At 40.8% G+C, this 101,964-nt stretch overlaps 4 protein-coding genes across 8 annotated transcripts; 3 read left to right on the top strand and 1 right to left on the bottom strand.

Moving 5' to 3' along the window:
* Positions 1-1,036: 1,036 nt before the first annotated feature.
* LOC146493542 (sodium-dependent neutral amino acid transporter B(0)AT1-like) lies at positions 1,037-8,849 on the bottom strand. Its single transcript, XM_085149106.1, has 12 exons — positions 8,284-8,849; positions 7,595-7,735; positions 6,964-7,101; positions 6,695-6,876; positions 6,496-6,606; positions 5,767-5,879; positions 5,549-5,677; positions 5,281-5,437; positions 4,954-5,158; positions 4,708-4,867; positions 3,964-4,126; positions 1,037-3,832 (listed from the first exon to the last, which is right to left on the bottom strand). Exons 1-12 carry the CDS (start codon positions 8,480-8,482, stop codon positions 3,623-3,625), a joined length of 1,908 nt encoding a protein of 635 aa, XP_085005232.1. The 5' UTR covers positions 8,483-8,849; the 3' UTR covers positions 1,037-3,622.
* A 15,457-nt stretch (positions 8,850-24,306) lies between these two features.
* fhod3a (formin homology 2 domain containing 3a) lies at positions 24,307-90,101 on the top strand. Of its 5 annotated transcripts, XM_085147716.1 has the most exons (30): positions 24,307-24,794; positions 31,403-31,512; positions 37,012-37,079; positions 60,433-60,500; positions 61,253-61,358; positions 63,533-63,627; positions 64,750-64,861; positions 64,976-65,070; positions 65,386-65,529; positions 66,720-66,955; positions 67,118-67,144; positions 68,319-68,435; positions 68,624-69,055; positions 70,003-70,062; positions 70,473-70,607; positions 71,973-72,023; positions 75,521-75,744; positions 77,466-77,795; positions 77,957-78,651; positions 80,266-80,406; positions 82,292-82,450; positions 82,557-82,739; positions 83,567-83,686; positions 83,778-83,939; positions 85,161-85,351; positions 85,530-85,734; positions 85,902-85,925; positions 86,121-86,328; positions 86,413-86,577; positions 88,362-90,101. In XM_085147716.1, exons 1-30 carry the CDS (start codon positions 24,630-24,632, stop codon positions 88,442-88,444), a joined length of 4,911 nt encoding a protein of 1,636 aa, XP_085003842.1. In that variant the 5' UTR covers positions 24,307-24,629; the 3' UTR covers positions 88,445-90,101. The 5 variants fall into 5 exon arrangements, with proteins under 5 accessions (XP_085003842.1, XP_085003843.1, XP_085003844.1 ...); XM_085147717.1 differs by lacking the exon at positions 67,118-67,144; XM_085147718.1 differs by lacking the exons at positions 67,118-67,144; positions 68,319-68,435 and having other exon boundaries at positions 24,308-24,794.
* A 94-nt stretch (positions 90,102-90,195) lies between these two features.
* On the top strand, positions 90,196-93,168 carry LOC146493540 (glutathione S-transferase A-like). The gene is made up of 6 exons (XM_085147725.1): positions 90,196-90,491; positions 90,912-90,977; positions 91,097-91,202; positions 91,294-91,412; positions 91,500-91,585; positions 91,666-93,168. Exons 1-6 carry the CDS (start codon positions 90,324-90,326, stop codon positions 91,796-91,798), a joined length of 678 nt encoding a protein of 225 aa, XP_085003851.1. The 5' UTR covers positions 90,196-90,323; the 3' UTR covers positions 91,799-93,168.
* Positions 93,169-93,483: 315 nt separating this feature from the next.
* On the top strand, positions 93,484-97,812 carry LOC146493539 (glutathione S-transferase A-like). Its single transcript, XM_085147722.1, has 6 exons — positions 93,484-93,746; positions 94,719-94,784; positions 94,880-94,985; positions 96,333-96,451; positions 96,537-96,625; positions 96,730-97,812. Exons 1-6 carry the CDS (start codon positions 93,579-93,581, stop codon positions 96,872-96,874), a joined length of 693 nt encoding a protein of 230 aa, XP_085003848.1. The 5' UTR covers positions 93,484-93,578; the 3' UTR covers positions 96,875-97,812.
* Positions 97,813-101,964: the final 4,152 nt, after the last annotated feature.

The raw sequence follows: 101,964 nt of genomic DNA, 5'->3' as shown, positions 1-101,964 counted from the left end.
AAGAACTTAACTCAAACTCAGTGGCATCAGTTTTTATGGGCTACCAACCAAATCTGACATTTTTGCAGAACGTTTACAACCATCTGCAAAAATGTCCAATGCCATGATAGATGGCACTGTTGTTTTTCTGTCTCTTTGTCTCTTGCCTTCCAGGTGTATGGCCCCCACCTACTGGCCCATCTAACCCCATCTGAGTTATACCTGGTACCAAGTCCTATCACCTAATGGAAAACCCTGAAAACCAAGTCAAGCTGTGCTGAGCTGATCTGAGTAGGTACTAGTGGAAAGTGACTGTATCAGTCATTGGCCCGCCAAGAGGCCGCCTCGGGTCTCTCTTATAAAACCAGTGTGGGGTCATTGTGACAGAGAACAGAACAGGAGGCAGGCAACATCCAAAGAACTACTCTAAATGTCCCTTTTTTGTCACATTTACTGTCTTTTACGTATTTTGCACCTATTTCCCATATTTATAGTGAAACATAAAGAAAGGAGGGGTGGCATGACATGACATTTTTAGTTGAAAGGACTAGTTGTAACAAGTATTGCCGATAACACAAGTTTCCCAACTAGTGTACCATCACAGCAGTTTTTACATCTAAAAATCAAGATGTGATTGACCTGAAGACTTTCAGCTTTAAATTTGAGGCAGGGGTGGGGGAACTCCAGAGCCGTAGTAATGAAAAACAAAATTAACCTGTCAGCAAGATAGCAAAAGATTATGGAGTAGCCAAATATCTAAAAGTTGATTCTGTTCATCTGGACGTAGTATTTTCAGTGGGAGAAATGTTTCGTCACTCATCCAAGTGACTTTTTCAGTCTCAGCTGACTTCAGGTTTCTCCAATCTTATAAACAGTACATTTGCAGTCCAGATCAGTATTTAAGGCTTGACTCTCATCATCCACTGGAGCATAAACTGAGTGTCATCAGGATGCTACAACAGAGAGCGAAGACCATCCCCACAAAAGAACATCACATCAAGAAGGCCCTGAGTAAATGTGGTTATCCCAGCTGGATATTTATGAAAGCTGAGAAGGCGCCAAAAGAAAGCTCCAGGGGATCCAGGAGAGAAGGACAACCGCTGACTAAGCAAAAACCTGTAGTGATCCCGTATATGTCAGGAGTATCGGAACAATTGTGATGAATTTTTTCTAAACACAGTGTCTCTGTGGCTTTTAGACCCCAAAACACGCTGCGACAAAAATTGTTCCACCCCAAGGATCGGGTCCCCGACACAAACAGAGTAACACAGTGTACGCTGTTAAGTGCCAGGAGGATTGCCAGGATTTATACATCGGGGAAACCAAACAACCTCTGGCGAAGCGGATGGCACAACACAGAAGAGCTACCTCGTCAGGCCAGGACTCAGCAGTCTATTTACACCTACAGGCCAGTGGACACTCTTTCAAGGATGAGGATGTACACATCCTGGACAGGGAGGAATGTTGGTTTGAGTGTGGAGTCAAGGAGGCCATTTACGTGAAAAGGGAAAGACCATCTCTGAATCGAGAAGGGGGCCTAAGGGTACATCTTTCACCATCTTACAATGCTGTGATAGCAGCCATGATCCCCAACTCTCTGTGAATGGTACTCATGGCCACTGGTCTTTAATCAGTGGTCATTAGAATTTGCACAATTATAAATGGCCTGCATTTGTATTTGATCTGATTTGATATGATCAAGGAACTGACCTCACAGCCCATTGTTCCTTCAGTGGTACTAGTTTCAGGCATTATGCAAATGTACTGTTTATAAGATTGGGGAAACCTGCAGTCAGCTGAGACTGAAGAAGTCACTTGGATGAGTGACGAAACGTTTCTCCCACAAAACGCTACGTCCAGATGAACAGAATCAACTTTTGGAGATTTACTTACCTGGATGATTGAGCATGCATCAAGATGAGTAGCTAAATTCTTATGTGTATCTGAAGTCCAGGGTCTGTAAAGATTTTGGTAACTTAATAAAATCTTGTTTTTGTCTGCTGGACAAGAAAACTGCACTAGATATTGTATTAGGCAGCACATCACCAAGGAAACAAAATGAAGCAAACAAAAACAAAAAAAACAAAAAGGAGATTGTGCCAACAGTTCAAGACTCTGACAAGTGTCAACAAATGAGTCAAGCAGACAATGTCATGTTTGATTTAAAAAAAAAAACGTTGCTAAACACTAACAGTAAAAACTCCATCTCCGCATGGCGGAGGTTTCATCATGGTTTGGGGTTGCTTTGTCCCAGTTGCCTTGCAGCCATCGATACTGGTTTCATGACCAATTGTTATTGCTGGGTGCTATAATACTTCAATGAGCCAAAGAACACAGTGAAAAAGACGAGCTCTGATGAAGAGTGTTGTACAAAACATTCCAGAAATACTGAGAAACTGAAACACTTTTACAAAAGTCCTGCTGCTCATCATATAACTTTCATGAGCAGCTACTGAAAACATCTCATAGAAGTGGACGCTGCTAAGGAAAGTATAAGAGTTAATCAATTCAATATTTAGTAAGTCAAACATATGACATGATCGGTGTGCTCAGTGTGTTCAAATAACGACATGAAAAGCTCCGTTGTTTGTGCTAGTTTAGTCAGTTTATCAATAGTTGTGCCTCAGGTTAGGATCAGTGCAGAAATCCTGGTCATTCCAAAGGTTTCACAAACCTTTTCTTGGAACTGTACATCACAAGGTAGAAGTTTACAACAGTCCGCCTTAAAAACACAATAACCAAACAACACAAAAGGGGGCTAAAAGGTAGTGAGGCCCGTATTCTTCGTTTTTTTCCAGCTTAAAAAAATCTAAGACATTATTACAGTGTGTAAAAATCTTACTTAATCCAAGGATTATTTACAAAATATTAAAATAAACCTCATGTATATAGAGGCACTTGGCACACCACAGGAAAATGCAACATAAAGTGTCTGAGTAATATGCTTGGTTGCCACGTGACACCAAAGCGTCTTCAGTTCATCTTTGCATTGATTGAATGAATGAATACCATTCTTCTGAAAGATTTAGTGACTGCAAAGCCATCACTTTAGGGAACGATGGTCAGGATTTGTCCCATAATTAGTCAACTGTCTGTATTAGACATACATGCGTGGTACATTTTCGTGGTACTTTCTCTGTATCTATGAAGCGGCTTGAGGCGACTTTTGTTGTGATTTGGCGCTATATAAATAAAATTGAATTGAATTGAAAATACATTTAAAATATCAAAAGAATAGTTATATATTCAACCACTGACTGGTTAACTTAACATTACTACTTTCTGTGGGTACAGGAGAAAAATATCAGACCGGCTCACCCATGTTTTTTTTCTTTGTGCACTCCATACAGATGAAATCTGAGAACATGTTAATTATTGAGCTTTAGATGCTTGTAAGCATATTTTATGAACAGAGCAGGTCAACCTGTTTCCTTCTGCCAAGATAAGCTAAGCAGCCGTTGGGTGTCCTGTAGCCCTATAATAAATCTCCCAAAGTGCACAATCGTGCAGAAACTAACTAACAACTTAAAAATGCACATCTGTTTTTCAAAGATAATAGTCAGCAGTCGCAATCTTGTGCATAGAACACATCAATAAAAGCAAGTACACATCAGTCACATTAAACAATCAAGGCGACATCAACCTAGAACTTTGCTTTGCCGTTCATTTCTATTTTGGCTGAGATAGTGTCCACTGGGTGATCTTTGTAGCTTTTGTCCTTGCAGCACTTCCTCTGGAAAAATTTGTAGAGGGCAAAAATGGGGATGGCCAGACTGGGAATTCCAGCAAGGATAAAGATGATGACGTAGATCCAAGAGGGATAGGGACGTGCTTCCAGTACGGGAAAGCTCGCCTGTGATCGGGATCAACAAAAAAGTTACATTTTGCAGCACAAAACATCAAACTACATCTTTATTCCTGCAGTTACTGTATGTAAAAACTTGTTTCTTGAAACCTGTAAACTACTGTGAACAACAAACTTACCGCCTCCTCGTCCCACACTAGATAGGTTAAATCTTTGGTGATTTGGGTAACAAAGTAGAAAATTAGGATGAAGATCATAAGGAGTGGGCTAATCACTCTCCATGTTGCCTGCCAGAAAATATTGGGCTTGTGGCCAACCATAAATTCAATGTCCTTGTTGAACCTGTTTGAAAGCAATAAGAGGGAGACATACGTACGTGTAAAAATCATCCATAAAAGGCGACCTTGTAGATTTTATTAGTCACAGTAAATAAAGCATCACGTGTCACTGTTTGCTCAACTGGCTGATACCAAAGCAGACTATAGTCTGTTATTTTTCTCTAAGCTAACTTTGAGTCCAAATTGAAAACATTAAAAGATGTATATTACACTACCTCTTTGCACCTTTTCTTCTAACTATTAGATAATTGTTATAAATAAGTCAACTTAACTGCTTTCATGTGCATGGTCAGAAACTCTAAGGCAAAAGTACATTTTACACATTCCTCCCCTTCCTGTTGCAACATTAAAACACACTTCTGCTGTGATGAGTTACATTATCTCTACTCCAAGGTCAGAAGGCAACGCTTTGTTTGAACTCTAACAAGAACTGTTGGTTGCCTCACTGAACACTGACCTTTTCTGCCTCTTATGAAAATACCAGGAAAGCAAACTTTCCCATAATGACAAGTGTTTGATAAAGTACCTAGAAGGTCATTACTTTGGATGCTGACTCAATGATCACCTAAGGACGGGCACACTTACCTATCAATCCCATAGATGTAGATAACTGCCAACATTTCACAGAAACCGATGATTAGGAGGGGGATTGAGCCTGCAAAGTTGTCAAAAAGAGCTAGCCAGTAGTTCCCAGAGCGTAGGGTGAATATGAGCCCAAGAGCAAAGGATGTTAAGCAAGTAAGACCTGAAAAAACAACACAAGCAGGCGGTTACAATCAGACCCAGTTTTCCATGGTGGTTATGAAGAAGTTCTCAATGTGAGAAAGTTACCAGTAAAAACTTCTTTAGGCCAAGTTTGAGGAAGAACTCTAAGGTCTTGAAGGGGAACCACCACTCCCTCAATGTTCCCAAACATAGTTGAAAGGCCGAGACAGAAGAGCATGATGAAAAAGAGGACTGCCCAGAGAGGTGAAACAGGCATCTTGATGATGGCCTCTGTGAAAACGATGAAGGCCAGGCCCGTTCCCTCCACACCCTGAAGCGGTACAGGGCAAATCTTTCAAGTTCTGAATTGATTTTGAATCATTTTTGTGACACTCAAACTGGGCAAATAATCAGGGAATTAACAGGATACAAAAAAATAAAGGCTCCACTGACCTGACTGAGTAAATTCTGCATGTCGCAGGTTTTTAAGGGCAAACCTTGGATGATATCTGGATTTGTCTGATTTAGGCTGGTCAGAACCTGATCGTAGTTGTCTATTGTGATGGAGGTTTCAGGGTAGTCAAAGGCATTGATGAGATGCAGGATGTTACTGAAAAAAAGTAAGAAAAAACTCATATGAGTCTCTCTAGATACAAGTAAATCTCACTCTTTCATTTTTTCCCCTATTGTAATGTCATCTTTTGTGCAAACTGAAACTCACTCTCCCTGGCATTCATCAAATTTCTGCGTTGCCCTGAAACCGATGATGGAGTAGATCACCGTTGCAGAGTACACCGAGGTGCAGCCATTGATGATGGAGATGAGAACGGCGTCTTGCTCACAGTTGTTGCTGCAAGTAGATTTTAAAGGGACATAGCGTGAGGACACTTGCTGGACAGTGGGTTCCTTTATGACTGTGTAATCGAGACCTTTACTCACTGAACAGAGTTGTAACTGGAGAAAGAGATGAGGCCCCCGAAAGCCAAGGAGAAGGAGTAGAAAACCTGAGCTCCTGCATCCAACCAAGTCTGTGGATTCAATAACTCATCCACCTAAAGAGATTCCAAAGATAAGCATTCTTATAGAGCTGTGAGCAGATTTCTGACCTATACAGAATTTTAAAACGCTTTCCCATCTCACTGGCTGTTGTTAGTTAATAATCTAAGAGGGTACAGACAATGCAACAAGGCTGTTTGAAAAATAATTGATATGTGAGATTGTCACCAGGTAATTTGGATTTAAAGTGCCTATCTAGATTACTTATGTATTGGAATTTACAGTACTAACTGTGCTGTGTTTCAGCCTTCAGTATCAGCTTTTATATCAGCTTTTATCAGTCCTGTGATAAAGGTTTACTGCTCTCAGGTTTCAGGCCTGGGTGTCTTAAAACAGCAAATAATAGCTTAAAGAAATAGGCTTGTATCTCTGTAAATGCACTTTCTAACAGTTATATAACCATATATTACTGTAATGTCTGTGCAATAAATATGAGCCTTCAGCCATCTAGCTTAGCTAAGCATGAAGAGTGGAAACAATGAGGTCCACGTTTCACCGACGTTATTGAGTAATTCTCCACATACGTTGTAAAACTGTACAAAAACCATAATGACAAATAAGTTCATCTTGTCCCTTCTGATTCTTGTGACACGTGATACATTGAACCCTTACATCTGGTGTGAAGAGGTACTTTATTCCCTCTGTAGAGCCTTTGAGAGTCAATCCTCTGATGAGGAAGATTGTGAGGACAAAATATGGGAGTGTGGAGGTGATGTAGACAGCCTGAAAAAAGAAAGATGGCATGTGTATATCTGAGCAAACCGACATGTAAAAATCACTTCCTTTTCTTAGACATTGGGATTTTTCAGACCTTGCCAGAAGTCTCAATGCCACGAATGCAGCACACATACAGCAGAGTCCAGGCAGCGAACAGGGCCAGCACCATCCACCACTGCAAACTTCCAGCGTCATCAATGGCTGCTGAAGTGTTCAGAGTCTCTCTGTACCAGAAGTAGTCAACAGTGGTGCTCCGTGCGCACTCAGCCACTAAACCTGCAAACGGCACGTAAAGAGCAACTTGATGGCAGGCTAACCATCGCATAACGTTCTATTGTAACCTCTTGTTAGATGAAGGCACACCTGTGCTGTTAGCATTGAGAGGGCATTGGCTCCAAGGCAGAGGATCTTGAAAGGAGTTGAACAGGTACCACATGATCCAGGCCATGATGGTGTTGTAATACATACCGACCAAAAATGAGACAAGTAACGATGCAATGCCTGCAAAAGAATGAAGAAAGCAGTGGAAAAACTCTCAGTGATTATCTGCTTAAGATGTGGGCCATGTTTGCTAGCTTATTTGAGCATGACAGCATAGTAAGTGCTATGTTTATATATGTTACATATGATATATGCTTGGCAGGAATTTGGCCTCATTATGGTGCTCAGTGTACACTTAAGTGATCCCAATATTGAGTGTTTTTTTGTTGCTTGGATAGGAATGATTACTCGGTCTGTATTTTGTATTAAAACCTAGCTTGAGTAACCGTTGCTGCAAAAGCAAACCTAATGGAAGAACAGCAGAATCAATTTCATCAGAATCAATTTCATCCTCTAAAAAATCTAAATTACTTAATACATGAGATAGTTAGCCATTACGGGAATTATAACTTATTGCTGTCTGTGGAGCCATTTTGCCAACATAGACACAATAAAACACAAAGATACGAAGGCGCACACTCCCACACACATGCATGGGTTTTTTTGTACACACCAACTCCAGTCAGGTAAGGGTTGATTGCTCTCCACACTCCCACGCTGCCCTTTCTCAGGCGCTGACCGATGGCAAACTCTAAGTGCAGCAGCGGGATTCCCTCCAGAACCAACAGGATAAGGAACGGGATCATAAAGGCTCCTAAAAGCACAACATTCACATTCATAATGAATTAGCAAAATGGTGAGATTTTCACTTTATTAGACACTTTAACAAAGGAAACTAAGCACAAAGATACTTGTAAACTGTGAAAAGCAGCTTTTTATTAGCTAAACTAGGAACTGTACAAACCAAGAATAAGACTTACACATTACCTTTCCCATCGCATTTATCTCAAGAAAGACTTTCTTTTTTTGAGTTTCATTAAATAGAAATAAAATTCAATAAAAATATAAGATAAGTCAGTATCTATATCTGATTATTTATGGTGAATAAAACAGGCGTTTCCGTAATTCATACTGTGGGGTTCTTTGTGTTGATACAACATGTCTGCATGCTTTGTCTTATCACTTGGTTGTAACCTTTTAACAAAAGCATTTCTCAAATGGTATAATTTCTTTCTAATCACTAAAACCCATAGTGTCCTTTTGTTAGCAAAAACAAAGTAAATCCACTGATATTTTCTTTTGTGGCATCTAGTCTATATTCAAATATCTTTCACATCTACTGCCCCACACGTCCCTGCATACCTCCTCCGTGGCTTTGACACAGGTACGGGAACCTCCAGACGTTACCGAGTCCCACGCAGAAGCCCACGCAGGTGAGGAGGTACTGGGCTTTGTTGTCCCATTTGGGCCTGTCCCCAGCCTCCTCGGTTTCCATCCTTTCCAAATCTTCATGAGATGGGATTCGGTCATCCAGTCCTGGGTTTGGTAATTTCAGCTTCATGGTGGCTTGCTGTAAACCTCCTCCGTGCAAAAAAGAAATTGGAAATAAGAGCTTCTGTGTCTCTCTTCAATAAGAAGTTCTGTTACTTTTGTAAATTTTTAAGCAACTGAGAGGATTCAGAAGTAAACTTCCTCTGTGCAGTCGGCTCCTGAGTCTCCGAGGACTATCTCTCTCTCTCTCCTCCCTCTCTCTGAGTCCTTTATCCCTACTGTGTGTCCAGGTGAGGGACACTGAGGCATTTACTGTGACCTGTTGCACCTAACTTGTGGTTATCAGTCACTTGTCTTAACCTGTGTTATATTATATGATGTCAGCAACTTTAAGCGGAAAAAGGTGCAACCTTGTTCTTAGTGGTTAATGCATTACACGAGATGCTGCCAATAACCCTTCTAATAACGGAAATGATACAATATAAACCTCTATCTTTACCATCGGGTCACGTTTTTGTAATCCCTGATAAACTAGATGGCTTATTTCTTGCTACAATAAGAACATTATTTGGTTTGTGAAAGCTCATTTGTGCGTTATTCTAAATGATAACCATTAAAGTATTTTTAAAATTATCACAAAGTTGTGGAAGTGATTTTTTTCTCTAAGTTTATACCATGTTTACCTCACAGTATGATTGTCAAGTAGTTCACAGCACTTGTAAACCTTATCAGTGTTGCTCTCTAACACAATAACTAATGAAAGGCTGGCGTCAACATTTACAGAGTGGTGCATTTCCACTATCAATGTAAATGGCAGTCACACTCAGGGAGTAAAGTGGGACTTTGCTAAATAATGGGGCGGTAGAAGGTAAATATTAAGGTGGAGTTTGGAAAGTGTTACTAAAGAAAATCATCAGATTAACCCTTGTGTTGTTCTCGGGTCATTTTTGACCCCAAAAGAACTCTTTTGCCATCAAAAAATTGTTTTTTTATCCATCAAATGGTCTGAAAATAACAGGAGTTATTCAGTAATATGCTATGCATGACTGGAATAGGTTTTAAATAATTTGATTTATTTATGGGGTTTTTATTGGATTTACTAACACCTGTTGTCCTCAGGGGTCAAAAACGACCCCAAAGTACAAAGTGTTGCAAAGGGCCACGTTGTCACACCATACTGGTTTTAAACATCTTTGATCTTGGATCATTGATGTGTGGGGTCAAGCAATGGTCATAACAACCACAACAACAACATAACAGGCAGCACAATGAGGAGGCAGGTGCTCTATATTCAGTTCAATTCAATTTTATTTATACAGCGCCAAATCGCAACAACAGTCGCCTCGAGGTGCTTTACATTGTAAGGTAGACCCTACAATAATACATACACAGAAAGTATGAAAAAAGTAATTTTTCTTTTTATCATGTTGTGGAAAGGAATGACCAGTAGAACAATGCACATATTGTCCTCTAATATAATGAGGAGGAAGAATCAATGATCAGGAGGATCCAGGATTAGAAGATAAAGAAAATATTGCCAATATTTAGACCACATGCTACCCTTTCTCTGAAGAAGCCCCCACATCACCCACCCGCAGAAGTGGAAGAAGGGTATGAAGTGAAGGAAAGTGATGAAGATGATGATGAGGAAGAATCTGAACTATGTTCAAGCAGGTTCTCAGGCATCCAGGACATGGTAGTCTGAGGAGCTTGGAAAGAAAGTGACTGGGCTTCTTGAAGTTTCTTGAATTTTCAGAATGTGAAACTGAAATAGAAGATGTGTCAGAGGCCTACACATTTTCCATTTTAATTATGATGAAGACAAAGAATCAAGCAAGAAAGAGGAGTCAGCTGAGACAGAGGAATATTTGCAGTAATGTAAGGAAACATTGATCTGGTCTTCTATCCTTCCCAGTGACAGACGATGCATGACTCTCTCATGCGTCACAGAGAAAGCCAATCTACCACGGTCCAAGCACATACGCCAGGTCCCATACCCCTTCGATTGCTTTTCTACTCGAGTACTGAAAGCATTATACACAGTGTATTCTGCTTGTATTCTGCTTTTTAACGTTCACATGCCAATAGATGCATCAGAGACCAAGTTGGGGTTCAGTAACTTGCCCAAGGACTCCTTGGTAACAACTCCTGACTAGATCACACAGAGATTGAACCAACAACCATCCAATTAGTAGATGACCTGCTCTACAGCCAACTCAATGACAAACAAGGAGGGACAACAACAGATGAAGAATAATGGATCGAATGCAGCTGTAGGCATATGTGGGTATGTTGATTCTTACTGCTGTGCATCTATCCAGTAAGTTGTCCCTAACATTACAGAAGGTTTCCAAAAGAAAACAATCACCAGTAACACCTTGTTTACTTCATATGCCCTTGGCCTGCAACTGCAGAAAAGAAAGCTGTCCATGATGGGACCAGTACAGAGGAATAAACCTGAGCTTCCTCCTGCACTTGTGTCAAATATGGACACACCTTTGTTCTCATGAAAGTTTGCCTTCACTAAGACCCATGCCCTGGTGTTCCTACCATGCCAAAACATAGAAAAAATATCATGTAATGAGTCAGAATAAAGTTAAATAAAACCTTGAAACACAGAGATGGATGATATTTTATACCTTTCCTTTATAAATAGTCAAACCAGACGGGGTCATTTTTTAGCCCAAAGGACAACAGATATGATTATTTGCTGCCAGTAAAAAACTTGAAGTAGTTTAAAAACAGCTTTCTAAATTAACTTTGGCATATACATGTCTGTGATAATCTGTTAAAGCAACAACTGTGGTTGTGAAATGACAATCACAATAACTGATCATTTAATTTATTTTTTACCCAAAAACAAAGGAAAAGCTCATTTAAATGAGGTTTTGTCAGACTTAAAAAAGAAATAGTGTCAAAATGTTTGAATTAAGTTTTAATTAAAAGTGGGTGAAAAATCCACTTCATATTAATTAAGTATCAAACAAACCAGATGGGGTCATTTCTGACCCCTGAGGACAACAGATGTGATTATGTGCTGCTTTAAAAATTTGAAATGCTTCAAGAAAAACATTCTCACTAAAGTTCAACATACAGCACTCTGTGGTTAGTCAAATAGTCAAAATAATCTAAACATTTAAATATTTTATTGTCTGATTTTATTTTTCGCTGAAAAATAGACTATACTTTATGTAAACAAGGTCTGGTGGCCCCAAATTGCAAAATTAAAGGTAAATTTTGTGGTAATGTGTTGGTCTTAAGCTAAACTAAGGTGTAACACTGAATTGATTGACAATTTGTACTTTAAAAAACACTCAAATGAACTGGTGTCATTTTTGACCCCTGAGGACAACAGGTGTATGGAAATCGGGAGGGTTAAATTTAAATTGCTTCACCTACTGTGAAGCATTACCTTTTATTTCAGTGGTCAACAGGACAAAAAAACTACATGAACAGAATATCCCATCAAATCTCATTTTAAAAAAAGACAAAACAGCATTTTCCCCTGGAAGTTACTTCGACCATTGCCTTTGCTGTTGCAAAATTCTGCCAAAATTCTGTCCAATTCAGAATTCTTTCAATTCTTTTCCAAGCCCTTCTCTATGCATACCACCATCCATCACTGTAAACTGAACCACAACACAGCAGTCCCAGTTTAGCCTACGCTTACTACCCATGTACTTCTTAATAACATGAAATTATTATAATGTAATTTGTTTTTAAAGACATTTCACAATATGAAATAACCAGATATCTCAAGCAGCACTTTGTGTACACATCCACTGTCTGACTACTTCAATCTAACACGGAGTTTCCCATTGTTGCTGCTTTGTAAAATGTCTGCTGCTGAGTAGTTCTTACCTCTGAAGAATAATCTCTTGTCTTCCTCTCTTGACCTCTTTGTCTTACATCTTTCTCTGAGAGTGAATTTATTACACGCTGCTTTTTTTAATGTGGAAACTGCAGCTACAGCAACTGCGGCTTCCCTTTTTTTTAAAGCCTGTGCAGAACAATTTGTGACATTGGTGATATTTGCTGACCTGTGAGAAATTACCTGCAACTTTAAAAAATAAGTTACTCCTCTTATGCTCACTCCCCACTGCCTGCTGCAGACCGAATCATCAAATAGTTAATAGCTCATTTGTGCATGTGGAGTCAGCAGGTTACCATCAGTAATGTTAAATGCTTCACTGTGGGGGGGAAATAGCATCTAAATGACTGATTCTTCCACTCTATTCATTTTTTCTGTCTTAGTATCACAGTGACTCTTTTTCTTAATATTACATTTGACTTTAATCACAACTCTTTCTTTCTTAATAGATCCCTGCCTCCAGGATTCAGTGTTTTTTTTTCAGGGCAATTTAGAATCACCAATTATCCTAACCCCACTAACTGCATGTCTTTGGACTGTGGGAGAGAACCCACGTCGACTCCACACAGAAAGACCCTGATGGTGGGATAGAACTCAGGACCTTCTTGCTATGAGGCAACAGTGCTATTTTACAGCACTCTAAATTCAGGATTTTCTTTTCTTTCTTTGTTTTAAGGTTTGTCATCATGGGACCATGTTAAAAGACAATACTGGATGTCTTTTTGAAAGATACATGAAGCTTAAAAGCACTTAAATTATGAAGATTTATGTTACATTCAGGCTGTCTGTGAAGAAATGTGTAAAATAATGGTTTTTAAAAGTCAGATTTGAGTATCAGTCATTTTTAAATGGAAATCATTAATATAATAAAAATAATCTCAAGATATTGCTTTATTAAAAATATTTCATTTACTACTGTAAAAACTATGCTTTCTTTAATTCAGTGTAGATATGCTGAGAGAAAGTCATCCAAATGTATCTATGCATGTATTTCTAACAGATTTGGATCAGCATGTGGGAGTAAAAAGGGCAGCGCAGCATGGGTAGTTTGTTCATCTTGTCACAAAAGATACAAAAATCCGCTTTCAACCTGCTGTTTTCAACAAATTAAATTGTACAAAATATCTAAAATGATTTGTACAGAATCACAATATGTTAACACAACCTCACACACCCCTACATCCGTTTACCCAACCAGACGGAGGTCTGAGCTTCTCTCCTGACTGATCCAAGCTCAGATAAGCAGCAGATTATGAATTGATGTCATTGATTTTTGCATGGATAGATATCAGTGTCATTCATTGAGGCATCAAAAGAATTTGGCAAACATTCTTTGGATTTGAGGGAAAAAAAAGACATTTTTGAAGGAGGAACAGAATGCTCTGTGGTGTTCTTGTGCTTGATGATTCTGGCAGAAACAGTGTTGAGCTGTAGCAGCATATTTGGAAAAATAGAAAAAAAAAATCTAACAACTAACCATTTAGGACACTTAGGTAATCATCCTACGGAAAGTGGTGACGCCTGCAAATCTATCTGATAATCCTAACCACTAATTAACAGATCACAGACCAAAGATAAGCAAGATCAATACAGATGACAAGGATTCATTTTCTAAAATCCTAAACAAACACACTTTTCCAATAAAGAAACAATGTACAAACTAGCACACTGACACAGGTATTCGTAAACTTTTGAGGTGTTGCAGAGGAACCAGCAGTCCATCTGTACTTCCAAGCATCGTGTAGAGGCCGGGACAAAACTTTATGGCCTCTATGATTGCAATAGAGGAGAAACTGTTCCCTTCAGACTCTATAAATCAACCTGCAGTGCTTCACTGACTTATTTACAGGACAAGCAATAAAAAAATAACAAAAAAAACCCCAACGATTAAAAATGGCGTCTTTCCCACTGTTTAAGGAAGGTGCTTTTTTAAACATTCGTGACAGAATTAAAATGAATGTTTAACTGTCTTTTACTTTAGTCTGGCAATTCATCCACTGTCTGAGACAAGTCATCTCGCCGCTTAAGCCAGTTTTGTTTTGATTGGCTGCTCCTCACAAACAGAAGGTTTAACCAGGAGGTGGGTGGGGCTTTTGTGCTGACAGCTAAATCTGTTTGTTAGTGTGATCATTAATATTTTACATTAGTGACATCAGATTGAGCTTTGTGCTCATGGAGATTACCTGTACGTATGCCGACCTCCTATTGGTGCAGCGGGCCCCAACCCCCGGACCATGAGTCGTTTGGTACCGGGCCGCGAGAGCTGAGGCTCGGGTGTGAAGTTTATGGTTTTCAGGGTTTTTATCGTTAGCTTGGTTTCCCTGGGTCTGTTCCCGTGTTGTAGTTGTGTATCTTATTTTGAAAGAAATATTTGCGCGTTACCATACCGACCAGAGAGCATTGAGGGGCAGAGAGGAGGATTTTACTCTCAATGTTGTTGGCGCATTTCAGGAGGTCGCTGCTAATAAAGTTACACAATTACACAGTGAATTCGCGTATATTATTCTATTTACAGAATACCACAGTTTTTGTCTTGGTCGTATCATTTTATTTTGTTGTATTTATCCGCCACACCACTGTATTAGTGGACTGATTGGGAAAAATCAGCAGCAGAGTGTGGGACAGAGTACGACCATGCAGCGTTTTAAAGCTTGGAAGTACTGACATTACTTTGAGTTTGATTCCATTAAAAGTGACAAAAACATTAGCGTCCGCTGTACAATATGCGTGGGAAGAAAACAAAAAAATTAAACTTTCAATCTGAGCAGGCAGCTGCCACGGGAATGTGAAATTCACAGAGAAACCTCTGGATCCCCCCACTGACATGACTGGTGCAGCACCGGGCAAACCTCCACCGGCCCCACTCCTGCTAAACAGGTGAAAATAGATTTAAGAGCGACAGGACTCAGTGCCAGTGAATCTTTGATTTTATTTATTTTTTGCTGCATTTTACTTGCATCTATTTGAAAGACTGAGTGTAAACACAAAACATTATTTTATTTTATAAGCTGGAATACGCAGAAAATAGGTTTAAATGTTAAACAAATTTCTTCAAGTCAAAGACTGTTGAATATAATTTAATGTTTGGTTGATGCATAAAGTTAAAAGACCTAAACTAATAAAACAAGTTTTAAAAAGAGACTTTTTCATTTGATTCAGTTTTATATGAAGGATTATGCAGAAAAAATAGAATTGGGCTGAAAGGTCTATTGCTAACCTGTATTCAGGTTGTGTGTCACGTTTTTTTAAAAGTAACTAAGTAATAAAGTAACTAATTACTTATGAAAATAAGTAATTAGTTACCTCTGTTAGTACGCCCCAGGGTGGCTGCAGCTACAATGTAGCTTACCATCACCAGTGTGTGAATGTGTGTGTGAATAGGTGGATGACTGGATGTGTAAAGCGCTTTGGGGTCCTTAGGGACTAGAAAAGCGCTATACAAATACAGGCCATTTACCATTTAATCAATAAAGTAATGGGATTACTTTCTCAGAGAAGTAATCAGTAATTAGTAACTAATTACTATTTTCAAGTAGCTTGACCAATACTGATTATTACGATTGCCTCTAGAAATCTCTGGAGATCAGCTGAGTGTTTGTTAAATGAAATACTTACAATTAAATATCTGGTTGAAGCTGGAACCTTTTCCATGGTTGATATTTGGAAATGAAACAGCAGCATTAAACATTTCTAACAAACAACACAACAAAAAGGCAAGAGGGAGAAATGGTTTTCACTTCACTGTGTGCACCCGTACATTTGTATAGACTGAAAAACACACCGTGGCTCTGAGAATCCACACTGCCATGAGAGACCTCAAGCCTCGTCAGTATTCTCAGAAGCAGCATAATAACATGGAGGGGGTCAAAGAAGCCATCCGATAGCGGAATGATAGGAAATACCGTGCACGATAAGGAAAGGCACCATAAAAGCACACTCGGGCATTCGTTATGAGATAAACTTAAATAGCTTGAAAGATACGAGAGTTGTGTACAATGAGTTAGACGCACACCTTGTTTACTGTAACCACTGGAACATTAGATGTTTTCAAACCCAACACAAACGGAAACGATTGATCATTTCTGCCGTATAAAGTGTCACGACCTTCATTATTCTTTTCACAGTTCCCCTCTCCTCAACTAATTTAACGGCCTCGCAATTCAATCTCTTCAAGACTGTCAGTTACATATTTCAGAACTTGACACGTAAGTCTTTCAGAAACTGTTAAACATGCGAAGTAAGAAAATGCACCAATCAGAGCTTTTAGTGTCTTCATTATCACGCGTGACAATGCAGGTGAAGTGGGGTCAGGGTTGAAAGTTCGCTTCTTGGTCGAACATCTTTTTCAGATAAAAGAGATTTCAATCAGCTGATATGCAGAAGCTGTATGACACATCAGGTTTTGAGCCTTCATTTTCGACATGATTGGGCCTCTATAGGGAAAGGTGGCTGTCCCATTGAACTTCTGGCTCTTACTTTTTGTCCGAGAGTAACACAAACTAAACGTTAATCACTGTATACAAGCACCGATCAGCTAAACAAAATTACAGCCCAATATTACACCGGTCTCAAAGCTGCTAAACTTGCTCATATGGGAAGTTTGGACTTCATGAGCATTTAAAAAAAAAAAAAAAATATATATATATATATATATATATATATTATATGTCATATATATATATATATATATATATTATATTATATATAGTTTTTTTTACAATAGTAAATAAAAATGTATATACCTTTTAGATTTACAAATAAGTCATTCACATTTAGCCCTTAATTAGCTGATGCTAATATACCAAAGTGATAGCTTGACCAGTTTATGTTGGCTCCATGCTCCTCTGAATGACATGTCTGCTAACTGATGTTTGCATGTGCTGATAGCATCGTGTCACCAAACAGTGTGAAGTACAACCACTGTCCCTGCAGCAAAACAAAATCAACTCTATAGACACAAATTTTTATGTACAGTGCATTAACGCTTCGGTGGGTCTTTGCTCTCAAATGGATGTTTTAGCTTTTTGAAGCGATTTCCATTCACCTGTAAGTTAATGTTTAACACAAATTACTTTGAGCCAGGATATTAAACCCATAATGACGCATCAGGCTTTTTATTGTGTCTCTAGCATTTTAGATTATGCATGCTCAGTTTTTTTTATATCTCCGGGATTTATATTCTCCCACCAGATTTCTTATTCACAGAAACAGAAATACACCTGTTCACCTGAGATAAAATCATCAAAAGTGATTCTAGCATAGTTACTTGCACTTTTTCAATAAGATACACAAGTGAAATAAAATCAGTTCTTCACTGATGTAAACCCTCCTACTGTTTTTTTTTATTATTTTATTTCATGCTGATGTGTTTTGGTCGGTGTAATTTGAGGCAGGGAGGAATTAATACCATTTTTAATGTTCGATGTCAATCTGAAATCACCTTCTCCCTCTCTTACATAACTAGGCTGTTACTAATACTCGAGGTTCAGACATGTGACCATGAAATTGAATCATGAAACCATTTAATCTGCATTACTTGCAACACACCTCTATTTATGGCACACTGGTCAAGGTTCATGCAGTTTCCATGTGATAATTTACGGTGATAGATTATACTGGATAATGATTCCTTTGAAAAATCCAATTCAGTGTATTTGGAGTTTATGGTGCAAATACTGTCTATCAGACCATCAGTCAACAATCATAATCACCTTTATTTCCTTACAGTATGTCTATTTTTGTTTAAACTCTTGGTGTAGAATTACCAGTGACCCTAACACGCATGTCTTTGGACTGCACGAGGAAGCTGGTGTGAAGCCATGAAAGCACATAGAGAAGATCTCCACTCTGCCACTGGCCCCATGTTCCACTTCTTTGTAGGTGTCTGTGCAATTCCAGGTCCTGCTGGATTGGCCATCAGTGTGTTTGCATAGTTTGCACACACTCATGTCGTCTTCAAGGAACAGGATGAGAGGTTACCATTTCAGATAAAACACCTCCGTTCTTCAGAGCTTAGCACTATTGGTAAATAACTGAGAACTGCATATGTGTGACTACAGGCAGCAGATTGGAAGTAAATCAATTTTAACCCATAGTCCTTTATATGGAAAACTACAACATCCCTGCATACTGGCTTTGTCACTCAGTCTACTTCACCTGTAGGAATCAAAGTGATTGTGTCATAAAAGTAGTTGCATACCCAGACTGTCAAATGGAGCGTGCGTTTATGTAACAATGCTGACACAGGGGGACACTTCACAGAACCAAATACATCCATACAGAGTCAGGCATTACCAGAAAGCAGTGATCGTTTTCAGGGAAAGTATCAGCCCGGCTAGATTCAGTGGACCTTTAAAAATTCTGCAATGCCTGCTCAAGCGATGCATTCAAAGGTCACTCGAGAATCTGTCAGCCAGCACGAATCTGCAAACCCTGAGCAGTTTTGTTATGCCAGGTGAAAAAAACAGCGAGGGGTCAGTTAGTGAGCTGTCTTAAATTTGGCGTGGGTCATTTCACTTGTTGCGTTTTCTGATCTGAAAAAAAAAAAGACACACAAAAGAAACAATAAATACACATACATTGTATTCGGTACATGACATCCCTTTCTGTTTGTTCATCCTCTTAATGTATTTTGATTCAATACAGTGGCATCCATATGTATAACAGTTTGAAATGCACATACAGTATTTGTATAGAGATGTGAGGTGGGGGGAATAGTTCTTTCATCCCCTGTTATATCTGTAAGTTTGCCCCATTGCAAAACAATGAAGAGTTCCTCATTTCTATGGTGGTTTCATTTTAATTGAGATTGACAGAATAACTAAAAACACAGAAAAAACACATTACATAGAGGTTACACATTGATTTGAATGTCACAGAATTCTAGCTCACCACAGCAGAATTCTGTGACATTCTACAATCAATCGATTAATTACAGATAGATCTCAACTCATTATATGTATGAAGCACATAGGATCTGTTTCTTCCATTTCAACCTCTCCATCATAACAGACAAGACTGAGGGGCCAAGGTATGGGGCCGTGTACTGTAAAATCTTGGTTGAGAAACGCCTTCCTACAACCAGCTCAAAGAAGGGTCCTCTGGGATGACAATGACTGAAAAAATATCTCAAAAACAACAAAGCAGTGTCTGCAGAAGAAGCACATTAAGGTCATGTACTGGCCTTACCAGTCTTCAGGCCTCCGTCCTACAGGAAATGTGTGGAAGGAGCCAAAACTTCGAGTTGCCCAGCAGCAGCCAAGAGGAATGGACCAAATTATTTAATCACTTTCATGTAATGTGTTGGTTGATATTCTGTCTCTCTCTTTTAAAATAAAACTATCATAAAAATTAGAGACTGTTCATTTCTTTGTAAGCAAACAAACTTACAAATTCAGCCCCTTGTATAGACACTTGTGTGCAGGTCCATAGGCAGCTATTTATATACTGCACATGAATGGCTCCAACCTTCAGCCAAATTTTAATCTAAATGAATTGAAATTGGGCCATTAATTTTAAACCTTTATTATTTCTAAGGCTATTAATAAAGTGCATGTTTTTGTTATTATCAAAGTATTGTATTTTGACTTTATTTTGACTGTATTTTGACTGATTTCACTAAATGCAGGTCAGATTAAAAGTAGAGCTTTGTTTTATCACTACTCTGTTTCAAAGTAGGCAAATTAGCTTTGCTAAACTATTATATCTATCTATCTATCTATCTATCTATCTATCTATCTATCTATCTATCTATCTATCTATCTATCTATCTATCTATCTATCTATCTATCTATCTATCTATCATACAGTACCCTCTCTCTCTATATATATATATTATTTTAGTTGTACAATTTTGATAATCCATCAAAAAGATTGTATTATAACCAGCAGCTAATGCCATCCACCCAATGACTAAGGTGCTGCAAATGATCTTATTCATGATGACTTTCATGCACGGTGTAAAGGCGTGGTTGGGAGGTGATCAAGCTCACATTTAGACAAGGTAATGTTTCCTAATCCTGATGTACCAAGAATACAGATAAGATAACAGGCGTAAAATTGTGATTTTCGATGCGTGTGGGAAACTCTTTTTGCCCTTTACGCTTTATTTACAACCAGTAATCAACATAAGATGTATGCTGCGTGGAGTCTTATCTCTGCTGAGGAAGTTGCCTTTGAGTATCATGTGTTTATTTGTTGAAGAGGTGGAGCACAGTCTGGCCTTCGAGCACCATGGTGCCATCGGTGCGTGGCAACTAGATGAGTGTTTCTGCATGTAAACTTTAAATCAGATTGTCATATTTGGATTTTTCTTGGTTGGATTTGACTTTTCAAATTGTAATTTATTCTTTTGTTTTGTAGAAATGTGTCTGTCAAACCAGTTCAGCGACAAACAGGAGGTCACCGCTCGGTATATGGCCCCGTACATAGACTCAGTGCTTTGCTGTGATTGGTGGTTGTCTGTTGCATCACACAGTAGAGCAGTTAGAATCTATCAATCTATCACCAACCTTGAACATGGACTTGGGACCCTGTTTTGAGGAAGCACAAGCAGCACAGCTTCATTAGACCACTTGGGGTCGCTGCTATAACGCAAACGTGTGTTTTGCATAATTGTTCTTGATGTTTATTTTCCTTTATCTCTCCTTTGTGGTACTTTAGACTCTGGAAAGTACTGTATATCCCAGCATGGAAGTGGTTCCTGAATGTCCTTCTACTTTTTCACTGTTTCATTCGCAGTTAAAACAAAAAAAATAAATAAAGAGACTGGCCTTCTGCCCTCTGGTGGTAATAAAGAGGTATTTTGCCCACTGCACAACAGTGCTTGCGGTGTACACAGGTGACAGGTGTGTTACAGTTTTTCTCAGTTGCTTTGGTGCATTTCTCACAACAGAATTAAACTTTGCACAATAGTTAGTTCAACCTCCACAACATGTAGTCGTTTTGGCACAACCTTGTGGCGGTTTCATGTTCATTTCGTCCAATGGCAAATGCCTTTGGACATGAAGCAGTTGAGTAAGTACAAATATCTAACGAATGGTCACTTTTGACTTGCTATTCATCACTATCTCCTTGCTTTTATCATGAATGTCACAATTATTTATACTTGTACCGGCTGAATAGTCATTGTCCTTACAACTAATAGTCTTCATTTCATTGCTTGTGTCAGTGCACTCACAATTGTTGAACATCTTGTCAAACAATTTGTACACCCATTTTGAAAACCCTATTTTTAAGGAGGTTCCATGAAAATCTCCATAAATTACTTTTCTCAGGTGAACCTTGGTGAACCAATCGGACAATGTATGTAGTGGTTTGGGATAATGTTAGCTTCCATCACTCTGCTGTAGTCAGGCAGTGGTTTGCAGCACACGACAGGATGCTTATGGAGTTTCTTCCTCCTTACACTCCATTCCTAAATCCAATTGAGGAGTTTTTCTCTTCCTGGAGGTGGAAGGTATATGACAGGCATCCACATACCCAAATGACCCTGCTAGCAGCTATGGATGCAGCTTGTGATGACATCACAGCAGAGTCCTGCAGAGGGTGGATTCGACACTCCAGAAGATACTTTCCCCGATGCATCGATAGCGCTGACATTCGCTGTGATGTTGATGCAAATATGTGGGCAGACAGACGGGAGCGTCTAGATAACAATGATTGATATGCAGCAGTGTCTGTTTTTCAGTTTGTTTGTTTTTTGTTTCATAACTACTGCAGTAAGGTTTACTGTCTAAGTGAGTTTATGTTTGCTGTAAAATGTTTGATTTACTGTATTTCCCCAGTTGCACAATGCTGTGAACAGTTTCAATTGAATATTATCAAGAGTGCATATGAAGTGTCTTGATTTTCCTTTACAATTTATGGTTTTCAACATGCCATGCATGCTGTCCAGACTTGACATGTCATTGGGAAGCACCTACAAACAAATCCGTCACAATGAGAACATGTTCAAACCATTTGATTTTGTGACCAAAGGTGCTGGTGTTATGACTTGTAATTGTGACAGCCCTGACACTTTGTTTGATATAAGTACTTGCTTTTGATGAATATATTATCTGTTTTGATTAAGGGACTTGCTTTTGAAGCATTGACTACTTATTTTGAACAACTGACTTTTCTTTTTGATGAAGTGACTCACTTTTGCAAGTTATCCACCATGTTTTGCAGTTTGCACTAATTGTTTTGAGAAGAGCCTTAGTAGTGGTGCAAAGTTTAATTCTGTTGTGAGAAATGCACCAAAGCAACTGAGAAAAACTGTAAACAGACTAAGACACTGGTGATATGTCACCTACTCACTGTGGTAGCAAACTTATGCTCAAATCTGTTATATACAACTCTATCTGTTAAGTTCATCTGTGACTGCATGAGTTAATTGTTTATATTTCCATTTATAAAGGGCCTTTTTGCGACAGAGCAGTGTGCGCCCTCAGCTTTTGGCTCTCATGGCTCACTTCTCAGTGTTTGGAACTTATTGTTTAATATGAGCGATGGCAGATAAATGGTAGAGAATAAGGAAAACATTAAGAGGTCCACTTTAAGGTTCCAGTCAGATCAGAGGAAAAACAGGTTGACGTTGAGGAAAACCTCTGGTCGGTGACTGACTGCACTGAATTTTTTTGCTGTCTAAGAACAATTGCTCAAAAGGCCACCCAGAAGCTGAGCTTACAGCACCCTCAACCTCAGGGCAACTAGTTTTCATTGTGAGGTGCACATAGTGGCAATAATTTTGGTTGCACTATGTGGTCTCAAACCACCGTTTTGCTTAGTGTGACTGTAGCCTGACGCACTTACCTGATCATCTATGCAAGAGGCCTCCACTGTCCTGCCTATAGTTAGAGATGTGAATAAAAACAGCCGGGGATAAAAACGGGAAACCCTGTAAATCAAGGGGAACTCCAGGCCTCAAGGGCTGGTGTCCTGCAGGCTTTAGATGTAACCTTGATCCAACACAGCTGATTCAAATGGCTAAATTACCTCCTCGATATGCCTTGAAGTTCTCCAGAGGCCTGGTAATGAAATCATCATTTGAGCCAGGTGTGTTGACCCAGGGTGATATCTAAAATCTGCAGGACCCCGACCCTTGTGGCCTGGTGTAAATAGCAGATGGCCTTCTCTGCCATTAGCCTATCATAAAAAAACCCACAAAACATATCTGTAAATGTGCATGGGTGTTTCAGGTTTGAGGCCTTGTCCACACGCATACAAAACGATGTGGAGCTGTGATTTATAATTTGTCTCTTATTTCATGACCCCACTTAAAATTACCAGCAGCCGATAACCACTGACCCCTCCACGCACCTCATCTAAACTGAAGTATTTCTCAAGAGGCTGATTACCATTTAAATGAATTGAATAACCTTGTAGTTGTAAGTCCACATAGGGGTTAATAATGCAGCTCCAATGTCAAATTGTTAATATATTAAATAAACAAATTAAAATGAGACTAGTCTGGATTATATTCATCCATTTAAAATCATTTCTCCAGTTTACGGCCATGAGGTGCTGTAATCGGTAGGCAACGGTCGCCAACCTGAGGAGAAGAAAGTAGAGCTGCGGTAGTTGTTTGTCTATTGCAGGTGTCAAGTCGTCTTCACTTGCAATTCTGCGTTTGGCCAAAAGAGGTCACAATTGACCTGAATTGTTTTCTAACCTCAAACTCCATCAAACACACTTTTCACTGTAGACTCCTGTGTAGTTTCATTTGATACATTATTCAATAAAGGTGTCACAGTATTGAAATAAAGTAAAGTAAACTCTCATTAAGGAGGAAATTACATTCCTTCTTGTATGTATTTATATATGTACTTCTCTGTATTCAGCCGGTGGTTTGCTTCTTCTGTAATGTTTCTAAGGTCTTCTGGGTCATGCATTAATATTTCTATATCTGCACTGGTCTACATAAACGTACCACAGGATTAGTGTCGTTCCTCTTCAGATAGAAAGCCACAGCTAAGTCGGAGACAGTGATCTGAGGAGGGGGAGGAGGGGGAGATGAGGCTGAGGGGAAAATAGACACCGGAGGGGTGGGGGTGGATTTACTGGGACTCAGACAGACAGCAGACCGGCTGTCCCAAGCTGCGCTGATCCTTCACTCTCCGGCACCGAGCTGAAGTCCGCCTGCAGACACCTGCCTCTCCGAGAATAACACAGCGGCAGCAGGAGGAGGCTCAGGGAGCAGAACCAAAGCGAGGACCGCTCTGTGCCATCCACTCCGTCCTGCGGGAGGACAGGCTGCTGCGCTGCTTGGAGACCGCGGTTTGTTGTCGTTACCAGGAGAGAAAGCTGCTCCGCTTCTCATTAAGCCGGGCTGCCCTCACAGAGGAGCCACTTGCATGGATGCACCATGGCCACGTTTGTCTGCAGGGTTCAGTTTTTAGATGATACCGATCCTTTCAACAGCACCAACTTTCCAGAGCCGACCAGACCCCCCCTGTACTCCTTCAGAGAGGATATCCCCCTCATCAACCAGCTTGCAGGAGTCCACCGGCTCCTCAAAGCTCCGCACAAGGTAGGATTAACAGGGTAGTAAACAAGTCATGCTGCACACAAAGCTAGGGGATGACTTTGGACTTAGGGACAACTGACGATGTCACTGAGGAGCTATTTATTTATTTATTTATTTATTTATTTATTTATCTATCTATCTATTTATTTATTTATTTTAATGTTTTGACTCAAACACACTTATAGGTGACCATGTGTACTCCATTCAGTTTACGCATGCTGGTTTTATGCTCAAGCCTCCTGTAAGTAAACTTCCAGAGCCACCATCCACCAGAGGCTATTTAAAGAACACATGGAAGCACAACTCGCTGGGTTTGAAATAAAGTGTTCGCCTTGAAGCGCGGAGCTTCCTGAAGCAGGGGACTTCACTTGGTTCACATTGATTAACAGGGGCGTTTCCGGAATTTTAAAAATTGGGGTGGCATAGGGTACCAAAAACAAGAGGAGGGGAAAACATTGTGTTTGATTACAAATGAATACAGTGTTTTTTTAAAAAGGAGAAAATTTGGCACAATTTAGTCATTTGGAATCACAATTATGCTTAATAGTTAAATTACATCCAAAGTTAACTTATGCAGAATAGCCCTTTTCAGAATCATATATATCACATTATGACATCATAATGATTCACTGATTACATGTAAGTGTCTGTCCCATTATTTACTGATCAATAATATACTGCTGAGTAGATACAAGTACATTAAAACTGTCGTGGTCCTTTTTGTTTAGAAACTATCAGTTATTTTCTGTTATACTTTGAAAGTTTGTTTTCTGCGTTTGTTTGTTTTTTAAATTTCTGGTCTTTGTTTCTTTCCCTCATTTCCATCATGTCTGCCCTCACCACCTGTGTCTCACGTCCCAGTCAACCTCTCTGGGTACATTTAGTCTTTACGCTTCTCTTTTTCCTGTGTATACTGAGCAGCACCTTTAGCTCATTTGCAATTTTCAGTGAATATGCTTTTTTAAGTTCTGTTTTTTCAGACTGCGGGCTCACTTGTGATTCCTAGAAAATAAAAGTAGAATGGGAGGGAGAGCCTTCAGCTTTCAGGCCCCCTCTTCAGTGTAACCAGCTCCCAGTTTGGATTCAGGAGACAGACGTTGTCTCTACTTTTAAGATTAGGCTTAAAACTTCCTTTTTGATAAAGCATATAGATAGGGCTGGATCAGATGACCCTGAATCCTCCCTTAGTTACGCTGCCATAGATATAAGCTGCTCAGATCTTCCCATGATGCACTCTGTTTCTTAGTCACACCCCTTTTTTCATTCACTTTGTGTTTATACACCATTTGCATAAAATCATTAGTTGTTATCACTCTGACTCGCTTCCACAGCGTGTTTTGTCCTGTTTTCCTTCCATCACCTCCAACCGGTCACACCCCTCCCTGAGCCTGGCTCTGCCATTGGTTTCTTCCTGTTAAAAGGGAGTTTTTCCTTTCCACTGTTGCTCAAAGCCTTGCTAATAGGGGGTAATTTAATTGTCGTGGTTTTCACTTTATCATTGTAGGGTCTTTACTTTACAACATCAAACACTTCAAGGCTGAATTGAAGTAGTTACACCTGCTTCTCACTGGTGGGGTCTTCAGTTTCAACTGCAAAACCTGAGAAAAAGTGTGCTTCAGCAAAGTACCTTAGTAAATTACATTCCATCACAGGTCCTATTATGGCATCCCGCCTCACACCAACTTCTCTAAACGCCCCTGATGACTCGTAAATGTGGGCACTCTGACACTAAAGTGCCACAGAGGAAGGCTTTGGATCTCCACCAGCTTGAGGAAATCTCTAAAACGGAACTTCTCTGCTGAGAAGTCTACGCACAAACGGACACCCCACCTCCCTGAAGTCCCAAATACACTGAATAAAGCTTCCCACTGTATTTTTTGCTCTCTGCTTTGCATGCGGCAGTGACAGGTGGCTGCACAGAGGCATTAGTTCAGCCAGATTTATCCCGAGGTACCTCATTCACCTACATGCGATGGGACACGGTGGGTGTGACGGAGAAGAACAGATACCATTTTCAGTCAATTTCAGTGTTTAAGCAACCCCCCCCAACCAAAAAACAAAGGAAAAAGCAACGCATTCCTTACAGACAAGGTTGACTCAGACGCACAAACACACCCACAGTGGCTGTACAAGTGCAGCAGATGTGACCTTGTTTTTTATGATTTATGTGGCTGCTACACAGTTAAAGCTGAAAGTGTAGATTAAACAGAGTTGAAAACAAAAAAAACAAAAACTGGCACAGTCTGGAAAAAATGGGGAGTTTTAACTGCTGGCACACAGACCTGAGAGCAAAGCAGCAGAAGCGGTTTTCCGAACCAGACGATCTTTAGCTGCCCCCATCTTTAAAAACCGCAAAACAAATGAAAAATGGCCCACGGCACAGCAAAGCTTATGATTACAACCTATAGTCGGACAGATGGCACAGCCTGCATTTGTGTTTGCAATTTCGCTCGCATCACCAGGAAGGCTGTGCGCAATGGCAAATGGATATTGCACTTAGATTATAGGGATGAATTTGAGTGGTTGCAAATTTGCCCGTCAGACCGTCCAGATCTAAAACTTGGTGCTTATAATGCTCGAGTGTTATTATATAATTGGAAAATGTCAAAAGCGCTCAGTTGTTTTTGACAGTTCTCTTTGCTTTCTCAGTTAGTCTTTGTTTAAACAGCCTTTCCCTGATTTTTGTTTTAACCTCCTGTGCTCTCCTCTAAGGGGAAGAAAAAAAAGCCTGCTGTGTTATTATGCCGTGATGATGGTAGAGCTCTGTGCACGGCTGGCTGGGCTGCATGTAAAGTATAGGTCACTTGTCCCAGAATTCCTGCGGCCGGGGCCTGGATCCCTGCGACACTTTGTTCTCCTCACTTTGGGTGCCGCGGTTTTCCTGACCTCTTCCTCCATCTCTTCCTCTACCTCTATGGCCGTGCAGCAGTTCGTACTCTCAAACACACAAACACAGACACATAAGGTTAGAACCACTTGCCAAAGCTAAATTAGTGTATTGCTGGTTTGCTGTGCACGGGGATGTGTCACTTTGTCCCAGCTGTTAAACAGAAGTTTGGATTCTGGCAGCAGAGATCATCACTGACTTCTTCCTGCTTTAAAGGAAGTCAACTTAAAGTGGATAATAAAGGCAGCCCAAAGGCTAGATTGTAGACATTCACTTAATTTAGGGAATGAGACAAAAAAATTTAAAAATAACGTATCAGATATTCAGGTCGCTATCAGTCAAACAGCTACAGCTTCTGCCACAAACAAAGCTCAGACTTCCCAGCTCGAATTTTATTCCACTACCAAAAGGTTCTCAGTAAAGTAGCATTGGAGGTTTAATGGCCAACGCTGAACACTCCCTCCCCCTCGCTCTTCACAGAGCCTCTGAGGCTCTGATTTTGATGCAAGAAAAAAGTTTTTTTTAAAAGAAAGTTGTCTTGTAAGTTATGTAAGAGTGTCATTAAATGCGATCACCACCACCAGACCCGGTGTTGTTTTAACATGGAAGTAATTACACCTCCTCCCCCCCAATCCCTCTACTCTCCCGTATTTTCTCCTGCTTTGCTCTTGAGGGAGAATTTGATTAAAACGAGCGCGAAGTATATACAAGCCAATAAGTGTTGCTCTAGCAAGTCCCCAGAGACTTGACTTGTGAAGGGCCTGCGGTTCCTGTTTGGAGCCACCGCTGCTCTCGGCCTCATGCAGCGTGATGTGTTGTGTTATTACTACATGTTTTAGAAAAGAGAGACATCATTTGGACAACCATTGGACACTCCTCGCTGCTGAAGCAGTGTTAGTGTGCTTGTGTGGAGGTAAAGGAGGGCAGCGTGGGTCAGACAGCGTGCCTGGGATGTTGCTGAAAAGGAAATAAATGCTGAATAATGGCAGCAGATTAGACACAAGAAATGTTTTGTTGTTTTGATTTAGTCCCTCCATGAAAAACCAGGCCACTGGGACAAAGGGTGATTAACCCCACCCTCACCTGCCCACTGTCTCCACCCCCTCTGTTTCGGTTTGAGATTTACCAAATCTCACGTGCATGAAAAGTGTGAAGGACAGTAGCATCGCGCTTGACTTTAACAGCTGGGGAAACTATTTATGGAGCGCAGAGAATACCTTTAAAGTATTTGCATTTCCTTTTCAGCTGGTTAACATTTTGAGCCACGGTGGCAGCCTCACAGGTTTTGAGGGATCGCAGTGTGGTCTGGTGTGTTTGCTTCAAAGACAATGAATCCCTGTGAGGTTTCTGATCACCTGACTTTTTCCACTGTGAGGACGACATCTGTGCTTTTCAGTGAAATGTCTTAACAGCCTCAGGATGGCTGGAAATAACATAGGGCATGCAAACATGACACCCATTTTTGGATGATATTCTGATTTTTCACCATCTTTCCTGTGCAATACTGCAAATGTTGGTATCAATCCAAAACCAAGTGAATAAATAAATACCAACATTGATACTTTTAACCTATACAGGGAGTATATTTAGGGGAGCACACTAAATCACTATGATTTTTTACTGTTCATAATAATTATTCACTAGAAAAAAACATACCTTTCAGCTAGTTGTGTATTTTGAATTTTTTTCATACCTGGAATCTAAATGTACCTGTCTAAAAGTTTATTTATATTTTTTTTCATTTCCAAAAAAATTACCTTTACATTTTTTGAACACAGTTCAGTGGGCTAGAATAGAAGGATAGAAGCAAAGTATCGACCCAATACCAACACCAGCATTGGTATTTAAAATTTCCACACAGTGGTTAAACTCTGTCAAAGTAATGCATTGTTTGCTAAGTAGCACGTTACCATGCCAACCTATTGTTAGCATGGTGCCTGTGCTAGAGTTAACTTTTTTTTAAACTTTGAAAAAACACTATGTGCTTCCGTCATGGACAGTATAAAACAGGGACATAGCCACCATGATATCAGTCCCTGGTTTTGGATTGCATTAGCACTGTTTTCCACCACCGGATGAAAGGGTGGATGAGAGGGTAGAGTGGGCAAACTGTTTCTTTGTAAATTGCACAATAAGTCTTAATATAAGTTACGTATTCTGTTTGAAAATCCTCCAAGAGGGACCAACAGCCTGCACGCAGTGAAGAACTCCAACCCAGTGCCTTGGAGTGCTGGATGAGGCCAGGCAGGCTCTGGCACACTTGGCACACTCAATGTGGCCACGCCCCTAACTCAAATATCCAGATAGATGAGGAAAAAAAACAAAAAATATGCAGAATTGTCATGAAGGGGGAAACTATCCGTAGAATACTATTATAAATATTTTATCACATGAGTGTACTTGCTTTGGGAAGCAGCCTTGAATGGCCATTAGAGGAACTGCAGCGTTTGGCACTTCCACACTGGTGTCATCCTTCAGCCTTAGAAGGTTTGACACAGATGATTCATTGTGTCCTTATCAACTGTTATGTTTCTGGGATTACCTAAATAATGCTAACCTGCTGCTTCTTAGGTTCCCCTTTCCAATACTTCAGCTCAGGCAGTGCTGCCTGCCCCCATAGACACACCCACTCTTGAGCTCCAGTGTGCATGCTGCCTCAGAGGAGAGTAAATATAGCAAGGTTATATTTATGCTGTGAGTCCATGCGACAGTCCGTCTCTCTGTTTAGGACTGAAAGGGAGGAATGGACAGAAAGCAGCAGCAGGTCTTGTGATCTGTGGTCAGAAAGTGTCGTCACACAGCCTGAATGGATTGTCCGGGTGGGTGGGTGTGGATTTGGCAGCACACCAGAGGCCAATCTAAGTTAAACCCACTGATGCCACAGAGCTGCTACATACCAATGCGCGACTCTGATCTCATTCACTTATTCGTACTTCAGCAGCTTCAGGAAGCAGTTGCAAAAACTCAGAGCCGATTGTTGCGAGCTAATGACGTAAGTTGCTTTTTAAGAGTTGTCTCTGGGACGGATGCTCCCACCTGCTATCGACCCGTGACCGTACTCATAAACATTGGTGCCAGTGGCGGGTTGATATATTACTGTGCACCTGGTCGCAAACTCTGGGTTTCTTCTTACACAGCACAGGGGGTCAGTTCTGACAAAGGCCGCTCTGCAGTGTTACCTTAGATCATGCAAATGCATGAAGGCGAGGTGGATGAGAAGTGACAAAACTCAGAAAGTCATCAATTGCCAGCGCGAATACTAGGACATGTGCAAGGCTGTGCTCGCTCAACAAACATATAGAGCCGAGCTGAGAGTTATATTTTTCACAGCTAGTATTTAATGCAATAAAATGTGCCGTTCCGTCGCTGTGTTCCACTCTGGTTTTGGTTTCATGTTCTGCGGCCTTTATTACGAGTTAACTCCCTTAACAGCTTTTTAATGCAGAAAGCAGAGGCACCCTGCAAATGCTTCTCACCCCTTCACAGACCACTGTGTGCACTTGTGTTCAAACCCCTACCCCATAAACTGGCTTTATTTTACAGGCTCAAAGTGTTGTTCTTTCTTGTTTTATTTTTTTAAAGGGGGTGTGAATCATGGATATACATAGTAAAGGGACGCTAGACAAAGGGAGCCCAATGGGTCATCCCTGTGTGCAGAGTGACACGTTTGTTGTATTTCCTTTATTACTTTAACTTTGTATATTTTGTTTCTGCCATCCCGTAGCTTGATGACTGTGCACTTCAGCTGTCCCACAATGGAACCTATCTGGATCTGGAGTCCTCGCTGGCTGAGCAAAGGGACGAGCTGGAGGGCTTTCAGCAGGACGACACAGGGTGAGAGTGACTCATGTACCCTTTATACCAAACAGTCTCTCTCTCTTCACCACTCGAAAATATCTAAAGCAGCGAGACCCCCGCGCCCTCTCCCCCCTCATACACGTACACATATTTTCTGAGTTTCTTCATTCTTATAAAATGGGGAGAATCACAAGCTGTTGGATATGGATTTCTTGGAAGCGTAAGTTCATGGAAAGTATGAAGCACTCTGGAAAGCAGGACACGTGTGCCCTCCCTTCCACAGCAACAGCTATTCTCCCATTGTATGATAAATATTCTCGTCTTCTTTGTGACAGTATTTCACAGTTTACAGCTTGAATTTAGAGACGACGGTGTGATGACTTTGTAAAAGGGCTTTGAAACCTCTATCAAACCTCCTGGCTGGACATCTCAGTAAATCAGGATTAGGATTACACCCAGAAAATTGAATATTTAATATGTTAATCACCTTAGATTATGTGCTTTGGCTATTGTTCAAAACTCATAAACTCTTATGTGGCTCATGAGTGTTGACAAGCATATGATTTCCATTATAATGAATGTTACTTCAGTCCCTGGTTTTCTTTTTATTCCTTAAACTGTGTTAGCGTGTCACTTAGGCTACAGCAAACCTACCCTGGATCTGTTGTAAATCCCATAACATGTAATTTTCCTGGCACTCTAGCATCTCTCCGCCTATTCCTCTGAATGGTATTGTTTTAGGTCATGTAAGTGTGCTAATTTTTATATTGCAAATGGAAACAGTTTTCTTCTCTGATAGGTGGCCAGTGTCTGCAATTAAAAACTGTGAGAAAACCTCAGGGCCTGAGGCTAGCATATTAGCACCAGCAACTAAGGTTCAACATCGGATATATTTGTATAGGATTCAAGTTACAACCAAAACCTGAATTTGAGTCCAACATTATTATGCAATCCTGTCTTTGTGGCTTCCAGCTACACTCACTGGCCACTATGTTAGGTACAGCTGTTCAACTTCTTATTCGCCCATTTAGAGAAGTAGAGATGGTCAACGTGACCCGCTGAAATGAAAACTGAGCTTTAGAATGGGGATGAAGAAGATTTAAGTGACTTTGTCTTTGCCAGAAACTGCTGACTTTCCCACAGAGCCGTCACTCGGGTTCACAGAGAATGGTCTGAAAAAGAGAAAATATCCCGTGAGCGGCAGTTCTCTGTGTGAAGATGTTTTTTTGATGCGAGAGGTCAGAGTAGAACGGCCAAACTGCTTTGAGTTGATATGAAGGCAAAAGTAACTCAAAAAAATGTAAACAGTGACTATATTTTGTTAATATCAATTAATAGAGCTAGTTAAATTGGAAAATCCTGAAATTAGGTAATAGAACAAATTAAAGTTAGGAATGCTGTCAATGCTATACCATTATTGTAGCATGATTACTCCACATTCGCTGGCTCACTGGTAACCGTTGGGGGCTTTCAAGTGTCTGTTGTGGTCAGATCTCCCTACTCTCTCACTAACAGAAGTGATTATGTGGGAGTTATTACGTCAATCTGTTGCCAGATAAGCTCTAAATTGGTTTAAGAAAGGGCTAGCAAAGAAAACAAAGTATTTCAAGAACTGATACATTTGTCCTAGCTCTTCCTCCTGGTTATTTTGTTAGGACAAAGTCATTTGTGGCACCCAAGATGGTGCAGAACCAGACCAAACAGGACCACCACGAATAAATTTCCTGTTATGCCAGAGTTGGGGATTGATCAGGACACTTTAGCATTTGCGCTACACAGGATATGTGGTCAAAGGCTCCCCAGACCACCTCGGGAAGTGGTTTGAACAATCGCAATGTGTCTTGGTGGTCTCGTCTTTATACTTGCCTTTAGCGCTGTTCATTTGTGATCTGATTGCCCGAGACTCATCTAAAAAAACGAGTATAAACAGTTGCTTAGCTGATCAGTCTTTGTAACTTTAGCTAATTAGCTGTAACACAAACGGGCAAACATTGGCTCAAAGCCGTTTATACACAAAGAGCTCTGACCGCCACACGGAGAAGGCAGCTGTTAAGCAGCAGCACATGTGTGTGACAATGTACGTTTGTGTAGGTATGTCAGTCTGTTTAGGACTGGGGGCGGCTGGCTGATAAGTGATGGCAGACCCCAGAGCCTTGTTAGTCTCTGTGTTTATTATAAGTGGTTGTTTCCATGTGCATATCTATCTATTTGTTTTCAAATGTGTGTATATTTCTTGTGCGCTCGGCAAGCCATATGACAGATGACAGATAGGCGAAGAAAGGCTCGTTTGTGTTGGAACTGGTTGGATTGGACAGTTCTGTCAGTCATTCTATCAAACTGTGGCTTTAACCGAGGTCATAATGAGCTGACAGTAAGAAATGAATCATGCGTTTTTGGTTTGGGTTTGACCTCGTCTTGGCGAAATGTCACAAAGGGTGAGGATGAATTCTTTCTAAATTCATTCTGCACAATGAAAGCTGTCTATACAGTGTTATAAAAGACTAAATTAATCCCAACCAATGTCAGAGCGTACCTTTAACATGTGCTTTAATAGGCTCTGTAATGCGTTAACGTATTTTTCTGTCATACTAAGTATGACATAGTATACTGTTACAGTATACTGTTATACTGTTACATTGCTGAATGCACAGAGTTTCAAATAATGAGGTCAGTACATGCAAATGATATCTGTGAGCAAAAAGCTCAAGCTTCAGACAGCTGTATGATGTCAATGAGGGTTGATACCCCTAATATGGTCATCTTAGGCGAGAAGCCCTGCCCACTTCTTGTTCAAACCTTCTGTTTGTGAGGGTCAGCCAATCAGAAGAAACTTGGCTAAGTTGCATTTGATCCGACGTTGAACCTTACTTGCATTAAGGCCCAGCATAGGATAAAAAAGTGCAAATATGAATCACAGAAAACTCCTGCAGTAGAATTCAAGAGCTGTAAGCATAATGATAACACAATGGTTCCCTTTAACAGCATCTGGGAAATAAAAACTTTAAGCAGTGGATATCAGGATTGACTAGATGGATCCATTTAACATAGTTATCAGCCACAACCTCTATAATCCCACAATAACAGTTTTAATTTATAAATAACCATAAAGTCTGCTGGTCACACATATACAATATCTTTTATAGAATAATGAGAAAAGGTTTTTTTTCCTGTAGTTTTTGCTAAATAACTGATCCAGAAAACTGAAACTTCTCTATCACTAAAAATATCTGCAGGTTTCTAAAGAGCACATTGGTGTTAGCTGAATTTATGCTTCCACGCATCAAAGATGGTGTTGTGATTGCAGCTGTGGCAGGACAGTGCTTACCACAGCTTACAGTAAACAAAGCCCTCGGGTGACAATAATTGCTCTGCTTCCACTGGAAGTCACTGTAGATGGCTGTAGCTTGTGATGCAAAGGAATCTCCCTTTGAACCCTTTACGCCTGACTTCAACATATCATACTTATGTCAATCACAGGCATCCACTGTGTATAAAAGAAGGATGTACAGTTAGGTCCATAACTTTTGCTTCTGTTCTAACTGTAGCTTCCATGAGTCTGTGAAGGCAATATAGAAGTGCCTTAAATCTACATTTTTCTAACATCCAACAGGGGGCGAGTTCCCTGGTTGCAAAGAAAGGCGGTATAAAAAGTGGACATGGTTGCCATGACATCAAATGTTGGTCTGTGAAGTCTCAAGATGAATGTTTTAGATCTTGTCATCTTGCTGTTTTGAATCATTAGCTCATTGGCTAACGTCTCATTAATCACAAATCATTAGCCAATGACTGCAACCTGGATGATATTTCTGAAACGTATTATGGCCGAGATTTACATAAAAGACTTCTCTTTTTTGTCAGTATGACTTGAAATGAGTGACTGAGCCCATGAACTCATTGGGAAATAAGAAAGTCCTACCATGAGTATTGCCCACTGGTGGCCATGAAGAAGAAGGCAGGTTCAACACACTTTGCGTTGCTTTGCGTTTTCCAGATCCTGAAGCTGTTTATGTCTAATTTGTGTATTGTGTGTGGTTGCAAAAAGACCTCAGACGTTACAAGTGTAGCTTATTCACTTATTTACCTGTGCGTACAAGACGCAGCTGGTTGTGGTGTCTGAAGGTGACTGTGGTCAAGAAGCTTGAAGTTTCTGCTTTTGCTGCCTGTGTGTAAAATAAAATTGGCAGCAGCCCCAAAGCGGCCCACGGTACTGTGATGTCCCAAATACTTATCCAAAGGTGTTTTATTTCAATTGAAATCTGTAAAAAAAAATGTAAAAAACTAAAATTGGAACTGTATCTATTGTTTCAACTGCATAAAATGAAACGAATATGTTAACTAGGTATAAAGCTAACTAGGTATAAAATTAAGGACTGATTGTTTATGAAGCATTAGTTTCTCTTTGGTGATTTGGTCTTTGTTTGGTAAAATCTAGTTATAAAAGTGTTGCCAGCTAGATTTTTCAATGTAAAAAGGGTGGATGTAGTAAGCTAAAGCTTCAGGCTACACCTTTTCAGTCAATATTTTGCAGTCACTCCATTTCTTTCAACTCCATGGTGATTTTTTATTGCCACATTTTTTCCCCAGAAGACCATTAATGACCCAAAAAAGGAGCCTTATTTATTCTGGACTATCTCAATGCCCCAATGAAACTGGAAGTCCAGAAAGTGGAAGCTTCTGACAGAGAACCTCAGGAAACTGCCTTCACCATCTCGACCGTTGATTTAAGTCTCGTCTATGGCAACTTGATGTTAAAGCTCAATCAACAAAATTAATGATGGAAATACTTTAGAGTGGGCCTAACTTGTGACTGACAAGTCAGTATATAGTTAAACTGTGTGCCCACAAACACCCCACACCACTATGTGTTTCATGCTAGCCTAACTTTCCTCCCACAGTTCAGTTGCTTTGACTGCCATTCTCACACAACAGACTACCAGAAAAGAAAGAAAAATGAATTTGTGTTTGTTCGCATCTCAAAGATTGTGTTAACATTTTGCTCTATTTCCTAGCAAATCTGATAACATTGTAATAGAAGGATTAGAGGCCAGGTGCTCTCTTGTTTGACTGTTTTTTCCTAAGAGCATGTTATGCATAATTCCAGCGGTAAATGCTATCAGAGCTTTCCCTGCGTGGGCTGGATGGTATCAGTTTGTTAGTGATTGAAGTCGCTGATTAGTTCCTAGCGATTAGGAGGTAAGGGTATAACAGATAAAGTACAATATTATGTTACGCTATCTTGACATTTGTGTGCCTTCCCACTGAAAATGGGGTTCCCATGAGTGTTTGCTCATGGGAACGATGCCACGCGGAGGTGCGCACTTGTGAAAATGCCTGTTATGTCTGCTGCACTTCTGCTGTCTGAAAAGAATCAGATGTGTATCAATATGGGGGTATAAATGTAATGCACGCCCACGTTTGTGTGCATCAGTCTCATCATGTCAGCTGTTTTTGGCTATCAAGGAAGAGACAAAACTTAGACAACTTAGTTTTGACTCAAATTTAATTCTCTTGTTTCCTCCCTCCAATGTCTCTCAGGTCCAGAGGGAAGAAGCACAGCGTTATTTTACGGACCCAGCTGACAGTCCGCGTCCACGCCTGCATTGGTGAGTACTGTGCCACATGTTTGTAACACATTTCTCCCTGGAAACACACATGCACATGCCGTCAGATGCACCAGCGAGCCTAAGAGCACATTGCAACCCCCCTTTAAATGCCCGTCCCAGGGTTTTCCAAGTGGTACGCTTCAAACCCGAAACCGCCCACTTGGAAGCTGGATTGACTGGTGTGTGTGAAACTTCTCTAAATTTAACGTGGCAATTTCATATTTTTGCCACATCTTTGGACACGCTGAGAAAAAAAACATTCCCGTGTGTGAGCCTTTTTGCAGAGAAGCTTCTGATTTCTGGTGAAGTCGTCACAGTGTGATGCTCCTGACTCATCTCTGCTATACGGGGAGAAAAACAACAGGGAGAGAGGTGTGACTTTCACTTTATGTGAGAGGGCGGAAAAAAGATTACAGCAGTAAAGTTCAAATATTAAGTCTGAAGAGAAAGTTATGAGATTAAACGCAAAGGAGGGGCACGAGAGGAGAGTAAGCACAGGGACAACTCTGTGGCAGAGGCAGCTAAGATGAGCCTACAAACCTTATCTGGTCCACTGAGCTTGTTTGTGCTTTGCCAATGTAATCAGACTGGATCTTCTGTGTTGCTGACAAGGAACGTGCACATCATTTATGTTAGATCTTGAGAGCTAACTTATTTAATGCTACCAGGTCATTATTTGAATCTCTTGAGAACTATTGAATGGATTTCAGCTTAATTTTTTATGAACATGAATTCTGCTGACGATCACTTGTGATTAGGGTCTCAAACAGAAGAAAACAGCTTTTTTGACAGTGTTAAATTTCTGCTTAGTCATCCATCTGTAGACATTGATAGATCTGGGTGTAGCTACACACCTGCTAACTGAGGTATTGTGGAGTTACACCTAACAGGCTGTTTCTGGCCTATTTTTCAGTTTTCCTGCTCATCAGATCAACACTTCTTGAGTTCAGGCTTTTAAACAATCACCTTATAAATGTTACAAATCTTGGTACTGTAGCTCAAGTACCAAACAGCTCGCGGACCGGTACCCGCCTGTGGCCCGGGGGTTGGGGACCGCTGTTATAAGAAACTTATAAGGCAGCAAGAGAGTATAGAGATGAATAATGTGCAACTTCCTTGTCAGTAGTTTGTACCCTATCAGTGTCTTTTCTGTCCACAGCAGTGGAGAACTCTTGGGATTGTGTTTTTTCCTTTCATTTGGCTGAAGCACTACACTGAAACACTTCAGCGCTGTGGTTACGTTTTGTTAGGGAAAACCCTCCATTAAAATCATCCCACTCTATCATGCTTTCTCTCCCCGGGGTGTGTCCTTCTTCACCCATTTCCTCCGTGACTTTTTCCTACTTGGTCAACACTCTTCATGCCAATGATAGCAGAGCTAATTCTGGATCCTAGAATCAAGACCGGCCGAGATGTTAATGAGGTGAAAGGTCAGTCTAAGCAGTGCTTAGGAAGGGTACAAAAAATATAGTTCTTGTATATATGGGGCATTTTTTTACTGTCTTAAAAATAGTTTAAAAAAAGTATTCTGAAATGGACCTGTTAGAGATTTGGCTGCATTTGATCACCTTTTATAGTGATTAGATTGTAATTAGATGAAGTTTTCTTTTTGCAAACTGCAGTTTTCATCCTCCTATTTTCCCTTAAACCACTTCCTTTCAGTAGATTATGATGGATGTATAGTTGCTGTCCTCTAAAGAAAGTTTTAGGCTCGAGGGCTGTTGGAAACAGACGGGCTCATTCTGAAAGGGATGAGGACTGACCCGGATCTGCAGCCATCTGCTGCGAACATATAAACTGCTGTTTGCTTACAGATGTAAAGCTGCTACAGTGTTTTTCTTCATCCTCTGATGGGCCTGAGTGAATGCACTGAGGATTGATGTAAGCTAAATCTTTCTCTCACACCCATGACCATGTAATACACACACCCACACATCCAGCCGTTATGAGGGATCTTCCCATGGTTTGGAGAAAAAACAGCGCCGGGCTATATTTATTTGTCCCTTTACGCATAAAATGAAAAACAGCTTCTTATTAGAAAAAGTTGCATCGCCATCATCAACGCAGAGACATTTTCTTTTGAAGGGCATCGCTTATTTTCATCCAGTGCCAACGTGCGATGATAGAGTTTGTTTACTATGCTGATCGCAATCCAGATTTCCGTTAGCACGGCACAGATGCAGGGCAACGACTAAATCTGCACGGGACTTGATATTTGGAAGTGGCAGTGTGTAATTCTGCCGCATTAAACAGACATACAAGCAGATAGCTTAAGCGTGTCACAGCAGTCTATTCACTTTAAAGATCTGCTGTCCACCCCCCATCACTCAGTGTCGCTTCAGCTGTCCACTCATCCACCCGTTTAACGTTCTCTAATCCTTCTAGGCCTTAACCTTCAAATCCTCCGAGTGGTGGACAGCAAACTGTCCGCTAAATGAAAAATCACGTTGCATTCAAGGATGCACATTACGTGCAAAATGAAATGTTTGTGACTGAAAAGCTGTGCGTGTATTATGATTGCAATGCATGAAATGCTCCATTCCTTACAGATTTTCCTAATCTTACCGGTCTCGTGACCTTCTAGGTTCAATTAGCAAAGATCTAAACGTCATTGTATTGAGGCTAAATGTTGGATACATCTCCTTCAGTCATCCAGTGATCTTCTTTCAAGATTACAGGGATGAGAAAAGTGTGAATGACTAAGAGAAACGCAGCATTCTTGGGCATTTCTTGGTTTTTCTGCAGATAGATTGAATTACATGCAGGCGTGCCGGTTGGGATCAAAGCAGCTCTACGGTGGGAGTTTGTGTGAGTCAAAGTGTGATTATGTTTGTGAGTTAATGAATTTTTCCCTGGTACATGAACAGAAACACACACTGACATGGTCAGCAAGGCCGTGACTTTGACTGCTGGTGTAAGCACTGTGTCTGCGCTCGAGAGGCCCTTGTGGCATTTTAATGATCCAGGTCTTCTGAACGTCTCCAGCCTGAACCCCGCTGGGAAATCAGGCTGTTTTGTTCATTTTTTATGCATTGTGGGTGTCCTCACTGTCCTCAGCCTCAGGTTAAGAAGTTTTGGCCCGAACCTCATTATTTATACTTTCAACTGCTGCACTGTCTCTTTCAGTTGTTCTTTTAACTTTTAATATCTGCTTGTGCAGACTTCCACCTACACTCACATCCCTTCTGTCAGTCCATCACGCGGCCTGCCCAGAACCCTTTGTTTAAGGGTTAATTTTAGCTGCCTCTGTCACAGTCGAAGAGTTGTTGTGGATCTTGGCTGATGAGTGGGGTGGGGGTGAAGTTGAGGTGTTATCTTTAGAAAGTGTTGACAGCACAGAAACACGTGAGGGAGGCAGCACAGTGGAGCCTCTTTGCACTAAATGTGAGAGTTAAAGGAAGCAAAGGGGTTGATTGATGGAGATCAGGGAGTTCTGGGGGTATTAAAAGTTTTGAGGTAGGAAGGGAAAGGATGATAGGAAGTTTACCTCTTGTTGTACTTCTGATGAATTTTTCTGACTGCAGGAATTTTACATATGGACTAAAGCCAGTCAATCTGTAAATTCACTCTTTGTAAAAAATTGTACCAGGCTGCAAACCTGTTTATTTCTCCTGTTAAAGTTGGAAATTTTAATATTAGAATTATTGGTGATTGACTCGCTCTTTGAACTAGCCCCTAGTGGCAATTCAAGGAACTGCAGTTTTTGGCGGTTTCCCGTTTACCGCGCAGAAACATAGACAGTAAGATGGACGTAGTTGCCGTCATGTAACTCATCAGTTTCTTGGGATGAGTGTTTTCACCGTGGTCATCTTGATGTTTTTAAACCAGATGTTACTAATAAAGGATGGATATGATTGTGAAATCAATATTCCGAGTGGCTAAGAACTGGTCAGTCACAAGCCAGTGAGCATACCGTAGATAATACTCCTTTCAGACTCTTAGAATGATCAAAATTCACAATATGGATTTAATGTTGTTCTCTGAATAACACGAATGAGGCGACGAGTCCATGAAGTCATCAGGAAAGTGTCCACTAAGTGCAGACTCAAGGAAGTTTTGCATTGGTGGCTTCACCAAACCTGGAAGCCACTAGAGGCGGGAATCACCCCACGATACGATATTATCACAATACTTGTACAATACAGTATACTTCAGTTTTTAACATTTTGTGATATGCTAAGTATTGCAAATAACATATATTGTATTTTATTGCCTTTCTTTCTCTATGTTCTCAAACTCTGATTTATCCAGTAAGATAACGTTCTCGCACCTTAGTTTTGTTTTTTGGGTTTTTTTTGCTAAATGAGATTGTCAAACCTGCCAACACTGTCACTAAACTCCTGCCATAAATGCTGCCATAAGACAGTCTGCTATTAAATACACTCACAATGCAAACGGCTTGCAGCCAGTTGAGTCGAGTTCCCTCATGTTGTGCTCATTGACAAAGAGTAATCAAGACCGATGGCAACATGTTGCCGATCTGTCTAATTTATAAATTAGACAGCAATTATTTGCAGACTTTTCTGATCATCTCTCTGAGAGTGATTGCAGTCAGTCCAAGTCAGACTGCAACTGTTTGCAGAAAGGTTGCCTCCTTTTAGATGCCCTGTGTAATTGCCTTACAGTCAAAAGTGATCGTGCATGTGCAATAATAAGCTAAGTGCGACGTTGGTTTTTCAGCTGAGCTGATTTAATGTAAGTTTGCTTGGCTAACGTTAACTTAGGATGTTGGTGCAGAAGATTAGCCATTTTGTAGTATTCCCAGAATATATTTGCAGCTGATCAAACACAAACCCACACATGTGCAATGAGACTAAGTGCAATTGTCTTTTTCTGACAAAGTTGTATTTTTACTCAGTTGTATATAGCATTTGAATTCTATTTTATCCTATTGTATATATTATTGTATTGTATATAGTATTTTATTTTATTCTATTCTATTCTGTACAGTTGTGTACAGTATCTTATTCTATTCCTGTGTTCTCTAATTTTTGCTATATAGCTTTGCACTGTCCACTTTTTGCTGTAACAAAACAAATTTCCCACGTGTGGGACTAATAAAGGTTATCTTATCTTATCTTATTTGATGTATTTAATAAAAAAAAAAAAAAAAGGATGTTTAGTGCCCCAATATCGATACAATATTGCCAAGAAAAATATTACAATACCATCCTTTATCGATGCCCCACCTCTGAAAGCTACATCCTTCTTTTTACGCTGTCTATGAGCAGAACCTTCCAACTCCCAGGGCTCTGGACCTGAGCTTGAGGAAGTAAATGGTTTTAGATTCCCAAAGCTTTTGTTTCCCATGCAGCCTCATTTCCCAGCCTCTCCTCAAGTCAAAGGATATGCAGTAATTCAAGTGATCAAAAACAGCGAGGGTATGTTCTCTGACAGGTAAAGCTCCCTGTAATGAGTGGTACAGCAGGTGAAACAAAAGAGTCGGAGTGCAGAACAAAAGGCCTTGCATGTGTTTTGGACCCTTTTCAATCCCTTAGCACTGAACTCTGGAATTTAGCCCTTTAAAAAAATTGGCTTGGATTTCTGCGCGCCAATTATCTGTCTCTAATCACCCCCCATCGTATTGTCAAGAAGAGGTGGAGGCCAAAGGTTAGGGTGGAGGGAAGTTTAACTCGCTTTGATTTTCGCGGGTTCTACTGTTACATAACAAACTAGCAACTCGTTGAAAACTTGAAGATTGTGTTTGTATCTGTCTTATCTTCGGCTCACTGCAGGATTCACACATCAGAATCTTCATTTCAGTTTCAGTTTTATAATTTGATCCTGCCTTTACTGAATAAAACAGGGCCCTATGCAAAAACCAACAAGAAAAAAAAACAAACAAACGAGGGTTTACTACAGATATTTTAAGGATTTCATGGCATCAGTGAGAGTTAGAGAAATTACAATCTTTTTAAGCTTGCCAACAGGGTGGTCTTGAGTGATAAATGAGTAGTCGCTACTTAGGCTAGATTTACTGACAGGACCTCTGTTCACTCTGGCTATAAGATGCTATATAAAAAGAAATGACTACAGCTGTTTCTGACAGCGATTTACTTCATTGGTGTCCCCCTGCTGTGGGAGATAAGGCCGGGTAATGGCATGGTGTAGCATGGAGATAATGCTTGCTAATGGGTAAGCTGGGAGGGGGTATTGCTGCAGGACATCTGTGACTGAGCAGTCAAGTTGTTGGCATGGTGCCCTCTAATAACTGTGCTACCCTACTTTTTAATCCACCGTCCATTTGTCCCCTGTTGATGTTTCCCACCATATCTTGAATTATATTATTCAAAAAGACTCAGCTGCAGTTGTTTAACCTCAACATTTCTTCCTTTTCCTGGGTTGCATTGTTTTTCCTCTGAATCTATATTTACTCAGCTCAGCTCCATATAATCTTCATGCTTCATCGTTCTGATTGACACCTGTGGCTTTGGCTCAAGAAGTTGTGCACCATCCTCCCGCTAACTTCTGAGTCAACAAAGATATTTCGCAATGCTTATGAACTGTGTGCAAAGCGTTAGACAAGTTTAGTCCTGCCGCTCAGTCTGCTTCATCTATGCACAACCAGAGCGTCTTCTGTGAAAATGTATGTTTATGTGTCCATATTTGTATTTTTTCTGCAGCATTTATCTTTTCTGTAGTCGTTCTCTTCTCCTGCTGCACTAATGCTGTTTGACTTTATTTACACTTCAGTAGTAGATTATGTTGCATCTATTGCTAAAATTGGAACCTCTGGAAAAAGCACATGTGCAGGCAATGAAGGAGAATCCAGTTTGAGGGGATTAAATGTTTATAGTTGCATTGGCGCCAGATTTTCTAGCTTGCGGTGCACTTATGGAAATGTTCAAATTGATGATAATGAAAAAGAGCTTGCTAGCTAGCCTTTTAGAGAGAGGGAAGGTGCGAGTTTAATGACAAAGAGATTCGCATTTATGATTTTTGGTGGTTAATGTTGGTTTCTGGAAAGAATTGCAAGGCTTTATCTTGTCGATGTTTCCAACTTGTGGCTTACACTCTAAAAAGTAATTCAGAGGCTTAGTAAATATCACTATAAATATAAGTTAGATGAGCCTGATAAAATCTATAAATATCCTTTTAGTAATTATTTGAGTTTGATAAGTTGAAATAAATGTCTAAAATGTTAACGTATGTGTTTGTGTTAAATTAAGGTATTTATTTACATTTATCTCAGACAAAAAAATCAGTATGTGGTGCACAGAATACCTTCTTTGCATGTTCTTAATATTTTTGTTTATAATTGAATCAAAATATTTGAGAAATAGGTATCTATACTTATCAGTATCTTGTACTAAAATCATTAATTATTCAAATCAATATTATTTATTGTCAGCAACTACAACTGAAAAGTGTAAGTAAAACACGTTAACGTAGAGTAATTGAGTACCATGAGCCTTTTTCATTGTTTTGCTCATTTTGTTTTTTAAGTACTCTGAGCTTTTGTGTTTGCTGTCCTGGTTTGCCAGCTAAAAGGGGAAAGGCTCTTGTCTTTTTAGTGCTTGTTTATTTCGAGTTATTGCCATGTTTATGAAAATTACGTTTTCATTTGGAAAAATGTTTAACATGTGGTCATTTTTCATACATGTATTATGAAAAACACAACTACATATTAGTTTGGGTTTTTAGACGTAGACTACCAGTGAAATACAATAACATTCATGTTTGAATGTTAGGGGGTGATCGTGGCTCAAGAGTTGGCAGTTTGTCGTGTAATCGGAAGGTTGCCGGTCGAGCCCCAGCACCGACACTCTCGGTCGCCTACTGCCTACTGGTGGTCACAGGGCCCGGTGGTGCCCCAGGGCAGCTGTGGCTGCTATATAGCATGCCATCACCAGTGTGTGAATGACTGAATGATTCACACACACATTCAGGATGACTGAATGTAGTGCAAAGCGCTTTGGGGTCCATAGGGACTAAGTAAAGCGCTATACAAGTACAAGCCATTTACCATAGTTAATATTAAATACAATTTTGATTACGTTCAGTTTACAATAATAAGTAAATGGAACAAAATTTTGGATTAACTAACCATCTATATTTCAGTTACATTGACCAAGCATGTCAGTGTTATTTACTCAATTCTTTCATGTTTGTGTAACAACTACAATTATTCATTACAACTTAATATGTTTAACCGTTAGTTATTCAATTGATCAAGTATATTGAACAGATTTGACTAGTTTCCAATCTACTCAATATTTTTAGGTGTAAAAGTGTTGCCTCAAAAATTTTAAGTAAATGTCAGTTTTAGTTTTTAGAGTGTAGGCAACCCTAAAGCAACCCTTTGGCAAATACTGTACAGGTCACTTGGGGAAACTGCGCATTTGCCAACCAGTTGGTAAGTGGTTAGGGACAAGTGGTTGAGGACGGGTCTCCAGTCCAGTCACACTGGCAACTACAGGCCTACAGGGAAAATGTACATTCCCCAAACAGCTGGCGAATGATTACTGAAGGTTGCTGGCTGTCTGTAAAATGTATTGCTAAAGCCTAGTCCCAGTCATGCATGCCAAGAGAGCGGTCAGTGACCTCCTGACAACCACAGGTTGCTAGGGAAAAATGTGTGTTCTCTCACTGGTTGGTGGGTTGTTGCAGGAGGGTGCTGGCAGTCGCTGGGTGAAACCGAATCTGAAGAGCTGCAATAGCAGGTCGCTGCTCTGCAACAGCACTGTTTTTATGACTGCTCGGACCAGGTGACAGCCATCAACCTCCAATTCGCCAACTAGTCAGGGAATTACTAATTTCCCTAGCAACCAGAGGTTGACAGAGGGGTTAACAATAGGTCTCTTGGCCTGTTTGACAACAGCTACAGTGTATTGTTGTCTCTTTATTAGAATACAGCTGTGTCTCATGTGGTAGGGCACGCTGTCTACCAGTCAGGTCAGTCTAAAGGTTTATCCTGTAATTCGTGTGTCAAAGTGCCCTCGGGCAATATCACATCCATCATAAACGCGCTGTATCTGTTTGTGTGTGTTTTGGGTGAACATGACTTGCAATAGAAAGCGCTGTTGGTGCTCAGCTGAACAGAAATGCGCCATATTAGTACCAGACCATTTACGGTTTATAATTAAACATTTGGATGCAGTTTCATTTGACCTCACTGTTAAGTTTGAACTTACATCAGAGTATATTTTCATTTCCCTCACAGTAAGGTCTTAAATTTATTTTGCAGAGGCAATGAAAAGTCCTTAAACTCTTAGGTTTTACTTGCTTATTCCTTCTCTCTAGCTTTAAGCCATCCGCTGAACATACAGGAAAGCTAGGTATTCATAGCTTTTATGGCTTTTCTGTGTAATCTGGTCTTGCTTTCCAGCTGTGTGTCTCCTTATTGATCCGCTGATGTGGTGTGGTGTGTGTTATAACGCTGTGTTTTCTGTGGATGTGGCAGGGTTTTCCCTACGCTCCAGTCATGCTGACAAACATTAGAAGCCCAACTGTTGCGCTGTGGCACAACATACTGCTTTTTGGGGTTAGCTCTCCAAAACCTCTGTGGGCTTAATGGAAGAAAGTAAGAAATATATATTGACATGGAGTATGTGTGTGTGGCTGTACGCTCTTGTGAGTGTTATGTCTGGGCTTGTTCGTATATGCACCCAAGTGTGCCGGCAAAAAGCTCTGGCTGGTCTGTTTTAATCATTTTGAAGGTATTACATAATGCAATAAAACATTACAATTACCCCGAGCTAAACATCCAGAATCAGGAGAATCTGCAGGCTAGGGATTTTATCCAGCCGTAGGGTTTCAGAGATGATGGGTTTAGGGGATGTGTGGAAAGAGACAGGGCGAGGGATGATTTCCAGGGAAATGGTAAAGCACTTAGGGAAAGAAACACAAGGGAAAAACAAAGCAAGGAGGAAATGCACCTGCCAGACAGAGCTGAAGCAGCGAGCCAGGATCTCTGAACGTCACAGCTCAACGGTTTGCTGACTTACAGGTGAAGAAGAGTAAAGCCAATATGGCACTGTTTTCTAGATTTAGTATATATTGTGGCTTTCTTGTTCAATAATGTGAACCTGCGTTGGAGTTAACAAAGGCTAAGAATTTCTGGCTGCTGTGCAACTTTTTTATGTTTTAAAACTTTATAATTGCCAATGACAATTTCTAAGTGTCTAAGATTAAGTAAAATCCAAATTCCCCTGCCTTTGCAAGCAACAACCCTGATCAGTGGTTGCAAATAGGTGCTATAGTGATTGCTTTGATTGCTAGCAGGTTCCCGCAAGCTAAGCTTAGCCAGTTAGCTGCTACCTTGGGTATTAAGCAATTTATTTGTTTTAGCAGATGACCTAAGGTTAGCTAACATTAGCTAGAAGAATGACAGCTGAAAAAGTCCTTTGACCATTGTTGGTGAAAATAGCCAACATCAGCAGGTCACCTGATTCATGGAGGAAGTGTTTGGTTTCAACGCTCACTTCTGAGTATTAGCTAGCACTAGCTGCCTGTTAACATTTATGAACTACAATATTATGTACCAAATACTGTATTGTGTAGAGAAGCTCAGCTATTCACTCAAACTTAGTTACTAGTTAGTAACTAGTTAGTAAGTAACTAACCATATTGAGATTATCTGTTGGTTATACTGGGCTTCTTTAATAGAGTGACTGGATTTGGCTGGACTGCTTCTAATATGATTTGAGTTCATGTTAGTTACTTCTATAAAGCCAACACAGAGAAATTCTGTAACACTGCTTCAGGTACACAAACTCTTTCCTTCTCAGAATTACACACAGGCACACACCATTAGCAGCCACTAGTACTCATACTGTAGGCCATGAGAACAAGAGGGGAAATAGTTTCAGGAAGATGCGATTGTGCTTATACACCACATTGGCATCTCTATTAGGGACACACAAAGGGAAACACAATATGCACATACACATGAGGGAGGAGTAATAACAAGCAATAGCGTGATGAGTCAGAGCAAGATTTCAACCAGCTAATCCACTCAGCGAGCAGGACGTTTCCTCCAATATCCTCTCTGTTTACTCATCCTCACTACTGTTAGACTTGTGCTGGATTCACCCTCTGTGTTTAACTTGCTCACACTCTCTGCATCTGTTTTCCCTTTTCCTTTGATGTCTGCTGTCCATGCTCTTTTTGTCCACTGTCCTTAGTTGTCCACTGTCATATATATATATATATATATATATATATATATATATATATATATATATATATATATATATATATATATATATATATATATTTATTTATTAAATGCACACATTTTTATTTATACGTCTGTTTCCAAGAACATGAACACGTAATTTTTCAAAGCCAGCAAAAGAGTTTTGCAGCCATTTGAACCTCCTTTAAAGAATCATGTGTTGGCTTTTTTGGAACAGTGTCACTTGGCACTATATGACCATCAGCACTCACTGTGAACTAACAACAAAACTGTGAATACGCAGCTCTGCAAAACCTAGTTTCTTTGCTCTTTGACTTAATTATGACACGCATTGTCACTGCACATGCCCAGTGAATCCAGTCACTTGCAGCGATGTCGTCATTGAGCGTGAGAATGCATAAGTCACAATGACAAAGGGTGGGGGAAGTGCAAGGGAAAACACTGGGCACTTGTTTCACGTGTGCACATTTGCATGTGGGCCCGGACACCAGAGTATTTCCCACAATCAGCTGGTGTGTCTGACTGCACACCAGAGAAAAACACATATTACACTTCATATGAAAGCATTATTACAGACCAACTCATCAGCAGTTAAACAGCAATGCTTTTTAAAAGAAAAAATGTAAAGAAGTTGATGAAACCGGATTGTTTGGTGTAGCAGAAGTGTATTTATGAAAAATATGTGGTTAATTAGGAGAAAAGGTCACACTTACAAAGCACTATGACAAGGATGCTCACAAACTGTATATTAAAGATGGGCCTAGCTTATGAACCAGTGTGGAAGACCCTTAAACCTGTTTTTTTCTGTTAGGGTCAGAAATCAGCAAAATCTTAATGGAAAATTAGCCCACTTGTGACTTTATCAGCTCCTTCGCTATTTCTAGACCTCGTTGGATACAATGTAACATTCATTTTGTAAATTATTGTCCCATTAGAGACAAAAAGGATAATCAGACAGGGTAATGCATCCCTTATTTGTCTCATCCAGTTTCAAAACATTACAATAAATTGCTCAGCTTAAGGTTTCAGGGCTTCACTCACCAACAAACATCACTGTGACTGCCTCTATCTTTTATATACAGTCTGTTAGCTACTGCTCTGGTAACACAGGGCGCCTGTAGGAGACGCTGGCTATATTTCTGTTTGTGTTGTGAGGGACTATTTATGTGTGAGTGTTTGGACTAATTCAGAGGTGCCAGGGGCATGTGAAGGGCACAGGGCACAGTGTGGTCTTGCAGTGCAGTGTGTGGGGACTGAGTGCCTTTGTGAGCATGCATATTTTTAGTTGTTCGAATGTGTTTATGTGGTCATGAGTTCCTTCACTGAAGACATCTGCTTTTGAGCTTCTTTCACAGCTGATAGCCTTCATCACGGTTCAAGGTTGTAGTCTGTAGCTCTTTTACGGCACAGATATTCAAGCACGTCGTTTACTACAAAGTTCTGTGTTTGCTGTTGTATGATCACGAATGGTTTCTCTGGGGACGAATTTATGGGAATTGTATTAAACTGCACATGCTGTTCATATGTGTTTTCCTTTCATTCCCTCTCAAACACAAACCCATAGCCCGGGCCTATGAGTTCTCTATCTGTACCATCAGCAGCCTCCAGTGCTTGTACTGCAGGCCAAGACCAACAGACAAAAAATAGACAGTCGCAAAATAACCGAGTTGTCCTCAGCAGTCTGACCTTTTCTGTCTGCCAACTTTTCCTTTTCACTTCACTTGACATGTGACTGAAAGCACGCATTATTGTCCAAATATGAGGTTACAGCAGATGGAGTATTTCATCTTTTATGCCACTCTGCAGATGCATACATTCACGTAAATGGTGAGAAACGTGCGGTAAACAAAAGCAGGGTTACAGTTATGTAATTGCTAGTCTTTCACTGGCTTTTACCTTAGATTGAGAGTTTAGTCACCTCAAATATCAATAACCGAATTAAATGAATTAAACAAATCTTCAATTTGTGTATAAACTTTTTTATTGTTATTATTAATATTATAGAATTTTACTTGATTTAAAGTGAAGTGAAAACAAAAACAACGTCTCATCTAGTTGATTGTTGTTTAATTTGACTGAATGTAAAGTGTTACAGGGCAGCACGCACACAGAGTGCACCTCCTGACCTGAACAAAGCTTGAACCTAGTGTCCGGGGCTGTTACAGTATGCTTGATACCCTGCTCTCCTATATTTAGCGTGACACCGGCACAGAGAGGGAAAGACTTCCTGGGATTAAATCAAGCTCTCCAGCGTGCCATTACACTTCATCCTCCTCGCACTTCTTTATTTTAGATCACACTGATCAGACCTAGTTTAAAGCCAGCTGACTGATCGGCCCAGACAGCCGCATGGGAGCTTTTCTTTTTTTCTTTTTTTTTAAGGGGTGCAATGAAATCCACCAGAAACACGAGTCAGCGGTTATAACTGAGATTAAATGTAGGGCTACCAGCTGTGACCCTTCTCTTGGCTGGCCAGTAGACAGTTATACCCTGCAGAAAAATATTACCCTTGGTTGACCTCAGTGCATAGTTATCTGTAAATATCCCATGCCTAATAATGACGTGTCACACTGACACCCGCCCCCCCCCCCCCCGCCCCCCGTTCAAAGCACATACAGTAGAAGAAATGGTTTATGTGTAATCTTTGTTGGTAGAGAGGTTACATTTGTTTATTTGGTGTATCGGGGATTGTAATGGGGTTTCCCCTTAGCCCGCATGTATTTCCTTTGTAGACACTCTTCTTTTTTTTTTTTCCTTTTCCAATGAATGGCTATAGCTGAGCTTAATTATGTTCAGTATTTAAGCTACAGAATGACTTGAAAAGGATCAGAAAAGGGAAGCAGAAGGATCGCAGAGGTAGCATATGTATCATAGGGGTTTACCGTCAGCACTATGTTAATCTGTGGTGCCAACAGGATTTATGGTGGGCGGAGCTAGGGTCAGTACAGTAAGCAACATCCCCCCCCCCGAGTGAGGGCTAAATATTTAGTTACTGGAAATTTCTAGTGACAATTTTGACGCTGAGCTTGGAGCCAGCACCTTGTGGCTGTGAAAGGAGCTGCAGGTTTTTAGTCTACTCATCAATTTGCAGAATTGTTTAATGGTCATATATTTTTAGCCTTGGGAGCTACTGGGAGCTTTTCAGTATTTACAGTTTGGAAAAATTATTGATCTCACATAAACCATATGGAATGACCATATAAGGAATATACAGGTTCTATGGCATCAGAAAGATACAAAAGTAGAAAAAAACCTGTCTGACACTAAGTGTTCAGAGCAGTCTGAAACCTGAGCTTTTGGCTTGTAGGGATTATTTTCACATGTGCTGACCTCAGGATATCTCTGGTTGGCGCTTGATTTTTTTATATAAGAAATATTGCTAAGATGATCTCTGTTGTATCACACTCTGAATTAAAAATTATTGTTCATGCCTTTTTTTTAAAAAAAAATCATCTAAATTGTTGTAATTCCTCCATCATTTGTCTCAACAAAGCATCATTGGAAAATCTGCAAGTTGTTGCAGAAAGTTACTAACAAAGTCTTCTGCCTCCCCATCAACTTCAGAGTCCTTTTTAGGATTCTGCTTTTTGACTTTTAGGGCTCTGCATGGGCAAGCACTGCCATACATCAGTGCACTTTTACATCCATACATCCTCAGCAGGTCCCTGAGGTCTTGTGATCATGGCCTGCTGGCTATGAATCATACAAGGCTAAGAACTACAGGAGACAGAGGTTTTACCACATTGGGCCCCAGACTGTGGTCTAAGCCTGAGATGGGTGGTTTCTTTTAAAAGTAGCTAAAAGCTTATCTTTTTAAACTTGCTTTTAGTTAACTTCTTTTTCTTTTTTTTAACATTTTTTGTTGTGAAGCACTTTGTGATATTTAATGATATTTAAATAAACTCTTACGTACTTACTATTTAAAACTTTGGCCATGTTAATGTGCATTTACTGCTCTATAACAGGATATATAACACTGAATAAATATAATAGATCCACCTGGGGACAGGATGATCTAAGCCAGCGGTCCCCAACCTTTTTGCGCCACTGACCGGTTTATGCCCGACAATATTTTCACGACTTTAAGGTGTCGCGGATAAATACAACAAAATAAAACTAGTACCGGTACCGAAAAAAAGATTTATTCATAACACACGTGAAAAGACCCAGGAAAACCGAGTTAACGATAAAAACGATAACAAAATAACGCTGAAAACCGATAAAAACCCTGAAAACCATACATTTCACACCTAAGCCTCAACTCTCGCGGCCCGGTACCAAACGACTCCGAGGCCCGGGGGTTGGGGACCGCTGATCTAAGCCACTGCTGACATATTGCCACTTTAGTCGTTGAGCAAACTAGCTAGCATAAAATTGTTAGCATGTCTAATCTGGGTTCTGTCTAGCAACCCATAAGAGCATCAGTTAGCTCCCACGTGCTCTACTATGCTAACTAGTCAATGACTTTGCCTGTTTCCTGTTTATGTTAGGAGGAAGCTCATTTTAGAGCACTTTTTCTACAATGAAGTATCTGCTGTGGCTAAAAAAATACACAAGTGCACAGAGTAAATCCAGTACCTTATTCTTGTGATTGTCTTTCTGTCTTATGATAGTAGCAGATTGTTGTTTTCCCTTGCTAATGCCAATTAAGCGCAAGTAGAACACAGTTACCTTGTGTAACAAGTGCCTCAAAAAACCATGCAGTTTGAGTGTAACTGCAGAGGATTAGGTCTAGCGTAGCCTGAACTGGCCTGTGTGTTTTTCTGTTTGGAGATGTGTAGATGGTGCAGGAAATGTTGAGGGATTAGTCAAAGCTAAAGGGTCACAGCGCTAATCTTATTATGGCAGGAATAGAAGGAGCGATCTGACCACTCCTGAACAACTTAACAGGCAGCCTGGGCACCAGGGGAATCCCTGCTTCCCCGCTGACAACACGGACACGTGCGACAGTCAAGGCTCTTCCATTACATTATCTGCTATTATATACTCACTTCAAAATACAATGTGTTGTGTTACTGGATGGGAAAAACAAGGACTGACTTTAACACACAGCAGATATCTTATCTTAAGATCTTCTGTTTGCTCTCATTTGTGGTGTTTAAGAAATTTTAAAATGTAAACTGAGCTCCAACAGTAGCAGTAACAGTTAGCACACTGGGAGAGGTTCTTATTAAGTTATAGACTCTGCACATGGTGGAGGATATTTATACGTTGTGCAACATAATTAACGGGGATGAATGTTCAGTTTCAGTTTAATATTTTACATTGGTGTCTTCCTTTAAGGCCACCCTCCTTGTTTGGATTAGCTAACCCTTAGCAAACAGGTTTCGAAGCTGGTAGACCTTCTGTACACCTGAGATGATCATATTAAGGATGACAGCACTCTGCCTCATCATAAAGATCCAATAGAGAAAAAAAAAGCCTGATGTTTTACCGTATTTAACACAAGCATCCATCAGTGCAAGATTTACAACAGTGAAAGGGCAAAGGCTGATTTTTAAGTTGAGACAGAGAATCGTAAACAGGGGGCGACTAGTTCAGGAGCAGAAATAATTCCTTCTTTCCACTTACTTCAAGAAAATTAAGATTTTAAGATGGAGAACTGGCGCTAAATGGTCTGACACACTGCAGTGCATGTGAGGTCATGGTGAAATAACGTGGATGAGAACTGCAAGTCCTCCAAAACAAAACAGTAAAACTCCAAGCGGACCTATAAATGAAATGTGCCTTTCTGTCTTTGCTTCATCTGCCTCTCTTCACTCAGCAAACACAGGCAAAGGCTTACACGTGGGCACACGCACACGGTCACTCACAAGCACACGCACAAGCCACAATGACACATCCCAGTGAGTCTTTTAGCTTTTCTTGAGACAATAATAAAACCCAGTGCCAGGAAAAAAAGAGAATGACCAGTAAAAGAGACGTGGAAATCATCATTTTTCTTACCTTCCTAAGTTTTCCTGGGTCTGTGTCTTTTTGGACAAATGGCATTTAGTTAATTCTTCCATTAAAACGATGCAGGCACTGAAGCCGTATTGTGAGAGAGAGGTTCACGTTTGAATTATTTTCAGCTTGTCAGCGGTGTTAAGACAGCTGGAGGCCTTTTTCAGAAATGGGTCTATTTATATTTAGCATGTCAAACTCTATTTACTCTGGAGAGAAGGAGTAATTATGGTGACAAGACTTAGTTAAAATCAGGTGATTGCTGTGACTGCACGAGTGATGTAATAGGTATGTAGGCTGAGGCTGTTGTTTCACCTGTGCACAGCTGAGACTCAGTCACTGCTTCTCCAATCATGTGTCTCCTTTCTTACACTTGTTACTTTGATTGTATAAATGCATTCATACTTGTAAGCGAATGCCCAGACGGTGTATTCTCACTGGTCAAAAAATGTGGAACACTTCGCCACCTTATGTTTAAACGGTGGCCCTCAGAGGCCAAACGGACTGCAATTTAAGAAAAATGCTGCAAAAGCACAAAAAACACAATGGAAATAGGCAAAATGAAAAAAGAAATAGGAAAAAACAGATTTCCAAAAGCACAAGGGAAGTGTTTCTGGGGAGACAATAACCCGACGGACCAGTTGCAGGAACCAAAACATGGTAGGTAAGTGTGTTTTAATCTCATGATTCATATAATACTGGTGACGGATTTTTAGGCTAATAGTTAGGCTAACACATTTACCTCTCATCTTTTCTTTCCTCACAAAACCGATAGATCCTCCACTTCTTTTAAGTGTCTCCCAGCGCAATTCTTAGCGTTGGTTCCAGCAACTGGTCCGTCGAGTTATTGTCTCCCAAGAAACACTTCACTAGTGCTTTTGGAAATCAGTTTTTTCCTATTTCTGTTTTCTTTTTTCCTATTTCAGTTGCGTTTTGTGTGATTTTGCAGCGTTTTTCTTATTGCTTCTTAAGTTGCAGTCTGTTTGGCCTCTCAGGGCCACTGTATGTTTACCATCTTACATCTGGAAAACAAAGAAATTGTGAAAGGCTTAAAAGAAACAAAGTACAGAGATGAACAGTAAAAATACAGCAAAGACCTTTAGTTTTTCCATCTACTGTTCACCTCATCAGAAATGGTCTCATTAGAAGGGTGGCTGTCAAGAAGCCATTCTTAAGGAGGCGAAACGTATTAGCTAAATCATGCATTCATACTAAAATTTGATCTGGCAGCAGATCAGATTTTAATGAAATGATTTGTCCCGGATGACTGTTTGAGCCTTCTAGAGTTTCATTCTCATTAGTTTGTTCAGTGCAGCCAACCATTTTTTTCTGTACTTCACACATTAATGTAAACTATGAATTGGATTTGAGTCATGAGCTGGAAGAGCTACTACATCACTGACATTCTGGTTTCCTGCACTTTACCTTTATGCATTAGCTAACTTTAGGATCAGGAAAGTCATTTAACATCAAGTCAGCTCATGTTTTAAAACCCTGTATTCCCTGTTTCTAAATGACTGAATGAAAGTTTGATATTTTAATATAGTAATGTGTCAGACCCACACTCAGACACCGTCCATGTATCTATGCTCTTGCTTGATTTGGAACAGCCAACGTTCATTTTTGCAAAACACCAGAATAGTTCAAGACAAGTCCAGTCCTATCAGTGCTGCTGACATGCTCCTGATGCATGGCAGACATTTGGTAAAGGTTACACCAACAGGCCCATTAGTGGCCCGATGACAAAAATTACATGTGACTGTCTGAATGAACCGTGACACTCAAGAGTCAGACATTTTTACATCAAGTGGCCACTTGATTTCCAGGGAAACCTAGAGAAGGGAGAACCAGGAAATCAGCCTAAACTGGCTAAACTTACAGCAGACCCATGCATGTGATTTCTTATGTATAAAAACATTCACTTTTATATGTGTACTCACTTCTCTCGCATGTTTTTTTTTTTGTATGTTGACTGCCTCTTAGCACTAATCGCTGGATGATTTGACTTGAGTATTTCTGCTGCAGACTATCACAGATATATAGTATTTCATGAATGCTGATCTCACAGAAAAGAGACACAGGCCTGTAATTCTTCGCCTGCGTGAGGAATGATAATGATTCTGACCCTGGCCTTGGGTTAGCCTTGCCTAGCTTAGCAACGGTTACCACTGAGCTCCAGACAGCAGGGCAGACTGGAAGGCTCCGGAGCCAGACTGGCCCACGTGCGGTCCCACATCAGGGGGCGTGCACCCTGTCTGTCCCTGCTCTTACATCTATACCTTTTTACCCAGCCTCCCCCCAAAGAAGGGAATTGGAGGATTTGTCATCAACACACAAACACACACGCACAGGTTTCCAAACCCCCTGCTGACACACAGTGGAATGCACAACTGTTTATGCACACAAAGGGACACTATGGACACCCAGATAAACAGATGTTGGGCTTAATACGGAGCACTTAGGAAAATTATTCTTGTAGTCTGTAGTCATAAGAGGTGGAAAATCAAGAGTAACATTTAGCAAAGCATCTTTATGGCATGGTCTTGCCAAATATTTAACTTTATTGTTTTCATCAGTAGTATTTGTTGTTTCTCAACCCTTTAGCATACAGACAGTATAAAGCACACATGAGAACTCAATCCCAGCACATAATGTCCTGAGAAGAACCCCCTCCCCCAAAATCCCTAATGAATCACAAGGAATATTAGACTGTAATATGTCTGTACTGTTATTCCACTACAGAGGGTACTCTGCTTACCTCTGCAAACAAACATTTTTCTGTGATGAAGTGTAAATGATGAATCCAAGTCTGAACATAAAAGTTCTTAAAACATCTTTTTTTAATGCCTATCAGGGCACAAACATACTCATCTCAAGGCTTCATAACCAGATTTCACTAATCGACAGACAAAGTCACTGTGGGTACATCTATCTTTGTCCAGTCTACAATAGAGGACTACAACAGATTTCCACTGACATCCGGCCTCCGTGGTGCTTATTTCATCATCATGCATGACCTTCCAAAGAGAGGCTGTCAATGACAGTGTGATTGTTAACAGAAAGCAAATGTTAGTTTAATCTCTTCTTCATTCATTGTTACAGGTCTGTAATCCAGTGATGATACAGTCAATGCAAAAGTAATAAAAAAGACGGTACTGCAACTTCAGATACATCTGGAACTTTGTAAAAAAAAAATGGTAACATTATCTAAAACATTCTAATTTCTGGAGTTTAGTATAAGTCAGCACTAAGTGTGCCATGTTTTGAATTTAACTGCCCATCTTTGGCCCTTTATTTGGTAAAAACAAATGTTTTTGTTGTTTTGCTATGTCAAATTATATGAAAAAGAAAGTTCTTTGAAGTTTACAGGCATCATTTATGGACAGCTTTTTTGATGTCCCACCCAATGTTCCCTCTAATTTTTCATGTGTCTGAGCGAACGACGTGTGCACTGTAGTCACGCCAGCATCAAATCCATAGTTACATGGTTTATTAAAATAATCAAATTACAGCATTTACATTTATGTTAGACTACTTTCAATTAACTGCTTTAGCCCACTTACACTGAAAATTAAAAAAAAAAATCTTGTTCATGTGTTCATCTGTGTAGTATGTTAACACTATTGGAAGTAAAAAGAACTTGAACTCCAATTTTGAAAACAAAACTTTCTTTTTCTTTTTCTTTCTTTTTTTTTAAATAAAGCTCTATGAGTATGAGTCTGTGGTCTGGGACAGAGTCCTGTAACTCTCTGTCTGTAAAATACAGTATATAATGGCCACTGTTGGGCAATTAATTATATAGTTACTTCTTCAAAAAAGTAACTGAGTTATGCAAACAACAACGTTTTTTGCAGCTGTTTACCTAAAAATGCAACCAAGGTGTTTTTTTAAACAAACATTTCAAACTATTTACAGAGCAATCAGGTGTTCTGCATCAAATTTGATGCCACACAAATCATTTGTGCCACTCCAAAAAATAATTTCTATCCACTATGAGATAAAGGAGAACAACAGCCTGATACCTGCAGGCCTGACAACAGGAGATGTATCACTCCTGTAACACCTGTAACATTCAGCAGTCGTCTCATTCTTCTGACACACACAACAAAACTATTGACTACACTACACACTAACTACACAAGATTTGCGCTAAACGTCGCAAATCTCTCACATCTCAAAACACCACCGTCACTCCTAAAACTTCCCCCCTTCCTAAACAACTAAATGCTGTGTTGCCATATCATTTTTTGATTGGTCGACATGGTACATTTTTCGACCAATAGGAAAGGCTGGGGGTTTTTTGGTTTTGTTTTTGCTCACAGGCGGAGAGCGCTTTTGAGCGTTTTCCTTATAAATTTAAAGGAAAACGCGTCTGTTTCGTAATAAAGCTGTTCTGTGTACGACAATCATTTCTGGAGCTTGTCTTGTTCAACCAGTCTGTTGTAGATTTGCTGCTCTTCTTGGGTTCATTGTCTTGTTGCATGACCCAATGTCAGCCAAACGTTAAGTGCTAGACAGATGGTTAGAATTCACAATAACTGCGAGGTGTCCAGGTCCTATGGCTGCAAAAAACAAACTCAAATCACCACCCCTGCACCACAGTACTTGATAGCTGGTATGTTTGTGATGATATGCTGCGTTTCGGTTTACTCCAAACGTGGTGCTGTGCATTATAACCAAACATTTTCACATCTGTTCAAAGGACATTGCTCCAGAAGTCTTGCGATTTGTTCGGATACACCTTTACAAATGTGCACATATGTTCTTTTAAAGAGAAGAGACTTCCTTTTGGCAATTTTTAAAAACAAGCCATACTTTTTCAGTCTTCTTCTAATTGTACTGTCAAGAATTTTTACATTTAGAAATGTTAACATGTTAAGTGAAGCCTGTAGAGTCTGAGACGTAGGTGTAGAACTGCATTTTCCTGGCACAATAACTCCTGGGGAGATCTGCAACTGTCTTGAATGTTTTTTCACTTTTTAATATTTTTTCTTATTAGACTTCAAACAGTTTGGAAATTACTTTGTGACCCTTCTCAGATTAATTGGCAGCAGCAACTGTTTCTGTAAGATCATTGCTGATGTTGTCCTTACTTGGCGTTGTGTTGACGCACATCTGAATGCTCCAAACCAGCAAACTGCCAAAATACTGCTTTTACAGAGGTACTCACACTTGCTGATAATCAGTTAATCAAGTTCATTTGATTAGCAGCACCTGGTTGCTATTTACCCTCTTAATTCCTATGGAAACAGTAAGAGTGCACTTAGTTTTTCCACACACCGTCTCTGCATTTTGGCTTAATTTTTGTTAAATAATGACACAGATGTAACATGTCATGTTTTGTCATTCATCTTAGGTTTTAATTACCCAAATTTGTGTTATTTTCAACAAACATTTCACATCTGATTAAACATCTGATGATGTGGCAGAAACTGAGTGTAACATGTGGAAGGTTATGATATAGTTAATAAAGTTGAGTTATTTCACTTTTAAGAAATAACTAGATGAAAGTTAGTAATCTTAACTAACCATTATTGATGTAAAACTTGTTCTTAATCAACTATCATATAATAACTAATATGTTATATAATCATATGACCTTAAACAATGGTTATTATAGACTGTTGCCAGTCATTTTAAGGCCTGTTGTAGAAGTACAGCGATAATGTCTTTGTGTTCATGGATAGAAATAACAATAATATCAGCATCATGATATACGAGCCTTTAGTTCTGAGTGGTTTCCGTGTCGTGACCTGAATACCTCAGCGATGAAGCCAAGCCAGCAGCTCATTAACATTCCAATACAGGCCTAATCACCACTGCAACTGTGTGTGTGTGTGTGTGTGAGAGAAGGAGAGAGAGAGTCAGAGAGAGGGGAAAAGAGAGATCATGCACGTGTTGCTCCGCGAGCGAGGACACGGTGAAAGTGTTTGATGAAGTGCCTGCCTCAGGTGATTACAGCCGCGTGGGGTGATTGGTTCCATCGAATCGCACCTCTCCTCTCACATCTCGGATGCTGCTGCGCAGCTTTTTTGCACAGCTGAGGCTCGTTTTGCTAACAAGTTTTATTGATCGACTCATCGGAATGAGAAGTATGAGGACTGGCGAGAGATGAAAGATGCGCAAGCAAACATAAAAGGCAGCAAAAACGAGTGCGAGAGCTTTAAGGTGGAGACGTTTTATTCGTTATGGTTATGCATACGTTCCCATGTTTGTTCACTTAACCTCAGATAACCATCTATGTGTCTTTTTCTGTCTGTCCCTCTGCAGAAAGACTATATAACTCCAATGGACGTGACTTGAGAAGAGCACTCTTCTCTCTAAAGCAAATTTTTCAGGTAACACACTCTCTCTCACACACACAAACACACACATTTTTCAATGCAATTACCGTGAGTACATTGTTGCAGAATACAGTCGGTTATTGTGGCCACTGTGTGCTTCTGTGATGACAGGATCTCCATCAACGTGGCGTTTCTCTCTCTGTCTTTGTGTGTGCGCGTGTGTGTGTGTTTGCATTGAAATTTGTGTGGGAAGCTTTTATTTTAAGTGGAGAAGAGTTAGCCACTTTAAACAAAGAAGAGCTCTGCAGCACAAACAGAACAGAAGCACTCCGTATGTAAAAAGACAGTGATTCAGCAAACGGAGCAGCACTGTGCAAACTTCCAGATTGTTCAAAAAAGTGCAGCATTCAAGCTATTAAAAGTGGCCCTTTTTTGCAACTAAACACTAAATAAAAAACCCTCCGTGCAAGCTCCATGCTTATTTCCTACCACCTTCTCCTCAGAGGATGCCTGAACCTGGAGCTTTAACGGGGCACATGAAGGCGTTTTTGTTTCTTTAAGAAATGACACATAAAAAGCAGAAAACCGTAAAAAACCATGTCTGCTGACAAGTGTGAGTGTGTATACCAGCTGGTCTGATCCCAGAGGAGGGTTTGAAAATCTGTGTTGTGTCAACTTAAATCTTAAACCTCCACATCACTGACATCAAGTGGCAACACAAGAAAATGCATTAACTGCATCCACGAAATTACGAGCTCGGTTCTGGTTATCCCGTACTTCCTCTATTTGTGCTCATTTTCCTTCAGGATGACAAAGACCTGGTCCATGAGTTTGTGATGGCTGAAGGTCTGACGTGTCTCATCAAGGTGGGAGCAGAAGCTGACCAAAACTACCAGAACTACATATTAAGAGGTATGGTCTCTTGCATGCTGCATAATGATATATGCTAAGAATAATAACAATAATACAGTGGGGCAAAAAAGTATTTAGTCAGCCACCGATTGTGCAAGTTCCCCCACTTAAAATGATGACAGAGGTCAGTAATTTGCACCAGAGGTACACTTCAACTGTGAGAGACAGAATGTGAAAAAAAAAATCCATGAATTCACATGGTAGGATTTGTAAAGAATTTATTCGTAAATCAGGGTGGAAAATAAGTATTTGGTCAATAACAAAAATACAACTCAATACTTTGTAACATAACCTTTGTTGGCAATAACAGAGGTCAAACGTTTACTATAGGTCTTTACCAGGTTTGCACACACAGTAGCTGGTATTTTGGCCCATTCCTCCATGCAGATCTTCTCAAGAGCAGTGATGTTTTGGGGCTGTCGCCGAGCAACACGGACTTTCAACTCCCGCCACAGATTTTCTATGGGGTTGAGGTCTGGAGACTGGCTAGGCCACTCCAGGACTTTCAAATGCTTCTTACGGAGCCACTCCTTTGTTGCCCGGGCGGTGTGTTTTGGATCATTGTCATGTTGGAAGACCCAGCCTCGTTTCATCTTCAAAGTTCTCACTGATGGAAGGAGGTTTTGGCTCAAAATCTCACGATACTTGGCCCCATTCATTCTGTCCTTAACACGGATCAGTCGTCCTGTCCCCTTGGCAGAAAAACAGCCCCATAGCATGATGTTTCCACCCCCATGCTTCACAGTAGGTATGGTGTTCTTGGGATGCAACTCAGTATTCTTCTTCCTCCAAACACGACGAGTTGAGTTTATACCAAAAAGTTCTACTTTGGTTTCATCTGACCACATGACATTCTCCCAATCCTCTGCTGTATCATCCATGTGCTCTCTGGCAAACTTCAGACGGGCCTGGACATGCACTGGCTTCAGCAGCGGAACACGTCTGGCACTGCGGGATTTGATTCCCTGCCGTTGTAGTGTGTTACTGATGGTGACCTTTGTTACTTTGGTCCCAGCTCTCTGCAGGTCATTCACCAGGTCCCCCCGTGTGGTTCTGGGATCTTTGCTCACCGTTCTCATGATCATTTTGACCCCACGGGATGAGATCTTGCGTGGAGCCCCAGATCGAGGGAGATTATCAGTGGTCTTGTATGTCTTCCATTTTCTGATGATTGCTCCCACAGTTGATTTTTTCACACCAAGCTGCTTGCCTATTGTAGATTCACTGCACAATCGGTGGCTGACTAAATACTTTTTTGCCCCACTGTATATAATTATAATACATGCTTGGATCAGGGGGGTCATTCTATCTTTCTGTGGGGCGACATTGTGAAATGAGACTCACATCAAGGGCCAGACATTTATTTTAACATGTTTTTAAATCCTGTATAACAATTAACAAACAAGATCAAATGATATCTGATGATTCTATTGCCTGAAATTGTCTGCACATAAAAATAAAATTTGCCCGTAGTTCTCAGTGAAAGCACTCACCTCTGAGAAATGTACCGTGCTGTAGTCGTGTGCCTCTGTGGCTCCGTGACGTTTTAAAGCAAACACTCAGTCTTTATGGCTCTACATCTTTGCCGGCATGTGGACAGAAGCATCCAAGTGAAGACAATAATTACCTTACCCTGTCGAGATGTGGGCTTTTCAGAGTTCCACTTCTCTTGAAATAGCCTGCATTCAGCATCAGCTTTTCCTTTGTGTTTCTCAGCTAGTCTAGGCACATGTGGTCATGACGGCATGTCGCGACTGATTTGGACATGTTACTTAGAAGATATGCATGGAAAATAAAATTGTAAAAATGAGAAACAAATGCAGAAAAACTGCATTTCGAGTGCTTTAAACAGAGTTTTTAACCCTATTATTATTTCTGCTGAATATTATTATAAGATGGCAATACAAAAAGAGCAATGTAATGGAATTAAATTAAGTCATGTTTGTCACTCAGAGGTTTTCTATCGAGCTGTTAGTCATGGTTGGTGCCATCGTTGTCATGACTGACTCAGCATAATCAGAATCACTGCTGTCACTGTAACTGATATTATTGCTGTTATTTAATTCCTTTTGGTTCTTTTTTATTTATTTCTTCTTATTTTATTTTATTTTATTTTACAACAAGTTCTCAGTCATCTTTCCGTATACTTTTCTGACTTTTCCTTTCTTCCTCAGCTCTCGGGCAGATCATGCTCTACGTGGATGGGATGAATGGCGTCATTGGCCATCCTGAGACAATCCAGTGGCTCTACACTCTCGTTGGCTCGAAGGTATCAAGTCAAGCGTGCATCCTAAAAAACTCAGAGAACACACACACACACACCACCCTGACGTTGGTTAACCAGCCATTGTTTGCAGAACATTATTTTTAGCGTTTATCCAAAGAAACACACACAAACACATACCCTAATGATTGTGTTGTGTGTTTCCAGCTGTGGGTGGTGGCTTCTGTTGGTTTTGTGGTGTCCTTGTGCACTAGGCACCAAGACACTCGTGCTGGGACTGTTTTCCCTACACTACCACCCCCCGGTTTCACTGTTGTCGCCAGCGTGAGAACATATAGCAATAAAATCTCCAGAGGAGGCGCCTTCCGTGTCGAATGCTGGGGTAAAAGCATTCAAAGCTCCTTCTTCGACTTGAAGCGATCTTCTAGTTCACAGCAGATGAACCACAGGGCTGTAGGCGTAGCCACCCCGCACTCTCCCTTTCATCCAGGGCAGTTCTAGTGGAATTTGGCCTGCAATTATTTCCCCAAAACAATGCACTAGACCCCTGTTGCTCCTCCTGCAGTCTACGGGCCTGCAGGGTGATGGTCCCACCATGAGTAAAGGGAGTTGCTCGCCAACAAGACATTGCCCATGTCTTGCCCTAGACATTGGCATACTATCAGACTATCTTAGGTGGGATAAATTGCGCCGCAGTACTAAAGTGAGTATGTTGATCAGCATTTACTTCCTTGAGATTTTTTGAACTACGGTTCTGCAGCATCTGCAGCCGTCTTTGTTAACGAGTTCGTGAAATTCCTTCCTAACCCAAACCAAAACCATAATTCCTAGTTGCCTGATGATGTCCGTTAAAATAAAATTTACCAAAATGTCGCGTTGCCTAAATTTTAAACCAAATCCTGTAAAATGTAATTTATATTATGAAGTTTCCCCAGACCAGCATCCCTAAAACAGTGGTTCACAGTATAACTGTATAAATAGATTATGTCCCTGCAGCATGATTATTACAAGCACAACACACACAAAAAATGAAATAGCATCTGCTCGTATGTTTTGGTTGCCACTAATGCTAAACATGTGAATTCTAAATGTCTAGAGTGGTTGAAGAGAGCAATAGGAACACAGTTGTCCATACTTTATGCAAGTTTCTTTATATCTCCACCCCAGTTTCGTTTGGTGGTGAAAACAGCTTTGAAGCTGTTGCTGGTGTTTGTGGAGTACTCAGAATCCAACGCGCCACTGCTGATCCAAGCCATCACCTCTGTGGACATGAAGAGAGGTACTAAAAGCTTAACATGCCACCATGTGCTGAGGGCTTAAAGTAGAAAGATACTGTAGTTTGTCTGCATGATAATATTTTTGAAGTAATGGAATTTAATCGACTGACTTCTAGGCAGCAAGCCATGGTCCAATGCTATGGAGATCTTGCATGAGAAGGATGGAGTGGATACGGAGCTTCTCGTCTATGCAATGACCCTCATCAATAAGGTATGCAAAGCTATAGTTTATGGCTTTGCTGAGTACTTTCTTGTGTGGATATAGAACATTTTCAGTTTTGTGGAAAACGCATCTTGGTTTTCTCCAGTAAGTGATCAGTTGATTGACTGACCTTGTGTTTTATCATTTTGCATGTAGATATAAACTGTATTGCGAAGTTTTAGTCCTGCAGCTTCAAAAGCCAAAATGAAAAACTTAAATATATGATTATGTGCATCAAAGCAGTGTTTTAGTCATTAGTGTTTAAATGAGCAAAGCATTTTAAACCTTGGTTACATCTTGACGACGCCTCCTTTCTTTTTGCAGACTCTTGCAGCACTGCCCGACCAGGATTCATTTTATGATATGGTGGATGGTCTGGAGGAGCAGGGCATGGAGACCGTTTCCCAAAGACATCTTGGGAGGAAAGGAACCGATCTTGACTTGGTCGAGCAGCTTAATATATATGAGGTCTGAGACACTCAAACAAAACATTAAAAGCGGTTAAAAAAAGGGTTATTACTGATTCCTTTTCAGCTTGTAAATGCTGTACTTATAGCCCAAATAAAGGTCAGAGTGCCATGTAAAATATAAAAATAAAAACAGAATGTTATGGTTTGTAAGTCATTTAAACCAAACACAATAGCTGAAAACAGTGCAAAACTTTATATCAAAGTCTAGTTTTTGTCTATTTAAATTAGTGGCATTTTTCTTAATGCTCATTCTTTTAGGCTTAGGATGGCATTGTCTTGTGAAAAAAAAAGGTATAAAAACGTGTCATCTGGATGGGAGCATATGCTGCTCATAAAACTTTCTTTGGAGATTATGTATCGGAATTTCAGGAGCAGGACCACGCCTCCAAACACGCTCCTTCCGGTTGAAATCTATATAGTTTCCCCAGTTCTGCAAGCTGTTCATTCTTGTTTACGTGCCCCACCCTCCCTCCTTTTTCTCAATTCTTTAACTTTTTAATTTCTACTTAGTGCATGGGGATCTGATTCATGTCAAAGCTTTTTCACCTACTAAAACGCTGTCAAACCTAAAATGAGGACGTGGGCCCAGCTAGTGAAATACATCCTCAGCAATAACGGTGCCTTCACAGTTATTGTTTGAAAATCAGAGCGTTGAACAGTGGACCTAAATGCAGACGTGGAGGCAGAATGAATAAACAAATACAAAAACATTTTTGGTTTTATGCTAAAGTCCTAAAGAGTAAGTTCAGTAGCAAAGAACACACTCGTAGAGATGGCTGTAGTATACATGGAAGGTTAACAGATGCTATGACAAGGAGTAAAGGGAATGTCAGGGCTATTTATACACGAGGGTAATCAGGGAAGTGGAAACACAACAGTAACAAGACTCAGCTGCACTCAATCTAGACATGGGAGCAGGGGAGGGGAGTAAAACTAAAAACGAGGCACGGGTGATAACTAAAAATAAATAAATGAAACAGAAAGTGAAGAACAAGAACTATAAGAAGCCATAATTTAGTCTCACAGCATGTTAGCTTTGGAAATGTGTGTTGATAACAAGTTCCACTCATTTACCAAAAAATCTACAAATTTTTGATTTAGATTTGGGTCAGACCACTTTGCTTCATTTAAACCCAACCATTTAAAGTGAGTACCACTCACTTTACAACCTGTCATGTCTTTCCCCAGACGACCCTACGGCATGAAGATGGTGATGATGACAGCCAGCCTCCACCAATGGTACGCCGGGACCGCAGGCGAGCCAGCGTTGGGGGCGGGGACAAAAGACATGGCCTGGAGAGGAGGCGGAGCCGCAGGGCTTCTCTTGGACGATCCGGTTACGCCTCGCCCTGCAGCCCCGCGTCCCCACAGAGAGCCGGCTTCCAACCTTTCAATGGAATCAGATCTGAGGACGTGAGCGAGAGGTGAGGGTGGTGGAAAATAAAACAGTTACGTATCACTTATTAAAATCTAGGTGCAGGGTTACTCTAAAGGTGTGGTGACAAAGCAAACAAAAAAGCGATAGTTGTTTAATATGTTCTCATTCTTCAGAGACGTTCTGACTGTTTTACTGCTTTCTGCTCCAGAGCACTGTCAGGTTACCTTCAGTCCATGTAAGTCCAAACGTCACTGAGCCTCTGCTCCTCACAGACCCGCTGTAACAACTACCCATGTGTCCTCCCTACTCACAGCGTGGGTTTTCCTGCTGCACGGAAACACCACTGCAGACTTCTGCTGCACTGGAATAAAAATAATTGTTTTCAGCAGCTGCGCACGCCTTCGGGGTTTGCTTGGAATTCTAATACAGGCGAACACGGTATTAAACCAGCACAGGCTTTTCTCAACGCTGTGTGTAAGAGCACAACAAAATGGGATCAGGATGGGACTTTAACTGTTTACTAAAGGCAAATCTTTCATCTATTGGTCCTCTTCTCCTCTTTAGTATATAGTATGAGTTGAGTATAATAATAGATGAAGGATTAAATGTAATCTGCTTTTGTCACATTAGTAGACAAATAATGGGTTTAAGAGCTAAATCGTGCACACCTGAGCATACCTGTAAATTCTGAAAAACGGGTTCAAACGCGGTCAGCTGTACTGTAAAAGATACATTTTTATCCCGTGATTTATTTTTGAATGATTCTAATCAGTGGGTGAAAGCTGTTTACGTCCGGGACCGCATCCTGCTTCGTATTATGCACGCACACAAGAAAAACAAACCCAAGTTTTATTGACCATCCCATTCGTCACACACACATGGCTGTGGTCTTGTGGAACAACACCTGGCAGCGCGGACGGACTTGACTGCAACAGGGCTCATCTGGTTTCACTATAAAACAGCGCAGCAGTTTGGTGACAGCGATCCCCCAGCCGGTTTCTCCTCTCAGCATTCCTTTCCCTCTTTCCTTGTTATCATGTTCTGTGTTCATGCGCATGTAAAACCACCTAACTGGAGGCATGAAGTGTGTAATCAGAAACATTCATCTGCCATCTCTCCCCTTTTCATTTCTTGTGTGTTTTCTCTTGTCTTGCCTTGTCTTCGTTTGTTTTCCTTGAGTGTCTTAACTGTGACTTTTTAGTGTAGCCTTAAACATCTTCTCCACACATGACCCCTCAGCCATTCCATCCCTTTGCTCCAACACTCTTTTTTTCTGTGGAGATTTCTATTTGCATGCTTTTCTTATGTATCACTTCATCTCTCCCCTATCCTTACCTCAAATCGTCCACCTGTCTATGTATTCATTCGTCCGTCCCCCCCCCCCCCCCCCCCCCAATCCACCTCGATAGAATGGAGGAATGTGAGGAGGATAGCATTGAGGAGGAGAAGGAGGAAGAGGAAGAGGAGACTCCTGTGACTGAGTCTGATTCGGATGAGCAGGAGGGGGCTAATGAGACCACCTCCAGGTATTTTAGGATGTAGTGGTAACATAGCAATGAAATAATGCTTTCATAAAGGTCTCGAATGTCTCTTTAGTCCCTGCCTGTCCAGCTGGTTTGCTCTGGTGACCCATGTCTGTTGTAGATTTGCCTGCCGGTCTGCTCAGTTCTGCTTTTACCCATTTATTCCTCTCAATCCATTCCTCTGTTCCTAGCCCCGCTAGACATCTTCCATCTACTGTTCAAAGAACAACCCTTCAGTCCATCACCATCACGTCCAGAAAGGAGTCTGTAAAGGAGACAGAGCAGAGGAATTGGAGTGAACCGACCCCAGCAACAACTACCACCACAAGCATTTCCTCCCCCTCTACCCCAACCCTTTCTCCCACTGTGTCCTGCGCTCCCAGTCCTCCAGGACAGCCCTCGCTCCTGGCCACACTGCTGGCCAGAAAAAAGTCTATCGTCACTGTGCCAGCTACCAAGGAGGTGAGCCCGCCGTTGCGTGGCAGCTCGCGCCCCTCCCCCGACCGCCTGCCCTACCTGCCCCACTCGCCCTTCCACCTCTTCTCGTACGATCTCGACGAGGAGCCGTCGCCCCCGGCTCTGGGAAAGCCAAGCGAGGAGTCACCCAAACCAACGACTCCCAGGTCAGATGGGCAGCAAAGCACAGTCACCAATGAATTCAAGAAGCTTTCCTTCTCTTCAGATGTCCTGCTTTTTACTTAGCCAGTTTCCACTTCTGCTTCTGGCTTTTTGTGTGTGTGTGTGTGTGTGTAGGCACCAGTTCGGAGCCACTTTGCATCTCTTTTGTTATTCATCACTTCCCTTCTTTTCAGTTCTTTCACCTCACAGCTTCTCACCTTGAGTTTCTCGACTCTTGTTGTCACTTTTCGTTCCTTCACGTCTTTTCTTAGTTCCTCCACGACCTCGATGCACTGCAATTTTTTTTAAATGTGCAATCCCCACTTGGCCTCCCAGTAGCATTTCCTTTCCCCTCTTTTCTAAAACAGCACAACCACTGTTTGCTTTTCTTTAACCCTTTCTCACTAGTCTCTCTTTGCTTTTTGCTGAAACTTTGCATTTCCTTACCTTTATATTCTCCACTGCCTGTCCAACTTGACCGTCAGGCAAAGATTAGTTGTTAGATTTCTCTCTTTGTGGTTAAAACTAGATTTCCAAAAGATTCACACTTAATCTGTACCAAATTTGTCATGAGAACGCTGCATGAGTAATCAAGTGTTCCCAATCAGAAGTTGAATTACATGCATCACGTTATAGATAACAAGAATCAGATGTTTTTTTCGCTTTGTATTGCACACGCAGCAACAGAACCTTAAATAAAACATTAGCTTAAAAAAGAAAGCTCTTGTCTGCTCCGGCATAATAGCTTGACAAGGCCAAAGGTCTTTTTAGCGGACTCTTAGTGAGGACAGACACCTTGCCTGAAATTTTCCAGCAGCATAATAGAATAAACACGACAGCAGTTAGCAATTAGGGTCACATTCATTTCTGGGTACGAGTTTTGCACTCGCCGGTTAGTCCATGCTGTGTTGTGCAACCCTGAGAGGTCACTCTCCCTGTTTTTCTCCCCCAGGAACGGAGCCCTGACGTCCTACTCCTCTCTCAGTACCCCGAGTACACCTACCAGCTCAAGGTGAGAAGCCACAGCAATAACATGAGGTGTGGAAACATCCTTAAACTACGCACCACCAGACTGTAAACAGGTTCACACACAGGAACAGAGTCATGTATGTTTTCACGGACAGACTCACATGTGTAAAAAATACGGAGCATGTGCGGCCCCACCGTGTTTTCGTGCCGATGACATACTAAAGTGAATGTGATCTAAGCTAGTTGGTTCCAGATTTACTAAACTCTCTGGTAAACCTAAACACATAGAAGCTGGTCTTATGTAAGGGGCGTATGTTGCGTTATGGCTGTTTTATCAGAAGAGATCAGCAGATTAAAACTCTGCTGCAGAAATCAGGATGACAGGGAATAGAGAAATAAAAATCAATAAATGAAGGAAACCTCCTTTTCCTCACTCTGTCTCTGCTCCTTCAGACCTGCTCTGGGAGGCCTTCTGTCCTCGTCCTACCGCCAGCACCAAGAATCTTTGGCAGCTGAGCGAGAGCGCCGCCGTGTGGAGAGAGAAGAGAGGCTACAGAAAATAGAAAGAGAGGAGAGGAACAAGCACAGGTGAGGCATCTTTGGTCATAAAATGCTTTATGCAAGAACAATAAATGAATAAAAGCCATTTTAGCTTGTAGAATGAGTAATTATGTTTCCAAACACTGAAAACCTATATATATATATATATATATATATATATATATATATATATATATATTTTTTTTTTATTATTTATTAGGGGTGCAACGATACACAAAATTCACGGTTCGGTTCGGTACTTTGGTGTCACGGTTCGATATTTTTTCGATACAAAAAAATGTTCATGCTTTTCTAATTTGTCATTTATTAAAATTATAAATATATATTTTAACTCAAAAGTTCAGTTTTTAAATTTAATGTTGCTGAAACAACAAAGTAATAGAAAAAATAAATCTATCTGATTGAGGAATCACTCATCTTTGGAAAAGAGAGTTTATTACAGAGAAATAGATCTTTCCAAAATAAAAGCTATACTATACGCTTCTTCTGGGCTATACTCTCAGCAGCATATTAAACATATCTGGTCCCCATAAGGAGAATCATGTGCTAACGGCTGTCTAAATGACTCGGGTAAAGTTTGTAGCATGCGTGCTTGTTGTTTTTGTCTGCTTCCACTTGTCTTTGCACTAGGATAATGTCGGCGTAAATGTGCAGTCATATTCATTTTGTTCCCACTAGTGCTGTCAGCGTTAATCTGAAATGACGTTAACGCCACAACACGGCAAATCTCCGTTAACGAGCTACCGCGGATCGCCCCGTGCGTGGGGCTGGACGGCGTCAACACTTGAGCAGCAAACTGCGCTAATGCAGTAGTTCCCAACCATGTAATTGAGCATTGCGTGGCACATCCAACATACTGTTTTAGTTTTATCTATGACATTCAGGGTCATACTTCACATGAAGACCAAAATAGTTCCAAAGGCCAGATCTAAATGAGGGTGGGAGAGGTTCAATTTGCCATGTTGCAACGAGCTTAGCTTCTGTCTTGCTAGCTTGCGCTGCGCTCAGTGTGGATCTGCGCTGACAGTGCAGCCTAGGCGGAGTAGTCGAACGCAGATCCGCTGATCTCTCAACACAGACAGCATCGTCAGAAGAAAAGTTGATCAAATAAATTAAAAATTTTGTGTTGTTCGATACATATGCGTACCGAACCGAAAGCACTGTATCAAACGGTTCAATATCGATATGAGTATCGTTGCACCCCTAATATATATATATATATGTGTGTTGACCTAATTTCCTAAATTACTCAACAGTCTGACAAAAATAGATCATATCATAGATAAGACAAAGGTGTGGGACTGTGGGTTAAACTTGTTAGACAGATCTACAGAGCACAGTGTGCGTGATATGATTGCTACCTTTTGAAACAGTTTGTTGTTCCTCTCACAGCCGCGGCTATGTGGATAAAATGGAAGAGGCCCGGCTCGCGCGGGAGGAAAGGTGAGTGTGTGTGTACACTAAATCAAAACAGCACAGAGCCGCTGAATCATTTGGGATTATGTTTGAGCCGCTGGTTTGGGAAGCTCGGTAATAGCGTAATTGTTCACAGGTTAAAAGGTGCCTATTGCCTGCCAGAGGCTGGACGGGTGGGGGGAGTACTGAGCTGATTTTCTTTGCTCCGTCCGCCTGTCGTTTCTTTAAGAAGCTGTATTTTAACTGCGGCACTCTGCCAAGGGCCTGATTGTTTTGGCTGTGTGCTGTGAGAAAATCAGGTTCCTGGATTTGTCAAGCCTCTCACAATGAATGGACGTGCACGGCCACAAACACACACACACAGACACAAGAAGAATTTTCATGAGGCTAATAAATCTGTGTTTGTGTGCAGATGGGAATCACAGGAAGAAAGAGATTTACTCAGAAGGGTTAAGGAGGTCACGATCATATATATCAATAAGGGCTGATGACAACTGGGTAAATGCCATATCCTCTACGCTAGTCATCATTGACATTTGCGCCTTCTTATTGTTCTTCTTCATCTTCTCCACTATTCTGAGAGTGTGTGCCGAGCACTATTGCTTTTCTTTTTACCCCAGGCTTGTTTCACCCTCCATTTAAAGCTCAGTTAATGCAATAGCACACAGAGTCAATAAGACAGAGCAAAAAAAATAAGAGGTAAAGGTTGGATTCAACTATGAACAGAAGAAATAAGGCAGAGACAGAAGTCTGCAGCTCTAGAAGCCAGAGCTGCAGACGAGCTGCTGAGTGATCATGTGGGAGATTTATCCACGACTTCACTCTGATTTATTTACGGTGTATTTCGGTGTCATGGTTATCAGAAAAAACATGACCTTTTTTTAAAATACCCCAGCTTAGCATTTAGCTGGCAAACAGCACTGGAACACCTGGTCACGAAGGACGTGCATAAAATCCAATGGCTTTAATAACAGACAACAAACAGAGCAACAACAACATACCTCTAAAAAAAATCTAAAAGAGTCAGTTTACATCAAATTGATGCAATTAAAATGAGCGACTAGAGCGAAATGGTTAAAATAATTATACTATTACACCTGCTGCTGGACAAACAAATAAGCCTGTTTTTAACTATGTTTATTTCATAAAAACACCATAAAAATAAAAACATCCATTTGAATTTTTTCCTTTTTTTCATTCTTTTTTCTTTTGCTAGCATTTCCTTAATGTACAGGGTGGGCCATTTATATGGATACACCGTAATAAAATGGGAATGGTTGGTGATATTAAAGTCCTGTTTGTGGCACATTAGTATATGTGAGGGGGCAAACTCCTCAAGATGGGTGGTGACCATGGTGGCCATTTAGAAGTCGGCCATCTTGGATACAACTTTTGTTTTTTCAATAGGAAGAGGGTCATGTGACACATCAAACTTATTGGTAATGTCGCAAGAAAAACAATGGTGTGCTTGGTTTCAATGTAACTTGAATGGTATCACCAACCATTCCCATGTTATTACGGTGTATCCATATAAATGGCCCACCCTGTATACTGATTAGAGGGTTTAAGGATGGGTGCGTGTGAGAGTTGCTTGAGGGAGAGCACCCAGTGACTGAGGCCTGGTGCAGCCTGAAAGACCAACATGGGCCCACCTTCCTGTGGGCAAAACCACATGCAGGAAGGGCTGCAGGGGTCCGGTGTATTGTGGATTGTGTGGAGGTCAGAAGTGGAGGCTCTGGTGGTCCGATTCCCTGTTGCCAAAACTGGCTGTAGAAACATTATGTCTTTATTTTTCTAAAACATGATGAAAACTGGCAGAATAAAAAAAAAAATGCAACATAAACACACACCTGAAAAGCACAACTTAGTCGAGTAAATCATCTTTAAATAAATTTCTTGCACATATTATATTTGGACTGTTTTGTTTTTTTTAATTGAAATAAAAATATTGGCAACATTTTATCATCAAAACAAAGAAAAAATTAGTTTGGTAGCTAAAATACAAAAGTTAAACATGATTGCTTTATGATTAGCTATAGCACTGATAACAAAAAACTTTGTTAAAGAGCACTTTAAGCTCTTGTGTGTACGTTTTTTAGAGAATATATTTTTTAACAGAAACAGTTTAAATAATACAGGTGATAGTCATAGATGACTGCAGACAAGTCAGGTAACACAGGGAACAAGAACAATGCGTGCGTGAGTTATTATAGAGTTAGGCTAAGTGCTTTTCTATACAAGCTCAGGCTTCAAGGGCGCTCTAAATGCTCACATTCTGGTTTTTGTTTTCTATGTCTTTATATTGGGGAGCACAGATCTCCCTAATATGGTCATGCCAGGTGCACAGCTCTTTGTGTAAGTAAAAGCCCCACCCACTTGCTGTTAAGTCTTTGAGCTGTGAGGGGCAGCCAATCAGTAGAAAAAAATGGTTAAAAAAAGCTACAACAGCTTTTTCCAGACAGACAATGTACTGTGGGGCTTCAACGTGGCCCAGCATAACATAGGGATTATTTTAAACTAATAGTCGTGTAAATCCGCTCCAGTAAAGGCCCAGAGTTGGAAATGAGCAGGTCCCCCTTTAAAGATGGATACAGTTTATTTAAAAGTGATTTGTTGACATAAACAGCTGGAGCTTTTATGAGTTTGCCTGTTGGTTCAGGTACATTCAGCTCACTCACTCCAGCGTGCACATGCACACCAACACATGCTAGTATCTTGTTTCTTCAGACCTCTGAAGTGGACTGATGCTAATGAACCCTGAACAGAAGCTCCACACATTCGTGGTTCGGTGGGAAAGAGGAGGAGTTATAAAGAGAGAGAGAGAGAAGGTTGAATCAATGCCCATAAATCTCCATTCTGGGTTGCTGGTTGAATGGCAACATTTGGTAGGAGGAGAAAGGGAGGAAGAGGAGAGAGAGAGGGAGGGGAAATGGACCTGAGAGCAGAGCTGATGGAGGCACATGTTGAACAGGTTTACTCTGATTCACTTCTGATGTTTAGCCTTTAGAGCAGCCAAACTAACATTAACTTCTCCGCATCTCTCTCATTCTTCTCTCCTGTCCTTCTTCTTGCACTCCCCCATCCTCCTCCTCCTCTTCTTTAACCTCCCTGTTGCTGCATGTTTCAACTGCTGTTGAAAGCTGATCATTTGCATAGAGAGGACAAGAGGCTAGTGGGGAGCAAGACAGTGAACCCTTGTGCTGCAGGAAATGAGTGATGAACGCACCGAACGCTTTGTGAACGATTAATGGGGCGAGGTAGAGGAGAGAGGTGGGATTAGATTCTGAAGAGGTAAAGTGGCATGGCAGCTGCAGATGGGAAAAAGGCCGGGTGGGAGTTTGTTTTTTTTTGTCTTTTTTTAATGAACTCAGGTACTTTGGCAGAGAGCAGTGACAAGTGGTTTAGTTTGGGGTGATTTGGCAAAGACTAACACTGAGGATGGCGCTGCTGTGAGAGCCGAGACAGACAGAACATTGTCTAAAGCTCTCTCTGTTTTTTTCTCGTTTTTCCTCTCCATCTTTCAGGTATAAGAACGTGGAACGTCTGGCGGCGGAAGAGTACGAGAGGGAGCGCGTCAGGGTGTCGAGGAATCAACCTGCCGTCGACCTGAACTTTGAACCCTCGGAAGCCTGGCCTCCGTCATCATCACGCAGCAGCACGCCGTCTTCCTTCGCCTCACAGGAGGACACAGAGGCTGAGTTTGAAGCAGAGACCCCAACTGCCGTTCCCTGCACTCCACCTGAGACTGGTAGGATTGCTGAGAACCATGTTCGATGCATCGATCTGTCAATGAGAACGTGGATGATCGATTATTAGGAGATATAATCATCTCTTGTTACAAAACTGTAGCCAGTTGGCACCCATATGTATTCTAAAATATTACTACTACCGCAGACTGGTATGAATCCTGCACACAACAATATCAGGGCAATGTTTAGGTTCATACCTACCTACTATTTTACAGTCTTTACCTTACTATATAATGCACCTTGGGGCAGCTGTTGTTGTGATTATGCGCTATATCAATAAAACTGAATTGAAAATGCCATTGCTTTCTGCAAGATTTCAAACATAAATTGAGTTACAGCTCCTTAGTGCATGCAAAGGCAACATGGATCTACTATGATACATGTAAAGTTTTAGGCGTTAACGGGATCAAGGTTGGGAGCATCCGCTTCTCAGTACCGAGTGCAACGTACCAAAAGAGAAAAAAAACAGCCTTCAGTTCAGTTCATTTTATTGCCTAGAGCTGCTTTATATTGTAAAGTAAAGACCTTAAAACGATACAGAAAAAAAAACGAACAATGAGACAACCCCCTGTGAGCAAGCACTTTGGCGACAGAGGGAGGGAAAAACTACTTTTTAGCAGGAAGCCGTCTGTCATGACTGGCTGTGGAAGAGAAGCAGATATTAATAATAACTAATGATTAAATGCATAATGGTGTATAAACACAGAGGGGAAAAAATGAGTGAAGTAGAAACACCTAGTGCATCATGGGAAGTCCAACGCAGCCTAGGCCTATTGCAGTGTAACTAAAGGTTTTGTGGTCACCTGATACAGTCTAAAAAGCTAGTTTCTTGTGACGTCTGCGTGGTGCTTATCAGACAGTTGCCAAGATTAATATGGATTTATTTTAATGTAAGTAACATTTTTAATGTTACCTGTAACCATAGACTGTGTGTACAGACGGTTGTGATGATGTGTGAAAGGTGTCCAGTGCTGCTGGCAAATACTTAGAAAACTAATAGTTAAAAACACAGGATGTCCTGTTCAGTTCCTATCTGAGCGGCCTACGGCACTTACTCTCAACCTTACATGGTTTTTACTTTGCAGCTCACCACTTAAATTAACATACAGACGCGAGGGAAAAGAAGCAGCAAGAGGGAAACAGATTGTGAAAAGTAGTAAGAGGAGAGGATACTTTTGGAAAAGAGTGAGGGGATATGGGTGAAGGGGTGAAATGAGCTTTTGAAAGACGTTTTTGAATGTGCCGTGCCAAAACATCCATGCAAGGAAACAGCCTCGTTTTGGGAGTGCACGCAAAGCCACAAACCGAAGTTGTGTCGCTCACACAGGCTGGTGTTTGAGGCCTCGCGCTGCCGTGTTATTCTAACCCTGCCGGTCTCAGTGCATGGACTGTGCTGTTGAGTTATGGGTGTCTACCGTGTACACGTGTGTGTTTCGGTGTAAACAGGAACTTAATTCTTCATTTCCTGCTCATATCCTGGTCCTGCCACAGCCTGGCTTTGTGTATGTGCTGTATTATTTACATTCTGTGTTTTTGCTTTTCTTGTCACCAGCAACAGAGGTGCCTTTAAAATACATCTTTCAAACAGTATTTTTTCATAAATATGTCACATGTAGTGCCATACAGTATGTTTCTGTGTGATGAACTCCAATGGAAGTTGTAAAAAAAACATGAGAGGAGGTAAATAACTCTGTAAATAACTCTGATGTTTTTGTGACAGAAGAAGCCAGCGACTTTAGTGCCAGCGTAGACGCAGAGGAGAAAGAGGCAGAAGCCACTGCTGAGGAGGAGGAGGAGGAAGAGGAAGAGGAAGGACGGAAAGATGTGGAAATAGAGGAGGAAGTGACAGCAGAAAGGGAAGAGGAAGAAGTTGAGGAACAGGCAGAGGAACCAGAGAAGGAGAGAGAGGAGGCAGAGGAGGACAGTGGCATCCTGAGCGACAAGGAACGGCAGAATGAGGAAGTAAATGAAAAGGACAACTGCTCAGCCTCCAGCATCTCCTCCGCCAGCAGCACTCTGGAAAGAGAGGAGAGGGGCAGCAATGAGAGCGGTGGGTTTTAATTAATTAATCAATTTTTATGATTTAGATTTGGTTTCAAGAACCTGCATTTGTGATTCATTTCTCTTTAATGAAACTATAAAGTCACTGGGTGTGAGCTGCAGTGTGCGTTTTGTTCCTTTCCGTCTTTAACCACATCGCCCTCTTTCCAGGCTTTAAGGAGGCAGAGGTGAATGAGAACTGCAACAAACTCCTCAACAGCAAACTCTTTATGCTCGACATGCTGTACTCCCAGAACAAGAAGCCCAGCGATGAGGAAGAAGAGGAAGATGTGGACAAGGAGAAGGAGGAAGGGGAAGGGGAGGACAAAGAGGCTCAGCAGGATGCAAACAGGCAACCTGGGGAAGACCAAGAGAAGAACAGCAGGGAGGAGAAGTCGGACCATCGCGGCAGCATCCGACCGATCGCCGAGCGGTTCGGAGACTTGATCAAGGACATCAGCACGACTCACGCTCACTTGGACAGCCCAGCCAACGAGCCCCCTCCTCCCCCTCCCAAAAAGGAATCGGACACGATCTGGGACCAGCTGCTGGCCAGCCCTCGAGAGCTGCGCATCGGGGACATCAACTTCACCGACCTGACAGAGGAAGACGACAAGGACATCCTCGATGCCGTTTTGATGGGGGGCTGCGGCGAGCTCCCGCCCCTGCCCCCGCCTCCGCCCTGCATCCCCCGCTTCCCTCCACCCCCACCCATGTTGGGCAGTTGCCCTCCACCCCCACCCTTATTTGGCAGCATGAGGCCTCCACCTCCTCCTTCATTTAACGCCCTAATTCCAGTGCCTCCTCCCCCAGAGCCGCCTCTCTTTAACAAAAAGAAGAAGACGATCAGACTCTTCTGGAGTGAGGTGAGAAAAAAAACACACACGTTATAATTTCATTGCTTTATTGATAAAGTTTTGTTGGGATGGTGTGTAAAACATTGAGAAAAAGTACGGTGGAAATGTCTTTGGACATTGGCTGCTTTAAGAACCACCTTCAGATCAGCCCTTGTACCTGGCAGTGAAAGATGGTGTTTTAATTCCAGTTGGAGGCACAAATCACCTCATCAGAAATGCTGTGAGCAAGCCATTCTTAAGGAAGGGAACGATGGAGAAATGGCTGAGGGAGTCAAATTACACAAGAACTGGATGGAAAATTGGTGGCAACAGATCTTACGGAGTGATTGAAATAAATTTTGCTTCAAAGCTTAATCAACATGTACACAGGAGAGAGAGGAGGTCAGGAGAGAGATGCAGCAGTGACTGTCTACTGTTATGGTTTAGGCTGTGTTTCAGTCAGTAGTGTTGAGTGGGCATCTTGTCCGAAATGATGGAATTATGAATGCAGAAAAGTACCAACAGATACAGTGTAATAAAATACCACCTGGAAAGCATCTGATTGGCTTCATTTTACAACATGACAGCTGTCTAAAACACACTGTCAGTGCAGCAAAAGCATACCTGGATAGGAAAACACACAATGGAACAATCAGTCATGGATTGGACTCCCCAGAGCTCAGACCTCAACATTATCGAGGCAGCGTGGAATCATCCTGACAGAGAACAGGATAAAAGACCGTCAATATCCAAAGAAGAGCGTTGAAAGTCCTTTAAGAAGCCCGGAGAACTATTCCTGAAGACTGAAAGGAAAATACAGGAAAGTTTACCTAATAGTGTTCAGGCTGTGTTGAAGAATAAAGGTGGTTGTACTGAATATGGACTTTGAAGCTTGTTATAATTGTACTTACTCTTTTTTTTTTTTTTTACCTTTTTATACTATATTTCCAAGTGTGTTTGCTGACGTTGAAACAAATTGCTGTGCATATTTCCCTATTTCTATATATTTGCTAGCAAAATATATAGAAATGCGGAGCGGGTGAAGACTTTTGCACAGCATTATAGTATGCTATAATTCGCACATCATTTAAATCCCTTATTCAACCGACAATAACACATCAAATACAGGCAACAGGACATTGTTATTACATTTTGAAAAATATATTCCTACTGTGTTACACATTGTAAGCATTCAGGACCTAAGGTGTCCAGTCCTAGAGTATGTATTAGTTTGTCTGGAAGTCTTTCGAGTGTTTTCTATTTCTTGCACAGTAGATTTATAACTTGGATCCGTCTGTGCAACAGTGAGTATAATCACTTTCAGTGGTGATTTTTAATACTGCCCTAGGGCCTAAATAATATAAGCATTTAAGATTTATTCGACTATGTCTGTATTCTCTATTGCAGAAGATGCTATGGGCCAAAATACCAAGTTGATTTTTTTTTTTAAACTGCATGTTTCCATTAGCCAGTTAAGATGAAACAGTCACCAGAAACAATGATTCACTCAACATGTTCCTTTGGCCGCTGGTATTTGTGGTTCGTTGAGTTCAGAGTCTCTCATTTACCTCTTTTATTGTAGGAAGTGGGAGTCTGACACATGTCTCCATCTGATGCACTCATGCTTGTTTTGTTTGTGATCAGGTGCGTCCGACAGACTGTCAGTACAGGGACTACAAGAGGAGTGGAGAGTCATTCTGGTCCAAACTGGAACCGGTGAAGTTGGACACAGCCAAACTGGAACACCTGTTTGAGACAAAGTCAAAGGAAATACCAGTTACAAAGGTATGTAACTGTACGATACTGACTCCAAAAACTAGTTCTAGCAGCATCTAAGAGAAGTGCTGCGAGATTATCCATTTAATAACAATAATTAGAACTAGTTCAAAATTTGCTTTTTATATAAATTCTCAAATCTTTGTCAAGCAGTTAAAAGTTTTTGTCCATTATTTTTTTACTTTGAAGGCAGATTTTTCACAGGTTAAACAAGGTCATGTGTGTCTTGATCCTGATCAAACGGTGCATTTCTGGATCGGTTGTAATTCTCACAAGGCCTCAAAATAAGAAAAATATGATCTGCAAAGAAGGGAAGATAAAGCCAGGCCTTTCGCACTTTGAACTCCTGATCCAGTGCTACCCCCCCCCCCAATATATTTTTGAGCTGAATGAGTTAGTAGTAGGTCACTTCAGTTCAGCTACTGGACTACAAATAATGTGACGGCATGATGGTGGTCTGTAGTCATCAAAGTGGCAGCGCAAGCGAAGTGGACCATCGGTGCAGAAGAAGCTTTATTCATGTTGCTCTCATAATGTGCATTCTTAACCTTCCTATTAAAATTACGTGGTTAGAATATTTAAAATCAAATAAAGTTTCCCTTCTACAGCCGGTGTACTTTTGTGACACGTATTTCTTTTGTCTCCAACCTTAAAGGTACAGTCAGTCGTTTGTTTTTATTTATTTAATAGAAAAGAATGTTGTACACATAAATTTACATTGAGTAGTGTGTAAGTACGTCTTCCAACAAACTGATGCATTCTCATGAGCTTAATCAATACATGAAAAATACATAGGACTAGACACTGGTTTGTGAAGTCCCACCATCATGTATGTGGCTATACAGCAGACACATATGTAGTACAACAAAGTTAGAGTAAAAAGGGAACTCAGGCATTTGCGTCCTGTGGAGGCAAATTTTAATTCATGCCTGCACGTTCCGACTCTGAATATGAAGGATCATACCATTTTTTTTTATCATCTGAGGGGGGTCCTGTTCATCAAAGAAGGAAAAATGGAATGAAAAAAAAGCAAAACACGACCACTATCTGAAAAAAATCTCTTGAATTGATTTCAACACACAAAAACATGCTATGAACATGCTTATTTATTCCCAATATTGTTGCAATTGCATACCGGCAGCAGAGTAGACATGCAACCCCTCTGTCTCCGGGTAGCTTAAAACTATTGGAAGGAAACATCAAACATATAAACTGTATTTACACATTGCATAGTTACAACAAGACACGTTAATCCTCGTCTTGTTCTAATAAAAAAACAGTCACAAGTTTCTGTTTGGGGTGTTTGTACAAACTCACAATGTGTTGTACTTAAATTCCTACACAGTATATTAACTTTTCCTTCATGCTGGGAGTGCAGCTCCACGTTGTTGAAATTTCACAGGAAGTATCGTAAAAGCTCCTGTCTGTGCTACACCAGCACTTCATTTCCGAGTCACTAAATATGAGGAGTTTCAGAGGGCAGCAGATGCCACTTCCCATCATACAGATCCACGGGCCAGTTTAAGCTTCACTAGTGACACTAACAAGGTCTTTGCACCTACTCTGTTACACTGTTAACTGTTGACATGCTATGACTTCCTTCCTTTAATAGTTTATGATGGCAGTGAGGTTGATACCCCTACACTGACACTCACATAAATAAGAATGCACACACACACACCTAGTATACAGCTAATCTGTCATGGTGTTTCCTGCTTCTACTGCCCATTTAGTTCCCACAGCTGCGATCAATGTAACCTGAGTGATGGGCCCTCTAATCCTTACAAGCCCATAAACCAGACCACACTGAGAAACGAGACGCAGAAAATACAGGAGGGAGCAAAACAGAGATCCAGCAGTGACCCCCTCCCCCGTCTGTATTTTTATGCTCCAGAAAACAGCGGCCGATGGCAAACGCCAAGAGATCATCGTTTTGGATTCCAAAAGGAGCAACGCCATCAATATTGGTCTGACAGTCCTGCCTCCACCTCGCACCATCAAGACAGCCATCCTCAACTTTGACGAGTATGCTCTCAACAAGGAGGGCATAGAGGTGAGAGATTCAAGCAATGGTAAAAAAAAGAAAGGGAGTGATAAACAGATCACATCTGCACTTTGCTGTCCTCTCTAATCCTACAATTTTATTTTTCCCCTCACAGAAAATCCTGACAATGATCCCCACAGAGGAGGAGAAGCAGAAGATTCAGGAGGCTCAGCTGGCCAACCCTGATGTCCCGCTGGGCTCTGCAGAGCAGTTTCTCCTCACCCTGTCCTCCATCAGTGAGCTCTCTGCCAGACTCCAGCTCTGGGCCTTTAAAATGGACTACGAGGCAACGGAGAAGGTGAAACAACAAAAACCTTAAGAGTGTTAAGAAAAATGTACTTTCAATAAGGGGAGGGAACCAACACCATCACTACATCCACATTTGAAATGATACTTAGCAAGTAAAAGTGGTTTCCTTAAAGCAGAAACAGACCACAGAGGTTTGAGCAAATGTGCTCAGCATGTGTGCTTATTGTGTGTACTCTTTAAACCCGTATCACTAAGTATCAACATCCTCTTAGTACAAAGAACATCCGCAAAGCATCAACATAGTTACATCATGACAAAATATGCACGCTTATTAGCGGCACCTCGTCTTCTGCTGGCACGGCGTCGTGTTTTATTCGAGCGAAGAATGCATCCAGGAGGAGAAGTTCAAAGCCAAAGCCTGGAGTATGAGAAACATGCTGCCCCTCTGTTACCGCCCTGTAAATTTTACAGCATCCAGCGGGATGTTGTTGTCTTTAATCTCCATGTAAGGCACGATTCTCCCCACCGCATATTCGGCAGAGCCGTGCTCCCGGCTCCGCTTTGGAAGTGGAAGCTTTAATGGAGGGAAGCATAGCATGCAGGCACACAAACACATGCACTCAAGAGAACTGGCTGCACAGAAACAAGAGGTCGACTTAATCAGAAACATGTTTTGTGATGAAGTTTGACCGAAGCAGCAACCTCTGTGGCAACCTCTCGCGACCTTAAACAAGAGCAGATGATTTTAGGTGGCAGACAACATGCACCTGTTCACTGTTTATTTAATGGCAGACTAATGAAACACATGTCTTGGGGAGTCTTAATTAACTTGTATAACTGTGTCTGTGTGTGTGTGTGTGTGTCTTTTCCTACTAGGAAGTAGCAGAGCCACTGCAGGATCTGAAGGAGGGTATGGATCAGCTGGAGAAGAACAAAACTATCCGCTACGTCCTCTCTACGCTGCTCTCCATCGGAAACTTCCTCAACGGCACCAATGTGAGTCATGACTATTACATCAGATTACTGGGAGACAAGTCAGTAGAATCCGAGTTTGTTTCTCAAAATAAACACAACATTCCTGTTCCAGGCTAAAGGCTTCGAGCTGACCTATTTGGAGAAGGTTCCAGAAGTAAAGGACACGGTCCATAAGCAGTCACTGCTCCATCACGTTTGCTCTGTGGTGGTGGAAAACTTCCCTCAGAGCACCGACCTCTACTCAGAGATAGGAGCCATCACGCGCTCTGCAAAAGTATGCTGTGCATTCACTGCTAACCTATTCTGCATCTCTACACTCTAAAAAATCAAGAGTTACATTTGCTTGCATTTTGTCAAAATAAGTCCAAAAACCTAAAAAGATAAAACATAATTTTTTTCCCCTGACTGAACTGAAGTTGGAAGCACCTCACGCCACAATCCCATTATCAAACCAGCCAGTAATCATTTAAATTTCAGAGCAGAAGGGGAAAGGGACCTTACCTGTTAAACATGCAAACAAAAGCTGTTGAGGTAAAGTGTATCCCTGGTTAGTTGTTGGTTGAATGTGTGTGTGTGATCCCAGGGCCTTTTTGAAGGTTGAGACGTGGTTTTTGGTTTAAAATTGGTGTTGTTTAGGATGAATTATTAGACACACATTTAAAAAAAAGTATGTGCAAGAGTAGTTGTCCTAAATATTTATAACAATTAAAAGTTTCACTTCTATCACCATGAAAGTTTTGAATGTGGTTGGATACTTTTAGGTGACCTTATAAATATCATGCATTTTGATTTATTAGCGCTTAAAATAAATTTATGTATGACCAGAGGATTTTGACCCACTGTAGATTTGCAATGGCCAGATCAAGGCAAGAGCCAGTGGCATATAGAATAATGTCATCAGCATGTAAATTCTACATTGCAGTTTTGAGTGGCTGAGATAAAGTTGCTTATATAGAGAGTGAATAAAAGAGGTCCAAGAATAGATCCCTGTGGAACACCTATATAAATGGTAAGTGGTCTTTAAAATGGACCTGAAACCATTAGAGGGGCTGTTCATCCAGACAACTGAGAATCATTTTTGAAATAAATTTCAATATAGGCCGAGGACATAAAGATGAACACACATATAGACATTCTTTAAATCTTTAGTATCATTTTACAGAAATCTTGTAAATGGGCACTAACATCGGCATAACTTTGTGCTGAACATTGGGGAGGTCAAGGTCTCTGTCTAAATAAATAAATAAATCTGGGTAAATTCCCAGATGATTAAAGATACAACTATTTTGCTGGTAATAACTGAAATAAGTAAAGAAAATCAACAGCCTATTTATGCAAGATAATTCCTAATTTTATTGGGGGGTTATATTGGTTGGGTCTGATTATTGGGGGGACCATAAACCCCCAAACCTCCCTGGAAATTACGCCCCTGGGCACTAAGATATCCTGTGTTTGAGTAATTTGAATTGGATTGTATAAACGTTTTTTTCAACAGGTGGATTTTGACCAGCTGCAGGAGAACTTGTGTCAAATGGAGCGGCGCTGCAAAGCCTCGTGGGACCACCTGAAGGTCATCGCCAAGCACGAGATGAAGCCCCAGCTGAAGCAGAAGATGTCCGACTTCCTCAAAGACTGCGCAGAGCGAATCATCATCCTTAAGATTGTTCACCGCAGGATCATCAACAGGTAGCTCGTCTCACAGTTTGAATCAGTTATTATTGATGTTTACCACAAAAAAACAAAACAAAACTAATTAGTCTACTAAAACCAACACTGTGCTGTGTGAATGAGGAAATCTGTGTAGTGCAACACATAAAACAGGAGGTAGGAAGGGTTGCCATCACCCTCATCTTCTTCCTTTCAGGTTCCACTCCTTCCTGCTGTTCCTTGGTCACCCGGCCTACAGTGTGAGAGAGATCAGCGTCCACAGGTTCAGTAAAATCCTCAGCGAGTTTGCGCTGGAGTACCGGACCACCCGAGAGCGTGTGCTGCAGCAGAAACAGAAACGAGCCGACCATCGCGAGCGCAACAAGACTCGAGGAAAGATGATCATGGATGTAAACACTCCTGTGAGTATTTCTCTCTCTCAAACACACACACACACACAAACACACTTCCAACCCCTTTTTGTTCTTGTTTTCTTCTTCAAACTGAAGTGCTGCTTTTTCATCTTTCTCGCTTCATTCTATTCTATTCGCAACTATTCTTTGACTTTCACTCTTTATTTCTCCCATAGTCTGATGATGAAGAGGAGCGTGAGGTATCAACTGTCTGTGTGTTTGTGTGCATGAATCCACTAACTGCATCTAAACGACTAAACGATACGTGAAAGGCACCAGGCACTGTACTGTTTGCAGTTGGATGTTTTTCTTGGTGCTTCCACTTTGCCGTGTTAAAGTTCAGAATACTCAGCTGCTAAATTCTGATCCTCTTTGATTCCGTCTCGCTCCAACAGTGTGGTCGGAGTAGCGCAGGGAGCAACAACAGCGCCCCCAGTGGGAGTCAGGAAATTGAGCAGCCTCAGGGTTTGGAGCATGCCGAGGATGCTGCAGAGCACGAGCACATGAAAGCGGTGCTGAGAACCAGCCTCGGTGGCAGTGACAAGGAGGGCAGCGGCGTGCCGGGACTGCGGACACGGACCAGGTCACGGCCTGGACGAGGAGGTGGGGAAGGGAGAAAGAAGATTTCTGGAGTTGGGTCACTCGAAAGGATTTCACTACTAAAGATTTTCTCACCTGTTTATGCAGGACGCAGCATGCAGGCATGGACTCCGCCTGTGGAGGACACTCAGATCTGTGGAGATGATGCTGCAGACGAAATCATGGAGCGCATAGTGAAGTCAGCCACTCAGGGTCCAGGAACCAGAACCCAGCCCAGAGAGAGGAGGAGATCCAGGGCCAACCGCAAATCATGTACGAGCTCACCTCTGTCCCAACTGCACGTCACGCTAATTCAAACTGAAAGCATGACCATGAAAATGTATCTAATCTAAGAAGCTGACTGCATAGTGGATGATGAGTAACACCTCCAAGAAGACATCAGGAAACAAGCATAAGAAAAAATATGTGAACTATAGTTTGAGATTTTTCAAAAAAGAAAAAAAAACACTTCAAAACCATGACACTGCTCTCATATAAATATAAAGCTAAATACAGCAATCAGAGTAGCTGGAAGCGAAGGGAAATTAAGCACCTTAAAGTCACTACAGGCAAAAACATAATTGTTTCTACATGAGGTAGAGTACAGTTTGTAGACTGTATATAAAAGATGGACTCTATACAGATGCTTAAATGACACACTGTGGTTATTAAAGTCCTGCTGCTGAAACCACAAGCATGGTGTTTTATCTGTCTTATCTTTCTAAAACCAAAAATGACCTGCCTGGTGGGTCTAACATGAAACCGAGTGACACACACACATATGTAGTTATTTTTTTGCTTCCCAAACATGTTTTATTTCATACTAGTAAATGTCTGCTTAGATGTATATTTTAGTATTTTATTTGTTGGAAATTTCAGAAAGTTGTTGCATATTTAATGCGAGTATATTTCATTCGCTCATTCGGATGAAGGAGTCTAACCCATGCTTGAGTCAAAGGCTCTCATAAACCCCCAGCTGCTCCACTCTGCATGCCAAATATACTTGGGAAAGATACTAACCACACGTTTCTCTCCAATGTCTCCATTAAATGTGAGATGGGAGAGAAAAGTTGTATAAAGCACTTTCAGTGCTCAGAGTAGAAGATATGTTTTCCACATACTCTGAGCCAGAAATCATTACTTCAGCAGCTTTTACATATAAGTTTTTACATACCAGACTTTCCAACCCTGTGTGTTGGAACGTTTCAGATCCTGATTTTTTTCTAGCAGCACATTGATAGGAAATAAAGTCATAAAACGTAATATTCAGAATCCTCCGTGTGTAAACAGTTTATTTTTTCTATTAGTCAACAAAGTGAAATCTGGCTTTATCTCATACTTAGACATCTGTTTGCAAATACCGATGTGGTAATTTAGATGGCTAGGGGCTCATCTGCATGTTTAACCTCCTAGGACCTGGCGTCCACATATGTGGACATCACATTTTGGGTTATTTAGACCAAAATACTCAATTTTGCTCTACAAGGGCCTGATATCGACTTACGAGGACATTATACTGCTACTGTTCTATCAATATTTTAAACGAATATCCTCATATGTGGCTCTCATTTTTCTTAAAAACAAAAATAAGGTAAAAAAAAAAAATCTGGTAATTCTTTGTGTTTACATTCATCGGGCCCCAATCAGCCCAAATATCAAAGAGAAATTAAAAATGAATGCCGTGGAAGAGTTTGGGTCTTAGGAGGTTAAACACGCAATTGCAAAAAACCTATTCACGTCAAAAAATAGATTCCTAATGTAAGCACTCAACTGCATAAGTTTAATGGTTATTTATGGCCTCTTAATTACATGTTCACCATTAATTTCTCTGTTTAAAACCAAGTAAATATGACTGTTATTTGTTGATTCTTACCAAAGCCAAGATATGGATTGTAATAAACCCCATGCAGAGCAGATGTAAGTCTCAGCAAGTTAATTACAGTATATTATAAATCCTGGAACATGCATAGAGTTAGTAGTTTGTATGTAGTGCAGAACTGGAGAGCATGAAAACATCACACGACTGCACGGTGACTCTCTGCGTCTTCTCTTCACAGTGAGGCGGACGCTGAAAAACGGCCTGACGCCAGAAGAAGCTCTCGCTTTAGGGCTAACTGATTCCCCAGAGCCACAGATGTGATCATCCACCTCTCGCCGTGAAAACTCAGCTTCAGATGTCTGTGTGAAATCTCTGTCAGCCTTTGTCCTTTTAGGTTTTTCCCAGCGGCTCTTTCTGCCTGATGTTTCTGAGTGAAGAGGCGGCATTACGACATTTTCACCTTCCAGAAGAAACAGTGGAGGTCACGAGGGAATGCTTCTCATAAGGACTGATTCTGTTCAGTTAGGCAAGGAAAAGGAAAATGTATTCAAGTGACGCTGCCTCTACACTGAATTATTTATTTATCTGAAAAGGATTTGAATGCTGGGATGATTTTCGCTTGTGAGTGTCAGCAGCTGTGACGTCGCCGTTTTTGGGGTTTGTTTGTTTTTTTTTCATTTGTTTAAACTGTGAATTTTGGTTGTGAAGTTTGCCAGGCTGAGGAGGAATTTGAATTTGTTCCCAGGAGAAAAAACAAAGATTATCAGTAAGAGCATCTACACATCTGAAAAGTAATGAGCGTGGCTGTGCTTTTGTAGGGACGCGAAAGGTTATCAAGCTGATGAGTGCCTTTCACTTCAAAGGGGCGATGCTGTACCTTCGTTCTCTCTTCGTTAACGTATTCACGTCCTAAATTTCACTTCCTAAGGCACGGTTCTCATGAGTATTACTGTTGAAAATCTGTTTTGTTTGTTTTTTGTTTTTTTCAGTATTTATTTGCAAAGCTCTGACGTCTTGCACCTTAAATAACATTAAAGTGGACCCATTGTGCTCATTTCCCACTCCATATTTTTAGTTTTTTTGGCTCCGCTAGTTTAAAAGGAATCCTCTTTAATCTTAACACAAGCCGTTTTAACTCCCTCCCCCGCCCTTTAAGCCAACTCTTTTCTGATTGGCTTTCTCTTAAAAACAAAAGATTTGATCGTTTAGGGATATCTGCTCTCATCGATCATACAGTGCCATGAGTAGGAAGGAAAAAAGGCTCAGTTTTGAAGTGTGTGGCTCTCGGGGCTACTGCATATATGCTGACCCGCTTACTTGAAACTGCATACGCCACTGTAACAGTGCATATTTGCCAGAAAACAAGGAAGAGCATAATAAGTCCACTTTAATAGTCTTATGCTGAAATGAACGACTGATTGAAAACACAAAAAATAGTTTTTATCTCAGAGGAACTGTTTGTAAAGTGTAAAAAGAAAAAAAAGATATGGACTTTTTTTAAGAAACAAAAACATTTTAATAATCTATTTTGAGGAACATGCAGACAGTTCTGCAGGATATGTGTAAATGCCCTTGTCAGCTGCCAGGTCCTAAATACTGTAAACTCTACAGTGTGCATGTTTAGTGCATTTCACATTGTGTATTATTTTTGTAATTGCTGTAGAAACTTGTATTATAGTCTGAGACAAAGGATCAATTGTGGCTTGTTTTTTCTTTCTGTGGATTGAAGGAATGTGTTGCTCCCTGCTGAGAGAGAGAGAGAGAGAAACAGAGAGAGGAGCATTATCTGGACGTTTGATTTGAGCTCTGTGGTCACACTCATGTCACGTACCAACTTGAACAGTCTAGACGCAAGAAACTGGGAAACACCACTGCATGAATGCCATGTAGTGAGCTGAACGTTCTTATAAACACTTTCACTTGAAATGCCGTGTATACACATTCTGCAATAAAATAAATAAAAACCATAGAGTGCAAACTTGGATCTTCGTGTCATTCCTTCCCCCAGCGTTCACCTCAGTGATTGTGAGCCACGTGGTGTGGTTCTACTTGATAACCTTTGGAATAATCAGGTGCCGTAAAATGTGCTGCTGCTGCTGCTGCTGCTCGCTTTACGGTGTTTGTCCAGTTTGTGCAGCTCTGCATTCATTCATGGTTTTGTTAATCAGTGCTCAGCGCTGCGTCTTTGGTCCCTGCGTCCATGGCAAAGTTAATGAGTCTGCTGTGGGGGGCTGGATCACCTCCCTGCTGGCGTGTTATGATCACTCTGGAGGAGAAGAAGCTGCAGGGTTACAAACGCAAACTGCTGTCCTTTGAGAAAGGAGAGCACAAATCTCAGGAAGTCTTGGAAGTCAACCCAAGAGGACAGGTAGGTGCACCGCACCCATAATGTTCACAGCAAAGTGTACAACCATGACATAACAGCCTTAAAAAACAAAACAAAACAAGTATTATAGTTATTTTAACACATATCAACAGGGGTAGCGTCTGGATAGAAGACCAGTCTCTTACTGACAGAGATGAAGGCACAATGTGGGAGCAGCTAGCACATAGACTGTATGTAAAAGATGTCTGTAGAGTCCCTGTTCAGGTGTGTCTGAAAGCTTGTTTTTCAAACTCTAGGTACAACACACAAACAGGGGCATCTGGTAATTCGTCCTAAGTAACGTGCTAACAAAAATACAAGAATTTCATTTGCTCTCAAAGGCACTAACAGCACAGATACAAGGTGCACTACACAATGATGAGCCTCAAAACCTGACGTCTTCTGCCAATTTTTTTCTGTCAGCTTCCCGCGTTCAAGCATGGAGACATCATACTGAATGAGTCCTGTGCAACATGCTTATACCTCGAGGTAAACAGCAAAAAGTAAATACTCTGAATATTTTATTTAATTACTTGAATTTATTGTATTTATTATTTGTTTGGCTTTAGTACACTGCTTTGATTATTGTTTTCTCACCGTTGAAACAGAATCAGTTTAAGTCTCAGGGCATCAGGCTGATTCCTGACAGTGCTGAGGACCAAGCTGCGATGTACCAACGCATGATGGAGGGCCTTGCCCTCACTGATAAACTCAGTAAGTTACACTTGCACAAGTCTGAGCACTGAGTTACAGAGGGGACAGAAGCCATGAAGACAGTCACACATTAATGTGTGTTCTGCTTCAGATTCAGTTATCTACTACGACTGCTCCGTCCCTGAAGAGGAGAGGCACGACTCTGCTGTAAAGAGAAACAAAGAGGCTCTGACTGCTGAACTCAAACTGTGGGAGGGCTACCTGGAGAATGTACGAACAATACGCACACACTTGTGTACACTTGCAGGCACTCACACACTGTGTTGACAGTACTGCGTCTTTCACTTCTCCATCTAGGTGGCTGCTGGCTCATACCTAGCAGGGGCCTTCTCCCTAGCCGATGTGATCGTCTTTCCAAGCATCGCTTGTGCATTTCGTTTCGGGTGGGTAGCTAAGCAGTTGATTTGTGTGAAGCTGCAGTCCAATCGGCTTTTTCCAGTAACATGATGTGTTTTCTCTTTAGGCTGTCTGTGGGGCATTATCCTAAATTGGCCAAATATTACAGCCTGCTGAAAAACAGAGCCAGCATTAAAACCACGTGGCCCCCACACTGGGTGGCCAGTCCACAGGGTTATGACATCCTGAAGGACCTCTGAAACACAACGAATCCTCCCTTTGTCATTTTAGAGAATTCCTGTAAGTCCGTGAAATAAAAACATTTAAACAGCTTGCTTACTGTACTTGACCACAGCCGCAACAAATCACCTTATAGGTAAAGCTTTGTTAAAGCACTTTGGTTTTGGGTCCTTCTCCCATGTAGTGAGAGGCAATATGACCTTTTTGTAGTGTGAGGAGAAAGTTTTCCATCATGTTGGGCGGTTTTCAGAGTAGGGATGGGTATCGTTTAGGTTTTATCCGATACCAGTACCAAACCGGTACTTTTGAAACCGTGCCGGTGCTTAAATGGTGCTCGAACCGGTGCTTAAAGAATAGAGAACACAGACTTTGTCCAAAAACCTCTTATGTTTAGCTGTTTTTTTGTAAAAAGATAACAATTTTAGCCTTTTCTGCAGCTATAGGGGATATATGGTATCACTCTTGGCTGGAAGCAGTGCTTAAACAACGCTGCTTTTCGGTCTGGTTACTACCGTTTATGTCAGAACCGGTGCCATAATCGGATACCGGTACCCATCCCTATTTCAGAGTCACCTCCTCCATTCACATGTAGGATCCTGGAAGGGTCATTTCTAGGATGACTTTGTTCTCTTTATATGCTCCACATTAAGATCAATTGTCAAAGAATATGGAATTTCATCTAACTATTATGCTGATGACTTAGTGATCTATCTCCCTCTCAAATAAATAAATGAATTTTGAACCTGAATGAGCATAAAACACAAGTGGTAGTATTCGGGCCTCCTGACCCTCACTCCTACTCAAAAGGTGAAAGCTTCATGTTTGATAAACAAATAAAAGCTGTTGTTAGAGCTAGTTTCTTCAAACTGAGGTTCTGAGGCTCTGCTTTGGTTTTGGGTTGTTTTGACAGTCACCATATAAGACCATATTCCCCCTGCTTTGGCTTCTTTGTTGTGTTTAAGAAGTGATTTTAAAATCAGCATGTCTCTACCTTCCTGATCTTTTAACTACACACTCTCCCAAAATATCACTGAGGTCAGCTGACCAGATGCTTCTGCATATACCTGAGATCGGGCCTTTGCTGTAGCTGCCACTGAACTTTGGACCTGCTTGCTGCTTCACATCAGGACCTGACCATTGTCTTCAAAACATATTTTTTATTCCTTGGCTTTTTCTCTGAGTCTTAACATTCGTTATTTGTCTGTATTGTGTTTTTTTATTGCTTTTACTGGCTTATTATTTTATTTTTACATCACCGAGGCTGACGCTTGTTGTTTATATATTTGCTTACAAATAAAATGACTTAATGTTCGGGAACAGAATTAAGTTTTATTGCAATAAATATTAACACAGCTTCCATCATTCATAAAAACAGCTTATTTATTTCAGGTCAGTCACCTTTCTAATTATGCTAAAATACTATATAATACTATATTGTATTGGGATAGAGGCACATGTGAATATTTGGAGGAGGATGTGTACAATGTACATCTTGTCATCGACTACACAAAGTGCAGAAGGTACAAAAACAAACAAATTTTTTTTTATTATTATTTCATTTTCTTTATTTCAACAAATCATTCAGTGGTGACTATCAAAAATATAAAGGAGGCAAACTGATAGAAGATGACTGAGTTGTAGTTTCTTCTTCCAGCCAGTAGATGGCAATCACGTTCTTATAAAAGCTTGACATTCCCTCCTACAAACCATAAGAAAAGTAACTGGGTATTTTTCTTATGCGCTGTTGCTTTTGTCGTCCAGTTCAGTGACCGTCCAAACTGTGAATCTCAAGTTAAAGCCATGGCCAAGGCAATGACTCTGCTGTGGGCGACCGGCTCTTGTCCCTGCTGGAGGGTGATGATCGCTCTGGAGGAGAAGAGCCTGCAGGGCTACAACCAAAAACTGCTGTCCTTCGATAAAATGGAGCACAAGTCCAAAGAAGTGTTAGATATAAACCCCAGGGGACAGGTAGAGACGATCTTTTATCAAATCACCCCGCATAACTAACAAAACACTTGACTTTGCACCATAATGTTATATAATAGCCTCACGTTAACGTCACGGTCTTAAACACTGATATCTGCGCTGTTGCTCTGCAGGACGGTTAACGGATAAAGAGTTGCAGTAATGGCGGCAAATAGTGTCAACTCTGATTAATGCTTTTACAAAATCATAAAAACTGAACGTTTCATTTAGCGTATATTTCTTTACTCAAGGAGATTTTTTTTTCTTTTTCTTTTTTTCTTCAGGACACGCCCTGCTGCACCTGATTGGATGAGCATTTCTCTTGAAAAAATATGGGCTGTAGAAATGAGCACGCGAGTTTGCAGCCGTGTTTCGAACTGCACCAACGTGGCGGCTCGTTTACATTAGAGAAAAGTTAACTGAAATGTGTTTATGAAAGCATCTGAGGCGAGACATTCACCGTGTAGCTGTCTTCATTTATCATAAAAACCGACTAGTTTAAAATGTTTAAATGCATATTAAAGCTTTAAGATAACCAGTTTGAACTTGACTAGGATATATTCATCAGACTTTAAATGCGTCTTATTGAATTTATTTATTAGGGAACAGCACAAAAGCAGGACAGTGCTTAATAAAATGTAGAAATGAGGGGTTGTATGGTTGAATATGGGTTCTTGAATATAACCCTCAGCTGACTAAGTGTAGTAAAATAAGCAGTTTAATTTACATCTTTCTTTACACTTTCCAAATCTCAGACTGGAAACTGGCCTTTAACCATAACTACTGGAAACACTGCAGAGTGTTATTTTATCCCAGTAAAGTTTTGTTAAAATAAGTAATCAATTTTTTTAAATTGTATTTGTTTGATATACAAACAGTTAACCTAATTAACACCCAGTAGCCTTAGCATTAAAACCTGTTATACAGTACCTAATGACAGATTTCTTGCTGACACTATTATAATTTCTTTTTCAGATTCCCACTTTCAAACATGGAGACAATGTCATCAATGAATCGTACGCAGCCTGTTTTTACCTGGAGGTGAGAACGTCATTTTGACAAAATATTCACTCACACTGAATGCAACATCACAAAATGTGCCCCAGTTAAATGTGTCTTTTTCTAATGTCTTGCAGAGCCAGTTTAAAACCCAGGGAACCAAACTGATCCCAGATGGCCCAGCAGAACAAGCTCTGATGTACCAGCGCATGTTTGAGGGTCTCACATTCTACGAGAAACTCAGTAAGTATTATCTGTATTTTCAAATCTTGATATCTGCTTTTATAAATTATTCCTTTGAGCCTCAATTCTCTCAAGGAACTTAGGAATGCTGCAAAATGCATATCTCAAATTTTAAAGGAACCTTTTTTAATCAGAGTATTGCATAAAGTCAGTTACACTTGTGGGATATTGATCTGGTCAGTTTAGTAGCAGAGGGTAGCATGAAGTGATACCTGGACCCTAGAGGTAGTCCAACTCCTCCAGGATACGAACCATTGACAGGAGGTTTGCTGTGTCTCCCAGCACAATCTCAAGAACATGGAGGAGATTCCAGGAGACAGGAAGTTACTGTAGGAGGCCTATACAGGGCTGTAGATGGTCCTTAACCCATCAACAGGACCAGTATCTGCTCCTTTGTGCAAGAAGAAACAGGGTGAACACTGCCAGAGCTTGAATATGACCTCCAGCAGGACACTGGCATGAATGTCTGACTAAACAATCAGAAACTGACTTCATGAGGGTGGCCCCTGTCCTCACTGCCTGACGCCATGGAGCCAGATTTGCTTTTGCCATAGACTAACAGAATTGGCAGGTTCATCACTGGTTCCCTGTGGTTTTCACAGATGAGAGCAGGTTCACCCTGAGCACGTGTAACAGACGTGGAAAGGGTCTGGAGAAGCCACAGAGAACGTTATGCTCTCTGTAACATCATTTGGAATGACTGGTCTGGGAAGACATATCCATGAAGGGACACACAGACCTCTACAGGCTAGGCAACAGCACCCTGACTTCTATTGGGTATCAGGATGAAATCATTGGAACCATTGTCAGCCTCTACGCTGGTGCAGTGGGTTCTTGGTTCCTTCCGCACAACTGTGCCCGGCCTCATGATGAGAGTATGCAGGGAGTTCATGGAGGATGAAGGAATTGATACATCAGCTTGCCCTCACACTCATCTGACCTAAATCCAACTCAGCACCTCTGCACACCATTTTGAATTGCTTGAGTTACATTATCCTCCATATCAGTGTAGATATCAAGCATGTTTTTTCCCATTTCCTGTTTTAATACTAAGTGCTGATATTATTGGAATATGTTAAAATCAAGTGTGCACAACAATCTTTTGTTACACAAACAGCACTAGAAACAGTGCTGTAGCTGTGATGTGAAACAGTCTAAATGTAATTATTATGATCTCTGTCGGCTCACTGAAATATTTTTGTCCTACAGCGGCCACCATAGGGACGATTATGCACTTGAATTGGGAGGGGTAGGAGAACAGTTTTCAGTTAACTGCAATCTGACATCTAGTGGTAACATTTTGCATCTGTAACGTTAATATTTTACGTATAAAGTTTTGTTTTTCAGCTGCAGTTATCTACTATGAGTGGTATGTCCCTGAAGGTGAGAGACATGAGTCGACTCTGAAGAGAAACAAAGAAGCTCTGGTCACTGAACTCAAACTCTGGGAGAGTTACATGCAGAAGGTATGTGCATGAACACACAAACTCAGACAGACTTCGCCTGCTTTGATTTGTTCCAACTGTATTTTTTCTCTTTTTTTTTTTCAAGCTGGGCTCAGGCTCTTACCTGGCAGGACCGTCTTTCACGCTAGCAGACGTGGTCGTTTTTCCAACAGTTGGCGCACTCTTTGGGTTTGGGTAAGCACGCAGAGGCTGTTTGTATTTCCATGTGGTCTCATCAGTAAAATGAAGGATGATCTGTAGACATGGGACTTGAAATCCTTCTTAATTCTGATTCGTAGGTTGTCTCCAGAGCGTTATACTAAACTGGGAGAGTACTACAATCTGCTGAAGGAGAGACCCAGTGTCAAAGCCAGCTGGCCTCCTCATTGGTCGGAGAACCCCAAGGACCAAGATACACTGAAAGACACACTGAAAGACATCTGATATTCATACACAGATGTAAACATGATGCTGTATAATGACAGAGCAGCTTTTGTTGCCCTTATGCATTCTGTGTATATCTAACAACAGTTTCTGGTTACTCATACATGTTCAGCTTTGTCTAATAGCAGAATAACTCAGTCACACTATCGTAAAGTAAAGAACTAGTTTTCCCTGCTCAAAGCTAGCTCAAATGCTTTGTGTTTCCATGACTTTGCATAGAGACGTTAGTTCAGTATTGCATCCTTTCCACAACTTTGCATCTTTTTCCAGATAATAAAAAAAAATGCATTAGCTTTGTAGACATGCACTGATTCAAGACTTGCACATTTGTAACAAAAATCTTCTATTTGCAATACACATACAAAGTCACCTGTTATGTCCCTCTGCAGCCCCTAATCTCCTCAATGTTTTCAGATGGTGCTAATTGGCCACACCTAGTCAGGTGTGGATAAAATCATACCTGAGGCAAGCTTCCAGGGAGATCACTTGTCTTTGCTTTGTTGGCACTAGCCATTTTAGCCAACCTGGTATTCCATTTTAAGAAAAAAAACCTCTTCTCACTAACACTCTGGTATTCATCTTTTTTTTATGTTGCGGGTTTTGAGCCGGGTTGTAACATCACCTCATGTTTTATTCTTTGTTGGATCCATTTTCTGAGCTTTTTAGACATTTTCCTGAACTTTCTCTGTGTTAAACTACGAGTGGCCAAATCCAGTCTGGCACATTCTTAAAAAGAAGGAATGCACAAAACGCCTGAAAACCACAGAAGACAAAGTGACAATGATGATGATTTCAATTCAGAATTCTTTGAGCATTTTGTCTACATTTCATCCGTTGCAGGAGCTGTGACCCCCTTCTCTTCTCTGTACGTGTTGTGCATGGTATAGTTGAAGGCGAGCCACAGACCAATGAAGTCAGTTATAGGCAATACAAAATAGAACATTTACAACAGAAGAAATGTTCCCAGTTTTTTTTCCTATTTTTACTCACTGACCTTATACATTAAATGTTGCGATAACTTTCCATCAGTTATCCTTAATGAAAACCACTGTAATTCTACTAATGTCTAAATATTTTATATTGACATAGAGGGTGACCACATTTGCTTGTCAAATATCATAATGTCTTGTCACCAACAACATATGGATGGTACACAAGCAAACACAAAGTGTGATAACAGAAGTGTCCTTCTGTATTTGCTTTGAACCTGTGACGCTATGCAACACGATGGCCCCCTGAGTCCACATTATTATAAAAAGCTACATTTACTCTTGGTAAAAAAAAAAGACACTGAGATCATCAGGACAGGGATGGATCTGAATTCTGGGGTTCAGAGGTTTGGAGAAACTTTCTTTCTTTCATCACAGCTGAGCTGTCCTTTCAGGAACATCATCTGTAAGCTCATCGCAGGGATCAAGCAGGACTCTCCATCTTCACCAGCAGCTCCCTCAGAGGGAAATCTTTACAACTCCACCCCAGAAGATGAACAACCCCTGGACTTTGTGATTGTGACCTTTGCTTTGTGCAATGTTAGAAGCTCAGAGGCTCTGGACTTTTACACAATGATGTTATATTCAGTCCTGTATCACATTATATATTTACATTTGAAATGATCCTCTCTGGTTAGTCTTGTATGAATGAGTCTTAATTACTTCATGGCTGCTAACACAACGTTAGCAATGTTAACACAGTGTTAAATAATTCCAGGTTAAAGTTTTTGGTTCAGCATACAAATGAAGACCTTTTATCTGTTATCAGACTTTTTTTTTGTTAACGTTGTCTCATGCCCTCTTCATGCAGCTTCATGCAGCTGAACAGTCTGAGATCAGCAGCTTTCTTAAACAGCAAACTATTTATTCTCCTGAGTGTAAAGAATTTAACTGTTTGGCACCTTTGCTGCAAAAAAACAATTCCAAATAAGAAACCAAATTTACATCATCATTCCTCAGTTGTGAAAGAGACATCCCAACCAGCCACGACAGATGGCTGAAGCCCTCCCTGAGCCTGTTTCTGTCTGAGGTTTCTTCCTGTTAAGAGTTTTTCCTTCCCACTGTCGCCAAGTGCTTGCTCACAGGGGATTCTCTAATTTTTGGGGTTTTCTCTTATAATAACTTGAGGCAATGGTTTCTTTGATGTGGAACCTTTAAACCATATAAATATTCCTTTTAATCTGCAGCAGTGATTATTCATATTTTTGCATAAACAAATTGGGGTTCCAATTAACTAAATTAACTAAATGACACAAAAGTGATATTTCAATTACTAGAGTGATATTGTTAAAACATGTAATCAATACATAAAATTAAGGAATTTTTCCATCTCATGTCTCAGCATGAACCTATTTTAGCTTGTTAGCTGAGAGAGTTACAAAAAAGCAATCCTGGGAAGAAGGTTTTACTGACAACTTTAAGAGGGAGCTATAGTATCTTACAAAGTAGCTTTGTGAGTGCTTACATTGTAATGAATTGTTATTAAAAAGTCCACTAAGCCCACATCACCGCTTCTATGTTGACATGAAGAAATATAATGCAAATTGGCATTGAAGTTACTTTTTTTGTTAGGGAGGATTTGTTTGTTGTTGAGTGCAATGTTAAAATAAGTTCTTTAAAAATAAAAAAATGCAAGAACGTGTTACTTTTTCTCCAAAACTCACAAACCAATCCCTCTGGGGTAATTGCATTGATAAACTCTTTTGCAAGAATAGTTCAAGTTCAAGTTTTATTTGTCATATGCAAGTTAGCACAGGGTCAACATTGCAATGAAATGTGTTTGACGAGCAGCAGTCACTCAGCAGCATGATACAGTACAGAAAATATAGTAAAATATAATAAAATAAAATATAAAAATATAAAAATGGTAAGGAGCTAAATATTAGAGAGACATGGTAAAAGAGAAAAGATGACTAAATATATATGTATCTATAAATATAAATATATGTACACTAGTGATTAAATAAGAAAATCTTGAAAAGAAATATGACGGGAGGGCAGATGGGATATTGCACAGGAATGAGCAGCAGAAAATTACAGTATTGCACTTTAAATATAAATATCAATGACAATAAAGTGAAATGACCAGTGCAGATTAAACAGAGTACTTGTGAAGCTGCAGGGTAGCTTCTGAGTGCTGTGTTGTGTGTGTTTAAGTGTTGTGGTTGAGGTGTCGTACGGCTTGGTGGTAAAAACTGTTTTTAAGTCTTGTAGTCCGAGCAGACAGACTCCTGTAATTCAATTCAATTCAATTTTATTTATATAGCGCCAAATCACAACAAATGTCGCCTCAAGGCGCTTCATAGATACAGAGAAAAGCCCAACAATCATATGACCCCCTATGAGCAAGCACTTTGGCGACAGTGGGAAGGAAAAACTCCCTTTTAACAGGAAGAAACCTCCGGCAGAACCAGGCTCAGGGAGGGGCGGCCATCTGCTGCGACCGGTTGGGGTGAGAGAAGGAAGACAGGATAAAAGACATGCTGTGGAAGAGAGACAGAGATTAATAACAGATACGATTCAATACAGAGAGGTCTGTTAACACATAGTGAGTGAGAAAGGTGACTGGAAAGGAAAAACTCAATGCATCATGGGAATCCCCCGGCAGCCTACATCTATTGCAGCATAACTAAGGGAGGATTCAGGGTCACCTGGTCCAGCCCTAACTATATGCTTTAGCAAAAAGGAAAGTTTTAAGCCTAATCTTAAAAGTAGAGATAGTGTCTGTCTCCCGAATCCAAACTGGAAGCTGGTTCCACAGAAGAGGGGCCTGAAAACTGAAGGCTCTGCCTCCCATTCTACTTTTAAATACTCTAGGAACAACAAGTAGGCCTGCAGAGCGAGAGCGAAGTGCTCTAATAGGGTGATATGGTACTACAAGGTCATTAAGATAAGATGGGGCCTGATTATTTAAGACCTTGTATGTGAGGAGCAGGATTTTGAATTCAATTCTGGATTTAACAGGAAGCCAATGAAGGGAAGCCAAAACAGGAGAAATATGCTCTCTCTTTCTAGTCCCTGTCAGTACTCTTGCTGCAGCATTTTGGATTAACTGAAGGCTTTTCAGTGAGTTTTTTGGACATCCTGATAATAATGAATTGCAGTAGTCCAGCCTGGAAGTAATAAATGCATGAACTAGTTTTTCAGCGTCACTCTGAGACAGGATATTTCTAATTTTAGAGATGTTGCGCAAATGGAAGAACGCAGTCTTACATATTTGTTTAATATGTGCGTTGAAGGACATATCTTGGTCAAAAATGACTCCAAGGTTCCACACAGTGTTACTGGAGGCCAAGGTAATGCCATCCAGAGTAAGAATATGGTTAGATACCATATTTCTAAGCTTTTCAGCGCCGAGTACAATGACCTCAGTTTTATCTGAGTTAAGAAGCAGAAAGTTAGTGGCCATCCAAGTCTTTATGTCTTTAAGACATTCCTGCAGTTTAACTAATTGGTGTGTGTTATCTGGCTTCATGGACAGATAGAGCTGGGTGTCATCTGCATAGCAGTGAAAATGTATGCTATGTCTTCTAATGATGCTGCCTAGGGGAAGCATGTATAATGTAAACAGAATTGGTCCTAGCACTGAACCCTGTGGAACTCCATAATTAACCTCAGTGTGTGAAGAGGACTCTCCATTTACATGCACAAATTGGAGTCTATTAGATAGATATGATACAAACCACTGCAGTGCAATACCTGTAATACCTACAGCATGTTCTAATCGCTCTAATAGGATATTATGGTCAACAGTATCGAATGCTGCACTAAGGTCAAGAAGGACAAGCACAGAGATGAGTCCACTGTCAGAGGCCATAAGAAGATCATTTGTAACCTTCACTAAAGCTGTTTCTGTGCTGTGATGAACTCTGAAACCTGACTGAAACTCTTCAAATAAACCATTCCTCTGCAGATGATCTGTTAGCTGTTTGACAACTACTCTTTCAAGGATTTTTGATATGAAAGGAAGGTTGGAGATTGGCCTATAATTAGCTAAGACTGCTGGGTCTAGAGATGGCTTTTTGAGTAAAGGTTTAACTGCAGCCACCTTGAAGGCCTGTGGTACATAGCCGATTATTAGAGATAGGTTGACATATATAA

Source organism: Neolamprologus multifasciatus, chromosome 22, assembly GCF_963576455.1.
Source record: "Neolamprologus multifasciatus chromosome 22, fNeoMul1.2, whole genome shotgun sequence".
Lineage (NCBI taxonomy): Eukaryota > Metazoa > Chordata > Actinopteri > Cichliformes > Cichlidae > Neolamprologus > Neolamprologus multifasciatus.
This window is presented reverse-complemented; position numbering and strand designations above follow the sequence as displayed.

Excerpts from the sequence above, each read along its gene's own strand:
- LOC146493542 (XM_085149106.1), bottom strand. The coding sequence starts at position 8,482 with ATGAAGCTGAAATTACCAAACCCAGGACTGGATGACCGAATCCCATCT. Across the intron at positions 7,736-8,283 it reads GTGTCAAAGCCACGGAGGAG|GAGCCTTTATGATCCCGTTC; the intron begins GTATGCAGGGAC and ends TTGTGCTTTTAG. Across the intron at positions 5,438-5,548 it reads TTTGATGAATGCCAGGGAGA|TAACATCCTGCATCTCATCA; the intron begins GTGAGTTTCAGT and ends ACTTTTTTTCAG.
- fhod3a (XM_085147716.1), top strand. The coding sequence starts at position 24,630 with ATGGCCACGTTTGTCTGCAGGGTTCAGTTTTTAGATGATACCGATCCT. Across the intron at positions 37,080-60,432 it reads CCGCGTCCACGCCTGCATTG|AAAGACTATATAACTCCAAT; the intron begins GTGAGTACTGTG and ends GTCCCTCTGCAG. Across the intron at positions 78,652-80,265 it reads TCAGACTCTTCTGGAGTGAG|GTGCGTCCGACAGACTGTCA; the intron begins GTGAGAAAAAAA and ends GTTTGTGATCAG.
- LOC146493540 (XM_085147725.1), top strand. The coding sequence starts at position 90,324 with ATGGCAAAGTTAATGAGTCTGCTGTGGGGGGCTGGATCACCTCCCTGC. Across the intron at positions 90,492-90,911 it reads AAGTCAACCCAAGAGGACAG|CTTCCCGCGTTCAAGCATGG; the intron begins GTAGGTGCACCG and ends TTTTTCTGTCAG. Across the intron at positions 91,586-91,665 it reads GCTTGTGCATTTCGTTTCGG|GCTGTCTGTGGGGCATTATC; the intron begins GTGGGTAGCTAA and ends TTTTCTCTTTAG.
- LOC146493539 (XM_085147722.1), top strand. The coding sequence starts at position 93,579 with ATGGCCAAGGCAATGACTCTGCTGTGGGCGACCGGCTCTTGTCCCTGC. Across the intron at positions 94,785-94,879 it reads CAGCCTGTTTTTACCTGGAG|AGCCAGTTTAAAACCCAGGG; the intron begins GTGAGAACGTCA and ends AATGTCTTGCAG. Across the intron at positions 96,626-96,729 it reads GGCGCACTCTTTGGGTTTGG|GTTGTCTCCAGAGCGTTATA; the intron begins GTAAGCACGCAG and ends TCTGATTCGTAG.